This window comes from Hypanus sabinus, chromosome 10, assembly GCF_030144855.1.
Source record: "Hypanus sabinus isolate sHypSab1 chromosome 10, sHypSab1.hap1, whole genome shotgun sequence".
NCBI lineage: Eukaryota > Metazoa > Chordata > Chondrichthyes > Myliobatiformes > Dasyatidae > Hypanus > Hypanus sabinus.
Window position 1 is genome coordinate 149,478,520 of NC_082715.1, and position 135,005 is coordinate 149,613,524.

Sequence of the window (135,005 nt, forward strand, 5' to 3'; positions counted from 1 at the left end):
TCCCTCAGCTAAGGATTCATTTAGATAAACCTCTCTGCACCCTCTCCCAAGGTGCAATGCCTAGAACTGGATACCATCATCAAATTCTGACAGAACCAATGATCTTAAAATGTTCATCCCGACTTCCTCACTCATGTATTCTATGTTGCCATTTTTAAAAGCCATGTTCTCAACCTGTCCTACCGGCTTCATTAAACTATGATGATACAACCCCCAGAGCTGTTTTTGTAGATTATATGCCTCTCTTCACTCTCCTATTGAAAAGCAGCATATTTCAGAGCATTAACTGTCATCAGCCATTCCTCCACTTGTTCCATCTCTCTGCAAAGATTTGAACTACTCCTCAGCATACTGCACTCTAAAGTTTTGTGTTTTTTTAGAACTCCACATCATTAATAAAACATTGACACCGTGGAACTCCACTGTACATTTCCCTGCAGTCTGAAGAACAACCTCTCACTGATGCTAGTTCCTGTTACTTAAAGTTTTCTGATCATGCTGCTCCTGCCCTTGTTATTCTGGATCCTTCCGTCTTGATGACAAGCCCATTGTGTGGTACCTCAACAGCCTTTTGAAAGTCTGGATATAATCACATCTGCTGCATTTCCCTCATCAAACTTTTGTCATTTCATCCAAGAAGCTATCAAGTTAGTTGAACATTATTTGTCTTTAACAAACTGGTCCTTGTGTCCAAGTGACTACTAGTTTTTGCTTGATGCTTCCAGAACTTTCCCTACCATTGAGATTAAGATTCAAAATTGTTTAATGTCATTTCCTGTACACAAGTGTAAAGGAGTATAAAATAATTGTTACTTTGGATCTGATGCAGTACAAAAAAAAACACAAAAGAAAGAACACAATAATAAAACACAACAAATATAAGATAGCTTATATACACTGACTGATTGTATGTCCATTACGTGATGCTAGGCACAGGAGTGTCCATACATAAGTTGACTAACAGAAAATGATAATGTAGTGGTGGTTGGGGGTGTGGTGGGGTGAGTTAGTGGGTGGAGGTGTTGATCAGCCTCACTGCTTGGGGAAAGTAACTGTTTTTGAGACTGACCCTTACATGTATACTGTACTACATAGGCTCCTCCCTAATGAGAGTGAGACAAACAGTCCATGAGCAGGGTGGATGGGATAATTCATGTTGTTATCGGCCCTTTGCTGGCACCTTTCTGTACATACATTCTTGATGACAGGTATGCTGGCACCAGAGGTGCTCTGGGCAGTTTTGACTACCCATTGTACCCACCGCAGTAGTTTCCATACCATGTTGTGATGCAACTTGTTAGGATGCTCTCTACTGTGTATCTGTAGAATTAAGTGAGCCTTCCTTATTGTGTTCTGGGACCACAAGAGGTTGTGCGAGATATGCACAACCTGATCAGTGTCCAGTTATTGTTTTATTACCCCACATGCATTTTTTTCCTCCCAGCAATGGCATAATACCCACAAATTTCTAGTCTTCAAGCATCACTGGCTCTATACTAAAATCTAACCAAACCCTTTGAGTAGATCCCCCAACCCAAGACTCTCTTCCTGGGTACCCATTATTCTTTATTAAAACAACCACAATTCAAGGCTTTAAGATCACTTTGGTGTTACATTTTTTTTTATAACCCCTGCAGATCATCAGCATATATTCCATTTATCAAACCTGCATATTCAATATCACTCTTACTTGCAGGTTTATCTTCATAAAACTCCCTGGAGACCCTCTATTTAACATCTCCAGTGCACCTGCCTTTGCCTGGTGCCCTGCACACAATTGTTAATGAAACACAGCTCTACTTGCTGAAGTTCCTGCTTGGAACTTGCTGAAAGATTTCTCTGATTCTGTTAATTGGCTTTCTCCCCTATGCGACTCAGCAATCTGCTAACCTACACAATGCCCCACCTGGTACTGCAGACTGCATCCTACAGTTTACACTTGGTTCTTTATTATTCTACATAAGTTCAGAAATCTTGGACTGGATTCTAATCTGTAACGTATTCATATATTTTTTCATATAAAATCTACATAAAAGATTAAGTGAGGTTCCAGCCTTTAATTCAGCCCTGAGTACATACATGCAAGTATATAAACCCCTAAATTTCTCATTGAAAAAAATGAAATTTAATTCCCATTTATTATCTAATTTACATACACACACTAACCCAAACTCAACTTTTATATAAAACCAGTTCAAACCCAATGGGCTGAATGGCCTCATTTGTTGTAATTATCCTGAGAAATAACACTGAATGTCTACATTAAATTAGCACCTCTGACTGAATGCAATAAGGGCAATTCCGGAATCATCCCAGCCAATAACTTATACCAGAATTCCTTGTATATATACACCCACTCACTCTCTATTCATCTATAATTTACCTTGGATTTTTGTTATTTTACATACAAAATATCCTCAATCCTCAAACAAGGCCAGTACCAGAGGGCATGGATCGAGAATTCCAGTACCAGAGGGCATGGATTGAGAATAAGAGGTCAGTTATTTAAAACAGAGTTGAGGAAAAACTTCTTCTCCCAGAGAGTTGTGGAGGTGTGGAATGCACTGCCTCGGAAGACGGTGGAGGCCAATTGTCTGGATGCTTTCAAGAAGGAGCTAGATAGATATCTGATGGATAGGGGAATCAAGGGATATGGGGACAAGGCAGGGACTGGGTATTGGTAGTGAATGATCAGCCATGATCTCAGAATGGCGGTGCAGACTCGAGGGGCCGAATGGTCTACTTCTGCACCTATTGTCTATTGTCTATACGGCCCCTCAATTAAATTACACTCCCATGTATGTAGTGTTGTTACTCTCAGATAAAACTATCCCATCAGGTTACGTTCTAGTTAATATAAGCAGCCCATGGATCCATTATTGCCTAAGTAACCCATGCGTAGGCATTGATATGACAGCAGTCTGTAGAGCCATCAGCTGGGCTCAGTCCAGCGAGATTCCAGCAGCTGTCTTACTGAGTAAGTGATGTGTATTGATGGGAAGAGACAGCAAAATATTATAACAGAATGTTATCTCCACTTCAGAATTTATTTGGCATTTCATTTTGTTAACAGAAGTACAAGACATTGAATCAGTCCCTACATGATGCAGTAAAAGAACAAGTGAAAAATGGAAACTCCGGAACAATCACATGACCTAATAATGGTATCAAATTTAATCTCTACTTGTATTCACTGAGTATCAAAATCTTTCCACTGCCACAGAAAGTTCAAATCACAAACTACAAATGTCTGTTAACTGCGGTGTTTAGGTTATGAGCGCGTGTGCACACTTTTGTGCTTATTTGAGACAATTGAGGAATGAGGGGAGAGACTGTGAGCAATCAATACAGAGACAGTGTAGAATTCCCAAAAATCCCTATCTGAATAGACAATTTCCTGCAACCAAATGCCTACTACAACCGGGTCAACAGAAGCCCAGTGGTTACATCAACCAACATCAAACCCATTGGTAAGTATCATCAGGTCACATCAACATGATTATCACCCACCACTTTAATAGAGAGCACTAACAGCACTGATTGATTTCAATCACATCAGTGTTGGCAATCATTAGACCACACCCACATTGTTCACCATTTCATTATTGACTGCATCTATAACAATGATTAATATCATCAGTCAAGATCTCCAGGACAGGGAGCCAAGAAAGAACTAAGGGATGTAACAGCATGTAATACATAGGACTAGCTCCTGCATGAGCCCTCCTCCACCCTCAGCTCCAGACCATTAGTACTGATACAGTACTGGACAACTGAGCCAAGACCTCCCACTGTGGTACACTACATCTGACTCAGACACTTAACCCCATCCTTCTGTATGGGAACCTGCAATGAGAGATGGGCTTGTACATTGTGCCTACTGTGAAAGCCAATGATGGTGGAAACCTCTCCCCACCCTCCTGCTGCAGAAGAACCCCTGACAAAGACCATAAACCCGCCTGTGGTGAAACAATGTGTAAACCAACAGCTCCCAGCATGAGAGCTTGCAGACCCTGCACCCCCTCCCCAAATATACCACTATCACCCCCAACTCCTGAATAAACCATCCCCCACTAAAGTGCCCGGGGCAAAGCTTTACACTCCATCCAAGGCCTCTACCTTGCCCCCAGGACCTCCCCACCTCCCTGGGCCTCCACTCCACTCCCAATGATGAATACATTCACCTACCTCTCACTCTGCTGTTGCACAGTCTGCTCCTAGTGACAGCACCGACTGGCTTCAGTTACACTGCTGTTTGCCTGGAGGTATCACTTGGCACTCTCCAAAGATTGGGCCTGGTTCACTCCCAGTCCAAGAGCCCCGGCTGAACCAGAGGTTGGTGGTGCACAAAGAACCACCTATTCCCTCAAATCTCTTCCAGCTTCGATTCTAAGCCCTGTATTTGTATGCAAAATCTATTTTAAGAAAAACAAAAAAAAACAGCTGCCATTTAGGGTTCTAAAGTCCTACGATACCCATGAACTGGGAAACGTGCTGCATTCCATCATCAATATATACACAAATGATCAACTCATTCATCAACACAGGGAAATCTGCTGGATACCAGAACCAAAGTCTATTTAAGTCATCTGACTGGTATTGTCGATATAGCATTGTGCAAACGTTTGCCCAAATTTCATAAAACAATGATTAATGCCCCTCCCCTCCTACTTATACAACGGTGTTTACTGAAGATTGACCATTGCGACCCAGTGCCGTGCTCTCTGGATGGACAGGCTGTGGTACCAGCAGGTTACCGCTACCAGCTGACACCTCCAGTTCCTCAGTGACTGCACCCAGAGCAAAGCTGCCCGTATCTGTCGGCTCTCCAATGACACCCTCGGCCATGTGAAGCTGGCCGGTCTGCTCCACCACCTGGCCATGACCACCATCTGAAAACAAAAGACATTTATAAAGAACATAGAACATTTCGTGCTGACCTTGTAACCTACTCTAAGATCAATTTAATCCTCCCCCCCCTACATAGCCCTCCAGTTTTCTATCAGCCATGTGCTTTAGAATTTCTTCAATGCTCCTAATCTATCTTCCTCTACCACCACCCCTGGCAGGGTGTGTAAAAAATCTTACCCCGACATACTTTCCTCCAATCAACTTAAAATTATGCCCCTCATTTCCATCACGGGAAAAAGTCTCTGGCTGTCCACTCAAAATCTATAACTCTTATCATCTTGTCACCCTCATCCTCCTTTACTTCAGAGAGAGAGAAGCCCTAGTTCACACTACTTATTCTCATATGACATGTCCAGGCAACATTCTGGTAAATCTCCTCTGCACCTTCGCTAAAGCTTTCACATCCATCCTATAAGTTCACTTGCAATATCACAACAAATTTCCGTGGGGCTATGACCAGCCTGTCATAGTGTCTGTCACACGAGACAGACAAAGCTCCCAGAGAAGGGTCAGTGACAGAGGGAAGCTCTGGCAGTCCTCAACATTGTCTCTGAACCTCACCAAGTATCAGGTCAAATACAGGTATTAAATCCTCATAACTATTACCACTGAGCTGGCCTGTCTGCTAATGAAACCACTGCCCAATGGTGAACTTCACTTGAAAGCAGCAGAGGATACAGCAAGGGAATCTCTGCTGGCATCACGACTGATTAACTGGCCAAGTCCTACACAGGCTGTCAGACTAGATCTGCAGAAAGTGACAACTGAGCTCCAGTTTACTTGACTTTATCACCAATAATTTCTCTGTTCTAGATGTATCTGTTCATGATAGTGTGGTAGGGGTGGCTATCATGAAGACCCTAGTGAAGCTGACCCTGGCTCACCTCTGACTCCTGGTCAGATCAGCTGTTGATCCCCTGCAGTTTACCTACCAGGAGCATATTGGAGTTGACGTTGCTGTCATCTACCTGCTTACTCCTATTTGGATTAGCAGGGCAGCACTGTGAGGATCATGTTTTTGATTTCTCAAGTGCCTTCAATACCATACAGCCCTCAGTGCTGGGGGAAAAGCTCTGTTCAATGCAGGTTAGCACTTCCATTGTATGCTGGACAATGGGTTCCTGACTGGCAGACCACAGGGGACTGGTTCAAGACCTGTATACTTCGGACTTCAGATACAACACAGAGTCATGTTATCTGCAGAAATTCTCTGATGTCTCAGCAATAGTTGGGTGTATAAAGGACGGGAGGATGAATACAGGGTCCTAGTGGAGGACTTTTGTCAAGTGGTGCAAGCTGAATCATCTGCAGCTAAACATTAGTAAGACAAAGGAGACTTTAGGAAGACTAAGCCTGCACTGTTCCCTGTTACTATTAATGGCGAGTATGTGGTATCTGAATGACAGACTTGAGTGGAGCACCAACACAGAGGCTGTGTAGAAGAAGGGCCAGAGTCGCCTCTATTACCTGAGGAGACTGTCCTTTGGAGTTCTACCAGTCTCCTATAGATGCTGCCTCTGTCACCAGTAAAATCTTCTATTCAGTGTGTTACATACCCCGTGGGTATCTTGTGACAGTCTTGATGGTGCAGTGATGTAATTTTCCCACCAGTGTGAGGTCACATGATGTAATTTCCCCACCGATGTGAGGTACCATGATGGCATGTTCCAACAGGTATATGAGAAGAAACCCCTATTGTCACATGGGTAGATCATTAGGTAGTTTGTTAGTTCTCATGACGCAGTTTCGCCAATCGCTGCCAGTTTTTGTTTGTACACCTTTATTTTACCTCTACAGTCTAGCAATGGAGAGTGAAGACCTTACCAAAGTATGGGAACCCGAAGGATTGAGTAAAGCTGGCGTCGCTCGGCTGTTTTGTAAAGGATTGACCTTATTGAATCTTCGTTCAAGAATAGTGGCTTGCATCTGAGATAACCCCTGCAAGATCAGTAAGGTTTGTGCAGTGTTCACCCTCCAGCAAAAAAGGTCAGTTCCTTTAAGCAGTTTTATTTCCTTCGTCGTGAATCCTTTGGACAAGGCGTCTTTCAGCTGGGATCAGCAGTAATGTCACATCTTCGAAGAAATCAGTTTTCAGGGAAGTCTCTCCTTACTGACTATAAATCACTTGGTCTTTTGAATTTGCCACTTTAAGATTGTGTCAAATTTACCACTTTAAGAACTATTCCAGAGTTTGGCTGTTTGGTAAATTGCCATATAGCAGTTAACTTCCAGTTAAGTTAGTCATTTATTTACTTTTCACTTTTGTTTGCAGTTTAATAAATGTTAATGTTTGTTTATAAAACCTGACTCAATTCTATATTCATTGTTGCCCACCACGTAACAAGTGGTGTGCTGGAACAATGACATTCACATGAGTGATGCCAACAGGCTCAATAAACTGATGAGAAAGGCTAGCTGTTATAGGAGTCAAACTGGACACACTGGAGGCTGTAGTAGAACAAAGGGCCCTCCAGAAAATCCTGGCAATTCTGGAAAATGTTTCTCAACCTCTGTATGCCATCTTGGCTGAACAGAGGCACACTTTTAGTAATAGACTAAGACTGCTCCAAAGAACACTATATGAGGTCATTCATGAGGAAATCTGCAGATGCTGGAAATTCAAACAATACATACAAAATGCTGGTGGAACACGGCAGGCCAGGCAGCATCTATAGGAGAAGCACTGTTGATATTTCAGGCCGAGACCCTTCATTGAGTCCTGACGAAAGGTTTCGGCCGGAAATGTCAACAGTGCTTCTCCTAATTACCTTCGGCCATTAGACTCTATAATGAGTCAACCTATAGCCGGGGAAGTGATGACCTCCTCCTGTCAGACTGTTTGAGGTAACTTATTTTTTTAATCCTTCTACTTCTCTTCTAATATTTATATCTGTGCACTTGCAATGCTATGGTGACACTGTAATTTCTTTTGGGGTCAATAAAATATCTATCACACCATCCACGTGGAGAGGAATTTCCATCTCAATACCTTCCACCATATTGTGTGACAAACCAACATACTGAATGGGGCTGATTCAGCAGTCGTCCAACAGTTCAAGACCATTCTTTCTTGAGTGCTGTGGATCACGACAAGCTGCAGAAATGTACTTGAACACAATTGGTAACCTCAGGACAGAAGAAATCTTACTCTACTATTATTCGATCTGAAGTTCTGATTGAAGATCAAAGGTTGATCGGAAGTCCAGAAATCGGGGCCCAATGGCCGGAACCCCAAGTCTGAATACTCAAGTCTGCTAATGGCTGGAAGCCGAAGAAGGCCTCTCTTGGAGTTCAAAGAATGTGTATGTGCATGGGTGGGTAGGTTTTAATTACAGGAAAATACAGGCATGGATAGAGAAATGGCTAACAGGTGGGAGGCAGCAAGTGAGAATAGAGGGGGCCTTTTCTGATCAGCTGTCAGGGACTAGTGGTGTTCCTCAGGGGTCAGTAATGGGACCACTGCTTTTCATATTGCTTTGTCAATGATTTAGATAGTGGAATTGTTGGCTTTGTGGCAAAGTTTGCAGATGATACGAAGATTGGTGGAGGGGTAGGTAATGCCAAGGAAGCAATGCGATTGCAGCAGGACTTAAAGACAAATTGGAAGAACAGATAAAAAAGTGGCAGATGGAATACAGTGTTGGGAAATGTATAATAATGCATTTTGGTAAAAGGAACACTAGTGCAGATTATTATCTAAATGGGGAGAAACTTCAAACATCAGAGGTGCAAAGGGACTGAGGAGTCCTCGTGCTAAACTCCCATAAGGTTAATTTCCCGGCTAAGTCTGTGGTAAAGTAGGCAAATGCAATGTTGGCATTTATTTCAAGGGGAATAGAATATCAAAGCAAGGATATAAGGCTTTGTAAGACACTGGTCAAGCTGCACTTGGAATAGTGTCAACAGTTTTGGGCCCCATATCTCAGAAAGGATGTGCTGTCAGTGGAGAGAGTCCAGAGGAGGTTCACGAGGATTATTCCAGGAATGAAGGAGTTAACATAGGAGGTGTTTGGCAGCTTTGGGCCTGTACTCACTGGAATTGAGAAGAATGCGGGGAGGGGTTCTCATTGAAACTTACAAACTGTTTAAACACTAGATAAGGTGGATGTGGAGAGGATGTTTCCTTTGGTGGGGGTGTAAAGAACTAGAGGGCACAGCCTCAAAATTGCGAGGTGAACCTTAGACAGAGGTAAGGAGGAATTTTTTTTTTATAGCCAGAGAGTAGTAAATCTGTGCAAGGCTCTACCAGACAGTTGTGGAGGCCAAGACCATAGGATATTTAAAGTGAAAATTGATAGTTTCCTGATTGGTCAGGGCATCAAAGGTGATGGCGAGAAGGCAGGTGTATGGGGTTGAGTGGGATCCAGGATGAGCCATGATGGTATGGTGGAGCAGATTCGATGGGTTGAATGGCCTAATTCTGCTCCCGTCTTATGGTAGGAGGGAGGAGTGGGATTTGTTTAGTTGTTATTGCTTTGCCACTTGGCATGCTTTGTTTGGCTGTATTCAGTGTTGTTCTCCAAGCGTGGAGCGCATGGCATGTTGGCGCAAGAACATGTGGCAACACTTATGAGCTGTACCCAGCACACCATTGTGCCTGAAATACAGACACATTTCACTGCATGTTTGATGTACATGTGATAAATTATTGTATTATCTGAATTATTGTAATACCAGTGCATTGATGTGTGCAATACAGCATGCCGAGAGAAACATTAGAGGTACCCAAGAAATGCCGTGTCAATTTGGAGAAGCTAAGCACATGATTAATGTATGCAAAATGGTGAATAGCAGCACGCTGCTTCGAGCATGAAGAAAAAGAGCAGGACAAGTTGGCTCCCATATTGACCCTAGCATTCAGGAGAAGGTCCAAGTGGCAATGTTGCTGTTAATGGCACCATCTTCAAATCACAACTCCTCAGTAAACAAAGCACCCCACATTGACATGCAGCCAGACCAGATACATGGCAATTCATTTTTCAGCCACAAAAGAGCCAGGCACTGACTACTCCAGCTAGTGGGAATTGAACACCTGTGCTACAGTTCAGCCATCCTGTTGTTGCCAAGTTTCACATCATTAACATCCTGAAGAGCACCACTGAGCAGAAACTCAATGTGCCAGAGACACAAATATGGAGCAGGGGATCGAGTGGTGAGTGACTCACCTCCCAAATCCCCACAGTCTTTCACCAAGTGCAAGGCACATCATGACTGCAATTGGATGAGTGCAGCTCCAACAACCCTGAAACATCTCAAGATTCAATATTTAAGTACATTTATCACGTACATCAAAACATACAATGAAATTCATTGTACATGTTACAACCAACACACCCAAAGTTGGCTGCCCACATTTTCCCCTTAAACATCCACACCTTCTGCAGGCATGCGTTCTACAAAACATACTGTGCTAATTTGTCAGGCACTGTGTAACACAACCTCCCAGACATGACCTTGACTACCCAGTAAAATAAGGGGATGGGAACACCACCACTTACAGGTCCCCTTCTTGGTTCTGGATTAACTTGGAACTTGCCACTAACAATACTGTGAAATACTGCAGCTGTTCAAAGCAATGGCTTATAACAACCTCCCCAAGGGCAACTAGGATAAGCTGTGCCAACAACACCCACATTCTGTTAATATATTAAAAATCTAGTATTAAAGAAATGCAACGCAGCTTTCTAGCACACCATACTCCTAAGAGAATGGGGAAAAAAACCTTCAAAATCATCCATCCCTGCAGAAATTCCCAGTCTAATCCCACTCTGCCTTTTACCTTGAAAGCTGTTATGACTAATCTCTCTGCATATCGATAGATTGGGGGCTGTAACATCCATAGACCATCCTCTTCAGAATTATCATAGGAACATGCACAGAGATTAAGTAGGTTGGACCTACCTGGACTGACACAAAGCATGCTGTTAGGATTGATAGATGCCTCATACGGTGGCGGGGGGTCATCAGGATGCTGAATGTCTGGATATTTATAAGCTGTATAGGGAGGTGGGGGATCGTGGAAGTGGAATGCTCCACCCTCACCATCATCAGACAGATGTAGTGGAGTTAGGCCTGATCCAAGGCTATCTGGACCGTAATCAAAGCCTGGCATTCTGCTTCGGGCGAGATTAAAATGATGCACTGAGAAAGGAAAACCAGAAGAATCAGCTGCAAACTTGAGCTGGGTTCAAGGTCAGCCAATGTCCACAGATCAAATCAGAAACCAACACTGACAGCTGAGCAAACCCAAACCTTTCCCTTCCACTCTGCTCATTGCTGTTACAAGAAAAATCTGTTCCTCTCTCCCCTCCTTCCTGCCCTGAGTTCTCTCCACTCCACCCACGCCCACCCACAATGCCCACTCCTCACCACCCCGTTTCCATCTCACCTTCCATCCACCAACCTCCCCTTTCTCCACATCTCCCCCACATCCCCACTTCACCCCCTTCGCCTCTCCTGGTCAAGTTACACTCAGCACAGAACTTAAAACATAAGCTTCACTCAAGCAAGCTGAAATAGAAGAGGAAATTGATTCAAAAATAAGTAGTATCAATATTGTAACTTTAACACAACAATCTATCCCAAATCTAACAGGAAATTCAGCAAAATAAACCTGCCAATAGGTTGGTCACAAGGTACGTTCCTGAAAGACAACACAAGGACCAGAAACTGCAGGCCAACTTTGTGCATTGAGACGAGCTGAGAAAAACTGGTGTGTCTAAATCAGGAGGCAAAGTGGCTCAGCAAGTATGAGTCTTCTTTTTTTAACCAACCCCAGTGAAACCACGGCAAGGAACCCGATGGGAGTGTTGGCAGAACTTGGGTATTTTTTTAAAACAAGAAATACTTTTGGGAGAGCATCAGAGCGAACACCAGTAGTGAACTAGTTGCCCCCACGAGTCTGCTCTGCCATCTGGTAGAATCACCGGTGATCACTTACCTCGTCACCACTTTCCTGTAGCAACCCCAGATCTCTCAATTCCCTTAACACACAAAAATCCATCATGATACACCCAAAAACTGAGACTCCTTTGCTCTTGGGGATAAAATTCCAAAGATCCCATACTCTGTGTGAAGAAATGTCTCCAGATTTCTGTTCAAAATGATTGACCCCTTACTTAACACTGTGAACCTAGGTTGTGCCACTCCAGCAAGGATGTCATCCTGACTGCATTTAACCTGATAAGCTTAATTAAAAATATATTTGAGATCACCTCTCATTCTTCTGGACTCCAGGGAACTACAGGCCCAGATTATTCAATCTCTCCTCATAAGACAACCATACCATCCAGGGAATCAATATGATTAACCTTTACTAACTTCTATATCTTTTCTTAGTTAATGAGATCAGACTGACACATGTGCTCTAATAGGACACAGGAGCAGAATTAGGCCGTTTGGCCAATCGAGTCTGCTCCACCAATCTCGGCTGATTTATCTTCCCCCTCACCCCATTCTCCTACCTTCTCCCTGTAACCTTTGACAGCCACACTAATCAAGAACCTATCAACCTTCACTTAAAATATACCCAATAATTTGGCCTCTACAGCCTTCTGGAGCAATGAATTCGATTCACTACCCTCTAAAGAAACTCCTCCACATCTTTGTCCTAAAGGGGCTTCCAGTCACTGAAGGAAGACTTCCATTCTTGTATTTAAAGCCGATGTTTTTTTTTGGAGTTGGTGAGAGTGCTTCAGAGATGGTGATGGGGTGAAAGAGCTGGATATTATCAAAACTATCTGAAGAGCTTTCTTGGCTCTAATGGTGTTTATACAGTTACATGGTGAATGAAACTCACAGTTGCCTCCAATAAGAGATTCAATACGCTCTCTCCGTCGTTGCCGTAATCGGTGGACCATGAAGAGGAGCAGTGACAGGATGAGGAAAGAGGAGATACAGCTTACGATCAGACGCATTCCACTTGCCATGGAGTCAAAAATACCACTGCCATCTGTGGGCACAGGAATACAACAGGACGGTTACACTGAGTATGCCATCTGCTTCAGATTTTTCATGAGAAGCTACTGACACACCACTGACTTGTTCCCTGAAATTAGATGGTTACTGGAATTCGTCTCCTTGTTCCTAGTTCAAAATAGGGACACTTGTATTGGTTAACGCTCAATGAAAGAACAGATAGAAAAACAGGGCACAAGTTCCAATAACGTTCCAACACCCATTCAATTCGTTAGCCACCATTTCACACTTCCATGGTCACAATGGTTAAATGAAATTCTAGACAGCTCAGGCTGTTTGTTACATCGTGTCTGTGGGGCCGGGGCCGTGGTGTTGTCACGTTATGTCTATGGGTGTTGTGTCACGTTGTGTCTGTGGGGCCGGGGCCGTGTGTGTTGTGTCCATGGGACCGGGGCTGTGGGTGTTGTGTCGTGTCCGTGGGTGTTGTGTCCTTGGAACCGGGGCCATGGGTGTTGTGTCGTGTCCGTGGGTGTTGTGTCCATGGGACCGAGGCTGTGGGTGTTGTGGCACGTCGTGTCTGTGGGTGTTGTGTCCATGGGACCGGGGCCGTGGGTGTTGTGTCAATGGGACCGGGGCCGTGGGTGTTGTGTCTTGTCTGTGGGTGCTGTGTCGCGTTGTGTCCGTGTGTGTTGTGTCATGTTGTGTCCATGGGACCGGGGCCGTGGGTGTTGTGTCACGTTGTGTCCATGGGACCGGGGCTGTGGGTGTTGTGTCATGTTGTGTCCATGGGACCGGGGCCGTGGGTGTTGTGTCATGTTGTGTCCATGGGACCGGGGCTGTGGGTGTTGTGTCATGTTGTGTCCATGGGACCGGGGCCGTGGGTGTTGTGTCATGTTGTGTCCATGGGACCGGGGCTGTGGGTGTTGTGTCGCGTCGAGTCTGTGGGTGTTGTTTCTATGGGACCGGGGCCGTGGGTGTTGTGTCGTGTTGTGTCTTGTCTGTGGGTGCTGTGTCGCGTCGTGTCCGTGGGTGTTGTGTCATGTTGTGTCCATGGGACCGGGGCCGTGGGTGTTGTGTCATGTTGTGTCCATGGGACCGGGGCTGTGGGTGTTGTGTCGCGTCGAGTCTGTGGGTGTTGTTTCTATGGGACCGGGGCCGTGGGTGTTGTGTCGTGTTGTGTCTTGTCTGTGGGTGCTGTGTCGCGTCGTGTCCGTGGGTGTTGTGTCATGTTGTGTCCATGGGACCAGGGCCGTGGGTGTTCTGTCATGTTGTGTCCATGGGACTGGGGCTGTGGGTGTTGTGTCGCGTCGAGTCTGTGTGTGTTGTGTTGTGTTGTGTCATGCCGTGTCTGTGGGACCGGGGCCGTGGGTATTGCGTTGTGTCTGTGGGGCTGGTGCTGTGGATTGAGGAGGTTGTGTCACGTGCAAGCACAGGATGGGAGCAACCCAAAGAGAGGAGCGGGGAAATGGAGAGCCTGGATTTACATCAAAACACAGGGATGGTGAGCAGAAGCAAGCAAGAGATGCAGAGTCTGCTGGAGGAACTTGGCAGCCAGGCAGCATCAGCAGAGGAAAGGAATTGTTGAAATGTTAGGTCAAAACTCAGTAACATATGCGAAAGTGGAGAGGAGTGGTGGCCAATTTCAAGAAGACAAAGGGAAATGTGATTGGTGGACTGTAAAGCAGAGAATCTTGGTTACATTTCTTAGCACCGAGTTGGTGGGAGACACCAGATTATAGGGGTGGATTAATGGAAAAATAGTTTGAGCCTGGCAGGATGAGAACTGCCGGGGCACAGGTTTGGAACAGTGGCGATGGAGCGGGAGTAATTTGCCTGAGCATTGGATGGGATACAGGAAACTGTGAGCACTGAATGTGGGAGTTGAGAACTGCCATTTCAGTTAATTTATTTTGGGGATGTGGATGCCACTGACAAAGCCATTCTCCAATTCCACTTCAGTGGGTTGTAGCAAGACACTCCCAACAATCAGTGAATCACCCCCCTTGGAAGTTTTCATGTTTTATTGTTTCACAACATTGAACCAGTGGATTTAATGTGTCTTTTTTTGACAGAAAGACTCTCATGTCAAAGTGAAAACATCTCTCTACAAAGTGATCTAAATTAATTAAAAATATAAAACTAAATAATTGCTGTTGGAAGGAGTTTTATTTTGGTTTTTAGTACTGGAAATGTTTACATTCGGACACGTCTATAGTCGCACTGTTTATTCCAGGGACCAGCAGATCACACTTAACCGGACTGGTTTAGCGAACAGAGAGGCGGATACCCCTGCTGTATTCTGGAGGAAAACACACAGAGGATTCAGAGGGGGATCAAAAAGGCGAGGGAGGAGGACCGGGTCGAGACAAGAGACTGATAGAGAAGACGAATTATAAGCCATGTCTCCCCTCTCTCATTATGGGCAATGTGAGATTGCTGGGTAATAAAATGGACGAGTTGACAGCGCTAGTCAGGAGTCAGAGGACTTTTCAGGAGAGCAGTGTTATGTGTTTTACTGAAACGTGGCTGCACGAGGACATACCCAACCAAAACGTTTCCATAGAGGGCTTCCAGATCGTTCGGGCCGATTGGAATTGCACTGACAGCGGTAAGCGTAAAGGAGGGGAACTTGCTGTTCTGGTTAACAATAGATGGTGCAATCCTGGTCATATTACGATCAAGGGACGTGTTTGTCACCCAGATATTGAACTTCTTGCTGTTGGATTCCGGCCATATTATTTGCCAAGGGAAATCTCACATGCAATTGTGGTTGTTGTGTACATCCCTCCCTCTGCCAACCCGACGTCGGCATGTAACATCATTCACATAGTCATAGCCAGACTACAAACCCAGCACCCGAGTGCCCTCATTACCATCTCGGGTGACTTCAACCATGTTACCATGGTTAGAACACTGCCCAACTTCACCCAGTATGTGAGCTGTACAACCAGAGGGAGAGGACCCTGGACTTGATGTACGCTAACGTTAAGGATGCATACAGCTCCTCTCCCCTCCCCCCACTGGGAAGGTCAGATCACAACCTGGTGCATCTCAGACCCTGCTATGTGCCTTTGGTAAAGAGTAAACCTGCAGCCTCGAGGACAGTGAGGAAATGGTCGGGGGAGGCTTATGCAACACTCCAGGGTTGTTTTGAGGAGACAGACTGGCAGGCCCTCTGTGAGCCACATGGAGAGGACATTGATGGGCTCACACAGTGCATCACTGGTTACATCAACTTCTGTGTGGACTGCAAGGTTCCGGCAAGAACTGTCCTTTGTTATTCAAATAACAAGCCACAGGTAACAAAGGACATTAAGGACATCCTGAATGCTAAAAAGAGGGAGTTTAGAGATGGAAATAGGGAGGAGCTGAGGACAATACAGAGGGACCAGAAAGCCAAGATCAGGGAGGCTAAAAACAGGTATTGGAGGAAACTTGAGTGGATCCTCCAGCAGAACAACATGAGAGGTCTGGAGTGGGATGAGGACCATCACTGTGCAAACTAGCAACAGAGGAGCTGAAGGCAGTGTGGACAGGTTCAACAAACCTAAACCTAACCTGTTCTTCAACAGATTTGACACTGTGGCCCATGCCCATCCCCCACATGATTCATCTGTTGTCGGCCCCTAACCAACATATACTCCACTCTCCCTTCCTACCCCTCCTCACAGCCCCCTCCCACCCTGCTCTCATGACTACACCCCTCCCCCTCTTGAAACCACCACAGTGGGCTTCACAGCTGAGCAGGTGAGAAGACAGCTGAAATGTCTCCACCCAAGCAAGGCTGCAGGCCTGGATGGTGTCAACCCCAGGGTGCTCAAAGCCTGTGCCCCCCAGCTATGTGGAGTACTTCACCATGTCTTCAACCTGAACCCTGAGAACAGGGTTCCTGTGCTGTTGAAGATGTCCTGCCTTGTCCCTATACCGAAGTGGCTCCAATGACTACAGACCAGTGGCATTGACCTCCCACATCATGAAGACCCTGGACAGACTTGTTCTAGAGCAGCTCCGGCCTATGGTTAGGCCACACTTATACCCCCTCCAGTTCGCCTACCAGCCTTGACTAGGAGTTGAGGATGTCATAGTCTACCTGCGGAACCGTTTCTACACCCACCTGGACAAGCCGGCGAGCACTGAGAGGGTCATGTTTTTTGACTTCTCCAGTGTGTTCAACACCATCCGCCCTGCTCTGCTAGGTGAGAAGCTGACAGTGATGCAGGTGGATGCTTCCCCGGAGTCATGGATCATTGATTATTGATTGCGCTTGCAACACTGTGTGTCAGATGGTGTGGACTGTGTGTCAGAAAGCAGCACTGGGGCTCCACAGGGGACTGTCCTGTCTCCCTTTCTCTTCACCATCTACACCTCGGACTTCAACTATTGCACAGTCTTGCCATCTTCAGAAGTTTTCTGATGACTCTGCCATAGTCAGATGCATCAGCAAGGGAGATGAGGCTGAGTATGAGCATCATAGGAAGTCATTCCTGCCTGTGGCCATCAAACTTTACAACTCCTCCCTCGGAGTGTCAGACACCCCGAGCGAATAGGCTGGTCCTGGACTTATTTCCATTTGGCATAGTTTACTTATTATTATTTAATTATTTATGGTTTTATATTGCTATACTTCTATACTATTCTTGGTTGGTGTGACTGTAATGAAACCCAATTTCCCTCAGGATCAATAAATTATGTCTGTCTGCTTAAGTACTCAGCCCCTTCAAGTCAGTATTTAGTAGATGCAGCTTTGGCAGCAATTACAGCCTTGAATCTGTGTGGACGGGTCTCTATCAGCTTTGCACATCTGTACGCTGCAATTTCTCCCCATTCTTCTTTACAAAACTGCTCAAGCTCTGTCAGATTGCATTGGGACCGTAAATGAACAGCTTTTTTTCAAGTCCAGCCATAAATTCTCAAATGGGTTGAGGTCTGGACTCTGACTTGGCCACTCCAGGACAGTAAATTTGTTTTTCTTAAGCTATTCCTGTATAGTTTTGGCTTTATGCTTGGGATCATCATCTTGCTGGAAAATCTTCCAAGTCACAGTTCTTTTGCAGACCGCGTCAGATTTTCCTCCAAGATTTCCCTGTATTTTGCTGCATTCATTTTACCCTCAGTGAAGCATCCCCACGGCATGATGCAGCCACCACCATGCTTCACAGTAGGGATGGTGTGTGTCTGATAACCTACGGTGTTTGGCTTACACCAGTGTTTCGTCTGATGGCCAAAATGCTCAATTTTAGTTTCATCAAACCATAGAACATACTAGATGACTTCAGAGTCTCCCACATAGCTTCTGACAAACTCTAGCTGAGATTTCATGTGAGTTTTTTTTCTCCTAACAGTGGCTTTCTCTTTGCCCATCTCCCATAAAGCTGTGACTGGTGAAGCACCCGGGCAACAGTTGTATGCACAATCTCTCCCATCTCAGCCACTGAATCTTGTAACCCCTCCAGAGTTGTCATAGGTCTCTTGGTGGCCTCCCTCACTGTATCCCTCTTGCACAGTCATTCTGTTTTTGAGGATGGCCAGGTTTACAGCTGTGCCATATTCTTTCCATTTCTTGATAATTGATTTAACTGTACTCCAAAGGATTATCAGTGACTTGGGAAATTTTCTTTTACCCATCTCCTGACTTTTGCTTTTCAATAACCTTTTCGCAGAGTTGCTTGGAATGTTCTTTTGTCTTCATGGTGTCGTTTTTGCCAGGATACTGACGCACCAGCAGATGGACCTTCCAGATACAGGTGTATCTTTACTACAATCGATTGAAACACCACACTGCACACGGTGATGTCCATTTAACTAATAATGTGACTTGTAAAACCAATTGGCTGCACCAGTGATGATTCAGTGTGTCATATTAGAGGGAGTGAATACTTATGCAATCAATTATTTTGTGTTTTATTTTTGTAGATCACTTTGTAGAGATTTGTTTTCATTTTCATACAAAAGGGTCTTTTTATGTTGATAAATGTAAAAAAAAACAAATTAAATCCACTGTGATTCATTGTAAAACAATAAAACATGAAAACTTTTGGGGGGAGGGAATACTTTTTTTTATAGGCACTGTTTATCATGAAGTTTGTTTTTTTGTGGCAACAGTATAGTTCAATACATAAAATATACTATAAGTTACAAAAAGAAATATGTAATTAAATTAAATAAATAGCACAAAAACAGAACAAATATAGTGAGATAGTGTATGGATGTTCAGCAATCTGATGGCAGGAAGAAAGAAGCTGGTCCTAAAACATTGAATACGTGTCCTGAGGGTATTAATGAGAAGTGGGTATGTCCTCCTGGTGGTAGGGGTCCTTAATAATGGATTCTACCTTTATGAGGTGTCATCTTTTGAGGATGTTCTCGATGATGCAGAGGCTAATGCTTACAGCATTGGTGGCTGACTTTACAACTTTCTGTAGCTATCTTATCAGCTATTCAGTACAATCCATTCAGTAAAGACAATTCCACGACTGTTGGATAAGAAGCTCAAGGATCCAGGGCCAGCACCTGCAAAGGAACATACTTTCAAGGCAGAATGGTTTGCAGCTTTGAAGGTAGGCTACAAGAGTCACATTGCCTTCTACCATCGTCCTCCTTAGTGGTCGACATAGAGGAGGTATTGTTAGAATAAATTAGGTGCGCACAGGAATGCATTTGGCTGACAGTACACACCACAACCGGTGTGGCTGTGGGAGAAGGAGAAGGAACAAAGGTTTAGGGTTGTAGATGATATTTGAGTTGTTTGAACTGTACCAAATGAAACAAATAGGGAATGTTCCAGTAGATGCCCGACATGAGCCTTGTTGAGGGTGAAGCCACCCCCAGGATAGCAATGGTTAGAGACCAAATGATGATGAAACTTAAGACAGGTTAAACTTGGGTACATTTCCAGTTGCCCCCTTACAGGAAGGATGTGGAGAGTGCACAAGAGGTTTACCAAGATGCTGCTTGGATTAGAGGGTGTGAAATATAAGGAATGGTTGGACAAACTTGGGTTTTTAAAATTAGGAAAAGAATAGATAGGGTAGATTGTCATAACTTTTACCCTGTGGTAGATATGTCAAACACCCAAAGGACATTATTTTAAGATTGGGAGGGAGGCAGGGAGTACTTAAAGGTGATGTGAAGAACATTTTTTTTAAATGCAGAGAGTAGTAGGTGCCTGGAATGGGTTACTGGGGTGGGTTACTGGGGGAAAGACAACTTGGTAGAGTTTTAAAGGCTTTTAGATAGACTCACGAATGTGAAGAGAATGGATGATACACAGGAGGATGATGTTTAATATTTACAAAATCAACACATAATCATAGAACAAATGGCATATCCATTGGTGTCCTGTTCTAATATTCCATGTACCATTCAATGCCCATCGGTGTCCTGTTCTAATATTCCATGTACCATTAAATGACCAGTGGTGTCCTGTTCTAATATTCCATGTACCATTCAATGTCCATTGGTGTCCTGTTCTAATATTTCATGTACCATTCAATGTCTATTGGTGTCCTGTTCTAATATTCCATGTACCATTCAATGTCTATTGGTGTCCTGTTCTAATATTCCATGTACCATTCAATGTCCATTGGTGTCCTGTTCTAATATTTCATGTACCATTCAATGTCCATTGGTGTCCTGTTCTAATATTTCATGTACCATTCAATGTCCATTGGTGTCTTGTTCTGATATTCCATGTATAATACCATTAAGTGACCGGGGTGAATGATTTATTCTCCTTTGTTTGGTCACACCTAGACCCTGGAGTGATTCAAATCCAACTTGCCACCGATCAGCCTGTGCTTAATGTTGACAGGGGCTACTTCACCTGTTGGGAAATTGTGAATGAAAACTGAACCAGCCTCTGTTGGTCTAATGAATATGGATCTTCACTGAAGCAGTTAAGGGTGATGAGAGGAGGACTGAGCCGAGAGGTTCTTGTTTTGGTGTCCTTGAGCTGGTGTAAATTGACCTCTTGACAGACATAAGCATCTTCCTTTGAAGATACAGGATTCCAACCACTGGAGAAGATGGAGACATGAAACATTGACTGTCCTCTTGCCTGCATACATGCTGCGTGATCAACTGAGTTCCTTCAGTACATTGTGTTGCACAACTATTGAAATGTCAAAAACACAGCAGTGTATCTCTGTATAAGCTCCCAGAAACAGCAATGTGCTAATAATCAGACAATCTGCTTATGCAATGCTTGAGGAAGAAATCTGCAGCCAGCCCCTTATTCTCTTAAGATCTGGCCAAGATGCAGACAAGGCATTGACTAACGACATCCACATGGTGGCACCTTTGACAATACAAAGCAAGGAAGTAATGGACAAAACATTTACACTCAAACCTGAATCCACGTCCTGCACCGTGAGGATTGCAAGTTTAAAAGCATTAAGGAAGAAAAGAAATGCTCCCCCCACTAGTACTACCGTTTCAATATCCCATAAAACAAAACAATCTACAATGAACCAGACACTGTGCCTGAATTTCCCTCTTCAGATACAATAAACTCAAGGCTGGCTTCTCAAGGACCTGCTATCTCCAATTTACAAACAGGTTCTGGTTCTGGTTCATAGCCTCCACACTTTTAGTGATCCACCCTAGTGCAGGTTTCCTCCAATGACCTTCAGACTTCGAAAATCAAGCATGTGATCTGTGTTACACCCAGATTCACTCACCAACTGCATCGAGATATAGTGGTTGCTTTACCTGGGTCAAGGCAGGTGAATTTACAGCACTCCTTTGGGTCCTTTTCATAGTGCTGACAGCCCTGTGGCCGCTCACACAGAGCAGCAACGCACATCTCAGGTTCGCCATTGTGACAGGTACAGCTCAAACATGGATCATTACCCTTTGGAGTGAAGTTCTTGCCCTCATCTACCACGTTATCTTTGATATCAACACAGGTTTGACCTGGAACATAAGCACATGTTTAGACAAGGTTTACAGTTCAATACGTATCCATACACCTACCCACCCCCCCATCCCCCATCCCAACTGCAAGGCTGAAAATTACAAGGACTGAACAAAAACTTAGAGCAAGGGTCCTAAGACCCAATTCAGATGTTGGCTCAAAGTTTAATCAAGTCAACTCAAACCGCTGCTAATGCTCCTGACAGCTAGTTAAGAGTCGATAATGAACATGTTCACAATCTGATGGAAAAAGGCTTCAGGAACAAGGTCAGACCCCTTCAGGCAGAGATTAAAATCATGCTAAATGACAAATTACAAATTTACTTCCTGCTTCAGTAAAGCAGCCAACTTAATCAAAGGCCCCCATCTTGCTCCCAAGACATATCCTCTACTCCCCATCTCCACAAGAAAGAGGTACAAAAGCATGTACTACCAGGCTGATGAACAGATTCAATCCTGCTGTTAAAGTAACTATGGAACAATAAAAAGGACACTTGATCTCACAATCTACAGTACCTCGTTATGGCCTTGCTCCTTACTGTCTGCTTGCACTGCACGTTCTCTGTAAACATATCACTTTATAGGTATTGGTTTATTGTACAAAGGTACAATGAAGAGCTTGTCTTGCATGTTGTTCATTTTGATCAAACCATTTCACAGTACACTGAAGTAGAACAAGGTAAAACAACAGCAATGCAGAATAAAATGAAGGGCTACAGAGAGCAGTGCAGGTAAACAATGAGCAAGATCATCATTCTACTGTGCTATCTCAATGCACAAACGTGATGAAATGTTCAATATGGATGATGTGCAAGACAGAAGTTTTTCCCACTGTATCTAGGTGTATTTGACAATAATAAACCAATTTACCAGAATGATTAGTGGGATGAGTTGAATGTTCTCTGGAGAAATCTGATGATACAATCATATTAATAGTCATTCCAATGTACACTCAATGACCACTTTACAAGGCATGCTTTTACATCTGCTTGTTAATGCAAATCAGCCAATCGGGGGCAGCAACTCATTGCACAAAAGCACGCAAACATGGTCAAGAGGTTCAGTTGTCGTTCAAACTAAACATCTGAATGGGGAAGAAATGTGATCTAAGTGACTTTGACTGTGGAATGTTTGTTGGTGCCAGACGAGGTGGTTTGAGTATCTCAGAGTCTTCTGATCTTCTGGGGTTTTTATGCACGTCTCTAAGAGTTTACAGAAAACTGAGTGAAAAACAAAAAGCATCCACTTTCTCATTAACAAGGTATTTTCTGTGGGTCAAAATGCCTTGTTCATGAGAAAGGCTTACAGAAAGGCAACGGTAACTCGAATAACCACATGTTACAACAGTGATGTGCAGAAGAGCATCAAACACACACTCAATGGTCTTCCCCAACCAGAAGCCCTGAGTGAACTGCAATTTCCTGAGGGCCAGATTAGTGGTTTTCAGATCTGGTGACCAAATAAAAACAAGTTACGACCTAGGAAAGCCAGATCACATGCAAAGTGGCAATTCCAGGCCAAACTTGAATCACTGAAGGATGCACAACAGCTGTGGCAGGGCTTGAATGCTGTCATTAACTACAAAGTGAAATCAAGTGGCATAGGTGACAAGAAGGCTTCGCTCCCAGATGACACACTGCCCTTACACTTCCTCCATCACTACCATTCAGGGCCCCAGACAGTCCTTCCAGGTGAGGCGACACTTCTCCTGTGAGTCGGCTGGTGTGGTATACTGTGTCTGGTGCTCCCATTGTGGCCTTTTATATGTTGGTGAGACCCGACGCAGACTGGGAGACCATTTCGCGGAACACCTATGCTCAGTCTGCCAGAAAAAGCAGGATCTCCCAGTGGCTACACATTTTAAATCCACGTCCCATTCCCATTCTGATATGTCTATCCATGGCCTCCTCTGTTGTCAAAATGAATCCAAACTCAGGTTGGATGAACAACACCTTATATACCGTCTGGCTAGCCTCCAACCTGATGGCATGAACATTGACTTCTCTAACTTCCGTTAATGCCCCTCCTCCCGTTCTTACCCCATCCCTGACATATTTAGTTGTTTGCCTGTTCTCTATCTCCCTCTGGTGCTCTCCCCACCCCCCTTCTTTCTCCTCCCGTCCCATAATCCTTTCCCTTCTCCAGTGCTGTATCACTTTCGCCAATCACCTTTCCAGCTCTTAGCTTCATCCCACCCCCTCCGGTCTCCTGCTATCATTTTGCATTTCCCCCACCCCCCACTACTTTCAAATCTCTTACTATCTTTCCTTTCGGTCAGTCCTGACGAAGGGTCTCAGCCCAAAACGTCGACAGCACTTCTCCCTATAGATGCTGCCTAGCCTGCTGTGTTCTATCAGCATTTTGTGTGTGTTGTTGACACAATGTCTTTCGTGTTCGCTTTGACTATCAAAACATGGAGGCACCTTTATGAATTAACACAGCCACAAGTGACCCTGTGATTATAGTCTTTGAGGCTGACATGACTGTGGTCCATAGCGCCACGATTACAGCTTGGGGTGTCAGGGTTCATAGTTCTATTTTAGCATCATCTGTAAACAAGTTTGTATGTTCATTTGTGTGCATGTGGGTTTCATCCGGGTGCTCTGGTTCCCCCCCCCCCCCCAGTCCAAAGATGTACCTGGAGTAGATCAATTGGAGATTAGCCCATGATTAGGTTTGGATTAAATCAGTGGGTTGCTGGATGGCATGGCTTGAAGGGCTGGAAGGCCCTGCCTGTGCTGTATCTCTAAAACTAAAATGAAAAGTGACTAGAAAGGTCAATAGCAGATACCATTTCTTTGGTTCTTCACTCAACTTTCAAACATCAGGACAGTGAAGATGCACACATTAAGATGCTGTTAATTGACTTCTGCTTGGCATTCAATACTATCGACCCCTCGAAGCTAATCATAAGCTTCAAGACCTGGACCTTGAAACCTCTGTGCAACTGGATCTTCGATGTCCTCACATGAAGACCCCAGTCAGTTCAGAGAGGCAACAATGTCTCCTCCACAATCACCATCAGCACAGGTGCATCACAAGGTTGTGTGCTTAGCTCCTGCTCTACTCACTTACGTCTTTGAGGCCAAGTACCACTCCAATACCCTATTTAAATTTGCTGATGACACAGTCGTTGGCTGAATCAAAGGTGGTGACAAATCAGCATATAGGAGGGAGATTGAAAATCTGACTGAGTAGTGTCAGAACAACAACCTCTCTTAATATCAAGAACTGATCATTGACTACAGAAGGTGGAAACCAGAGGCCCATGAGCCATTCCTCATTCAGGGATCAGAGGTGGAGAAGATCAGCAACTTTAAATTCCTCGGTGTTATCCTCAGAGGATCTGTTCTGGGTCTAGCAGGCAATGTTTCATTATAAAGAAAGCATGGCAGCACCTCCACTTTCTTTGAGCAGTGCCCAATTAGATTAAAAATGACTGGTGGGTAAATGGAATAGTTGGGAAGTGTTTGGATTTGTTATGACTATGACCAATTTCAGTGAAAGAGGGCCTTAATAACACTTGTTAACTGATGTAAGTCAGGGAAATGAGCATAAAATTATTGACTAGCTAGCAAGATCCGGTTGACTTCAGAGGTAGCTAACACAGTACTGGTGATCTTTGGTGTCAAGGCCAACACTGGGAACTGACTGCATGAAGACTAGTCTTACACATCCTTTTTCACACAAATCTGATATTAACAATCACACAACACAAACAAACTGATCACGATCTGTAACTGAGTCAGGCCAAAAATACTGCTGAGGGCCTTGCTGCAGTCAACAGTATCAACACGTACTTCTGTCAAGATGGCTCCGAATATCCCACTGGCATATATCGTATCCACTCTGATTATGAATCCATTTAGTATTCATATATGGGATATGGGCATTGTTGACAAGGACTGTATTTATTTCTCATTCCTAACCACCCTCACAAATGCTGGTCAGCTGCCTCATAGGCCAGAGTACTCTGTTTGGTGAATGTATTCTCAGTGTCAGTAAGGAAGGAGCTGCATAATTTTCACCCATTAATAAGGGAATGGCAACGTAAATTAGAATTGATGTGGGATTTGTGGGTGGTGATTTTCCCCACTACATACTCTGCTTCTTGATTGTAGTCACAGTAGGTCTGGGAAGCATTGGTGAAAAATTCCCTGGAAGTTGTGGCAGTGTATTTTACACAAGTTACATATTATGGGTAAGGTGTGCCACTAGTAAAGAGTGACAACATCTCAAGTTTCTGGAAAGGTGTAATAATAAGTGTTGCAGTGGTGGGAGATTTTAATTTCTGAAATATCGATCAGCATGTCCCTGGAGCGAAGGGTTCAGATGGGGTAGAGTTTGTTAAGTGTGTTCAAGAAAGTTTCTTGACACAATATGTAGATAAGCCTACAAGAGGAGAGGCTGTACTTAGAAACATAGAAAACCTACACCACAAAACAGGTCCTTCGGCCCACAAAGCCATGCCAATTATTGTCCTTAACTTAGAACTACCTAGGGCTTACCCATAGCCCTCTATTGTTCTAAGCTCCATGTATCCATCCTGGAGTCTCTTAAAGGACCCTATCGTTTCCACTTCTACCACCGCCGCCAGCAGCCTACTCCACGCACTCACCACTCTCTGCATAAAAAATTTACCCGACACCTCCTCTGTACCTGCTTCCAAGCACCTTAAAACTATGCCCTCTTGTGTTACCCATTTCAGCCCTGGGAAAAAGCCTCTGGTTATCCACACGATCAATGCATCTCATTATCTTGTACACCTCTATCAGGACACCTCTCATCCTCCATCGCTCCAAGGAGAAAAGGCAGAGTTCACTCAACCTATTCTCATAAGGCATTCTCCCTAATCCAGGCAACATACTTGTAAATCTCCTCTGCACCCTTTCTATGGTTTCCACATCCTTCCTGTAGTGAGGCAAGCAGAACTGAGCACAGTACTCCAAGTGGGGTCTGACCAGGGTCCTACATAGCTGCAACATTACCTCTTGGTTCTTAAACTCATCACAATTGGTGAAGGCCAATGCACATCCTCTTTCTTAATATCTACATGCTAAAGCTTTTCAGTCCATTGTAAGTCATCTCAACAATCGCCAAGATCCTTTTCTGTAGTGAATACTGAAGCAAAGTACTCATTAAGTACCTCTGCTATCTCCTCCAGTTCCACACACACTTGACTGGTCCTATTCTCTCACATCTTATCCTCTTACTCTTCACATACTTGTATAAAATGTCTTGGAGTTTTCCTTAATCCTGTCTGCCAAGCCTTCCCATGGCCTCTTCTGGCTCTCCTAATTTCTTTCTTAAGCTCCTTCCTACTAGCCTCTAGATCTCTATCATTAACGAGATTTTTGAACCTTTTGTAAGCTCTTCTTTTCTTCTTGACTAGATTTACAAAAGCCTTTGTACACCACAATTCCCATACCCTACCATCCTTTCCCTGTCTCATTGGAATGTATCTACGCAGAAGCCCATGCAAATATCCTCTGAACATTTGCCACATTTCTTTCGTACATTTCCATGAGAACAGGAGATGACTTTCTAGGTGCTGAATATCCAGCTTCTGATATGCACAGATGGCTAAAGTATTAAGTGGTTGGTGCATTTGTCTCTGTTGAAAGTTGAGCTGCAAAATGTTTATCAGAATTGGTTGGAGGGTGGGTGCTTTTAAATATCTAGTTAGGGAAGTGTTTTGCCATCGTCATTAGCTCATTACTGGCTTGCATTAATGTTATTTTCCACCTTTGCACCCAAGTCAAAAGTTTGCTCAAACTTTGTTGCTCTTTGGGACAAACTGCCAGGACATGAGGATTTGTAAATGGATCTGTATATCTCTGTTAACATCTCCATTTCTGACCATACTTCAGTTCACTAAGGGAGCTAAATTCCTCTTTTCAAATGGTAATGTTCTAGAATTTCACCATGTCCCTCACTGAATTCTCCAATTATACTCTTTTTTTTTCCCTACAAACATTAAGACCTCTGTTATGTTCTCTGCTTCCATGCACGGATTTCCTCTGATTTCAAATGGACCCCATTCTCTCCCTGGTTACCCTCATCTCCAAATACATTTACAAAATGCTTTAGGATTTCCTGCAATCTTAGCCCCCAGTGATATTTTATGTTCCCCTTAGCCTAATTAATTTTTTTAGTACACTTTAATGTCTCTACGCCTGCCAAGTCTCCTGTGTTCTCATTCCTCTTTACTGCCATGTGCTTTCCTTATTTTTCCCTTTATCCAACCCTCAAAACACATGATTTCCAGATTTCCTCATTCTTCTCCTTTATGAGAACTCTTTAACACTGAACAGTTGTTGAAGGCAAAAGTACTTAGTCTCACTACACTTTGTTGAGTCCGGACGAAGGGTCTCGGCCCAAAACGTCGACAGTGCTTCTTCATATAGATGCTACCTGGCCTGCTGTGTTCCACCAGCATTTTCTGTGTGTTGCTTGAATTTCCAGCATCTGCAGATTTCCTCGTGTTTAGTCTCACTACACTTCCTCCAGTTTGGACCCATGGCCTGGAGTTGCGTCCATCTGAACTAAACTTAGCATTAATATAGTTGAGGTGTTTTAAAACTCTCTTGTATATCAGCAAATAGGGATCTGCATGGTGCTCCTCAGTTTTTAGACTTCGTAGTGAATGACTGATGCAGTTTGAAAACAGAAGGGGCTTCAAATTTTGGAATGTGGAACAAAAAATAACTTCTGGAGGAACTCAATAGGTCAGGCAGATTGTGGCGCTGCATCAAGGTAAGGAATATTGGAGCTTGCACCACGGGAGTTAGAAACAATCATAGGATAGACAAAAATAAACAAAGACAAGACTGGAGGTGAAGACACAAAGAAAAATTGACACCGTAGTACAGTTGAACTTTGTCAGTCACAAGAGGGGCAGAAGCACCTGCAGGCTGATTAATCACCCTCTTAGTTACAAGGAAACACATAGCAGCTGAGGCCTCGTCTACTCCAGGGCCATCCAGTTCATTAAATCCTGAAGTCTGGGAATTTGAATTCAAAACTGTCAGCCTATCCACATTCGTTTAAAGCTTGTGTCAGAGGAAAACAACAGTGCAAAATCGTTGCAGCAGAGCTCTACAGCTCAGAATCTAATTTGGAAATTCCAACTTCAAAGAAAAGGCAAATATAAACATTTTTTGTTTTAAAAGTTAATAATGAAGAGCAAGCATATCCAATGGATATTGAAATAAAAATGGAAGATTCAAGTTAGCACATTTGAGTCAAAGACCTGCCATCTTAAGAGTTTTGAATCTTCAGTTTCAATTTGGTAGTTTAGTAGAGCTAATAGATAAACCAAGAAGCCTTAAGCAGTGAAAGAAAGGATGGGAGGATGGTGAAGCAGAGGTAAAGTGATCAAGGAAAAAACTGAGTGCAGAGTTCAGCCCAGAAACTACCCTGGATTGGAATGGAATGCCTTGACACTTCTGACTGCCTGTGTCACAAGCCTCAACAGCTTTTTGTCTACAGAATAGAACGTTGCCTTTACATAATCACTAGCTTTCACATGCACCGGCAACTTAAATTAACAAGATTAGTTTGAAGAATACAGATACGAGTTTCATAGATCAATGCATTATGCAATCAAATTAAACTGCATCACATCGGGTGAAAAGGGGTAGAATTAATAACCTCATTGAGAGAAGTCCTTTGGGGAAAAGCAATCATACTATTAAAGCTTTGCATTCAGTGAGAAATTATGAAAGGAGGCTTCAAATATCGTCTTCCTTCTTCATTGCCAAAGAAAACAAAAAATGTACCAAATCTAGTGAATTAATTAACAGAGGAATTTGAATGAATATTAAAGGGAAAGCATTCGAGACATTGAACACCAATAAGTACCCAGCACCTGATGGCTGAGGTGGCAGTAAGTTGTAGGCATCCTAGGTTGGCATCAGAAGCATGACAACAGTTGCAGGCTGCCTAGCATAATCGATAATTTGATTTGACACAAATGATGCATTTCACTGTATGTAAATGAGGCAAATACAACTAATCTTAATCTTATTTTACTTTACCAAGTACATCCAGTATTTCCTGCTGTATTTCAGATATTCCGCATCCATTGACTGACCTCGTACATGGATATTACACTATCTGGATAGAACCCCAGCCACCCCCAGTGAAGTCATGAGGCAAGGCCTTGAAATGCCACTCTTTAGCAGGAGACTAAACCAGAGAACCTAAGTAATTGTGAATAGATGAAGTAATTCCCCTTCAGCATCCCTCTACTTGCAAGCCAAAGATCTACATTATCCCCAAACCACCTTTGAGAAAATGAGCCATAAGAACCTGGCCTAACATTCCTTCTGTCCTGAGCTGCAACTGAAATTGGGCAGATCGAACTCGCATCAAGTTGAGCTTCATCGTTTGGTGCCCCTTCCCGTGGTAACTGAAATGTAACACTGGCAGCTTGGTGGGCTGGCAGATTCCAAGATGCAGGGTCAGACAACACTCACTTCTTTTGCAGAGGAAGGCCGACTTCTCATTGCAGTTCTCTGCATACCAGCTATGTAATCCATGGTGCCGCAAGCTGGGGAAGTGGGAACATTGCAGTTGAGCACACAGCACATTCTCCTGCTCAGAGATGGTCATTCCAAACGTTGGCACCTGTTCTGGGGGAAGGAACACCTCTGTGGAACCTGAAGGAAAATGAAACCATCTTTACAAAGAGGCAAGGGAGCAGGGACCAAAGGGCCATGAGAGCAAAGATGGAAAGGCTTAATTGATTGGAACGTCGTGCAAAATGGCAGTCAGGAGATGCGAAGGAGGTGGGAGCCTGGTGTCAAGAAGTCATAGATGGGAAAGAGTGGTAGGAGGAACATGAGGAAGCAATGATTGTATATGCTGAGGTATCTCAGTGGCAGAGACATAGGGTGGTCTGGAGGGCAACAGGTTGATTAGGTGGGAAGAGGAAAGTGCTGTGTATTTTGAGGCTTGTGCAATTCTGAGGAAAAGGTGATAGGGATTAGGAGGAGTTTAAGATTGTAGTAGCTTTACAACCTAGAACACCACTTTGCTCACTGAATGTATGTCAACCCCTTCTCCACCCTTTCCTTCGCACTTTGCAATCATTTTGCACATTTTACATTTTAGAACTGTGCGACAGAGCCTCCATTGTGCCTTCTCTCTTTCTTTTTATGTAATTCAAGATGAATGTCTCCCATGTGTTCTTTTGTAGATCTATAATTTAATTCCTGCTTTCCACCATCATCACACAACCAAGCTTCTGTACTTTTTGTTAATCACCAGATTTATATGCAACAAATGCCATTTGTGCAAAGGTTCCCTAATTTTTATTCTGAAAGGCTGGACTCTAATTTAGTGACTTTGTGCCATTGCCAAAACAACAACATTTCTACCCTGTTTCCCTTAATATCATAGAAAAAAAACTCTTGTCTAGTCTATCCCACCAAACAGGCATTCCACTATTAAGCTCCCGCTTCTCCCCACATGGAGCAGCCTTCCAAATTCATATTTACTTTCCTGGAACTCTTTGGTTGAATCCTAAGTACAGAACAGCAACTAGTGATATGCTACATGAATGTAACAAAGGTAATGTAATCTTCCCTGGCCTGAATACAAATTGTGTTACAGGTGACTGACTGCAATGGTGGCTTGCTCAGTGCACGTTTCCAGGAATAAAAGCACAAATGAAATCACCACTGAAGGAGATAACTACAGCAGAAAGGGTGCAGAGAGATTTACAAGGATGTTGTCTGGATTGGGGAACATGCCTTATGGAAATAGGTTGAGTGAACTCAGCCTTTTCTCCTTGGAGCGACAGAGGATGAGAGGTGACCTGATAGAGATGTATAAGATGATGAGAGGCATTGATCATGTGGATAGTCAGAGGTTTTTTTCCTCAGGGCTGAAATGGCTAGCATGACAGGGCATAGTTTTAAGGTGCCTGGAAGTAGGTAGAGAGGAGATGTCAGGCTTAAGTTTTGTTTTTAAAACACAGAGTGGTGAGTACGTGGAATGGGCTGCCGGCGATGGTGGTGGAGGTGGATACGACAAGGTCTTTTAAGAGCTCCTGGATAGGTACATGGAGCTTAGGAAAATAGAGGGCTAGTCAAGTCACTTTTATTGTCATTTCGACCATAACTGCTGGTACAGTACATAGTAAAAATGAGACAATGTTTTTCAGGTCCATGGTGTTACATGACAGTACAAAAACTAGACTGAACTACATTAAAAAAAAACATAGAGAAAGCTACACTAGACTACAGACCTACACGGGACTGCATAAAGTGCACAAAAACAGTGCAGGCATTACAATAAATAATAAACAGGACAATAGGGCAAGGAGTCAGTCCAGGTTTCGGGTATTGAGGAGTCTGATAGCTTGGGAGAAGAAACTGTTACATAGTCTGGTCATGAGAGCCTGAAAGCTTCGGAGCCTTTTCCCAGACAGCAGGAGGGAGAAGAGAAGAGAAGGCTATGGGTAACCTTAGGTAATTTCTAAGTACATACATGTTCGGCACAGCATTATGGGCTGAAGGGCCTGTATTGTGCTTTAGGTTTTCTATGTTTCTGTTTCTAAAACCTGATAACTGCAAAGGGTTCATGAACTTTTTATTACAACTGTATAGTGATCTTATTGCCACAAGGCTCAGTGTGGACTGAACTGCAGGAGAATATACAGAGGCTGCTTGAGGTCTGGGGTGAATATTGCAGCCATTCACTGTTGGGTCACAGGTTTAGGGTTGCATCCTGGCCGGTACCAAGAGAGCAATACTGAACTTATTACCATGGAGATCTGTTTAGGCTGGGTAGAGTAGTGAAGCCAAACAAAGAGAGGGGGAAGCAGTAGCTTGCATCACAACCAACAACAGGAGGTAATGAGAGACAAACTGTCCACACAGGGAGAAGGTACCACATGTCATCAGCAATGGTCTCCAGGACAACTGTGCTAGATCAAGTCAACTCCATCCAGGGTGGCTGTAAGTAGTGCAACATTGTCCTTCAAAGACTGCATGTCATTGAGCTTAGTCAAACTGTAGTTGCTATGGACAGTTATATATAAAACTGTACAAAAGCCGAACTGCCATTGCTTAGCTACTCTCACCATCACCTCTGGCATCCCCTCTACGTGCTGCTCTTCAAAATATCTGAAAACCAGTTGCCCACTTTCCTGTTGTCAAGAACACTGTGCTCCACCTTGACTTTATCGTCTCTTTCTGAATTGTCTGATTGTGTCCAAAGTACAGGCTTGGATGAGTAGTTTTACTCCAAATAAATAATAGCAAGATAGAAGCCAGTGCCTTCCATGCCAATGTCAAACAAATTTCTAATGATCTGATCCTTCTTCCGAACCCCTTGCCTTGTTCCACCTTGGTGTTATACAGGAGTGATTATCAGGGTCCTACTGGGCCCTATTGTACCTACATGACAATTCCATCCTTGTCACTTCTTCCTCCTAACATTTATCTGAACAAATTCTTAAACATTTCAAGGGGCAAATTTTTGTTTGAAATGTACCCATGAAGTTCTTTGGGATATTCCTCCTTGTTACATATACTGCACAAATACATGTTCAGAAGAGCAAGAGGTTGTCAATGAGTTAGGAGGCTGTGTACTGAGCCACCATTAGCGGTACTTACATCAATTTCTCTTTCAGCATACTTACTGCTCTTATACGCCACTTCCCACTGCCCCTCTAGTGAGGTGTGGCTTCGGTTTGTTATCGTGTACTGATAGCCAACCCAGAACCTGTAAACAATTAATCAGATGGATAATAAACTTGCAATTTTCAATGATGAAACTGTTCACTGCAATAACAAACCTTGATACCAGAAAGCAAGTTCACACCAGCTCTTCTCTGCCCCACTGCACAATGCTCCAGTCTAGCCCAAGCTCCCATTTTCCTGACACAAGTCTTCCCTATTCCCTCATCCACTCTCAGACAGACAGACATACTTTATTGATCCCGAGGGAAATTGGGTTTCGTTACAGCCGCACCAACCAAGAATAGTGAAGAAATATAGCAATATAAAAAACTGTAAATAATTAAATAAGTTAATCATGTCAAGTGGAAATAAGTCCAGGACCAGCCTACTGGCTCAGGATGTCTGATACTCCAAGGGAGGAGTTGTAAAAGTTTGATGGCCACAGGTAGGAATGACTTCCTACAACACTCAGAGTTACATCTCGGTTGGATGAGTCTTTGGCTGAATGTACTCCTGTGCCTAACCAGTACATTATGGAGTGGATGGGTGTCACTGTGCAAGATGGCTTGCAACTTGGACAGCATCCTCTTTTCAGACACCACCGTCAGAGAGTCCAGTTCTCCACGCAAGTACTGTCCTGGCCAACTTATCCTTTGGCACTCTGTCTCCTGGTTTGTTTTATAACTAGCCACATTCCTTCATTCCTTAATCTTCACCTCTTTTGTTGTGCCAATTTCTCTTTTGTCCCACCTAATTCTCCTCTTTGACTCCATTTGCACATGCTTACTTCAAATCTTCTCATCTCCTCCCTCTTCCAGCATCCTACCCCGCCCCATCCGTAGACTCACCTCCGCTGGTCCTTGCGACTTAAGGGCCGTTCCTCTAGGTCCCATTCTTCAGCTAGTATAAACCGCAGCTCTTGATCAGTAGTGAATGTGGCTAATGATCCATTCACTCGTTGACATGTCTGGACAGCATCCCAATAATCCTCGCTGTTCGAATACACTCGGTAACAGCTTGCTGTGCCCTCATAATGATGCCAGCCTGTTGGACACTTACCTGTTGACAAGACCAAATTGATAGCATGAATTCTGTATTGTAATGAAACGCCCGCAACAGAATTTAAGGAGTACATCATATCTACGCCCACAGCATCATATCATTTCACCAGGGAGAACCAATCTGAACAAAAAGCTATTAGTGATGGGATTGTTAAAAGACTCACTTAGGGAAGTCAATCACCTTTCTCAGTCCAGAAGGATCCACGCCAACAGAATGGTTGGCACTCTGACTGGCTTAGTATGCCAATCACTTCAACAGCAGTCAATGACAGCATCAGCCACTTCCTGAGAAATGAATGAGAGAAGTCTCTCTACTCCTCACTGGTTCTTCAGAAGAGAGTCCTGTGAATCACATGGCACTTTCCTCATACCTCTGCGATTTGTTTCTCATTTATGTATTTAACCAACAGCTAATGAAGCATACTCACATACATGTGTGTTCTCTACTGCCACTCAGCTCAAATTTATGCCTTGGGATAATAAAAAGTGCTGGTTAATCCTATCATGATATAAAACACCACACAACCTTCCCTACATTAGGTAATGCGGATACACTACTGCACACACCAACAAGACTGGTCTGCTGTAACATCAACATCTACAAAAACACTTAGTGAAATCTGAGCATGTACACAGATATGCCACTAACAACAAACAGATGGTGGAAATACATCTGTTACTTTTGCTCAAACAGCTCCCTCAGCTCCAGTAGGGAGCTGTATCCGCTTCAAGAACAGTACCAAAGTCAACTCCTTCCATAACCAAGTTCAATGTCTTCCATGAAATATGCCAAGGAATTTGCACTTTCATTATGGACAGCCCAGTAAGAGGTAGCATCTTCAGCAATTCTACCAGAACTACTGATATTATTAGCAGAAAGGAGACCCCAGGAGAAACCTTCAGATCTTTTCAAACTGTAGTACACTAGGACATAACAACAAAGAATCCCTCAGAAAATTTTGCCCCTTAATACACACCTTTGTTCCATAAGATTGTCCCTACATCAACAGGCAAAAATTCTGTAGAGCATGTTCAAAAAAAAGTTTACAACTTACGGGTGAACTGGAAAGGCTGGGCCACATTGATAGGATAAAAGCGGGTGTCCTCGGCAGTTCTCCCACGCACCTGTTTCAGGTCAGTGGTTTCCTTTACGTGGTGTGTTCGGTGATCAGCAATTACTCCTATAAAGTAGACCGTAAGTGAAATTGTGTCAAGCTATTCTGTCTGCAGCTGCACAACCAAATACTTCATGTATGGAACAAATGTAATATAGTAAAATGCACCATACAACTTCATTTAAAAAATCCAGTTTCAAACAGGTGAGGTCAAAAGATAGATTTTAATCTATGAGTAAAGCCAAGCAGCCAATGGGTAGTATAGTAGCATCCACACCAGACATAAAAGTGAGTGGTCCCAGGTTCGAATGTGGCCGGCTGCTTGCATGTTTTCCACCTGTACTGGGTTAAGCATTGAGCTGGCAACTTGGCCTTGTAAAAAACAGACAAATGCTAAAGAAACAGCAAGGTTGCCACCCGATGTGCCACAAGGAACAACAAAGCCAGATAGAGAGATTAGGGATTTAAGAGGAGAATTCCAAGACACAGGACAGGGGATTAAGATACTGAAGGCACACTGAAAAGTATAATAAAAAAAAAGGAAATGTGCAAGAGGCTAGAAATGCAGGAGAGCAGATATCCAGTTTACAATGGCACTGCTGAAGGTGAGTGGCAGCTTACTGGTAGTTCAAAAGGCAAGAAATTCAACTAAAAACACCACTAATAACACCTCTTCTGAAGTAAACTGTGGTAAACTATCATCGCAAACAATGAAGAAGCGAGCGGAGACGAAGCTGATTTGGGGGATGAGTCATGCTGGTGTTTGAGACAGAGTCACAGACAGAGATGGTGTTACTGTCAGAGCTGGATTGATTGATTTGGTGAGGAGTTTTAATGCCTATCCACCCAAACCAGGTGCAAGTTTGGATCACTCTAAGCGTTGAGCTGATTTTGAGAGGTCGAGAATGGCTTTGGGATGGGCAGTGAGATCTAGGCCCAGGGCATATCACTGCACTGGAGCCTGGGTAATGCAAGACCTATTCCAGTGTTTGGACAATGTAAACACTGGCCCAGATAGACTGGGAAGACAGTGTGTCAGGACCAGAGGTGAGGGTTGGGCAGATTTTGCTTGGTCTTCAGTGATGTTCACTCCTCTCTCTGCCTGCCGTGCTTCGTGGCAATTTATCTCACTGATATAGTGAAATGAGACAGAGGCTTTGGGCCTACTCTGGATGCTCCTGAAATTCAGATCTATGGCCTGAATTTGGTTTGCATTGCCGTTGCTTGCTTCTGTCGTTTGCATGATTTCTGTTTTTCTCTCTTTCTCTTGCTTTGTGGCTGCCTGTAGGCAGACAAATCTCATGGTTGTATAATTTTTATATACTTTGATAATAAACATACTTTAAATCAAGAACTTTCCAGGCTTGGAGAAGGTAATAATCACAGGAAGGGGCAAGGTCATTGAGGGATTAGAAAATAATAAAAGTTTACAGGCCACAATTACTCCCATTTACCCATCAAAATAGTTAGAATCAGAGAACCACTTCCTTCTTAAATGAAAGCCACACAATTTTCCTCCAGCATTCTGACTTAGGAAGAGCTGCTTTGATGCCTCTCATTTCCTCAAACTGTTGGGTTTGCCACAGGAGCCCATATAGTTCTCTGTGGGATACTCAGAACATTCTGGGTTTCAGCTTTATTCTCTCTGGTACAAAGATCCTCCTGCCGCCAGCCTTTTAGTTTCTCTATCAAATTGTATTTCATCAGTCAACTAAAAGTTTACCCAACAAAGGATAATCATCTTTTCGGCTCTCTCCAATAAATTCAACAACTCTGTCAACTTAGATACACATTTTAAGATGGTGCTGGTGACCTCAGCGACTTCTGTTTGTTGGCTAACGAAACAAAGATAGCAACTAAATACTTCGTTAACCACACTTTTTCTGGCAAACAATTATCGCAAGTAATACAGTAGTCTACAACTTCCCTTTGGGCTTGGATGCAATTCAATGTGGCATTCCTGAGGCAGGTTGAGGCAGTCAGCTGCATGGAAAAGTGTGAAAGGTTAATCAAAGCCATCGGCTCCAGGCCCTAGAGCATGTCAATACTATCAGACACAATGTTCAGAGGGAGATTTATCCAAGCGGCAGAACCTGTTGTTCAGATGGAGATATAAGCACTGGGCAAGATTGAAAAGGTCAGGGTGTAGCACCCTGAGGCGAGGTGCGAGCCAGTTGCAATCACTGCAAGACTACAAGACTGTGCTGAACTACAGAACTATATGACTCTCTTTCATATTTCAGTTCAGAAACACTATTTGCTTGCAGTTACTGTTTGCATGAAGAATGGCAACCTGCATTGGTAGCTTATAACCATATATACTGCACTTCAGACCCATTTTAAATTGCCTTACAGTTTATCTCAAACTTTACCTCACCTCTATCGAATCCTAGTCATCCTGTTATCTTTACTGTACATCCTACTACCCTTCACTGTGATGTTATTCTTTGTCATTCTGGTGTCCATCACACTGTTAAATTTTTTGCCCCTGGGTTCACCCGGAGCTAGCACAAGAACACAGGTCACAATTCTATTGAGACGAAACCCAGCCATCAACTAGAAATTTCTCCTATTCTTGCCTACTCTGCCTTATTCAACTGTTTCTATACTCTGCATCTTAGAGCTCTAGAATCAACCAGAGAATCATTACTGCAGGAGCAACCTTCCCATTTTAGTGGTCAGCAATTGCACTATGATTACAAATGATCCCACTTTCTTTCAAGTCTATTCTATTTAGTCAAGGGACTAAATTGCTGTCCAGGCCACCATCTATTTCTCACCTAGAGGTAGTCAAGTGAGTCTCTTTGCTAATGGCAGTAAAGATAATATGTGAGGAAGTTGCACAATTTAAACCCAGCAACAATAAACAAGCACCAACACATTTCCAAAGCAAGATGTATGTGAGTTGGAGGGGCAACGGAAATGGCTGCTATCCCATCTGCTAGCTGTCCTTGTCCTTCAAGGTGTGATTAGAAACTGCTGCTGCTGTTGTTTGCAGTAGGCCATGCAGAGGGTGCAAATGTTTATGATAGAGGATGTGCTGTTACACTACCAAGGAGCTTTGACTCCTACTGCAAGCTAGTACACCTCACTTCTAACTTGTGCATTGCAGACTGCGGAAAACCAGAAGTCAGGAGGCAATCACTCACTGCAAAAGACCCGGGATCAGTACACGATTGCAACTAATATATTTTTCAAACTATGACCCTACTTATTTCTGGTCAAATGTATTCTACTCCTCAGGAAGTTGTGGTGAAGGATTTAATTGTGACAATGCCACTGGACTTCAAAAGAATACAGTAAAGCTCTTAGAGATGGTACTTGTTATGACTCAGCTGTGCTGACTGTTGTCAAATAATTCCTTGGTGGATCAGACTGTCACCCACACTTCACTTCTGGAATAGTGCATTTTTTGTACATGGACAGACAAACCCGTAATGATATCTGGAATGAATGTTATTTGGAGGAACACCACCTTATATTCTGTCTGGGTAGCCTCCAACCTGATGGCATGAACATTGATTTCTTTAACTTCCGTTAATGCCCCTCCTCCCCTTCTTACCCTATCCCTATTTATTTATTTTTATTATATATTTTTTCCCCCTCTCTTTCCCTCTCACATTAACTCCTTGCCTGTTCTCCATCTTCCTCTGGTGCTCCCCTACCCCTTTCCTTCATCCAAGGCCTTCTGTCCTATAATATTCCCCTTCTCTAGCCTTGTATCCCTTTTGCCAATCAACTTCCCAGCTCTTAGCTTCATCACTCCCCCTCCTGTCTTCTCCTATCATTTTGGGTCTCCCCCTCTCAAATCTCTTACTATCTCTTTTTTCCATTATTCCTGACCCGAAATGTTGACTGTGCTTTTTCCTATAGATGCTGCCTGGCCACCAGCATTTTGTGTGTGTTGCTTGGATTTCCAGCATCTGCAGATTTCCTTGTGATTTCGTTATTTGTCATTTATCAGCCAAGTTTGAACATTTTAGAGATCTTGATGTATGCAAGCAAAACCTGCTTGATTTTCTGAGGAACAGCGAATAAAACTGAATATTTTACATTAGTAGCAAACATTTCAAATTCTGATGAACAGTGATCATTGAAGCAGTAGCTGGTTAGACTAGAGACACGGCATGGAGGAATGCACACTGTGACATCTGAATCTGCGTTTATTAGTTGCACACAAAACTCCAGAGTTCACCCAAACCTACTGATTTCTAAATTTGTGAGAATTTCCTTATGATGATGTTTGGAAACAATTCATCCTTAGAGCAGTCATTCTGAAGTTGTGCTCTTTTGTTCATGCTTGCCCAAACCTGTATCAAATGCTGCAGTAGAGTGGCCCGGGCAAAACTAAGAGCATTGATGCATGAAACACTGCCTTACAGGATATGCTTCTGAAAGTCGAAAGGAAGAATACCAGGGACATTCTTGGTATGGCAAGGTGAGTGATTTACCTCCCAACACCACAAAAGTCTACCTACAATCCACAAGGTACAAGTCAGAAGCAACTGCCACTTCAGATTCAGATTTATTTATCACATGTATATTAAAACATGTAATGAAGTGTCTTGATTTAACCTAGGGATGTGCTGAGGACAGCCCACAAGATGCATTACACCTTTCGACGCCATCATTGTCCCCGTGCTGAAGAAGTCTTCAGTGTCTTGCCTCAACGACCATCATCATGTCGTGTTTCAAGAGGCTCGTCATGAGGCACATCAAAACCCTGCTACGCCCCCTCCCTGCAGTTCGCGTATCATCCCAACCGCTGAACACACCCTCCACCTGGCTCTAACCTACCTGGACAAAAAAGACGCGTACGTTCGAATGCTGTTCATAGACTTCAGTTCAGCATTCAACACAATCATTCCTCAGCACCTGATTGGAAAGCTGAGCCTGCTGGGCCTGAACACCTCCCTCTGCAACTGGATCCTAGACTTCCTGACTGGGCGACCTCAGTCAGTCTGGATCAGGAGCAGCATCTCCAAAATCATCACACTGAGCACGGGGGCCCCCCAGGGCTGCGTGCTCAGTCCACTGCTGTTCACTCTGCTGACCCACGACTGTGCTGCAACACACAGCTCGTACCACATCATCAAGTTCGCTGATGACACGACCGTGGTGGGTCTCATCTGAAAGAACAATGAGTCAGCATACAGAGAGGAGGTGCAGCGGCTAATGAACTGGTGCAGGGTCAACAACCTGTCTCTGAATGTAAACAAAAGAGATGGTTGTTGACTTAAGGAGAGCACGGAATGACCACTCTCCGCTGAACATTGACAGCTCCTCCATTGAGATCATTAAGGCACCAAATTTCTTGGTGTTCACCTGGTGGAGGATCTGACCTGGTCCCTCAACACCAGCTCCATAGCCAAGAAAGCCCAGCAGCATCTCTACTTTCTGCAAAGGCTAAGAAAAGTCCATCTCCCACCCTTCATCCTCACCACATTCTACAGAGGATGTGTCGAGAGCATCCTGAGCAGCTACGTCACTGCCTGGTTAGGGAATTGCGCCGTCTCGGATCGCAAGACTCTGCAACAGATAGTGAGGTCAGCTGAGAAGATCATTGGGGTCTCTCTTCCCGCCATTACAGACATTTACACCACAGGCTGCAACTGCAAAGCTAACAGCATTGTGAAGGACACCACACACCCTTCTTCTCCCTCCTGCCATCTGGCAAAAGGTACCGAAGCATTCAGGCTCTCACGATCAGACTGTGCAACAGTTTCTTCCCCCAATCCATCAGACTCCTCAATACCCAGAGTCTAGACTGACATCTAGATCATTTATTATTAAATTGAAATTTGTCCTCAATTGTGCCTATTGTCTTATTTATTAATTATTAATGAATTAATTATTGTACTGCCCTACACTGTTTTGTGCACTTTATGTAGGTCTGTAGTCTACTGTAGTTTTTGTGTTGTTTTTACGTAGCCTAGTGTGGCCTTGAGTTGTTTCATGTAGCACCAGGGTCCTGGAGGAACGTTGTTTTGTTTTTACTATGTACTATACCAGCAGTTTATGGTCGAAATGACAATAAAAAGCAACTTGACTTGATAACAAACCCACAATGCTCAGCCAAACAAGAGAATACAATAACAAAAAACAAGCAACAAATCAACAAGAGCAAAACAAGACACTTTCCTGCCACCCACATATGGATAGTCCTCTAACTCCAGGACAAGCCTCCGATCTCCTGCCATTGGGCTTTAAATTCAGAACTTCCAATTGACCTTTAGGTTCCAATCTTTGGTACTGACCTCTAGACTGGCCCCTGTGCTTCCTGCTCACATGAACCCATCCAATCTCAGGCCCACCAGTGGGGAGAGCCCAACATCCACAACATTTTTCATCACCCATCCATATCACTGGCCTTCAAGTGTGGAGCAGAGGTCTTGACCATATGTCCTTCATCATCTATTTACGTTGCTAGCCTTCGAATGTGTGACCTTACCTGCAGTAACTCTCAGGAAGTCTGACACCACTTGGTATAAAGCAATCTGATTCCTGGCAATCCTGCCACCAACCTAGAAATTAATTTCTCACTCCCGTCACACCGCAGTTCTAAACTATGCCTTCGACAAAATTGCTTGCCTCGGCTGCTCCAGAAACATCTTATAAACCTATGACCTCCATCACAAAAAATGACATGAACAAACATAGTTATTGAATTGGGTAGGGAGAATATTTTTCAACTTGAGAGTAACCAGTAAACAATGGCTTTCAGAGATCTGTCTGTCTCCTTGTTGGTATGCGATAAGCTCAATGTTGTCATTCACTAAGTGATGTGGAGTACAAGTCTTACAACATTTGTTCAGTGCTTTCATGGGATCATACTTGAAGCACAGTATATTGAAATACTGTGCAGTTTTTAATCTCCTCTCAGAAAACCATGCGAATTTAGCAGATGATCACAGCTCTGCAGTCAGCAAAATGTCAGCCAGTTTGGACTTAGTGTTAGGATATACATTTTTTTTACTGGAACTAAATAAAAAACAAATTAAGCAAACTTTGTCAGGGCCTGCAACCTATGAACAAATTTCAGTAGATTCTGCACATTTTCCCTGTGGGATTTCTCCCACATCCCAAAGATATGCTGGTTAAATGACTGTTGCCAATTTCTCAGGTAGCAAAAGATAGAGACAGGAACCTGAAGACCCACAATCAATGTTTTAAGAAAAATTTCTTCTCCTCCACCAGGTTTCTGAATGGTTCAGAAACCCATGACATTCATTATTCATCTTTCACACTGTATTTATTTTGTAATTTATTGTAATTTTTTATGCCTTACAGTGTACTGCTGCTGTAAAACAATACATTTCATGATGTCACCGATAATAAACCTAATTCTTAGGAGGAATTTCACCATGAATGGTAAGGTCCTGGGGAGTGTTGTAGAACAGAGGCACCAAGGAATACAACTTTTGTTGAAAATGCCATCACAGAAAAACAGGGTAGTGAAGGCAGCTTTTGGCATCTAATCAGAGCATTGAGTAGAGGAGTTAGAAAGTGTACTTCAGTTGTACAAATGAGTCCACATCTAGGGCACTGTATACAGTTTCAGTTACCCTGTTATAGGAAAGACATATTAAACTGGAAGGAGTGCAAAGAAAATTTATGAGAATGCTGCCAGGAGTTGAGGGCCTGAGCTTTAGGGAGAAGTAGGATAAGCTAGCACTTTATTCCATGAAACACAGGAGTCAGAGTTTGCCTTATAGGAGTGTATAAAATCACAAGGGGCAGATAGGATGAAGCCACACAAACCTTTCCTAAGAGAAGGGGAATCAAAAAACAGGGAACACAGGTGAGAAGGGGAAGATTTAAAAGGGACTTGAGGGCAAGTTCTCACTGCAGAGGATGATGCATATGTGGAACAAACTGCCAGATGACAGTTTGAATGACGCAAGTACAATAACAACATTTAAAAGAGATTTAGACAAGTACAGTAATTGGATAAAGAGATTTAGAGGGATATGGGGCAAATGTAAGCAAATGGGATTAGTTTAGATGGGCATTTTGGTTGACATGGACAAACTGGGCCAAAGGGCCTGCTTCTATCCCACATTACTCTACAAATTTTAATGGCAAGACAATTACACCTCATTACTTGAAATCAATAATGTACTGGAATTAAACACCCTTTTTCAATAACTTGCACAAGATAATAATCTTTAATATCAAGCTTGAGCTGTCTTTTAAGTAGAAAAGAATTCAATGCACAGTAGTGATTTACCTCCCTACACTACCGCACCACTGCATTTTCCCCTCAGCGTGTGTTTACACTGGGACTGGTTATAGTTTGGTAATCTACCAAATGCTGCCATTCTTAGTCGGGGATTCTGCAACCATGAAAGATGGTCCTTCCTTCCTTGGTAGAGCTGAAACACATTGACTGGAAAAAGCAGTTTTGAGTGCAATTAAATTAAAAATAAATTTCTTTTCTGATCCAGTCTGATAATGAACAACTGAAATTTTCCATAATCATTTTGTTTAAATACAGTTGGCCCTTCTTATCCACAAATTCCGCATGCGCAAATTCAACCAACCACAAATCATGAAAACCCAGAAGTGCTCTTCCAGCACTTGTTGTTTGAGCACGTACAGACTTTTTTTTCTTGTCATTATTCCCTAAACAATGCAGTATAACAACTATTTTACATAGCATTTACATTGTATTAGGTACTATAAGTAATCTAGAGATGATTTAAAGTATACGGGAGGATGTGCGTGGGTTATCGTGGATCAGGATCGAAAAAAATTGGAAGTTCTCTTACTAAGTAAGTCGGAACAGGTACATCCGGTATTACTTAGCGTCAGTTAGTCAAACTTTTGTCTTCGTATATAGCATTTATTTTACCTTTCTATGCATAAAAAAAATTAAGAATATATGTTTCAGTGCCGGGCTCGGGAACAGAAGTTCCTGAGTTTGATCCAGTGACAGATTGCTCCTAAGTGCGCTCTCCACTGTGCCGGGTTGATGTGGAGAATCAAAAACCCAAAACCCAATAATTAAACCACTGTGTTTCTTAGTAATGATTGTAGCTTTCATCGGGGCACAGCTTTTCTCACTTTATCCTTTAAAATTGTTCTGATCGTTAACTGACGTAGCCTAACACTTTTCCAATGACTGATGGCATTTCACCTCTTTCCGTTCGTTTTATTATTTCCACTTTATTTTCAATCGTGATTGTGATTATTTTCGTGAACAGTAACTCTGGATTCAGATCGCTGCTGCCAGGTCCTAATGTCCACTGCATTGAGACAGGTTAAATAAGATTTGGGGTTCCACTGGGTCCTAAGGTCCACTGCATTGATACAGGTTGAATAAGGGACTTGAGCATCCGCGAATTTTGGTATCCATGAGGGGTCCTAGAACTAATCCCTCGCGGATGAGGAGGGCCAACTGTACAAATTATTTCTTTCTCTATAAATTCCTTGCCTCTTACTTTCATTATGTAATTCACTGCCATGAACTTTACTGCTTTCTCAATATGTAGAGCTTATTTTCCTGTTGAGTTCTTAGCCTCTGCTGCCACAACAGCGGGCCAGAACTTGATAGAAAACATCAGTTTTGTACCACTCCATGAAATAAATCAAATCATCTGGGGCTCCCCCTGCCATCATCCCAAATACAACCAATCCACCAACAGAACAGAAAGTTGCTGCAAATCTTCAGCAATTAAGTTAGCAAACCCTCCCTCTATACTTGAATCAGGTTTGGACTGGTGCAGGAACAGCCATTCCAAGCATGTTTGAATAATGGCAGCGCTTTCAGATTGAGAAGTTTCTAATCCTGTTTAGGGAGGTGTACGAGGGAGAAGAGTATAGATATTTAAGTCAAAGCTCTAATAACGACCAAAGAAATAGAGTGAAATGGACACAAGAACTGGAAAATGGTTGCAAGAGGAGCAGTGGGTAGACCAAGGACCAAGGAATGTCACTTGTGGGCGCAGATGTGGCTGAAGTACTGAATTAGTGTTCATTTATTTATTTGGAGATACGTACAGTAACAGGCCTTCTGGTCCAACAAACATGCCGCATCCAATTACACCCGTGACCAATTAACCTACTGACCCTTACATCTTTAGAATGAGTGAAGAAACTAGAGCATCTGGAGAAAACAGTTAAGGGGAGAACAAACTCCTTATAGACAAGAGTGGAAGTGAACCCGGGTTGCTGGTGCTGTAATAGTATTACACTAACCTTTGATGTCAGTTTTCTCAAGGGAAGTGGTGCTACAAGAGACAGTTGCAATTTAAAAAAAAATCAAAATGCTTATAAAACTCAGCAGACAAACAGCACTTCTGCAAATAGCAAATATTGCAGGTTCAGGACCATCAGACCAGAGAGAAAAAATTATGTTTGTGCATATAGCACAGGAGATGGAGGAGGGTGCTGACTTACTAATACAGTTAAATTAAGATTAAGCTTTTTTGCCACATACTAGAGTGGCAGAGTGAGCTAGTGTTATTGCCGAGAGATGTCAAGAGCATAATGCAGTTGAGAGTTTGGATGAGCTAGATATTGACAGAGGTGGAATAGCTGTGATTAAAGCAGATTGATTATTTAGTACGAGTGGGATAATTTACAAGAAGAATGGACAGAAAATGCAGAGGTCATAGCCACAATCTTACAAATATCTGTAGATTTGGGTCTGGGACCCAAGAAATGGAGAACTGCAAATGTTCGAAGAGATTAAACCCAGGACTATCAGAACAGTTTAGCTTTAGTAATGGGAAGTTTTAGAAACAACAAATTAGTGAACAGAACCAGCAGTCACTTGGACAAGTATAGATTGATTACAGACAGGTACATGAATTTGTAAAGGCAAATTAAATCTAATTCACTTTTTGATCAAATAACAGAGAGGGCTGAGGAAAATGCTGGCTGTGGTTCATACAGACATTTCTTATGATGCTGGACAACGGCTTGCCATGACGACTGATGACCATGGTCAAAACTTCAATAAGTAATACAAGCTTTAATCATGAAAGGTTGCTTTTAAGACTCGAGGGACATGCACAGCAGAGTTCCTCAGGGATGAGGACAAGAATCACCATATTTACTATACATTTGGACTTAGGGATGTAGGGCATATTTCCATGTGCAAATGGTTACAGAACCCAAAGGTAAAAGTGATCTGTGACAAACTTCAAGGAGATACAGACTGACTGGTGAAAGTGAGTGGATATGGGATAAATGGAAGGTAATGCTAAGAAATGTGATGAAAAGTTACATATTCTAGTGAGTGTGGTGGGGCATGTTGAAGAAATTAATAATTCTTTCTGGCTATCAGCAACCCATTGAAGAGTCAGCAAATGCCACTGCGGAGACTTTTTGCACAGCTGAAGACAGTGCATCCATCAAAAGCAGCAAATCAAGTGTCCAGAGATTAAAAGTTCTTGGCTTATTTCAACATATCCTCCATCAGTACTTTTTCCATCATCAAATCCACCAAAATCTAAGAATTCTATTATTCCAGGGACATGTTTTATTTCAACGTTAACTTGCCGCACTGCTCTCGGGCAGCACAGAATATAGAACAATACAACACAATACAGTACAGGCACTTCAGCCCACTATGTGCTGACCCTTTAACCTACTTCAAGATCAGTCCAACCTTTCCCTCCCTCATAACCCTCCCTTTATATTTCATTCACTTGCCTAATAGTTTCTTAAATGCCTCTAACGTATCTGCCTCTACCACCACCATGCAACTATTACTCTGTAAAAAAAACCTACCTCTGACATTCACCCTATACTTTCCTCCAAACTTTCTTAAAATGATGCCCCCTTATATCAGCCATTTCTGCCTCTGAGAAAAAGTCTCTGGCCTTCCACTCTGTCCTCTCATCAGCTTACTTATGTCTATCAAGTCACCTCTGGAGAAAAGAGAAAAGCCTTAGCTCACTCAACCTCTCATTAGACATGCTCTCTAATTCAGGCAGCATCCTAGTATATCTCCTCTGGACACACTCTAAAGCTACCACATCCTTCCTATAATGAGTCCACCAGAACTGAAAACAATATTCTAAGTGTGGTCTATCCAGAGTTTTATACCATATGCACTATACGTTTCTCAACCACCCTATCAACTTGTGCTACAACTTTGAGGGATTTATGAATATGGACCCCAAGATCCCCCTTTTCCTCCACACTGCTAAGAATCCTGCCATTAACCCCAAATTCTGCCTTCAAATTCAAATTCCAAAGGAATCACTTCACACTTTTCAGGGTTGAACTCCATCTGCCACTTTTAGTATAGCTCTACATCCTAAAAATGTGCCACTGTAACCTAAGAAAACCCTCTACATTATCCACACCACCACCAACATTCATGTCATCAACAAACTTACTAAGTCACCCTCCCATTTTCTCATCCGTCATTTACAAGTCAAAAGGAGAAAGGGTCCCTGAACAGATCCACTGGTCATCGACCTCCAAGCAGTATACACTCCATCTACCATCATCTTTTGTCTTTTGTGAGCAAAACAATTCCAATTTCATGCAGCCATGTTTTCCTGGATCCTGCACCCCTCGACTTTCTGAAAGAGCCTACCATAGGGGAACCTTGTCAAATGCCTTACTAAAATCCACATACATCACATCCACTGATCTGCCTTTATAAATTTGTTTTGTCACTTCTTCAGAATTCAGTCAGGCTCATGAGGCAAGACCTGCTCCTCATAATACCATGCTGACTATCCCTCAAAGTATGCTTCTCCAAATGATCCTAAATCCTGTCTCTAAGAATCCTCTCTGTTTGCCCACCAATGATGTAATACTCACTGGTCTATAATTCCCAGGATTATCCCTATTACCTTTCTAGAACAAAGGAATAATGATTTGCTACCCTGGTACTACTCCTGTGGAGAATGAAGATGCAAAAATCACCACCAAGGGCACAGCAATCTCTTACCTAGTATCCCATAGTAACCAGGGATATCTCACAATATGCCCCTCAATATCTCTGTTGCTAATGGGGGTCTATAGGATATATAACCATATATCAATTACAGCAAGGAAACAGGCCATCTCGGCCCTTTTAGTCCATGCCGAACGCTTACTTTCACCTAGTCCCACCGACCTGCCATAATAAACTCCCAGTAGAGTCAGTAGAGTGTTTGCTCCCTTCTGTTTCTGAGTTCCAACTACACTGACTCAATATTCAATCCCTCCATGTTGTCCTCCCTTTCTGCAGCTGTGATAATATCCCTGATCAGCAATCCCACTCCCCCACCTATTTTCCCTTCTATGTCCCTTCTGAAACATCTAAATCTTGGAACATCCAACAGCCATTCCTGCCCTTGTGAAACTCAAGTCTCAAGTGGCCATGATACAGTAGTTCCATACTCATCCATATACTCAAAGTTCATCACCCTTGTTCCTGATACAGTACTTGTATTAAAATAGACACACATCCCACTGACTGCAATTATGCCTATACTTCCTTACAGTCTCTCTACAGGGTTCACCTACCTTTACAATAACTGCCCCATCCTCTGACTAATCACTCTGGCTCCCATCCCACTTCCAAACTAGTCTAAACTAGTCCCCAATAACTCCAGCAAAACAGCCTGCAAGGATATTGGTCCCCACCACCCTCTCCCCCCCCCCCCCAACTGAGTTCAGGTGTAACACGCCCCTTTTATACAGGTCATACCTTCCCCAGAAGAGATCCCAAATGACCCATAAACCTGAAATCCTGTCCCATGCATCAATTCCTCAGCCACACATTCATCTGCCAAATCATCCTATTCGTACCCTCACTGTTGTGTGGCGTAAGGGCAATCCAGAGATCCTTGAGTTGAGGTCCTGCTTTTCAGCTTACTGCCTAGCTGGGAATATTTTATCTTCAGGACCAGATTCCTTTTCCTACCCATGCTGTTGGTGCCAATTATGTACCATGACTCTGGCTGCTCATCAGCCCCTTTTAGAATATTGTCGACCTGATCCGAGATGTCCCTGATCCTGCACCTAGGAGGCAACATACCATCCAGGAATCTCTTTCATGTCCACAAAACTCTCATCTGCTCCATACCATAAAATCCCCTACAAATACTGTTCACTTCTCTCCCCTTCCCTTATTAGTCACAGATCCAGACTTATTGCCAGAGACTTGGTCACGTTGGCCTTCAGCTGGTAGGCCACCCTGCCCCAACCCACAGCAGTACTGAAAGTAGTATACAGTCGTCCCTCAGCATCCACAGGGGATTGGTTCCAGGAACCCCCACTCTGTGGATGCTCAAGTCCCTTATATAAAATGGTGTAGTATTTGCATATAACCTACGCACATCCTCCCGTATACTTTAAATCATCTCTAGATTACTTATAATACCTAACACAATGTAAATGCTATGTTGTTATACTGTATTGTTCAGGGAATAATGTCAAGAAAAAAGTCTGTACATGCTCAGTAGCTCTTCTGGGAATGTTGATGCCGCCTTGGCATCAGCCGATGCCGAGTCTCAGGTAGTCTTTAAGTTCTTGAGGCTGTAGCGCTTTACATAGCTAGCCAGCCATCCCTTACTAGCCTTAAACTCCTTCCTCTCACTTACAACACAAGCAGCAAACGAGATGCTTAATTGAATGCTAAATTATAAATTTGAACAATGCTCAAACAACGAGTGCTGGAGAGAGACTGAGGATCTGTGAAATGGCAGGGGGCTACAGCAGACTACCGTCACTTCATTCGCATGGATTCAGCGTAGTGCTCAGCACATGGCAAATTCAAGTTTTGCTTTTTGGAACTTTCTGGAATATTTTTGATCCATGGTTGGTTGAATCTGCAGATGCGGAGGGCCGACTGTACGTGCTATGAAGGGGAAAGACCACATGGTACTCTGCACTACCTGCCTATTCCCTTTCCCGGCAGTCACCCAGCTCCTGCAACATTGGTATGACAATGCCCCTGTAGCTCCTATCACCTCCTCATTTTCCTGAATGAGCCAAAGGTCATCCAGCTCCAGTTCCCATTTCCTAACATGGTTCATAACAAGATGAATTTCTCACAGATGTAGTGATCAGGGACACTGGAGGTCCTGAGATGTCCCGCTTCTTGCGAGAGGAGCATACCACTGACCTACTGACATATCACTACTCTAGCTAGGTGCAAATAGATAAAAGGAAAAAGAAACCTCAGCCTAGCCTCCACCCCTCCTCACCACAGCTTGTTTCCCACTCCAACAATGTTTATTCTGCTTATACCTCACTTCTTTTTATTGACCCTAGAGTCTAATAACCCAAACAATCTCAACTACAACAGGAAGTCCTGATAGAAACCACTTGCTTTTTAAATCTGTGCTTAAACTCAAACAACTGTTGCCACAAGTTCCTTGTCTGCATCAGCAAGCATCACTTCAACAACTGTAGATAATTCCAGTTCTAAGTTCTGCTTTCATGCCAAGAACAGTTCTCTAGTATCTGCTTACCTTGATCAGGAATTTACAGTTCAGAAATTATACTGTCTGCTAATATTGCGCAAGTTCTCCATTTCAGTATTAACTTGTCCTGACACAAACAAGAGAAAATCTGCAGATGCTGGAAATCTACGCAACACACACAAAGTGCTGGAGGAATTCAGCAGGCCAGGTAGCATCTGTGGAAAAGAGTACATTCGACATTTCAGGCCGAGAACCTTCATCGGGACTGGAAGAAAAAAAGATGAGGAGTCAGTGTAAGGTGTTGCTGGAGGGGAGGAAGAAACACAAGGTATGAAATGAAACCGGGAGGAGGAGGGGAAGGAATGAGGTAAAGAGCTGGGAAACTGACTGATGAAAGAGATACAGGGCTAGAGAAAGGGGAATATGATAGGAGAGGACAGAAGGCCATGGAAGAAAGAAAAGGATAGGTTGAAGTGTGTCTATTTTAATGCAACAAATATCAAGAACAAGGGTGATGAACTTAACAGTGTGTGTCAGTCATGAAACTACCATATCGTGGCCATTAGACACTTGGCTTTCACAAGGGTAGATTGGGAGATCGAGAGTTCAACTTCAGTTTGAGAGATCTGTTCAAATGTCTGAAACCTGGTGGTATGTGCTTTCAGGTTTTTATATCTTCTGCCCAACGGGACAGGGGAGAAGATTGACTTTCGTCAGTTAGTCCTGACGAAGGGTCTCAGCCCAAAACGTCGACAGTGCTTCTCCCTATAGATGCTGCCTGGCCTGCTGTGTTTCACCAGCATTTTGTGTGTGTTGCTTAAATTTCCAGCATCAGCAGATTTCCTCGTGTTTGAAAAGAAGGAATGCCCAGAGTGGATCGGGACATTCACTGCCTTAGGAAATGGAACTGACAAGTCATCAGCTGTGACTGTACAGAGTGGCTAGCAGGCTTGATGGACTGAATAGCCTTTCCCACTACATGCTGCAGGGTTCCCATATGTCACAAACACGAAGGTTCATCTGTTAAGAAATGCAGACCCTGGGGATAGTAGTTACTATGTTAAGTAAAAGTTCCATACCCGGGGATGAAGGAGAGGCAGCTGCCGCCCCCTATAGCAGGTCAGGAGCTTCAGGAGGGCTGACAGAGTCGATCCAGAGGTAATGACTCCCCGGCTGAGCAATTAGCCAGCAGCTGACTGGTAACAAACAAGATGCTGCTGAATCATTCACACTCTGCCTGTCTCTTCTGTCATTCACAACCTGATCAGGGATAGGGTTCCTCTTGTCCACAATTACAACCCCACCATCCTCACATAATTCTCCATAACTTCTGCTATCTCCAAAATGATCCCACAACCAAGCAAGGATCACTCCCTATGCAATTCCCTTGTCCATTGGTCCCTCCTCACTGATCTCCCTCCTACAGTTATCCTTGCAAGCGGAACAAGTGCTACACCTGTCCCAACACCTCCTCTCTCACTACCACTCAGGGCCCCAAACAGTCCTTCCACATTAGTCTGTTGGGGTCCTCTACCATATCTGGTGCTCTCGGTGTGGCCTCCTGTATATCAGTAAAAATGGACGTAGATAGGAGGACCGTTTCACTCCATCCGTCAGAGAAAGTGGAATCTCCTAGTGGCCACCTAGTTTAATTTTACTTCCCATCTCCATTCTGACATGTCAGTTCAGGGTCTCCTCTACTGTCGTGATTAAGGCCACACTCAGATTGGAGGAGTAACATTTTGTCTGCTTGGGTAGCCTCCAACCCGATGGCATAAACATCGATTTCTCAAACCCCGTACTGATGTCCCTCTTCTCCTTCCCTCTCTCACCTTATCTTCTTACCTGTCCATTACCTCCCTCTGGTGCTGCTCCCACTCTTCTTTCTTCCATGGCCTTCTATCCTCTCATATCAGATTCCCCCTTCTTTAGCCCTGTACCTCTTTCACAAATCAACTTCCCAGCTCTTTACTTCACCACTCCTCCCTCCCAGTTTCACCTGTCACCTTTTGTTTCTTCCTCCCTTCCCCCTACCTTCTTACTCTGACTCATCTTTTTTTCCCCTCCAGTCCTGAAGAAAGGTCTTGGCCTGAAACGTCGAGTGTACTCTTTTCCATAAATACTGCCTGGCATACTGAGTTCTTCCAGCATTTTGTGTGTGCGAACTTGTTCTGAAGCAGACTGAAGCCCTGTACAGTTGCAAGCATCATTTCCTGTTCTGAGCTAAGATCTTCCAGATTACATATACATTCTATTCACCTTCTCTCACTGCAAGCATCACACAAATATGACCAAAAGTTTGAGAAATTTTTAGACAACTGCAAGGTTCATACACTTCCTAAAAGGATTAAAATGTGATCTAGAATTCAGAATTTCTCCAGCTGGCTATTTCCACTGTTTGCATTGACCAGAAAAAGAATCAATTCTGGTGTAAAGGAACTAGAACTTGCATTTCATCGCAAGCAGAACCAGGGAATAAATTAACTCTTCTCTGCCAATGAAGGTGACAGTTCCAGCAAGCACAGGTGTGGCTGGAACACAAACTTTCACATCACAAAATATTCCAAAACTCCAACAATCAGGAAAATGAGAACAGGAGGAGATGCAGACCCTCAACATGATACTATAATTCTGGCATTATGAGCATTTTACCCCAACTTTTTTGGCCTGTCTGGGCTCTTAAAACTATTAAACAGACAATCATACATACAAAATTTTTGACCAAGCTAGCAACTATGGCAAAATAGTTGTCTTCAAGCAGTTCTAACATTAATTTTAGTATAAATAAATGAGTTATGCCCAAAATACATCACGTTCTTCCCCTTCACCTATGTCCCTTAATATAATTTTTCAAAGGTACCTCAATCTCAGATTCAGAATCAAGAACTAGATTCTGCAGTAGTGTTCTGGGCAGCTGCACTATTTGACTCCATCCTTGGGTGCTGTCTGTTGACTGCATGGGTTTCCACTGGGTGCTCTAGTTTCCCCTCAAAGTTAAGGTTAACCAGGTACTGCAAATGAATCTTTATGTAAATAGGGATCCTGGGAGAATAAGGGGAGTGTTAAAGAGTATGCAGGTTCAGATATATTTATCATATGTACATCAAAACAAATAGTGAAATGTGTGGTTTGCAAGCCCTTTCCTCTACCCCAAACAACTCCAGTACAGGCCTCTACTCCAGGATTCGAGGTCTAGACCTTCAACCTCTGGGATCCTATCTTCAGCACTGACCTCTAGACAAGGCACTGTCAGAACAGTGAACTCCGGGCTCACTTACTGACCAGCCCTCATGCCTCCTGCTCACATAGGCATCCAACTTATAGGGACACAGACTGGGAGAGCCCGACATCCACAGATGACCTTTGTCAGTTCTCCACATTGTTGGCCTTCAATCTAAAGTGCAGATGCCTTTTGTCACCTATCCATATTTGGAGTATTGTGTACAGTTCTGGTCATCGAATTATAGGCAAGATGTCAACAAAATAGAGAGCATACAGAGGAGATTTACTAGAATGTTACCTGGATTTCAGAACCCAAGTTACAGAGAAAGGTTGAACAAGTTAGGTCTTTATTCTTTGGAGTGTAGAAGATTGAGGGGGGACTTGATAGAGTTATTTAAAATTATGAGGGGGATCGATAGAGTTGACATGGATAGGCTTTTTCCATTGAGAGCAGGGGTGATTCAGACAAGAGGACGAGTTGAGAGTTAAGGGGCAAAAGTTTAGGGGTAACATGGGGGGGGGGAACTTCTTTACTCAGAGAGTGGTAGCTGTGTAGAATTAGTTTCCAGTAGAAGTGGTGGAGGCAGCTTCGAAATTGTCATTAAAAAAAATTGGATAGGAATATGGACAGCAAAAGAATGCAGGGTTATGGGCTGAGTGCAGAGTTTAGGTGAGAGTTAGCATTCGGCACGGACTAGAAGGGCCGAGATGGCCAGATTCCGTGCTGTAATTGTTATATGGTTATATAACACTTCGAAGGTGGATCATGGATCTGGCCTTTAATTCCTCCACATTCCTGTCCCAAAAACAGAATCTAACCTCCAACTTCCTCATGTCACTATCCTTAAGCCCTAACCTGACCTTTAATTCCCCTCTGTCCCCAAACCCAACCCTACAAACTTAAAAAGCAACTAAGCAATTTCCATGAAAAGTACAACTGGGCACCATTTCGGAGAAACAAAAGGGTATTATTAAAAATACATTTTAAGGAAATAGACAGTGAAATTGCGAATAATCTGGAACTCACAATAAACTCAGTCAACTGGATCAGTTAGGATCAAACAGAGCACATAAGAATTGTAAAGAAGCCAAAAAAGAACTAAAAAAGGCAATTAGAAAAGCCAGGAGAAGCCATGAGAAGTCCTTGGTAAGTAGGATTAAAAAGAATCTCAAGGTATTTTATAACATACATGAAGAGCAATACGATAACTAGGGAGAGGATAGGATCACTCAAAGACAAAGAGGGAAACATTTACTTCGATGCAAAGAACGTGAGTGAGGTACTCAAGTACTTTGCTTCAGTATTTACCAAGGAAAAGGACACGGAGGACCAGGAGATCAGTGCCAAGTGCATAAATATGTTGGGGTATTCAGAGATAAGGAGGAAGAAATGTTGGGTTCCTAATGAGTACTAAGATGATAATAAGATAATAAGTCCCCAGAATCTGATGGCATTTGCCCCAGGTTATTGAAGGAGTTAAGAGATGAGATTGCTGGGGCCTTGACCAATGTCTTTGCATCTTTTCGAGCCACAGGTGAGGTCCCAGAGGACTGAAAAGGGATGAAACTTGTACCTCTATTTAAGAAGAAAGTAAGGGAAAATCATGGAAACTATAGACTGGTGAGTCTCATGTCAGTTGTAGGGAAATTGAAGGAAAAAATTGTTAAGGATAGGATATGAGCATTTGGAAACCCATGGCCTAATTAGGAAGAGTATGTTTGGCTAATCCAGAAGAGTAGTATGCATGGAGTCTATGGCGTTTTGGTTGTTTGGATTCAGAACTGGCTTGTGCATGGAAGACAGGGGCAGTGGTTGAAAGGACTTATTTGAGCTGCAGGGATCTGTGCAACGACCGCTGCTATTTGTGATGTATATAAATGACCTGGATGAAAATGTAGATGGTGAGTTACTAAATTTGCAGATGATACCAAGATTGGTGGAGTTGTGGATAGTGCAGCAGACTGGCAAAGAATACAGCACAATGTAGATCAGTTGTTGATACGGGCAGATAAATGGCAGATGGAGTTACACCCAGATAAATGTGAGGTGTTGCACCTCAGTAGGGCAAATGCAAGGAGACAGTAAACTATTAGTGGCAAGACTCTTAACAGCATTTCTGAGCAGAGAGATCTTGGGATCTCAGTTCACAGCTCCATGAAAGTGGCTACACAGGTCGAAAGGATGGTTAAAAGGGTTATGGCATGCTTGCTTTTAATTAGTTGAGGCAATGAGCTAAAAAAAATCAAGAGGTTTTGTTGCAACTTTATTGAAACTCTGGTTAGGCCACATCTGGAGTACTGCATATAGTTCTGGTCACTACACTATAGGAAGGACCATATAACAATTACAGCACGGAAACAGGCCACCTCGGCCCTTGTAGTCCATGTCGAACGCTTACTGTCACGTAGTTCCATTGGCCCCCACTCAGCTCATAACCCTCCATTCCTTTCCTGTCCATATACCTATCCAATTTTACTTTCAATGACAATATCGAACCTGCCTCTACCATTTCTATTGGAAGCTCGTTCCACACAGCTACCACTCTGAGTAAAGAAATTCCCCCTCGTGATACCCTTAAACTTTTGCCCCCTAACTCTCAACTCATGTCCTCTTGTTTGAATCGCTCTTACTCTCAATGGAAAAAGCCTATCCACGTCAACTCTATCTATCCCCTTCATAATTTTAATTACCTCTATCAAGTCCCCCCTCAACCTTCTACGGTCCAAAGAATAAAGACCTAACTTGTTCAACCTTTCCCTGTAACTTCGGTGCTGAAACCCAGGTAAAATTCTAGTAAATCTTCTCTGTACTCTCTCTATTTTGCTGACATCTTTCCTATAATTCGGTGACCAGATCTGTACACAATACTCCAAATTTGGCCTTACCAATGCCTTGTACAATTTTAACATTACATCCCAACTCCTATACTCAATGCTCTGATTTATAAAGGCCAGCATACCAAAAGCTTTCTTCACCACCCTATCCACATGAGATTTCACCTTCAGGGAGCTATGCACCATTATTCCTAGATCACTCTGTTCTACTGCATTCTTCAATGCCCTACCATTTAACATGTATGTCCTATTTTGATTATTCCTACCAAAATGTAGCACCTCACACTTATCAGCATTAAACTCCAGCTGCCATCATTCAGCCCATTCTTCTAACTGGCCTAAATCTCTCTGCAAACTTTGAAAACCTACTTCATTATCCACAACACCACTTATCTTAGTATCATCTGCATACTTACTAATCCAATTTACCACCCCATCATCCAGATCATTAATGTAAATGACAAACAACACTGGACCCAGTAAAGATCCCTGAGGCACACCACTAGTCACCGGCCTCCAACCTGACAAACAGTTATCCATCACTAATCTCTGGCATCTCCCATCCAGCCTCTTCAATATTTCAATATTAATACCCAACGATTGAACCTTCCTAACTAACCTTCCATGAGGAACCTTGACAAAGGCCTTACTGGTCCACATAGACAACATCCACTGCTTTACCCTCATCAACTTTCCTCATAACCTCTTCAAACAATCCAGTAAGATTTGTCAAACACGACCTTCCACGCACAAATCCATGCTGACTGTTCCTAGTCAGACCCTGATAATTATATATACCATCTCTAAGAATACTTTCCATTAATTTACCCATCACTGACGTCAAACTGACAGGCCTATAATTGCTACGTTTACTCTTAGAACCCTTTTTAAACAATGGAACCACATGAGCAATATGCCAATCCTCCAGCACCATCCCCATTTCTAATGACATTTGAAATATTTCTGTCAGAGCCCCTGCTATTTATACACTAACTTCCCTCAAGGTCCTATGGAATATCCTGTCAGGATCTGGAGATTTATCCACTTTTATATTCCTTAAAAGCACCAGTACTTCCCCCTCTTTAATTGTCATAGTTTCCATAACTTCCCTACTTGTTTCCCTTACCGTACACAATTCAATATCCTTCTCCTTAGTGAATACTGAAGAAAAGAAATTGTTCAAAATCTCCCCCATCTCTTTCGGCTCCACACATAGCTGTCCACTCTGATTCCCTAAGGGACCAATTTTATCCCTCACTATCCTTTTGCTATTAATATAACTGCAGAAAACCTTCGGATTTATTTTCACCTTACTTGCCAAAGCAACCTCTTATCTTCTTTTAGCTTTTCTAATTTCTTTCTTAAGATTCTTCTTACATTCTTTATATTCCTCGAGCACCTCATCTACTCCATGTTGCCTATATTTATCGTAGATCTCTCTCTTTTTCCTAAACAAGTTTCCAAAATCCCTTGAAAACCATGGCTCTCTCAAACTTTTAACCTTTCCTTTCAATCTAACAGGAACATATAGATTCTGTATCCTCAAAATTTCACCTTTAAATGACCTCCATTTCTAGATTACACCCTTCCCATAAAACAAATTGTCCCAATCCACTCCTTCTAAATCCTTTCACATCTCCTCAAAATTAGCCTTTCTCCAATCAAAAATCTCACCCTGGGTCCAGTCCTAGCTTTCTCCATAATTATATTGAAAGTAATGGTATCGTGATCACTGGACCCGAAGTGCTCCCCAACACATACCTCTGTCACCTGACCCATTTCATTCCCTAACAAGATCCAACACTGCCCCTTCTCCAGTCGGTACCTCTATGTATTACTGCAAAAATCTATCCTACACACATTTTACAAACTCCAAACCATCCATCCCTTTTACAGTATAGGATGCTGAGGCTTTTACCAGGATGCAGCCTGGTTTAGAGGCCATGTACTATTATGAGAGGCTGGGTTGATGTCTTTGGGGTGGTGGAAACTGAGGGGCGATCTGACAGAAGTTTATAAGATTATGAGAGACATAGATAGAGTGGACAGAGTACATCTGTTTCTGGGTTGAAATGTCTAATACCAGAGGGCATACATTGAAGGTGAGAGGGGGTAGTTTCTCAGAGGATATGAGTCAAGTTTTTTTTAAACTCGAGTGGTGGATGCCTAGAACGTGCTGCTTGACATGGTGGTAGAGGTAAATATATTAGAGGCTTTCAAAATATGTGAATATGAGGAAGGAGGGATATGGACATTGTGTAGGTGGGAAGAATTAGTTTTTGGGGGTTGTTTTTTATTTAATTTTTTAGCTGGTTCGACGCAACATTGTGGGATGAAGAGCCCATTTCTGAACTGTTCTATTTCCTCTTTTGCATGGAAATATGGCATAAAGCTGAAAAACCAGGTATGACTAGTTATTTGTTAGAAGGAATTGCAGGGTTGCAACAGCTTAAGAACTGGTTTCTAATCATCTTCCTGAAAGGCACAGCTCTATTTATTTAAATCATGTTTGCTGCTGCAGATCTAATTGAACCGAGTGATAACCAAAACATAGTTGAGGAATTCAACAAGTGTGAGCAAAGGTATGGGTGGAGTCAGATTGCTCTGGAGGTTAAAAATAGACTTCTTATTGACAGAAAGGGCATAAGATTCAAAACTCAGTTTATAACTTTCTTTCAGCTTCAGATGGCTGAAAGGAAGGAGAAGGGGTTTAGATTTGCGGGTTGGGATAGAGAGCTTGTGACTGTAGTGAGCTGACCGTGCCTCTGCTTGAGACTGTGTTAATCCTATGAAATTACCTGCTCTTTATATATTGCTGCCTCTAGTAAAATAGTTACTACACAAGTTAAATCTGCCTGTGGTTGGCAAACAGTGCCCAAGCAGTGGAAAGTAAGGCCACAAAGGCCTTCTCTCTCAACCAAAAAATAAATATTAGTAATGAATAAAAGTTAACAGACAAAACAAATTCACTTTAAATATAACTGGCATACATTAATATTTATTTTAAATTTTTAAAGCTTACAGGTTAGACACCCCATTGAAAAGAAACAGGCCACACTAAGATATACCAGCTGATGGAACTCCCACTGAGCTTGATAGCGAGTCCAGGATCAAGTGAGAGGTCACATGTACCTGCCAACATGCAGGCTGTAAATCTGGAACACAGACTACACACAATGTAACTAATTCATGGTTCTCCATTGGGCCACCAACTGTCAGCCCAATCTGGCCCGATGGCTCTGGTCTTCCCAATGTTTAACTGAAGGAAATTTCCATTTATACAGTTGTTGGATGCTGGATAAGCCATTGAATCAGAATCAGGTTTAATATCAATGGCATATGTCGTGAAATCTTTCATTTTGCAGCAGTAGTACATTGCTATACCTAATACAAAACTAGAAATTAAAATAGAGAAAATCTGCAGATGCTGGAAATCTGAGCAACACACAAAATGCTGGAGGAACTCAGTAGGCCAGGCCTACTATGGAAAAAAGTACAGTCGATGTTTCAGGCCGAAACCCTTCACAAATAGGAAATAAATATATACAGTGCCTTAAAAAGTATTCATTCCCCTGTGAAGTTTCCATGTTTTATTGTTTTAGAATATGAATCACAGTGGATTTAATTTGGCTTTTTTGACACTGATCAACAAAAAACATTCTCCCGCATCAAAGTGAAGACAAATTTCTACAAATTGGTCGAAAGTTATTAAACACAAAATAATTGATTGCATAATTATGCACCCCTTCCAGTCAGTATTTAGTAGATGCACCGTTGGCAGCAATTAAAAGCCTTGAAACTGTGTGGATAGGTCTCTATCACCTCTGCACATCTGGACACTGCAATTTTTCCCCAATTCTTTACAAAACTGCTCAATCTCTGTCATATCGCATGGAGGTCATGAGTGAACAGTCCTTTTCAAGTCCAGCCACAAATTCTCAATTGGATTGCAGTCTGGTCTCTGACTTGGTTACTCCAGGACATTAACATTGTTCTTTTTAAGCCATTCCTGTGTAGTTTTGGCTTTATGCTTGGAGTCCTTGTCTTGCTGGAAAACAAATCTTCTCGAAAGTCGCAGTTCTCTTGCAGACTGCTCCAGGATTTTCCTGCATTTGCTGCATTCATTTTACCCTCTACCTTCACAAGACTTCCAGAGCCTGCTGCAGTGAAGCATCCTCACCACGTGTCATGGTAGGGATGGTGTGTTTTTGATTATGTGCGGTGCTTGGTTTATGCCAAACATGGTGTTTAGTCTGATTGCCAAAATGTTCGATTTTGGTTTCATCAGACCACAGAACCTTCTTCTGGCTGACTTCAGAGTCTCCCATATGCCTTCTGGCAAACTCTAGCAGAGATTTTATGTCAGTTTTTTCAACAGTGACTTTCTTTTTGCCACTCTCTCATAAAGCTGCAACTGGCAATTTGGCTTTTTTGATACTGATCAAGAGTTTTTGACCCTTTCCTGTCAAAGCCAAATTAAATCCACTGAAATTCAATGTTGTGAAACAATAAAACTTGAAAACTTCCGGGGGAGGGAGGAGTTGGAGTACTTTTTATGGAAACTAATTTTTTACATTCTATATAAATATAAATATATGTGTGTGTGTGTGTGTATATAGAGTAAAAACAGCAAAAAAAGAAAAAATAGTGTAGTTCATTGTCCTACACTTCAGAAATCTGATGGCAGAGAGGAAGAAGTAGTTCCTAAAATGTTGAGCATGTATCTTCAGGCTCCTATACCACCTTGATGGTAGCAATGTGAAGACAGCCTGTTCTGGGTGATGAGGATCCTTAATGATCGATGCCACTTTTTACGGCATCATCTTTTGAGGATTTCTTCAATGCTGGGGAGGCTCGTGCCTATGATTGAACAGAATGTGTTTGCAACTTTCTGCAGCTTTTTCTGATTCTATGCAGTAGTCACTCCACATGAGACAACAATGCAACCAGTTGGAATGCTCTCCATGTTATATCTGCAGAAATTTGAGAGAGCCTTTGGTGACCTATCAAGTCTTCTCAAACGCCTAAGGAAATATAGCAGATGTCTTATGTTGGGCCTCATATATATTCATACCTTGGAATTTAAAATTGCCCACCCTTTCCACTGATGATCCCTCAATGAGAACTGGTGTGTTTTCCCTTGAATTCCCCTTCCTGAAGTACACAATCAATTCCTTGGTCTCACTGACATTGAGTGCAAGGTTGTTGTGACACCACTCAACTATCTGATCATCTCACTCCTGAGAAGAGCAATCATGTCAACTGGTGGTACAGTGATGGTAGGGGTAATCAGTTCAAATGTAGAAACTGCTGACATTTTTTCAGATTATGGTCAGAAAGAGCAACATGTGAGAAATAGAAAAGGACAAATGAGAGAAGCTGGTTCACTGGAGACAGTGCAGAAATAGACTCCTGCAGGATAGTAAACACAAAGTAAACTGCAGATGCTGTGGTCAAATCAAGACGTACAAAAAAGCTGGATGAACTCAGCAGGTCGGGCAGCATCCGTTGAAAGAAGCAGTCAACGTTTTGGGTCGAGACCCTTTGTCAGGGCTAAAGGAGAAGTGGGCAGGGGCCCTATAAAGAAGGTGGGGGGAGGGTGGAAAACCAATCAGAGGAAAGATCAAGGGGTGGGGAGGGGATAGGCAGGAAAGGTGAAGAAGGAGTCTAAGGGGAAAGCACAATGGGTAGTAGAAGAAGGCAGAGTCATGAGAGGTGATAGGCAGCTAGAAGAGGAGACAGAGTGCAGGTAGGATGGGGGAAGGGAGAGGGAGGGAATTACTGGAAGTTGGAGAATTCGATGTTCATACCAAGGGGCTAGAGACTACCCAGACAGTATATGAGATGTTGTTCCTCCAACTGAAGTTTGGCCTCATCATGGCAGTAGAGGAGTCCACGTATGGACATATCCGATTGGGAATGTGAAGGAGAGTTGAAGTGAGTGGCCACCAGGAGATCCTGTCTGTTGTGGCGGACAGACACTTATGCTTGCAGGGTAAGTGCCAGGTGGGAGATCTGTGGGGAGGGGTGTGTGGACCAGGCAGTCATGGAGGATATGATCCCTGCGAAAAGCAGAGAGGGGTAGAGAGGGAAAGATGTCCTTAGTGGTGGAGTCCTGTTGAAGGTGGCGGAAGTTGCGGAGACTTCCCTCCTCTTTCTCGATCTCTCGGTCTCCATCTCCATCTCCATCAGATAGACTGTCCACTGACATCTTCTATAAACCCACTGACTCCCATAAATACTTCTTCCCATCCTGCCAAATGCAAAAATTCTATTCCCTATTCCCAGTTCCTCTGTCTCCGCCGCATCTGCTCCAAGGATGAGGCTTTCCATTCCAGGACATCCCAAATGTCCTCTTTCTTTAAGAATCGTGGTATCCCTTCTGCCGTCATCAATGATGCCCTCACCCGCATCTCCTCCATTACTCGCACTTCGGCCCTCACCCCATCCATGCGTCACCACAACAGGGACCGTGTCCCCCTTGTCCTCACCTATCACCCCACCAGCCTCCGGATCCACCATATCACCCTCTGCAACTTCCACCACCTTCAACAGGACCCCACCATTAAGGACATCTTTTCCTCCTACCTGGCACTTATCCCTGCAAGCATAAGTGCTACACCTGTCCCTACACCTTCTCTCTTACCACCATTCAGGACCCCAAACAGTCCTTCCAGGTGAGGCAACACTTCACTTATGAGTCTGTTGGGGTAGTCTATTACATCCAATGTGGCCTCCTCTACATCAGTGAGTCCTAACGCAGATCAGGGGACCGCTTCGTCGAGCACCTTCGTCCGCCACAACAGACAGGATCTCCTGGTAGCCACTCACTTCAACTCTCCTTCACATTCCCATTCGGATATGTCTATACATGGCCTCCTCTAATGCCATGATGAGGCCAAACTTCGATCGGAGGAACAACATCTCATATACTGTCTGGGTAGTCTCTAGCCCCTTGGTATGAACATCGAATTCTCCAACTTCCAGTAATTCCCTCCCTCTCCCTTCCCCCATCCTACCTTCACTGTCTCCTCTTCTAGCTGCCTATCACCTCTCATGACTCTGCCTTCTTCTACTACCCATAGTGCTTTCCCCTTAGACTCCTTCTTCACCGTTCCTGCCTATCCCCTCCATGCTTCCTCTCCCCCACCCCTTGATCTTTCCTCTGATGGGTTTTCCACCCTCTCCCCATCTTCTTTATAGGGCCCCTGCCCACTCCTTCTTCAGTCCTGACGAAGGGTCTTGATCTGAAACGTTGACCGCTTCTTCTGCCTGACCTGCTGAGTTCATCCAGCTTTTTTGTATGTCTTGAATCCTGCAGGATAGATTTTATAAGAATGCAATTCCATCAAGTCAAGCATCAGTAAGGGCCTACTGGTCAAATACATTAATGTCTAGAATAAGAAGGGGTAGATTACCCTAGTGATAATCAGATAATTCTATATGTATCCTTGACCAGAGCAGTTTTGGTAGTACAGCAGGGGTAAAGCTGACTGGAGAAATTTAAATTAACAGAGATGGAGGAAAGATAGGTATGATATGCAAATTTACAAAGAATCCAAAAAAGCTGACTGGAGAAATTTAAATTAACAGAGATGGAGGAAAGATAGGTATGATATGCAAATTTACAAAGAATCCAAAGACAAAGACAAATGGGAGATTGAATATGGGGTAACACATAACATGCTAGAAGAACTTGGCTTGTTATGGTGATTTTTATGGAGTAAACATTATGGGTTGAGACCCTTCATCTGTACTGAAAGAGGGGAGATAGGCAGTATTAAAAGGTGGTGGGAAAGGATGGAGCAATAGCTAATAGGTGATAGTTGGATACAGGTGAGGGGGTGGGACATTAGATAGCAAAAATGAGACAGTTGGGGTACCCACTGATCTATGTGCTTCATATGCATGTGCCCAAAAATGCCCTGATAGAGGCAAAGGTCAATCTTCAGAGACTAAACCATCATTCCATGCACCTTGGCCACCAAGGGAAAATTCAAAACAGAGTATCCATGAAGAATTCCACTATCAGATTTGTATTTCACCACAATCAGTAGGCTGACGCCCAGCAATTCCTTGCTACGTTTTTACTATCAACACTGCAAATCAATCCTGGTTCTCTTGCTGCAGGGAGGCCACCAGGAGCAGTACCTAAAAATGAGCCAAATTGAAACAATTCAGATGCGCATGTACTGTAATGAAATACTAGAAAGAATAAGTAGTAAGTACAAATGCGAATAAATAACATAAAGGAGAGGATGAGCAAAGGTAATACAAAATATTACAAAAGTCAAACTAATTAGGCCAATATAATCGTCAACAAAATTGTAAGAATCCTGTATTCTGCAGCCCCATGACTAACTAAAATAAAAAAATGGACAGGGTGGACACAGCTGCTAGGCTGAGTGGTTTTCCTTGCCAATCTGCCATAAATATCCAGTACTGAGAGGGTAATCACTGCATTTTCCTCAGGGACACAGTCTTGCCTTCACAGCACGCCATAATCTGACTGCTACTATGCTTTCTGAACATATATAATTCCACACCTTGAATCTAAATGGCGTTTTCTACATGTTGAAACAAGAGACTACAGGTGCTGGAATCTGGAGCAACAATCTGCTCAAGGTACCCGGCAGATCAAGGAGTGGGAGAAAATGAATTTTGACATTTCAGGTCAAAACTGTGGATCAAGATGGCCAGCATAAAGAGAAAGGGGTGGCAAGACAGGAATCTGAGGTGACTGGTGGATTGAGGGAACGTATAACATTACATGTCGAGGAGGGGAGTGGCAGATAAATGATAGAAAGAGACAGCAAAGGGAGAAGAAACAGAGGCAGATGGAGCAAGGTGGGTGTGTGTGTGGGGGGAGGGGGAATGAAGGTCAGATACTGCTGCTGGAGGGAAATAAGTAGGAACACAAATGGCTTCTGAAGCTGGTGATAATGGTTCCATTCAGGGAAAGGTGAATGGCAAAAGAAACAAGATGCATAAACACAAGAGATTTGAGCAGATGCTCTAAATCCAGAGTAATATGCACACACAAAACACTGGAGCAAATCAGCCAGCAGGAATAGACAGTCAATATTTCTGTTCAAAGTAAATTTCATTATCAAATTACATACATTTCACCATATACAACCCTGAGATTCATTTTCTTAAGGTACTTCCTCATACTCAATAAATCTATAGAATAGTAACAGGATCAGTGAAAGATCAACCAGATTGCAGAAAAAAACAAACTGTGCAAATGCGAGAACATGAGATAATGAGAGAGTCCTTAAAAAATGAGATCACTGGTTATAGGAACATTTCAATGATGGGGTGAGTGTAGTTGTCTCTTTTATTCAAGAGCCTGATAGTTGTTGGGTAGTAACTGTTCTTGCAAGGGTCTATGCATGAAGCTGTGGCTGTTTATTTTCCACTACAGATGTTGCTCCCTTGTCCATTCGTCCCCCCCCATCCCTTCCCACTGATCTTCCTCCTGGCACTTATCCTTGTAAGCGGAACAAGTGCTACCCTACCCTTACACTTCCTCCCTCACCACCATTCAGGGCCCTAGACCGTTCTTCCAGGTGAGGCAACAGTTCACCAGTGAGTTGGCTGGTGTGGTATACTGCATCCAGTGCTCCCAGTGCGGCCTTCTATATATTGGTGACACCCGATGAATACTGGGAGTCCGTTTCACTGAACACCTACTGTGAGAGAAAGTAGGATCCCCCAGTGGCCACACATTTTAATTCCACATCTCATTCCCATTCCGATATGTCAATCCATGGCCTCCTCTACTGTTAAGATGAAGCCACACTCAGGTTGGTGGAACACCACCTTATATTCCATCTGGGTAGCCTCCAACCTGATGGCATGAACATTGATTTCTCTAATTTCCGTTAATGCCCCTCCTCCCCTTCTTACCCTATCCCTTATTTATTTCTTTATTATTTTTTCCCTTTTTTCTCTCTCTGTCCCTCTCACAATCACTCCTTGCCTGCTCTCCATCTTCCTCTGGTGCTCCCCTCCCCCCTTCTTTCTCCCTAGGCTTCCCGTCCCATGATCCTCTCCCTTCTTTAGTCTTGTATCCCTTTTGCCAAACAATTTTCCATCCCTCCCCTCCCCCTTCTCTTACTATCCCTTCTTTCAGTTAGTCCTGACGAAGGGTCTCAGCCTGAAATGTCAGGACTGTACTTCTTCCTATAGATGCTGCCTGGCCTGCTGCACTCCACCAGCACTTTGTGTGTGTTGATAATGTTGCCTGACCAGTTCCTCCAGCATTTTGGGTGTGTTACTTTGTATCAAAGGGAGGGAGAGGGAGAGAGGGCTCAGTCTGTGTAGTAGGTGGATCGAACCCCAAGCATGAAGGTGGCTCATAAGTGACTGGGCAGTGGTTTGAGGGGGAAGGGAGCAAAAACAGGATGACCAAAGGGAAAGAAAATCAGAAGGAAGAGCGAGAAAATGGGAAACAAACCATCTGAGAAGGTGGTTACCCAAAAGTGGGAAACTCAATGTTCTACTGGGTTGTAAACAACCGAGGCAGAATTTTTCACTGGACCTCTTCTTGGCAATGCAAAAGGCAGAGGGCTGATAGGACAGTATGGGAATGGGAAGGTTAATTGAGATGGTGGACAACTGGGAACTCAGGCAACATCCACACTAGACTGGATAATTTTGAAAACGCCAGTTTTGCACAAAAACGATAGGTGTCCACACTATGCGTTTTTGAAAATATCTCTATCCACACCAAAATGGAGATTTCGGTGAATCTCCTCCTGCGCATGCGCAGGACACATCTACCGAAAACAAGCCACATGTTTGGTGTCGAATCTCGCTGTAAGAGTGCACGTTTGTGTGGTTACAGACTAGAAAAGCTTAAAACGATGGACAGCTGGTGGCTCTTGCGCAGGAGACCTTTAAAACTAAAAAAGACAAATACTGGAGTGTACGGCGGCAACCGACAGGGAGTTCACTGACAGATTGACCTGGCTGACGACGAACATTGAAAAACTGACTAACTCTGTTGCATCAATAAAGCACCTTGTTAAATGTATAAAACATGTCTGCATCAGTGTTATCTTGTATTTCCATACAATGTTACATTAGGTTGTTACACATCTGTTGTCAGAGAAGTACTTGCATAAATAGGTAAACCACCTTCATACGAGCAAGGACAGAAAACAGGGCAAAGTGAGTACAGTATACTTATTTATTCAGTAAGTTATGGGTCAAAGTATTTGGTGAGTTCATTTCTAACTCTTCTGGCTTCAGTCTCATTGCCGTCTGTTCTGAAATTGTTAGGTTGCGTTCAAGAAAACAATGAAATAGCATGCTGCCATCTGACAGCGTTTTCAAAAGTCTCCGGTTACCCTGTCCACACTGATCTGCCTGAGTGGTGTTTTCAAAAATACCCACCCTGGACAGCGTTTCTGAAAAGCTCCGATTTTGGGGGACGAAAACGCCATTTTAGTGTGGACGGAGGATAAAAACGAAGAGAAAAGGCTTCAGTTACAGATTTATCCAGCGTAGTGTGGATGTAGCCTCATGATGACCATTATGGATTGAGCATAAATGATGTGTAAATAGGTCACCTAATCTGTACTTGGTCTTGCTGGCATAGAGATCACCACATCAAGAGCATAGAAGGTAGTGAATGAAATTGAAGGAGGAGCACATAAATCTTTGCCCCCCCCCCCCAATTATGTCAATGGCGTTCTTACAAGAGACAAAATGGGAAAAGGTGTAGTTTACATGGATGCAGGAGTTGGTGAGTTTAAAGTTTGCCTCCTTGGATGGAGACAAGATGTCGAAAAGGGAGAGAGGTGTCAAAATGGTCTGTGTGAATTTGAGAACAATGCACAGAGGTTAGTGGCAAAGGTGATAAAATTCATGAGATCCACATAAGAATAGGAAATAGCATCAATACAGTCATCAATGTAACAGAGAAAGTGTTTGAAAGAGGTGCTGGAGAAAGTTTGGAACAGACATAGGTGGGGGCCATACAGGTACTCATAGTTAAAACCTGGCACTGTGAGAAGTGAGAAGAGTCAGGCAAGAAGTTGTTCTTACCCTGAACAAGTTTAACTGGGCAAGTGAGTTTTGGCAAAATGGTTGGATCTATGATGCAGAAAGCAGAGGGCTTTAAGACTTCCCTGATGGGGGATGGAGGTGCATAAAGACTAGACATCAATAATGAAGATGAGGTGGTGGGACACAAGGGGAGATAGGATAAAATAAAAGTATGAATAGACAAATATAGTGGGACATAATGGCCAACGCAGACAGTCCTATTTGTGACCTTGTCTACATGTCCTACATTTCCAAAATGTTTCATTCGTCATTAACAGAATCAGCAGAACCCCTGTCTCATGGTTAAAAGAAGCTGTGGCCCAAAAAAATCTATACAAAGTATAATAAACAAATGGAATGAACTACAGTAGCAAAAAAAACAGAAACTATAGTTGACAGGTACTCAAACTGGCAGTTCGTGATTAAAGGCGCTACAAAAGAAACAGTGGGGAGCACAGCATTTTATCATTTTTAAGTTTTGGATAATGGGACAGAAAAGCATGCACTTTGCTTTGGCGTGTTTTACTTTTGTATCACTACATATAGGAGTATTAATTTACAAAGATGTATTGGGGGATTATGTGAATGGGATTTCAATGTAGGCGAGTGTGATCTTTTCACTATGGAAGCAAGAAGCGTTTAGTAAAAGACAGGAAAATTCATGGGAGGTTCACATGGTCAAAAGAAGTCTTTGTATGGCCCGTTAGATGTCTTTAATGTGCAGAAAATAGTCAAAAGAGTAATGAATCCATGCCTTGATATCCTGGACTATAACGCAAAGTTCTTCTGTCATGCCAGAGCTGCACAAAGTTGACCATACATGGAATAATGCGAGTTGTTGCAACATCAACACCATTGAAAGGCTACAATAGGTTGTGTCTGTTCGTTTGAAATAATATCTGGATCCCAAGGATCAAATGATATTTGTGCAGTACTTTTCATGGGCTCCAGTGGCCCCAGAAAACTTTTATAATTTTTTTTCACACTAATGTACCATGTAGAAAACAGCAATTTTTGCATTCAGCCAATTACTATAAACATCAACTGAATAAAGCCATAGGATAATTAGGCAGAGTTTAAGGAGGGCAGGGGCATGCGAGAGAAGACAGGGCAAGATAAAGCAGCTATCACAAACAACTGCAGGCAAAATTCTTAAGTACCACTCCAGCAGTCAAACTACGTTATCTTCAACTGAACAATGAGCAATCTAGGGAGTCCTCAATGACCACAAATATAACTGGAGCAGCCATACAAATACTATGGCGACAAGAGCTGCTCAGAAACTGGGTATTCTCCAGAGAAAATTACTTACTTCCTGACTCCATTCACAGGTCACAAGTCAGAAATGTAAAGGAAAACTTACTACGTGTGTCAATGTGGGACTCAATAATTACTAGACAGGCAGTTGCATACTATTGTGAAAAAAATAATCTGCTTTATTTGCACACCCCTGGTGCACCTTGGCAAATTGCCAAGGCTTTAATACCATCTGCAAACCTAAACACTTAGAATGACAAGGATAACAGACACATGGGCACCTCCCCACCTGTTCTCCTCCAAGTCACACACCATTCTGACTGACCACATCAACATCTTTGCAGGGGCAAATACAATTCCCAAAGTACCTTCACCTGGATACTTTGCAATTAGATTAAAACACTTGAAGAAACATTTTTTCCATCACCACAAAGGAAAATTATGTCTGAGCAATAAATATCAGCATATCCCATGGGTAATCCCATTACTGTACTAACAGCCACTGATGCTACCAGGCACTACTACCACAATATACAGCACTCCCATTAGTACTGATGCTACACTAGTTACACTGCTTCCAAAATCCAGCCTTGAACTGCATGAGAAAAGCAAGCTAAGTCACTCCTAAACTGTTCCAGAATGGCTGATACATCCTAATTCTACATAATCGCTTTTTGTACAAAATACCTAAGAAATCACTAAGCTATGAAACTTGAATTTCAATTCAACAACTGAACCAAAATCAATGCATGAATGGTAAAGTGATCCATATCCTGACTAAACTGTGTTTGACAGTTTTGTATTAAGTCAATCCCACCACAGTACGTAGAGAATTTAAAGGTTCGTTGTATTATTAAAGTATATAACTCTGAAATTCAATTCCCTGGGTAGCCATGAAACCAAGAACAGAAAAACAGCATGGTCATTAACCCCCAAATCCTACCTCCCCCTAAAAAAATACGAACAAAAATGAAATAGGCTTATCAACCCCCAAATTCCCCTCCCTGCACAAATAAATCAAGAAGATTGGATGGAAAAATACAGATTATAAAACTATAAGGCTGAAAAAAGATTTTATAGTCCAAGTCCACATCCAAAACACAGCAAAAAAACTTGGGGCAACACTCTTGGCAGTGGCAAGCTCTCCCCTCTCTAGTAGTGTAGTAGAGCTGAGGCTCACCCTCCGCACTCACTTTGATGCTTCAATTGCTCTCATTGCTTTAATCGGCAAACAACTGAAGCTTTAATTGGTGAAATGGAGGCAAACATCGGTTTGCACCCCATCCTGCAGCCTGCCTGTTATGAGATTTGCTCATGCTGCCTCCCAGAATCCTCTCTGAGACTGCAGAGCACTGGATCTCCACGCTCACCTTGATGTTTCAATCATCTTTGTTCCTTTAATCAGCAAACAATGGAAGCTATAATTGGCAAAATGGATACAAACATTGGCATGTGTACTATTCTGCAGCATTCCCACCACGAGTCTCGCTCACGCTGCCCCTATGTCCCGGAATCTCAGAGACTACAGAACAGTGAAGCACTCAAATGATCTCCAGACAGCAAAACACAGGCTCCAACAGCTCCAAAATTACATTCAAGATGAGAAACATAGATAAAAGAAAGTGAAGAAGATGGTTCAGTGATCTATCCATAAGATGTTGACTAAAGGAGCGCTATATGCAAGCACCATCTTGACTGGAACTATACTTTCCCTATGACCACGAGTTACCTCTGGGTGCTCCGATTTCTTCCCACGTTCCAAAGATATACAGGTTAGTAATTTGTAGGCATATGTTGGCATTAGAAGCAGAGCGATGCTTGCAGGCTGCTTTCAGCACATGCTGACTGCATTAGTCATTTACGCTAATGATACATTTCACTGTACAAGTTAATTTTTTGATGTACTTGACAAATACAGTTAATCTTTAATTTGACTTATGAAGGATATTGGTCTTAATTGTAAACCGTCCACATATCATAGAAATTATTTACCAAATTGAGAAATCATAAATTGAATTATTCTTAAGCTACCTGACCATATGATTTTTAGCACACCTTTACATTGTTTATTTTGGAATTGGGTTTTTTTTAAACAGTCAAGCTTTTGCAAGATTTTTGTATTCACTGCAGAGTCTCAAGTGCACCTTCCTCAGCAGATGGAATCCTTCTGATAAAGACCAACAATGTAGTCAGGTGGAGTATTTCCAGAACATTGACACAGAAAAGCAGGATAGCCATAAATTTCTGCTACAGGTTGAGTGGCTCGGAGGAGAAAACACAGGTGGTGGAGACTCCATACGCTTGTTTAAGCAACAAGCTTATGTGAGTATTGCCGTGAATATTGTAGAACAGTGTGCTAAGGTTTCAGGGAATTAATCTTTGGGAAGTGGATAGGGTGCAAATCAAACAGGGTGCTTTATCCTGGATGGGCTCGATTGAATATTGTTGGAGTTGCACTGATCCATTGAGCTCCTGACTTGCATATGCTGCAAAGGCTTTGGAGTGTCAGGAGGAGAGCGACTCACACCAGGATCGCCAGCACGACCTGCTCCTGAAACCTGCTCCAGTTGAGCCAGTCCAGTTCAGTTTCCAGACAAGAACATCCCCTAGGATACTGATGGTAGGGGAAATCAATGATGATAATGCTGTTACTATCAGTGCATGGCATTTTTGTAGCATCAGTGTTACTTAACACCCGTCAGCTCATGGCCATAGGTTTTGAAGGTCATGCTATTGCATGACCTTATTAGTAGGCATGGGTTATTTGATTTGCCAAGGGGTTGCAAGCGTTATTGAACATTGTACTACTGTTAGCAATCAACCCCGTTTCTCATTTTATGATGAATTGTAGCAATGACGAAACAGCTGAATATGATTAGGCCCAGAGTATTGAATTCTGCAGTGACATCAATGTAGTTCACCTTCAACAGTGATAACCATCTTCCTTTTATCAATCCAATCACTGAATATCAAGGATAGGTAGATTAGTCTCTGGGATGGCCACAGCCTGGCATACACAGTTCTTTTACTGGACAACCAAATGCAAGGAATGTTGTACCAAAGTATTGGTACTGAATGAAGGCATCAAAGGAATGGTTGCTAAACTTGCTGACAACATAGGTAGGCAAGAAAGTATATTGGAAAAAGTACAGTAGAAGGCTATAAAGGGATAGATATGTTAGTGAGTGAGGGAAAATTTGGCAAATGGATAATTTGGGAAAATGCAAAACTGTCCAACTAGGCAGGATGAAAAATTATCTAAATGATGAAAGATTGAGAAGTTCTGAGATATATAGGTATCTTGGTATCCAAGTGCAGTATTTGCAAAAGCTTACATACAAGTGCATTATGTAATAATCTAACATACGTTATCATTTATTGCTAGGGAACTTGAATAAAAAAGTAGAACATTAGTAGAACCATGTCTTTAGAACTGTGTGTAGCACAGATCAGCGATAACATGTTGAAACCAAATTAATAGTTCACTTAGCTTAAAGGTTTACTCTACCATTACCTAGGATACATGGCATCTCATGAGGAAGCATGAGGATTGAAATTGCTAGTGTCACGTATCCAGGGTTGGGTTAAAGAACCAACAGAAATAGAAAACACCGTGGAGTCTGGTATTACTATGAAGTAATGCTATTTATTAGTGACTACGCAATACAGTAATATAAATGCAGATATATCAAACAGGTTAGCAATGATTATACGTAAGTGTGGAAATAGGAAAACCAAGCTTCTTCAAGCCTAGGGGTAAATGGATACAGTTTTACGATGATGAATGAAGTTCAGTTCAATTCATGGTATTGTATCGAGTAGTGATGGAGCGAGAGAGCGAGAGCGAGATTTGTAATCCAAAGGCATATGTTGTGAGAAGGCAATTATGTCGATATTCCAAAATAACAATAACAGTAGGTTTTATCTCCGAAGTTGTTCTACTCCACACACGAAGTATCACCAACAGTGATCTTCAACGAATAACCTTTCAACACAAGTGGTACCGCACCCAAATTCAGCTACAGGACATCCCAAAATGGTGGCCACAGGATACTCAAACAGAATCCACGTATGGATTATCACCAACAGTAGCTTATCACTGAGGTACCATCTTCAAGTGGTAAAACTACCAACCCAGGCCAGGATTATCACACACAGGTAGATTCCACAACGTTACCTCAAACACACAACTGTGATAGCTGTTATCCAGTTCCACGATATACGAAATAACTCCTACAGTGATTTGCCACAGAGGTGCTTCTCTTCAGTGAACTACCACACCCAAACAAGGGTAACACACAAGTGGTAACCACAAAAGCATCCCCCTCACCAAAGAACCCACTCCTGTGGATTATCTACATGACAGTCACACTTTTGTATTCAAATGGAACTCAAACTCACCCTTACGGGCTACAGAGGAGAGAGTCCAAACAGTGACCTCTTTGTCACTAGGTTTCTTCTGCTTCAAACCTTCCTCTCCCCTCTTCTCTAACTTTAAAGTCACCGAATGTGACCACAAAAAGGAGACTGTTTTCTGTGGTATAGTTATCAACCCAGGCAAGGGTTGGACCCACGAATAACTCCCCACTGGTCACACCCTTTTCACACTAACAGAGCCACTGATCGATTCTCCTGATCGATCCTCCAAAAACCCACCCTTCTGTGGGCACAACAAAGCTCATCCAGTGTCCAAAACCATGTGTCTGTAGGTCTATCAGCGGACCTTCTATTTATCTCACCGTGCTGAACACCAGCTGTCCATCAAACAGCTCCTCCGTTCTCTCTCTGTAAGAATACAGAAGCTGACAGTATCCTTGTAAAAGACAATAGACAATAGGTGCAGAAGTAGACCATTCGGCCCCTCGAGTCTGCACCGCCATTCTGAGATCATGGCTGATCATTCACTATCAATACCCAGTCCCTGCCTTGTCCCCATATCCCTTGATTCCCCTATCCATCAGATATCTATCCAGCTCCTTCTTGAAAGCATCCAGAGAATTGGCCTCCACCGTCTTCCGAGGCAGTGCATTCCACACCTCCACAACTCTCTGGGAGAAGAAGCTCTTCCTCAACTCTGTTTTAAATAACTGACCTCTTATTCTCAATCCATGCCCTCTGGTACTGGACTCTCCCAACATCTGGAACATATTTCCTGCCTCAATCCTATCAAATCCTTTAATTATCTTAAACTTTTCAATCAGATCCCCTCTCAATCTCCTCAATTCCAGCGTGTACAAGCCCAATCTCTCCAATCTCTCTGCGTAAGACAGCCCTGCCATCCCAGGAATCAACCTAGTGAATCTATGCTGCACTTCCTCAATTGCCAGAATGTCCTTCCTTAAACCTGGAGACCAAAACTGTACACAATATTCCAGGTGTGGTCTCACCAGGGCCCTGTACAAATGCAAAAGAACATCCTTGCTCTTGTATTCAATTCCCCTTGTAACAAAGGCCAACATTCCATTTGCCCTCTTCACTGCCTGTTGCGCTTGCTCATTCACCTTCATTGACTGGTGAACTAGGACTCCTCGGTCTCTTTGCATTCCTCCCTTACCTAACTCGACACCGTTCAGACAATACTCTGCCCTCTTGTTCCAGCTTCCAAAGTGGATAACTTCACATTTATTCACATTGAATGACATCTGCCAAGTATCTGCCCACTCACTCAGCCTATCCAAGTCTCCCTGTATTCTCCTAACGTCCTCTTCGCATGTCACACTGCCACCCAGTTTAGTATCTTCAGCAAACTTGCTGATATAGTTTTCAATGCTCTCATCTAAATCATTGACATAAATCGTAAAGAGCTGTGGTCCCAATACAGAGCCCTGTGGTACCCCACTAGTCACCTCCAGCCAGTCCGAGAAACACCCATTCACTGCTACCCTTTGCTTTCTATCTGCAAAAGTGTAAACATGCTTGCAGAGAAACCATAACACCATCTCCCAGCAGTCTTTGCCTCTCTTTTTCTTGATAACAAGGTGTCCTGTGTTGAACAACAACTCCCTCTCTCTTTTCAAAAACAGTTCACAGGGGTAATTCAGGACCCTGTCACACTAGAATTTAGAAAGTTGAAAGAATTTGATTGAAATGTATTAAAGCCTGAGGGGTCCTGACAGGGTGGATGTGGAGAGGAAGTTTCCTGTTCTAGAATCTAGTAGGCGTTTTAAATAGAAGTGTTCACTTTTCAGAGATGAGCTGAATTGTTTCTCCCAGCAGGTTAAAAATCTTTGAAATTCTCTTCCTCAAAAAGGTGGTGGAAGCATTGGATAATAAGGCAGAAGATGGAAGATTCTTGATAAGCAAAGGAGTAAAAGATTATCAAATAGAGAAAAGAATGTGAGGTTGAAGTTACAATTTGAACAGCCATGATCTTACTGGACTTGAAGAGCAGAAAATTCTACCTCTGCTCCTGAGTTATGTATTTGTATGGTCTCCTTTTCATCCACCAGTTTCACCAGGGATCTTTGATGCACACCTGGTCAAGTATTGCCCTGACAAAGGCTATCAACTCTGATATTGCCTATGAGAATTAAATCTTCAACCCACTTTTTTTTCTTAAAAGAAGGCTATGATTATATCCAGAGGACATGAGTCATAACCAAAATCAAACTCATGTCATTGAGTGGGATAGGAAAAAATAGCACCCTCCATCACTTTGCTAATTTTTGAGGATAAACTGATTGGATGGTTACCAGCTAGACTTGGACCCAATATACCTGGGCAATTTTTTACAATATTAGAATGACACCAATGCTGTTTCTGAACTGGAACAGTTTGTCTAGAAGAGCAGCTGGTTTTGAAATGCATCATGTCAGAATGACAGCAAGGTTGGTGTTTCATGCCAAACGTTTGCCGTACCCACTGGTCCAAACCACTTCTACATATTGCATGCAGTGCACTGAACCGGCTTAGGTTTGGTTTCTGTGACGATATTGACCTTGGCGGAGAAAATCCTATGAATCTCAATATTTCCAATTGAACGTGTCTACAAATGGCTGGACACTGCAGTCCACAACAAAAAGGTATAGAACATAGAATATTACAGTACAGCACAGGCTCTTCAGTCACAAGGTTGTGCCAACCTTTTAACCTATCCTAAAACTGTACCCACCCTACCTTGATTGTACTTTTAGATGACATGCCAAATCTATGCAAACTTTATGTAAGCAGAGATGCCACTATGCCTTCTTTGTGATGGCCTTACATGCTGATCCCAGGACAGATCCTCTGGTACAATAGCACTAAGGAACTCCATCTTCGACCCCCTACTGAGGCCTGGCTCATGGACCTTCAGCTTCTTCCTCCTGCAATCAACTCTTTGATTTTGCTAATGCTGAGTGAGAGATTGTTATTGTGGCATCATTCAACCAAATTTTCAGTCTCCCTCTTATATCCTGATTTGTTACCCCCTTTGCACATGTAGATTGGCAAAGGAAAAGCCAAACACGTTAATCCCTTCTGTTAGACCTCCACAGGCTGTCTGGTAGCTCCAGCTTTCAGCAGCTGGACAGCGCAGTCACAATTGGTGCAACAAAGCTTTTTTCAGTGACAGACATTAAGGTCATCCAGCCAGAGCACATTTTGCATCCGTGCCATTCTCTTCTATTCAGAGCTGTCTAACCTGCAGCAACATTCATTAAGAATTGGCAGCAATTTAGAAGGAGATACAGTTGCAAGAAAAAGTTTGAGAACCCTTTGTAATGACTGAGTTTTCTGCATTATTACTCATTATTCATCTAAGTCACAATAATACACAAACACAATCTGCCTAAACTAATAACACAGACAATTGTACTTTTCATATCTTTATTGATCACGTTGTTTAATCATTCACAGTCCAGGCTGGAAAAAATAAGTGAACCCTTGTATTTAATAACTGGTAGAACCTCCTTTAGTAGCAAACATCTCCACCAAACATTTCTTGTAGCTGTGAACAGACATGCACAATGGTGAGGAGGGATTTTAGGCCATTCTCCATACTAAACTGTTGCAGTTCATCAATAATTCTGTGATACCTTGCATGAACAGCCCTCTTCAGGTCATGCCACAGCATCTCAATTGGGGTTAAGGTCTGGATTCTGACTTGGCAATTCTAAAACATGAATTTTCTTCTTTATAACCCATTCTGTGTTAATTTACTCTTGACTTTTACATCATTGTCTTGTTGCATCATCCAACGTCTATTAAGCTTCAGGAGACGGACTGCTACCCTGACATTCTCATGTAAAACGTCTTGATACAATTTTGAAATCATTGTTCTCTCAATGACTGCAAGCTGTCCAGGTCCTGAGGCAGCAAAGCAGCCTCAAACCATAATGCACTTTCCACTATACTTCACAGTTGGGATGAGCTTTTGCTATTAGTGTGTATTTCTGCCAAGAAGTTCACCTTTTATCTCGCCTGTCCACAGAACATTGTTCCAGAAGCTTTGTGGATCACCAGATGGTCTTTTGCAAACTTGAGACATTCAACAATGTTTCTTTTTGGAGAGCTGTGGTTTCCTCCATGCTGTCCTTCCATGAACTAAAGTGAAGAGGCAGAGGATGGGGTGGTTGGCGCACAAGTAGTGACAGCTTGTAGGGAGATTATGAAGAAAGATAAGCAGATGATAGAGCAAAGAAGCACTCAACCAGATGGCTTGAGATGTGTCTATTTTAATGCAAGGAGTATCATGAGCAAGGTGATGAACTTAAGAGCATGGATCAATATGTGGAACTATGATATTGTGGCCATTACAAAGCCTTAGATGACTCTGGCAGGAATGGCTGCTGAGTGTGCTGGGCTTTATATATTTCTAAAAGGAAAGGGGAGGCTAACGAGTTGGGGGAGTGGCACTGCTAATAAAGGATAGTACCATACTGCAGAAAAGGAGGAAGTCATGGAGGAATAGTCTACTGAGTCATTGTGGGTGGAAGAGAGAAACAGGAAGGTGGCAATAAATCTACTGGGTGTTTTTTTTTTTTTACATAGACACCCCCCCCACCCCCCACCAATAGTAACAAAGACATTGAGGAGCAGCTAGGGAGGCAGATTCTGGAATGGTGCAATAATAATAGGGTTGATGTGGTGGGTGATTTTAAACTTTCCTAATATTGACTGGCATCTCCTTAGAGCAAGGGGTTCAGATGGGGTGGATTTTGTTAGGTGTGTTATAAGGTTTACTGACACAATATGTAGATAAGCCAACCAGAAGCTGTACTTGATCTAGTATTGGGAAATGAATCTGGTCAGCTGACAGATCTCTCGGTGGGAGAGCATTTTGGAGGTAGTGGTCACAACTCTACCTCCTTCACCATAGTGCTGGTGAGGGATAGGAACAAAGAATTTGGGACAACGTTTGATTGGGGTAGGGGGAAATATGATACTTTTAGGCAGGAACTTGGGAACATAAATTGGGAGCAGATGTTCTCAGGGAAATGCACATCGGAAATGTGGCAAATGTTCAGGGAACATTTGCATGGTGTTCTGCATAGGTATGTTCTATTGAGGCAGGGAAAGGATGGTAGGATAAAAGAACCATGGTCTACAAAGGATTTAAAAAATCTAGTTAAGAAGAAAACTTTATGAAAGGCTCAAGAAACTAGGTACTGTTGGAGCTCTAGAAAATTACAAGGGTGCCAGGAAACAGCTCAAGAATGAAATTAGGAGAGCTAGAAGGAGCCATAAAAAGGCCTTGGTGAGCAGGATTAAGGAAATCCCCAAGGCATTCTACAAGTATGTGAAGAGCAAGAGGATGAGCCATGTGAGAATAGGACCAATCACAAGTAAGAGTGGAAATATGTGCGTGGAGTCAGAGGAGATAGTGGGGATACTTAATGAATGCTTTGCTTCAGTATGCACCAGTGAAAAGGACCTTGGCAATTGTGGGGATGACTTACAGTGGACTGAAATGCTTGAGTGTATAGACATTAAGAAAGGATGTGCTGGAGCTTTTGAAAGGTATCAAGTTAAACAAGTCACTGGGACCAGATGAGATATACCCCAGGCTACTGTGGGAAGTGAGGGAGGAGATTGCTGAGCCTCTGGTGATGACCTTTGCATCATCAATGGGGACAGGATAAGTACCAGAGGATTGGAAGGTTGTTCCTTCATTCAAGAAAGGGAGAAGAGATAACCCAGGGTGGGCAAATTGTTGGAGAGTATCCTGAGAGGCAGAATTTATAAGCATTTGGAGGGACATAATCTGATTAGGGATAGTCAGCATGGCTTTATCAAGGATAAGTCATGCCTTATAAACCTGACTGAATTCAATGAACATGCAACAAAACACATTGATGAAGATACAGCAGTGGATGTAGTGTATATGGATTTCAGTAAGGCATTTGATAAGGTTCCCCGTGCAAGGTTCATCCAGAAAGTAATGAGGCATGGGATCCAGGAGACCTTGCTTTGTGGATCCAGAAATGGCTTGACCATATAAGGTTTGTGGATGCTTCTTATTCTGCATGAAGGTCTGCAGGGATCCGTTCTGGGACTCTCTTCTTTGTGATTTTTATAAATGACCTGGATGAGGAAGTAGAAGGGTTGGTTAGAAAGTCTCTGATGATGCAAAAGTTAGAGGTGCTGTGGATAGTCTGGAGGGTTGTCAGAGGTTACAGCAGGACATCAATAGGATGTAGAACTGGGCTGAGAAGTGGCAGATGGAGTTGAACCCAGATTGTGTGAAGTGGTCCAGTTCTGGTCACCTCATTACAGGAAGGATGTGGATGGTACAGAGAGAATGCAGAGGAGATTTACAAGGATGTTGCCTGGATTGGGGAGCGTGCCTTATGAGAATAGGTTGAGTGAACTTGGCCTTTTCTCCTTGGAGTGACGGATGATGAGAGGTGACCTGATAGAGGCGTATAAGATTATGAGAGGAAATGATTGTGTGAATAGCCAGAAGCTTTTTCCCCCCAGGGCTGAAACGGCTAAAACTAGGGGCATAGTTTTAAGATACTTGGAAGTAGGTACAAGAGGGATGTCAGAGGTAAGTTTTTCACACAGACTGGTGGGTGCGTGGAATGCACTGCCAGCTAAGGTGGCAGAGGTGGATACAACAGGGTCTTTTAAGAGACTCTCAGATAGGAATATAAAGCTTAGAAAAATAGAGGGCTTATGCAGTAGAGAAATTCTAGGCAACTTCTAGAGTAAGTTACATGGTCAGCACAACATTGTGGGCAGAAGGCCCTGTAACGAGCTGTAGATTTTCTAAGTTCTTTGAACCATTCTCGTTCAGTATTTTTCTTATAGCGGACACATGAACAGAGACTTTAGCAAGTTCTAGAGATTTCTGCAAGTCTTTTGCTGTTACCTTTGGGTTCTTTTTCACCTCCTTCAGCATTGCACATTGTGCTCTTGGTGTGATCTTTGCAGGATGCTCACTCCTAGGGAAAGTAGCACCAGTACCAAATTTCCTCCATTTGTAGACAATTTCTCTTACTGTGGACTGATGAACACTTGGGTCTTTAAAAATGTTTTTGTAGCCTTTTCCAGCTTCGTTCATCTCTATGATTCTTCTAAGATCCTCTGAAAGTTGTTTTGATTGAGACATGGTGCACATAAACAGATCTTTCCTGAGAAGAGCAGGCTCTGCCAATAACCTGACTTTGTGGGTCTTTTTTTTATATATACGGCAGGGCACCTCTACAACCCACACCTCCAATCTCATCTCATTGATTAGAATACGAGACTCCAAATAGCTTTGTAGAAGGCATTACTTCAGAGGTTCACATACTTATTTGAACAGACTGTGATTGTTTAAATGGTGTGCTCAGTATTGAAGAGAAGTACAATTGTTTGTGCGTTATTAGTTTAGGCAGATTGTGCTTGTCTAGTATTGTGTCTGAGATGAAGATCAGACCATGATTTGAGTAATTAATGCAGAAAACCAGGTAACTGCAAAGAGTTCACAAACCTTTTCTTGCAACTGTAGGTGCAAGTATTAATGGCAGGAAGTAAGAGATGTTGCCTTTAGAAATCTGCACTGAAGCCACAATATTCAGCTTATTTAAAGATATCCTACATAACAGAATAGAATACTGGTTTTTCTGGTCACGTTTGACCTCATGGTAAAAAACTTCACATTGGAGGTTAATACTACTTCCTCCTGCTTATGCTGCAATGGTCCTCTGGTGGTCTGACCTGCTGGAGGCATGGAGCATTGCAAGGATTGTGATGGATGAAACTTACACATTGTCCGCTGGTATGACTGTGTCAGGCTGTTGTCTGACTTCATTGTCTGACTGGCAGCATGACCAATTTAGTCTTTGGGTGCTTGAGAATGAATATGCATGGTCAATTGGGCTGGGATGAACTCTGCCATGGTTGATACAAGGTACTCCATCCATTTTTTCTTATTAAACGCAGCATTTCTGTAACAACAACTTGCTATTTGACAAGGCAACTGCCAGTCAGTCAATCACATTTCTGAAGATCTGCAGTCACTTTTAGGCCGAATCAAGTGAGAAGTGCAGGTTCCTTCTCCAAGGACCAGACTAAATAGGGTTTTAAAATATAATCATCTATTTTGTGGCTATTGCTATTAATTACTTTAAATCTGAATTTTCCTCTTCTCGTTAATACTGTAAAGAGGGTTTCTTCTTTTTGTTAACTAGCAGGAATGCTAATTTACTGATAACGAGAATGGTATTCCTTTGTAAACCAAATGGGGATTAATGTTCTTTCTTCTGAGTCTGTAAGCTTTTGTTGACGGGCTTTTGGGCAGATCGGCGCGAGGGGGTCGAGAGAGAGGACGCAATGCTCTAAGCTGGGCGAGGATCGGACCCCAAAGGGGGGTCCGAGGCTGGGAGATTCTCCGAGGGGGGGGGGGGGAATGAAGCTAGATGTGCTTGGTTGACCACTCGGAGGGTCCTGAGCTGTTTGGAGAGTCGAGGAGTTCGGAGGGGATCGAATGGTGGCCAGAAGACTTCAGAAATTGAGCTTCAACGGCTGTGCACGAAGTGGTTTGGACTTTGATAAGTTTGGCGCCTTTTCTTTAATTTTCTCTTCATATATACTGTATCGTTATTAATCACTTAGTTATAGTAACCTTTATAAATTGTACTCATTTAATCGCATATGGTGTACTGTCTGTTTTTGGGCGAGGCGGGGACATCACACAGCATCCACACCAGCTGATTACCCAGTTTGGCGGGGCCGAAGGCTGCTCCCCCTAGACGAGAACGAGCTGAGCGAGCCTGAGGCGACCCAGGGGGTTACAATACCATCAGGAAGGTGGCACAGGAGTCTGAAAGCTCACTCCATGATTCAGAAACAAGCTTCAGATTTCTGAAGGGTCCATGAACACTACCTTGTTATTCATCTTTTGTTTTGCACTGTTTATTTATTTTCATTATTTTACGTTTTTGCACTATCCTATTGCCAGTAAACAAACTTCATGGCATAGATACGTGATAATATATCTGATTTTTATTATAGAATCCAGGCCTCTGAATTAGTGGTCTGGTAACTTAACTTTTGCCCTACCACTGAGCCCATGTATGCGATTGGATTTTGTTACCCATTGTTCTTCAGTTCTCAGTACAGCAGTCACCAACTTGAAGTTTTCTGATTATTCTCTGGGCCTACCCATGACACTCAGTAAAGTGTGGGACCTGCCATCTGTCTGATCCTGCTTTTTAACTGTTCAGAAAGAACTTTTCTCTGCTATATTGACTCATCTAATCTGGATATCCTTAGACTTGCTTATATTAATTTCCACTTGCTAGCTCTAATTTTCAAAATTCAAAAGTTCAAAGTAAATTTTATTATCAGAGTACGTACGTGCACCATATACATTTTCTTGTGGGCATACTCAACAAATCTATAGAATAGTAACTATAACTGAATCAATGAAAGACCAACCAACTATGGTGTTCAACCAAAGTATAGAAGACAACAAACTATGCAAAAGTAAATAAATATTAGTAAAAGAGAACATGAGGTGAAGAGTACTTGAAAATGAGTCCATTGGTTGTGGGAATATTTCAGTGATGGGGCAAGTGAAGTTGAGTGAAGTTACCTCCCTTTGTTCAAGAGCCTGATGATGAAGGGATTGTAACTATTCCTGAGACTGGTGATGACTCTTGTACAGGCAAAATGATGCATGTGATCATCAGTGATGCTCAGAGGGCTGCAGAAATTTGCTCCAAAAATTCTTTTAGATTTTCCTTTTTATTTAAATTGATGTTCTACTTTCACTGCCTACAATGTCATCCATTATCAGCAAACTAGGACACTACTCTCTTCCATTATGTAGGAAATTTATAAATAGGTCAAATATTTGTGGCTGCACTGCAGAATCCCGAAGGCAACACTTCCTGCCATTAACCCTCACACCTATCTCCTTCTTAATTTCTGCTAATTCTCTACCAAATCAATAATTTTCTTTCAATTACACAAGCTTCAACAGTATATTAGCAAGTGTTTTCCAAAAGCTATATAAATAGCAGGGCCAGTTGTCAAACCAGTTAAAAATAGAACAAGGAATTCTGAGCTTTATAAATAGAGGCACGGAGTATATCATCAACAAAAATCACTAAGAACCTTAACAAAACACTGGTTTTGTTCAGAGCAACATGCTGTGCCTTGTTCTGCTGATTAAGCAACAATGCAAAGGCTTGAAGGGATTTGAGAAAGATTGGGCTGGAAAATTTGGGGCTGTCCTCCTTGAGGTGGTTGCACGGGAACTGGATAGTTGTTTATAACCATGAAACGGTGAAAAATTTATAAACAGAATAGATTGAGGGAAATTGTTTTCAATGGCAGAGGGGGTCACAGAACAAAGACGATCACAAGCTAAAGGTCAAAGAATAAACAATAAAGAAAAGGAACAAGAGATATTTTTAAAATCTCCACAACCAGAACATTATGTTTCCTCTCCGTCTACTGAGCAGCCTCTAGCTCCAAAGTGGCATAGCAACGTTTCTCCAAAACTTTTATTGAAGGGCACGTGCACTAGATGTCAGGAGCAATTCTTCTGCATCAGAGTCTACTAATCAGTCACACCAACTCTGATTTGATGTTGCTCCACTCCGAGGAGTGGCCTCGTCTGGAGGAAACAATCATGAGACTCCTCCCATTCCCCTTATCAGGAGAGGCTACAGTTCAGATTCCAGTTCAATGACTTACAGATGAAGAGACTAAAGACACAGATGTTAACTGCTGACAGGATCACCCAGGACAGATTAGCTTTCACATTCCAGAGTACAAATACAGAAATCTGCTCTATGATTTAATTTATTTATAGCTTTCTAGTCTGTTAAATTCAAAACACAACAATGTGTATGAACTAAATCATTGTACAAAATCCAAAAACAGCTTTTAGTTTACAGGAACTTCATCAAGGACTCAAGACAAAAGGCAGCCCTTCTATCCACTCTTTATCAAACCTACTCAATTCAAGAAGCACCTCATTTAAGTTCTTTGATCTTAGCCACCAAAGTAGAATGAAAATCAGGCTTATTAACACTGACGTGTCGTGATATTTGTTGTGTGAAACTGGTTTTCAGTGCAAGATGTGAACACTGAGATAAGTTACAAATAAACAGTGCAAATGAGGAATAATGAGGTATTATTCATGGACCATTCAGGAATCTGATGGTGAAGTTGTCCTTAAAATGCTGAATGTGGGCCTTCAGGCTCCTGTACCCCATCGTCAATGGCGGTAATGAAAAGAGGCTATGTCTCTGGATGGATGAGACACCACCACTTGAAATTGCCCTCAGTGGAGGGAGAATTGTCCATGTGATGGAACAGTCCGAGTCTACAACCCTCTGCAGCTTCCTTTGATCTTGTGCATTGGAGCCTTCAAACCAGACAGTGATGCAAACAGTCAGATTACTCTCCACAGTACGTTGGAGAAGTTTAAGAATCTTTGGTGAGATACTAAATTTCCTTAAACTCCTAATGGAGTATAGCCTTTTCCAGTGATGCCTACACTGAAGAAATTTAAATCTTCTCTTCGATGGGAGTTTAGTGAAACCCTCTCTCACTGCTCCGCATCTGTAATTTCTTCGGCCCTTCAACTTTTTGACCACACTTTGACCCAGACCCATTACTACAGCCATATATCTTTCCTTGGAACGTGTCTTTGCTGCTAACTTACTCCCGTTGGCTTCAGGATTCGTTTTCGAGCCTCTGAATTTGGATTTTCTGAGGATCCCAGGTACTCACATTTAATTGGCTCTGCCTCCCGTTGTTTCTCCGGTCAAGCTCCGAGGGTGACACACTCCACCATGAGGAGGTACCTGGCGTCCCTATCCCAGTCCCTTCCACATCTCCGGGTCACTTTCTTCGGCGTTTGTAATGGACCTGCCCGTTATTTCATCCTTCCTTCAGATCCATGCGTGCAATCGCCGTTTCTTTGACTTTGTCAAGCTAGGCAAGGATCGCAAGATCCTCCATCTGCAGACTCTAGAGCCTGCCGACTCAGACGCTAGCAGGGATGAACTTTGGATCGTGTCCCCCGCAGTCGATCTTGGCGGCCCTACCAACCCAGGGCATATACAAAACCCGGACTCCAGCACCATCAATGCAGATTCCAATGACCATGGACACCTTCAAAGCGATTGCGCAGCCTCCAACTGCGACTCCAGGCCGGGTCTTCATGTCCTGCTATTGACCCCACTAAGGAGCACCAGGCCACTGTCTCCCACACCATCACCAATCTTATCAGCTCTGGGGATCTCCCATCCACTGCCACCAATCTCACAGTTCCCACACCCCGCACTTCCTGTTTTTACTTCCTTCCCAAGATCCACAAACCTGCCTGTCCAGGTAGACCCATTGTCTCAGCTTACTGCTGTCCCACCAAACTCATTTCTGCATATCTTGACACTGTTTTATCCCATGTTCAATCCCTTCCCACCTATGTTCGTGACACTTCTCATGCTTTGAACTTTTTCAATGATTTTAAGTTTCCTGGCCCCCACCGCTTTATTTTCACCATTGATGTCCAGTCCCTATATACCTCTATCCTCCACCAGGAATGTCTCAAAGCTTTCTGCTTCTTTTTGAATTTCAGACCTAACCAGTTCCCCTCTACCACCACTCTCCTCTACCTAGCAGAATTCCTCCCACTTCTTCCAAATTAAAGGTGTAGCCATGGGCATCCATATGGGTTGCACCTATGCCTGCCTTTTTGTTGGCTTTGTGGAACACTCCACGTTCCAAGCCTATATAGAACATGGAACAGTACAGCACAGTACAGGCCCTTTGGCCCACAATATTGTGCTGACCCTCAAACCCTGCCTCCCATATAACCCCCCACCTTAAATTCCTCCATATACCTGTCTCTTAAACTTCACTAGTTTATCTGCCTCCACCACTGACTCAGACAGTGCATTCCACGGACCAACCACTCTGAGTGAAAAACCTTCCTCTAATATCCCCCCTTGAACTTGCCTCCCCTTACCTTAAAGCTATGTCCTCTTGTACTGAACAGTGGTGCCCTGGGGAAGAGGCACTGGCTGTCCACTCTGTCTATTACTCTTAATATATTGTACACCTCTATCATGTCTCCTCTCATCCTCCTTCTCTCCAAAGAGTAAAGCCCTAACTCCCTTAATCTCTGATCATAATGCATACTCTCTAAACCAGGCAGCATCCTGGTAAATCTCCTCTGTACCCTTTCCAATGCTTCCACATTCTTCCTATACTGAGGCGACCAGAACTGGACACAGTACTCCAAGTGTGGCCTAACTAGAGTTTTATAGAGCTACATGATTACACTGCGTCTCTTAAACTCTATCCCTTGACTTATGAAAGCTAACACCCCCCAAGCTTTCTTAACTACCCTATCTACCTGTGAGGCAACTTTCAGGGATCTGTGGACACGTACCCCCAGATCCCTCTGCACCTCCACACTACTAAGTATCCTGCTATTTACTTTGTACTCTGCCTTGGAGTTTGTCCTTCCAAAGTGTACCACTCACACTTCTCTGGGTTGAACTCCATCTGCCACTTCTCAGCCCACTTCTGTTTCCTATCAATGTCTCTCTGCAATCTTTGATAATCCTCTACATCATCTACAATACCACCAACCTTTGTGTCATCTGCAAACTTGACAACCCACCCTTCTAACTCCACATCCAGGTCGTTAATAAAAATCACAGAAAGTAGAGGTCCCAGAACAGATCCTTCTGGGACACCACTAGTCACAACCATCCAATCTAAATGTACTCCCTCCACCACGACCCTCTGCCTTCTGCAGGCAAGCCAATTCTGAATCCACCTGGCCAAACTTCCCTGGATCCCATGCCTTCTGACTTTCTGAATAAGCCTACCGTGTCGAACCTTGTCAAATGCCTCACTAAAATCCATGTAGATCACATCCATTGCACTACCCTCATCTATATGCCTGGTGACCTCCTCAAAGAACTCTATCAGGCTTGTTAGGCACGATCTGCCCTTCACAAAACCATGCTGACTGTTCCTGATCAAAACCATGATTCTCTAAATGCCCATAGATCCTATCTCTAAGAATCTTTTCCAACAGCTTTCCCACCACAGATGTAAGGCTCACTGGTCTATAATTACCTAGACTATCCCCACTACCTTTTTTGAACAAGGGGACAACATTCGCCTCCCTCCAATCCTCCGCTACCATTCCTGTGGACAACGAGGACATAAAGATCCTAGCCAGAGATTCATCAATCTCTTCCCTTGCCTCGTGGAGCAGCCTGGGGAATATTCCATCAGGCCCCGGGGACTTATCCATCCTAATGTATTTTAACAACTCCAACACTTCCTCTCCCTTAATATCAACATGCTCCAGAACATCAACCTCACTCATATTGTACTCACCGTCATCAAGTTCTCTCTCAGTGGTGAATACCGAAGAGAAGTATTCATTGAGGACCTCGTTCACTTCCACAGCCTCCAGGCACATCTTCCCACTTTTATCTCTAATTGGTCCTACCTTCACTCCTGTCATCCTTTTGTTCTTCACCTAATTGAAGAATGCTTGGGGTTTTCCTTTACCCTACTCGCCAAGGCCTTCTCATGCCCCCTTCTTGGTCTCCTCAGCCCCTTCTTAAGCTCCTTTCTTACTACCCTATATTTCTCAATAGACCCATCTGATCCTTGCTTCCTAAACCTCATGTATGCTGTCTTCTTCCACCTGACTAGATTTTCCACTTTACTGTCACCCATGGTTCCTTCACCCTACCATTCTTTATCTTTCTCACAGGGACAAATTTATCCCTAACAACCTGCAAGAGATCCTTAAACATCGACCACATGTCCATAGTACATTTCCCTGCAAAAACATCATCCCAATTCACACCCGCAAGTTCTAGCCTTATAGCCTCATAATTTGCCCTTCCCCAATTAAAAATTTTCCTGTCCTCTCTGATTCTATCCCTTTCCACGATAATGCTAAAGGTCAGGGAGCGGTGATCACTGTCCCCCAGATGCTCACCCACTGACAGATCTGTGACCTGACCCAGTTTGTTACCAAATACTAGATCTAGTATGGCATTCCCCCTAATCGGTCTGTCAACATACTGTAACAGGAATCCATCCTGGACACACTTAACAGACTCTGCCCCATCTAAACACTTGGAACTAATCAAGTGCCAATCAATATTAGGGAAGTTAAAGTCATCCATGATAACAACCCTGTTATTTTTGCACCTATATGGGTATATGCACCTATATTGGTATCCGTCCCCCACTTTTCCTTCACTACATCGACGACTGCATTGGCGCTGCTTCCTGTATGTATGATGAGCTTGTTGTCTTCATTAACTTTGCCCCCAACTTTCACCCTGCCCTCAAATTTACCTGGTCTATTTCCGACACTTCCCTCCCCTTTCTTGATCTTTCTGTCTCTATCTCTGGAGACAGCTTATCCAAGCCTATGGACTCTCACAGCTACCTGGACTATTCTTCCCACCCTGTCTCTTGCAAAAATGCCATCACCTTCTCGCAATTCCTCTGTCTCCACCACATCTGCTCTCAGGATGAGGCTTTTCATTACAGTATGAAAGAGATGTTTTCCTTTTTTAAAGAAAGGGGCTTCCCTTCCTCTACCATCAATTCTGCTCTCAAATGCATCTCTCCCACTTCACACACATCTGCTCTCACCCCATCCTCCCGCCACCCCACTAGGGATAGGGTTCCCCTTGTCCTCACCTACCACCCCACCAGCTTCCGTGTCTAACATATAATTCTCCGTAACTTCCACCACCTCCAACGGGATCCCACCATCAAGCACACTCTCTCCCCCGCTTTCTGCTTTCCACAGGGATCGCTCCCTACGTGACTCCCTTGTCCATTTCCTTATTTATTTATTATTTTTTCACCTCCTTTTTTCCTCTCTCTGTCCCTCTCACAATCGCTCCTTGTCTGCTCTCCATCTCCCTCTGGTGCTCCCCCCCCTTTCTTACTCATCCTTGAGGTACGGCTGTTTTGACTGTCAGATGAGATGTTGTTACTGATCTGCATTAACTGTAATTTCCCCATAACCAAGTTGAGGATCCAGTTCCAGAGGGAGGTACAGAGGCTCAGTTTGAGAAACTTGCTTAGTACTGAGTGAACAGCTGAGATGAGTGCCAAGCTGTAATAGATAACAGCATCCTGATCAACGCACTGCCATTGTCCACGTGCCCTTGACCAATCAAAGCCAAGTGAAGACCCAGTAAGTTTGCACCCACTGTAGACTTGTTGCATTCAGGCAGTAATTAATTTTAATCATGACTAACCTTCGATAGCACTTCATCACATCACAGAACAATGCCTGTACCACAATACTCACCATTTTATAAACACTAATCTGTGTGTTTCTATATACTCTGACACAAAATCTTTATTTTAGGTTATACCGGAGAAGGAAATGAAGTGAGACACCTTGCTTAAGAGTCTTGGGTTTTACATTTACTTCCATGTGCATTGATGTCACAAATATAACTAAACCAAAAATAACATATTTGAGATCACACCACAGACCGAATCCTAGTTTAATCCTTTACCTGGACAGTCAAGTTCATCACTGCCATCTTCACAGGTCTGCCAGCCATCACAGTACCAGCTCTGAGGAATACACTGAATAGTTCCAGTCTTACAAGCAAATTCTCCAGTGGTACAGCGCAGCTCTGCGAAAAGAAATGAGCAATGTTACCACATCAGCAGCTCGTCCAAATGCTGTTTCTACAATACTTCCTATTTTAAAACAGCATGCTGTCAGAGCTTTCCCTCCTCAACTGGTGTTGAAATAGGAAGAACTACAGGGAGAATCCCAACATCTCTCTGTAGACCAGTCAGAAACAGAACTGAAATGTAATTGTGACGATGAAACAGTGGATCTGCCAATAGTTGAGGGAAAAGACTCATTCGTGCATTCAAATCCCTAATGAGTGGCCGAATGGTCTACTTCTGCACCTATTGTCTATTGAGTGTATTCTTAGGACACTCCAGTTCACCATTTTCCACTTAACTTCATTAAAGCCCAACCCCTTCACAGAAGTCAGCATGGTCCACCGGCAGCAAATCTGCATCACTGGTGTTCAAGGCCACGGATATACCATAGGTGTATGGAGAGCTTACAAAGAACACAAAAACCTTTCCAAATACAAACCCATCAATTGCCATCAGACACAGAAAGTTAACTACAATCTGACAACTTGAGTCATAAAAGTGTTGCTGGTGCTGAAGGAATTATATCTTTAAAGACTTTTATCCTGACTCCTGATACATGCTGATAGGTCCATTTGTTTTATTTTGTATTCAATGATAAATACAGTCATTACATAATGACACACATTAACAAATGTGCTATACAGTTGGCCCTCCTTATCCACGAGGGATTGGTTCAGTGACCCCCCCCCCCCCCCCGTGGATACCAAAAAACTTGGATGCTCAAGTCCCTTATTTAACCTGTCTCAATGCAGGTGGACTTTAGGACCCAGGGGAGCTTGTGTTTCTGTTCCGTTGACGGAAAACAAACACGACTGAAATGAAAGCGGAAATAATAATCCGATCCGAAAGAGGTGAAACGCCATCGGTCATTGGAAAAGCATTAGGCTACAGTTGGTTTACGATCTGAACAATTTTAAAGGATAAACCAAGAATAACAGAGCATGTGAAAGGCCCTGTCCTGATGAAAGCTACAATTATTACTAAGCAACCCAGTGCTTTAATTATTGAAATACATACGTTTCTTAAGTGTTTTATATGCATGGAGAGGTAAAATATATACTATATTCTAATGCTGCGATTGTGACTCCCATCTCCCCTTCCCCCACCACCACTCTGCAATCCCTTCTCCCTCAGATCCCATCGTCAGCTCCTGGGCCCTCCGAGGCTCCATTTTCCTCTCACCCCAACCCTCCCCTCTCCACCGACACCACCAGCCTCCCCCAACCCCCCCCCCCCCCCGATCCCATCTCTCATCCGTGCCGGGTCTTTACCATTCCGTCCGACCTTCAACTCTCTGAGGCAGAGCATTCTGTCCTCAGTAAGGGCCTCACCTTTGTCCCCCTTCACCCACACAAGTTCCGCGTATGCCATGATGCCGAAATCTTCTTCCACCAGCTCTGTCTCCGAGCTTACTTCTTTGGCAAGGACTCTCCTACCCCCACCGATGACCCCTTCTCCCGTCTTCAACCCTCCTCCTCTTCATGGACACCCCGTTCTGGTCTTCTGCCTGCTCTGGATCTCTTTGTTGCTAATTGCCAACAGGATATCAACCGTCTCGACTTCACCACACCGTGTTCCGATTCCAACCTCACTCCTCCCAAACGCTCTGCTCTCTGCTCCCTCCGCACCAATCCCAACCTTACTATAAAACCCGCAGATAAGTGAGGAGCTGTTGTAGTCTGGTGTACTGACCTCTACCTGGCTGAGGCACAGTGACAACTCTCTGATACTTCCTCTTATTTACCCCTTGATCATGACCCCACTAAGGAGCACCAGGCCACTATCTCTTATACCATCACCAACCTTATCAGCTCTGGGGATCTCCCATCCACTGCCACCAACCTCATAGTTCCCACACCCCGCACTTCCCGTTTCTACCTCCTACCCAAGATCCACAAACTTGCCTGTCCAGGTAGACCCATTGTCTCAGCTTGCTCCTGCCCCACCAAACTCATTTCTGCAGATCTCGACACTGTTTTATCCCATGTTCAATCCCTTCCCACCTATGCTCATGACACTTCTCATGCTTTGAAATTTTTCAATGATTTTCCCTGGCCCCCACCGCCTTATTTTCACCATGGACGTCCAGTCCCTATATACCTCAATCTCAAAGCTTCTTTTTGGATTCCAGACCTAACCAATTCCCCTCTACCACCACTCTCTTCCGTCTAGCTGAATTAGTTCTTACTCTCAATAATTTCCCCTTTGGCTCCTCCCACTTCCTCCAAACCAAAGGTGTAGCCATGGGCATCCGCATGGGTCCCAGTTATGCATGCCTTTTTGTTGGCTTTGTGGAGGAGTCCATGTTCCAAGCCTATGCGGGTATCCGTCCCCCTCTTTTCCTTCGCTACATCGACAACTGCATTGGCGCTGCCTCCTACACAAATGCTGAGCTCACTGACTTCATTAACTTTAACTCCAACTTTCACCCTGCCCTCAAATTTACCTGGTCTATTTCTGACACCTCCCACCCCTTTCTTGATCTTTCTGTCTCCATCTCTGGAGACAGCCTATCTACTGATATCTACTATAAGCCTACAGACCCTCACAGCTACCTGGACTATTCCTTTTCCCACCCTGTCTCTTGCAGACTATTCCTCTTCCCACCCTGTCTCTTGCAGACTATTCCTCTTCCCACAATTCCTCTGTCTCATCTGCTCTCAGGATGAGGCTTTTCATTCCAGGACGAAGGAGATGTCTTCCTTTTTTAAACAAAGGGGCTTCCCTTCGTCCACCATCAACTCTGCTCTCAAACACATCTCTCCCATTTCCCATACATTTGCCCTCACCCCATCTGCCCACCACCCCACTCAGGATAGGGTTCCCCTTGTCCTCACCTACCACCCCACCAGCCTCCGGATCCAACGTATAATTCTCCATAATTTCCGCCACCTCCAACGGGATCCCACTACCAAGCACATCTTTCCCTCCCCCCCCCCCCTTTCTGCTTTCCGCAGGGATCCCTTGTCCATTCATCCCCCCCATCCCTTCCCACCGATCTCCCTCCTGGCACTTACCCTTGCAAGCGGAACAAGTGCTACACCTGCCCTTACAGTTCCTCCCTCACCACCATTCAGGGCCCCAGACAGTCCCTCCAGGTGAGGCAACACTTCACCTGTGAGTCAGCTGGTGTGGTATACTGTGTCCGGTGCTCCCGGTGTGGCCTTTTGGTGAGACCCGACGCAGACTGGGAGACCATTTCACTGAACACCTACGCTCTGTCTGCCAGACAAAGCAGGATCTCCCAGTGGCCACACATTTTAATTCCACATCCCATTCCCATTCTGATATGTCTATCCATGGCCTCCTCTACTGTCAAGATGAAGCCACACTCAGGTTGGAGGAACAACACCTTATATACCAGCTAGATAGCCTCCAACCTGATGTCATGAACATTGACTTCTCTAACTTCTGTTAATGCCCCTCCCCTTCTTAACCCATCCCTGATATTTTCTTTTCCTCTCTCTGCCTGTTCTCCACCTCCCTCTGGTGCTCCCTTCCCCCTTTCTTTCTCCCTAGCCCTCCCGTCCCATGATCCTTTCCCTTCTCTAGCTCTGTATCCCTTTTGCCAATCACTTGTCTGGCTCTCAGCTTCAGCCCACCCCCTCCAGTCTTCTCCTATCATTTTGCATTTCCCCCTCCCCCTCCTACTTTCAAATCTCTTACTATCTTTCCTTTCAGTTAGTCCTGACGAAGGGTCTCGGCCTGAAACGTCAACAGCATTTCTTCCTATACATGCTGCCTGGCCTGCTGTGTTCCACCAGCATTTTGTGTGTGTTGCTTGAATTTCCAGTATCTGCAGATTTCCTCGTGTTTACTATATACTAAGACAAATGTTTGACTAACTGACGCTAAATAATACCTATTCCGACTTACGTACAAATCCGACTTAAAGACTGTCAGTACTTTAAATCATCTCTAGATTACTTATAGTACCTAAAACAATGTAAATAATATGTAAATAGTTGTTATACTGTTTTGTTTAGGGAATAATGACAAGAAAAAAAAGTCTGTACATGCTCAAACAACAAGTGCTGGAGAGAGGACTTCCGGGTTTTCCTGATCCACAGTTGGTTGAATCCACGCATGTGGAACCTACGGATATGGAGGGCCAACTGTACTTCATATTTTCATAAAACTCTTACCTGACAGAAGTCTTGCCAGAGCAAGGCGTGGACCTGTAAAAACAGAATGAACAGCTTAGGAATAGTTTACCACAGCCATAGATAATCCTATACATTAGGACACAGAGTTTAATGTTGGACTCTATCCCTAAAACAATGCCAGATTTTTTCTACATTGAATGCTTCTTTACCAACAGCCTAAATATTCTAGGCTCAGTTGAGAAAGATCTCACATTGGGACTCAAGATTAGAAGAGTCCCTTAAATGAAGACAGGGCACAAAGGAAACACCATCATGAGGGAGAAAAGATCAATCTACATAGATTGCTCCAAGATGCAGAGAACCGTGTCATCACCATGGGAACACAGAAACAAGCCATGTATAGTTTTGGCCCCAACAGGATCAATATGTTGTATGTTAACTCATGAATTAATTGTCAGGAGTATAGCTAGAAGATTAAGTTGTTTATTACTTGAAATTATCCATATATTAATGGTTAAGGTATTGTAGGGTTTGGGAAGATGATAAAAGAATAACAGAAGGATGTTGAGACAGTATTCTTCAATATACAAGCTTCAGCAGTTAGGTCTGAGGAGAGCTTTAAAAGTAGGCACGTACCACTAATAATCTCAGGAGGAAAAATAAATATGACATTAACTAGGATGCTTTATGGCAAGTGAGTTTGTGTAGAACAGTTTGCATCATTTTGGTCAGTACTAAAATATTATTTTATTTGGAGATATGGCACCTTTCCAGCCCACAAGCCTGTACCACCCAATTACAGCCAAGTGATCAATGTCTTTGAAATGAGGTTGGAAACCCATGCAAAGAACATGCAAACTCCTTACAGACAGCAGCAGGAAATAAACCTGGGTCAATGGCACAGTATCAGTCTGATGCTAATTGCTATGCTGCCATACACCCCTTACCTGAACATCCTGACCTCCAAACATCACCCAACTAAAGCTAGAGATTGACAAGGATCGCATTCATAGGAAGAGAAACTGGTTGGTGTAACTGATTGAAGCAAGGTAATTAGGAAAATTCTGGATAAGGAATATTGGCCAAACCACTAGCATCTGCCCAAAGGATAAAAAGCAATCAACTGAGAAGAGAGATAAATCTTTTATGCGTCTTCTCTTAGAACTGCGATCAGTAGAGATGGAGAAGACAAGAAGAGAAAACAACCATAGAGACAATTACTGAGAGACCTCACTGTTCAGTCAATCCTGAAGCACTTGACAGATCTGTTAGGTAACCATATAACCATATAACAATTACAGCACAGAAACAGGCCATCTCAGTTCTTCTAGTCCATGCCGATGCTTTCACTCACCTAGTCCCAATGGCCCGCACTCAGTCCATAACCCTCCATTCCTTTCCTGTCCATATACCTATCCAATTTTGCTTTAAATGACAATACCAAACCTGCCTCTACCACTTCTACTGGAAGCTCATTCCACACAGCTACCACTCTCTGATTAAGGAAATTCCCCCTCGTGTTACCCCTAAAGTTTTGCCTCTTAACACCCAACTCATGTCCTCTTATTTGAATCTCCCCTACTCTCAATGGAAAAAGCCTATCCACGTCAACTCGATCTATCTCCCTCATTATTTTAAATACCTCTTATCAAGTCCCCCCTCAACCTTCTATGCTCCAAAGAATAAAGACCTAACTTATTCTGCCTTTCCCTGTAACTTAGGTGCTGAAACCCAGGTAACCAGACATCTTTTTCATATGTTGTAGTACAGTAATTAAAGAGCTTTCTTCAAATGGAAACCAATAAAACAGCACTATACCTCGATTCTATGAGTAACCTGCGATCTTAGAGAAGTTAAAATCTTACAGCCAGCAGTCAGTCAAGTTTCGACTTGCTGATATCCAGATTATTTTGGATTATACAAAAACGCTAGTTACCATGTCAAGCAGGGTTCCTAACCAGCTGGCTGAGACTCACTCCCACACCTTGCCACACACTAGAGGTCATTACTACTTTAAAATGATAATTAGTTTGACTAGTGAATACACAGTATCACTGTAAAGGAGCAGAGCTAGCAATCCTAACTTTTGACATTTGCAGAGCCACCTAGATTCAATAAAACATTAACTGGTCTGGGAATTGGCCTCAAATCCATGAACTCAGGTAGTCCAAAGGGCTGTCTCAGCTTTGAAATACTGCATGGGCTGCAACATGCTCTCCCTTTGATCACAGCTTACTAGAAAACCAGTAACAAGGTACTCGTTGCAGGTCACTGAATTATTGACTTTGGGATGGGACAAGAGCGAGCAAGTCTGAACAGGATGCAGCCCAATAACTCAACAGCATCCCCAGCTCCAAGGTACAGAATTCCATCAGTTTACAGACCTCAAGGGAATTTTCCTCACATCTCAAGCATGCATCTCCTCTGAAGAATGACCCCCATTCAAGATTCTACCATAGGAAATATCAAGCTACTAAGAATTACATGCTTTGATAAGACCATTCTCATTCTTCTACACCTGGGACAGTAGACATAATTTACTCAGTCAATACTTGCATTACTGAATGAACCTAGTAAAGATTTTTTCACTTTTATACTTAGCCTTTTTGTAATGGAGCCAATATATACTTGTCATCTTATAAACTTGTTGAAACTGCATACCAATGGTTTCTTATGCAAGAACACCCAGATTTCCTGAATACCAACACTCTAGTCTTGTACTGTTGAATTAATAGACAACAAAATATCATTTTTCTCTTTTATTTCAGATCTCTATCCAAACAGATTTTACTTCCATGTTTTGAGCCAAGATAATTTCTCACACTGTCTTAAGGTTACTATCTGAGCAATCTCACCAGTTGTTTTCAATTATGATTATCCTTCAAATAGACCTCTGAAATACAGTTCCCAGCCTTGGCTAGTTTGCAATCATATCTGCCTAATGGTTAATAAAACATTTCCATTTTTCTCTGTGAATGAATTGGTATGAATGTTTTGTGCACTTAGATCAATAGCCTTTAATTATCACATCAACTTTCCTTTTGGAATCTTTGACATAATAAAATTGCAGTGGCAGATAAATCATAGAATTATACCACACAGAAACTGCCCCTTTGAGCAGACTAGTCCATGTCAATCAAGTTGCCAGTTGAGCTAGTTACATTTGCCTACATTTGGCCCATAGCCCTTTAAACCTTTCCTTTCCACTAACCTATGCAATCTCTTCTAAACTCCCTCTAACACTTCCTCTGGCAGATTGTTCCATATATCAATTACATTGTGTGAAACATTTGCCCCTCAGGTCCCCTTTAAACTTTTCCCATCCTATCTTAAACCTCTTCTCCTACCCTGTGGGTAAAAATCACGACTGTATCTTATCCATGGCTCTTGATTTTATAAACCTTTAATGTCACCGCTTGGGCAAGAAGGGATACAGGGAGATGACAGGAGATTGGGGCTGAGGGGAAAATTGGATCAGCCATGACAAAATGGGGGAGCAGATTCAATTGTCCAAATGGCCTAATTCTGCTCCTATATCTTGTATTATACCCCTCTGCTCCAAGGAAAACAGCCTTTGCCTATCTGGTCTCTCTTTATAATGCGTACCTTCCAGCCCTAGGATCATCCTTGTGAAATGGTTTCCATATACTCTTGAGCATAATCACATCCTTTAGTATGGACCAGTATTCTAGGTGCAGTCTCACCAATGTCCTATACAACAGTAACATGACTTCCCAACTCTGATACTCAATGCCTCATCTAAGGAAGACAAGTATGCCATATGTCTTCTTCATCACATACGTACTTGTACCTCGAAGTCTCTATTTTACAAGATATTTTTAACAAAATATACTTTATTCAAAAATAAAATTATATACAATAAACCACTCAATGACTCTCAATCCTTTATAACCGTTTCCATTACAGTCTTTACATTTTCACACTTTTCGCCACCCACGTGGCACTCTGTTACTTCATATTTACATACACTTGCTCAGGGGTATACACCTCACACCCCTACCCCTCAACTCCCATGGGAGAACGACCCTAGACTGTGGTCCTTCCCCACCAGGCCCTTGCAGTGGCTGCACCAAGTTTGAGTGTGTTCCTCAGCACGTACTCTGTTTTACAAAATGCTCCAGAGCTCTGTCATTTATTGTGCAAAACTTCCCAAAATGTTTCATTTCACATCTGCCAATCCTTGGCCTGTCTTCTCATCTAAGTTCTGTTGCAACTTTTGACAACCTTCTTCATTGTCCTACCACACCACCAATTTTGAAGTCAACCACAAACATACTAATCATGTTATTTGTCATATCCATGTTAATGATTTGGATGAGAACCAAACCTGCAATCTCACCCAAATCATTATGCATGACAAAAAGGTACCCAGCTGTGTCACATCAGTGGTCACTGGCCTCCAATCTAAAAATCACTTTCACTATCATGCTCCCTCATCCTGCACACCACGTCATCTCAGTTTCCAGACCAACCTACTTGTGGGACCTGGTCAAAGGCCTTGCTAAAGCCTCATAGTGTCTGCTGCTCTGCCTGTCAATTCTCATGGGTACCCCTTTGGGAAAAAAATGCAATAAAATTCATGACACATGATTTTCCATTGGTACCAATCAGTCCTTGCCTTTCCAAATGCAGATAGATCTTGTCTCTCAGAACCCTCTCCAGGAATCATGTCGCAGTACTTTGGTCCTAGCAGAATTCAAATGAAACTTATCCCAATGGAACAGCTCCCTCTTTCCCCAGTACTGGTGGTACTGATCCAGTTTCTTGCACCAACCTTTGAGCCATTTAACTCTATTGTCATTATGAAAATAGCACAAAATATAACCAACTCTCCTTGTTAGTTCAGACTATCTCTTTCAGTTGAATCACTGTTTTACTCAACTGACAGCTGAGTTTCAGAAAGTGACTAGAAAGGACAGAATTTGCTTCAGGAGCACTTAACAGTTGCATTCTAAGTTTAGAATGCTTTCACAGAAAAAAAAGATTTTCCTCTAACGAAGAAAAAGTCAAAGATCTCAACAATGGACAAGGAAGACTTGAGACATTAAGATCACAACTTGTTCAGAGCAGAGTAAACTACATTATCAGATTGTTAGATGACAGAATTAATAATGGACAAAATACACAAGTGAAAAACACTTTTTTTCTAGACAGAATAGTTTTAACCTGGAAGATTCTTCTTGTAGTGCTTGTGGAACATCAATCAGGCAATTCAAGAAGGAATTAGATAAACATAAAGGAAAATAATTTGCAGGGCAGAGTAATGGGATTGTTTTCTTTAACTAAAAGAAGCAAAATGAACATGGGCTACTCTCAGCATTGTAACAACGTTATGATCAGGTCATAAAACAGAAATGCAGAGGTTAGAGCAGATTTTTATCAAATATAACTTGGAGACAAATTTAAATGATTTCAGTGTTCCACAAATTGCCACTTCAGCTTGAGATAAATGCTTCCTATAACCCTTTGAAATTCGTTTCTTTGAACTAACAACCCCAAATCTCCCTGCAGCTGTACAATTCCCGGTTGTTTACTAAAGATTTCAGCTCTTGAATCTAAAGTGATGAGTAACAGCACACTGTTCATTAAACATCTGCCATACCACTCAAATTGCCTGCATTCTTTATAACTTTTTGATTCTCCTTCCCTTCTTTATTCATTATCATCTGTAAACCTGAATACGCAACTCTATTTTCCTTCATTCAAATCACATAGGGGAGGTACCCAGATTCCAATCATACACCATTTGTCAAGTCCTGACAATCAGGAAACATTCCATTTATCCATTTGCTGCCACCTAGTTAATGTCACCCATACATTTGTGTTTTTGCTGATGATTGTTGTATCGACAGGGATTTATTTGAGGGTGGGGCGAGAGGAATATGACTTATTTATCTGGAAACGTGTGTGGATCCAAGCGGCAAGCTCATTTTCTGAGGTCAGTGTTGTTAAGCTAATGAGGTGAGAGAGAGAACAGCCCTTAGTGATATGCAACACCACATCTACCCCTATCTGAAGAGCATAACGGCAAGAGCTGGTAGTTTACCGTTCTCTGATCGGTTCCCAAGGTTTGCTGGACTGGACGGAGTGTCTATAACTCAGTATTATTCCACCAGAGCTGCCGTGGTGAAATAATCCGTCTCCCCTGCAGGCGCCCAACGTAACCAACACTTCCACAGGCTGGGAACGGCCTTCCTGCCCGGGAATAAATCCTCAGCGCTCTCCATAAGGTAGGAGGCCAAGCCTGGCCTTGCCCCCCCACGCCCCCGTTACCTGGCCGCTCTGGCTTCGCCACCACCGCGATCAGCAACAACAGCAGAGCGATGCTGGGTTTGGGCCACATTTATCCGCCAGGCATCCTCCAGCCGGCTGCAGCAGCTCCCGCCCCGCCGCACGCACCAGCTCGCAGCCTCAGGCTCTAGGAAACACATAAGATGGCGACTGCAGCGCGCCGAGCATTCCGGGAGCGAGCGAGCGAGCGAGCGAGCGAAGCAGCTGGACGGAGGGGGGCGGGATCTGGCCACGTGGGTGGGGCCCTGATCCCCCGAGGGGGTGTGGTCCGTACCAGAAGTAGGCTGGATTAAGTGGCGTGACTCTCAGATCTGGAACTGGTTGAACAGCGGCTTTGGGAGAGATTATCTACCTTGTGTGTTACATATCCCTGTCTTAGACATAGACAGGATTCGCTCCCGAGGCAACTCCCTCGTCCATGTCCCTCCCCATTGATCTCCATTCCGACACTTATCCTTGCAAGCGGAACGTGCCACACCTGCCCCTACACCTCCTGCCTCACTAACGTACAGGACCCCGAACAGCCCTTCCAGGTGAGCTGATACTTCACCTGCGAGTCTGTTAGAATCATCTGCTGTATCCGGTGTGGCCTCCTGTATATGGGTGAGACCCGACGTAGATTGGGAGCAAGATGCTGGAGGAACTCAGCAGGTCTTGCAGCATCAATGGAAAAGAGTAAACAGTCGACGTTTTGGGCCGAGACCCTTCATCAGGACTGGAAAAAAGATGAGAGTTAGAGCAAGAAGGTGGGAGCCTTACTTTTTCAGTTAGTATTTTTACTAACAAGTAAGATGGACAAAGCTGGTAACACAGGCATGTACTGTCCATTCCCGGCTCTGAATGTCCAGCCTGGAGTTACAAGTCCATTAGACTGGTGAGAAATGATGGACAGAGGTTTATTGCTACATTAACTTTGGCGTTGATTTGAGATATTTTCACCCAGACACTTGTAGTGAGTTGGGATGGACAACTCACCCAGTTGTAGTGGTGGGATGGACTGACTCAAAGGCTTCAGTGAGGTCAACAAAAGGTCACATCTGGGCATCTGTGCAGCTCTCCTGAAGTGACGGCAGAGTGAAGTTCACCCCTCCCATGCTTCTTCATGGTCAGAATCCATGCAACCATCAGTGTTCGGCCATAAGGAGGAGGTGGCTGAGGAGGACTTTTCCTGACAGTACCTCTGTAGTCAGATTTGTCTGCTTCCTTGAGGGTCACAGCTCCACCTATTCCGAGGTGCTGGCTTGCCCTGTTCTTCCCGTTACATTTTGAATTTGTGATTTAAGCTCCTCACTACCTAACCCCCAACTCACAACTCTGTATCATTGATTTGGAATACTATTCCAATATTTAATGACATTTTAGCACCTTAATAATGTTAAATTCAGTACCCTTAATAAACAAAATGGCTGCACAGGCTGTGGCAAATCTGCATCCAGAAACACCCTCCTCTCTACTCTGACATCACAGGATTTGGGACATCTGTATTGAGAAACCAGAAACACCCTCCCCTCTACACGGATATCACAGGATTAGGCAAATCTGTATAGAGAAAGCAGAAACACCCTCCTCTCTACTCCGACATCACAGGATGTGGCAAATCAGTATTGAGAAACACTCTCCCTACTCAGGTAGGATTTGCCAACTCCAGGCACAAGCCTCTTACCACAATATTCTGTTCACAACTCCATCATTCCCAGTATTGCTTAGGTACACAACTCATGACAGTGTAGCTCTCAGCATTTTCACGAACTCCAGACCCTACTCCTGCCCATAACTTAGAGGATCGCAGGAACTGGAAAGTGTGGGGTATGCCAGGATTGGGAACCCTTTTTATAGGACCCCCGCTTCTCCTTCAGCTAGCTGTCTCTTAACCCTCTCCCAGCAGCATTACGCCTGGTAACATTGACAACCTGTCCCCAACTACAACACGAAGCACTCCTTTCTTAGTCTGGTGGTTGAGTTTAAAGCCGTGGGGTATTATTGCAGCTCGATGTTTAGGCCACAATTGGAAATTGTGTTCAGTTCTAGTTGTCTCATTAATCAAGTTTAATATCACCAGCATATGGTGTGAAATTTGTTAACATTACTGCAGCAGTACAGTGAAATACATGATAAATACAGAGAGGAAAAACACTGAGTTACATTAAATATACGTCTATTAAAATAAGTAGTGCAAAAAACAGAAATAAAAAAGTAGGTAGTGTTCATGAGTTCAATAACCATTTTGAAATTGGACAGCAGAGGGGAAGAAGCTGTTCCTGAGTCAATGAATGTGGGCCTTCAGGCTTCTGTGCTCCTTCCCAACAGTAACAGTGTGAAGAGGGTATGTCCTGGGTGGTGGGGATCCTTAATGATGGATGCCACCTTCCTAAAGCATCGCTCCTTGAAGATGTCTTGGATACTCCGGAGGCTCATACCCATGATGGAGCTGACTAGTTTTACAAGTTTCTGCAACTTATTTCAATCTTGTGTAGTAGCCCCACCCCCATACAAAACAGTGATGCAGCCAGTCAGGATGCTCTCTACGGTACATTTGTAGAGTTTTCGAGTGTCTTAGTTGACAAGCCACATTTCCTCAAATACCTAATGAAATATAGATGCTGTCTTGCCCAGTGCATCTGAGGATATAAACATTGAGAACATTTGCAGCAGCAGTTGCATAAAAAAGGCCTGGAAGACCATTGGGGACACCAGACACCCCAACCATAAACTGTTTCAGCTGCTTCAGTCTGGCAAGCAGTACCACAGCATTAAAGCCAAGACCAACAGGCTATGGGACAGCTTCTTACTACAAGCCACTAGATTTATAAATTCACATGTCTGTATATTACAACGGAGTCATAACGCAAAGTTTTTTTAAAGTGAGTGTGGGATGGATGTAAGATTTATAGAAATTATAAATTTATAGCTCCATTGATATGTTGGGACCAGGTTAGATCCTCAGAGATACTGATACCCAGGAACGTGAAATTGCTCACTCTCTCCACTTCTGATCCCTCAATGAGGATTGGGGTTGTGTTCCCTTGTCTTACCCTTCCTGAAGTCCACTGTCTTTGATCTTGCTGACATTGAATGCAAGGTTGTTGCTGTGACACCACTCGTCTAACTGGTATTTGTTACTCCCGTATGCCCTTTCATCACCTAAAATTCTGCCAACAATGGTTGTATCATGAGCAATTTATAGATGCTGTTTGAGCTATGAATGTAGGAGGGATGTGGAAGCCAAAGAGAGGGAGCAGTGGAGATTTAGCAGGATGCTGCCTGGACTGGAAAACATGTCTTATGAGGAAAGGTTGAGTGAGCTCGGGCTTTTCTCTTTGGAGTGGAGGAGGTCGGGAGGTGATTTGATGGAGGTGTATAAGATGATAACAGGGATAGATAGAGCAGACAAACAGCGACTTTTTCCCAGGGTGGTAACGGCTAATCCAAGAGGACATGCTTATAAGATAATTGGAGGAAAGTGGAGGGAGATGTCAGTTGGTTTTGTAAGTGCATGGAACTACAGAAGTGGTGGTAGAGGCAGATACATTAAGGACATTAAGTGACTCTTAAGTGAGCACATGGAGGACTATGTGGGGTGGAACAGTTAAACTTGGAGGGGGTTAACACTGCAGCATTTCATGAGCTGAAGGGCCTCTACTGTGCTGTGCTGTGTTCTATGTTAGCCCTCTACCCCTATTCAGCCCAAAGAACTGATAACTCCTTGCACCCAGCACCTTTTCTCTCAGCAGACTAATGCTCTTTCACCAGGCAACCAATTGCATCCACTCCACTGTGCCTTGCTGAGAAAGGAGGAGAGTTGGGCATGGGGCTAGCAACCCCATCCCATTAAAAACCCAGTGCTACAGAGCCAACAGACATTCCAAAGACTGCATCCCTGGGAGGGGAAGGAACTTCACCTGGAAGACATATGAAGTCATGTGGTGAAAGCGGATGCCAAAGGGCCAAGTGACCTTCCATTGGCTCAGGATGGAGGACTCTGGTGAGCTGCTATTGATGGCCTATGCCCCAATAGGGATGATGGCCTTAAGAAGAAGAATTGCATCAACATCAGCTGTACCCACATTTTAGTCATTAAACATCCAGTACATTATTCTACTTGTCATCTTATTCGTTAATTTCTCTAGACATCCTGGATTTCACATTCCCTAATAGTCACAATTTATGGTGCATTCCATATTTTTGAGTGATCTGTTCTTAAATTTCTCCCACATTTCTTGATTTGCTGCATTTTGAGTTATATACCATTTTATCCTTTTATAAACATACTGGATTTGTTCAGTACACTGACTTTCATTCATCCTACATTTCTGTAATTTGCTGATTTTAATTACATATTTCTCTGGTTTTCCTCTTTAATTACATCTTTTTTACCTTTTGGTGTTTGGTATATTTCAAATTTCCTTTCTGGTCCTTTATTTTACAGGAATCACATATTTTTCCAAGTGGGTGCTTGTTACTAAATATGCTTCCACCCATCAATCTGCTTTTATCTACACTCAGTGCCTACTTTATCAGGAACACTGTAACCCTGCTTATTTACTAAGACCATAAGAATTAGGCCATTTGGCCCATCGAGTCTGCTCCTACATTTCATCATGGCTGATCCAATTTTCCTCTCAGCCTTTTCCCTGTATCCCTTTATTCTCTGAGCAATCATGAAACTATCAAAATCTGCCTTAAATATATATAAAGAATTGCCCTTCACAATTACCTGTTGCAGCAAATTCCATAAATTCACAATTCTCTGGCTAAAGAAGTGCTTCCTCATCTCCATTCTAAAAGGACTCCCCTCTATTCTGAGGCTGTGTCCTCTGGTCTTAGACTCTCCCACCAAAGGAAACTTCCTCACCGCATCCACTCTATCAAGGCCTTTCACCATTCACTAGGTTTCAATGTGGTCACCCCCTCATTCTTCTGAATTCCAGTGAATACAGTCCTACAGCCATCAAATGCTCTTCATATGACAAGCATTCAAACCTGGAATCATTTTCCTGAGCTCTTGAACCCACTCCGGTTTTAGCACATCCTTTCTAAGATAAGAGACCCAAATCTGTTTGCAATACTCCAAGTGAAGCCTCACAAGTGCTTTGTTAAGTCTCAACATTATATAAAGTCTCATTCTTGCTTTTGCATTCTAGTCCTCTTGAAATGAATGCTAAGATCACATTTGCCTTTCTCACCACAGACTCAACCTGCAAAATAATCTTTAGGGAATTCTGCACAAAGTCCCCCAAGTCCCTTTGCATCTCAGATTTTTGTATTTTCTCTCCATTTAGAAAGTCAACCCTTTCATTTCTTCTACTAAAGTGCATGATCATACATTTCATGGCACTGTATTCCATCTGCCACTTTTTTGCCCATTTTTCTAATCTAAATCCTTCTGTAGCCTCTCTGTTTCCTCAAAACTACCTGCCCCTATTGTCATATCATCTGCAAATTTTGCGATAAAGCCAGCAATTCCATCATCCAAATCATTGACATAACATAAAACGCAATAAGAATCGTCTCAACACAGACCCCTCTGGAATACCACTAGTTACGAGCAGCCAGCCAGAAAAGGCTCCCTTTATTCCCACTCCTTGCCTGCTGCCAATTAGCTATTGCTTTATCCATGCTAGAATCTTCCCTGTAATGCCATGGGCTTGTAGCTTGTTAAACAGCCTCATTTATGGCTCCTTGTCAAAGGCCTTCTGAAAATCTAAGGACACATCATCAACTGATTCTCCTTTGTCTATCCTGCTTGTTATTACTTCAATAAATTCCAACTGATTTGTGAGGCGATATTTTCCCTAGAGGAAACCATGCTGACTACGGCCTATTTTATCATGTGCCTCCAAGTTCACTGTGATGTCATTCTTAATAATCGACTCGAACATCCACTGAGGTCACACTAACTGGCCTATAGATTCCTTTCTTCTGCCCCTCTCTCTTCTTCAAGAGTGGTGCGAAATTTGCAATATTCCACTTTTCCGGAGCCATTCCAGAATTTATTGATTCATAAAAAATCATTATGAATGCCCCCACAATCTCTTCAGCCACCTCTTTCAGAACCCTGGGGTGTACACCATCTGGTCCAGGTGACTTATTTACCTTCAGACCTTTCAGTTTCCCAAAAACCTTCTCCCTAGCAATTGTAATTTCACACACTTCATGACCCCGACACTTGGAACTTCCACCATACTGCTAGTATCTTCCACAGTGGAGACCAATGCAAAATACTTATTAAATTTGTTTGCCATTTGTTGTCCCCCATTACTACCTCGCTGCCATCATTTTCCAGCAGTCTAATATCCATTCTCTCCTCTGTTTTGTACTTCATGTATTTGAAGACACTTTTGGTATTCTCTTTAATATTATTGGCTACTTTCATATTCCATCTTTACCTTAATGACTTTTTAGTTGCCTTCAGTTGATATTTAAGAACTTCAGAATCCTCTAACTTCCCACTGATTTTTGCTCTATTATATGCCCTTAGCTTTTCTGTTGGTTTTGACTTCCATTGATAACCATGTTTGTGTCATCTTGCCTTTAGAATACTTCTTCCTCTTGGGATGTATATATCCTGTGCCTTCTAAATTGCTTCCAGAAATTCCAGCCATTGCTGTTCTGCCGTCATCCCTGCCAGTGTTCTTTTCCAATCAATTCTGGCCAACTCCTCTCTCATGCCTCGGTAATTCCCTTTACTCCACTGTAATACTGATACATCTGACTTTAGCTTCTCCTTCTCAAATTTCAGGTTGGAATCAATCATATTATGACAACTTGCCCCTAAGGCTCCTTTTCAACTCTAATCAATTCTGGTTCATTGCCCAACACCAAATTGCAAGAGCAGCTGATTTTCTAGTGGCCTCAACCACGAGTTGCACTAAAAAACCATTTTGAGGCATTCTAGAAATTTCCCCTCCTGGAATCCAGCACCAACCTGATTTTCCCAATATACCTGCATATGGAAGTCCCCCATGTCTATTGTAACATTGCCCATTTGGCATACATTTTCTATCTCCCATTGTAACCTGTAGACCACATCCTTACTACTGTTTGGGGGTCTGTATACAACGCACATCAGGGTCTTTTTACCCTTGCAGTTCCTTAGCTCTATCCACGATGATTCAACAGCTTATGACCCTATGTCACCTCTTTCAAATGATTTGATTTCATTTTTTACCAACAGAGCTACGCTGCCCCCTCTGTCTTCCTGCCTGCCCTTTTGAAACAATGAGTAACCTTGAACGTTAAGATCCCACCTATAATCTGCTTTCAGCCATGATTTAGTGATGCCTACAACATCATACTTGCCAATCTATATCTCTGCAATGCTTATCAACCTTATTCTGTATACTGCGTGCATTCAAATATAACCTTCAGTCCTGTATTCACCCTTTTCGATTTTGTCCACTTTTTACATTGCAATTCATCCCATTGACTGCAATAGACAATAGGTGCAGGAGTAGGCCATTCGGCCCTTTGAGCCATTCAATATGAATGTGACTGATCATCCACAATCAGTACCCTGTTCCTGCCTTCTCCCCATATCCCTTGACTCCACTATCTTTAAGAGCTCTATCTAACAATCTTGTCCTATCATCAGCCTCTCCTTGCTGGGAGTCTCAGTACATACTGCCTCTGTTTGTAAACCAACTACTTCATCCTCAGCACCATCACTCCAGTTCCCATCCCCCACCAAATTATTTTAAACTGACCCAAACAATTCTAGCCAACCTGCCCACAAGGATATTGAAGCCCATTGGGTAACTTGCCTGCTAAATCATCCTATTCTTACCCTCACTGGCACGTGGCACTGGCAGCAATCCAGAGATTACTATCCAGGAGGTCCTGTTTTTCAGTTTTCTCTCTAGCTTCCTAAAAGATCTCTTCAGGTCCTCCTCACCTTGTCTACCTATGCCATTGGTGCCAATACTTACCAAGACTTCTGGTTGATCACCCTCACCCTTGAGAATGCCATGGACCTGATCTGAGACATCCCTGATCCTAACATCAGAAAAGCCACATACCTTCTGGGTGTCTCAATCATGCCCACAGAACCTCATCTCTGTTCCTCTGACTAAGGAATCTCCTGTCAACACTACCTCTTCACCTCTGCTCTTCTGAGCCACAGACTCAATGCCAGAGACTGGGTCACTATGTCTCCCCCTAGTAGGTCGTCCTCCTCAATACTATCTAAATTTGTATACTTATTATTGAGGGGAATGGCCACTGGTGTACTCTGCACTGGCTGTGTATTTCCCCTCCTTCTCCTGACAGTCACCCAATTACCTGTCTCTTGCAACCTCGGGGTGACTACCACACCTGTAGCTCTTGTCTAACACATCCTCATTCTCTCGTATGAGTCAAAGGTCATTGAGCTGCAGCTCCAGTTCGTTAATACATTCTCTCTGGAGCTGTGGCTTGGTGCATCTGGTACAGATGTGCTTAGACCTACCACATCCCACACAGAGTATAAAACACTGCCCCTGGAGCCATTCTCACTAAACTACTATGCCCTAACAGATGAGAAATGAACAAATAAGAACAGAGAGTGAGAAAGTAACATATAAGCTGATTTACCTCACCCAAGCCTGATGAGCCAAAACCAGTATCTAATAGCCAATCATGTGGCAACAACTCAATGCATAAGAGGATGTAGACATGGTCAAGAGGTTCAGTTGTTGTTCAGACCAAACAGAATGGGAAGAAATGTGATCTTAGTGACTTTGACCATGGAATGTTTGTTGGTGCCAGACGAGGTAGTTTGAATATCTCAGAGACTTCTAATCTCCTGGGATTTTCCCGCACAGCAGTTTCTTGGGTTTATAGAGGCAGGTGGTAGGGGCAGGTTTGATTTTGTCATTTAAAAAAAATTGGATAGGTATATGGACAGGAAAGGAATGGACGGTTATGGGCTGAGTGCAGGTAGGTGGGACTAGGTGAGAGTAAGTGTTTGGCATGGACTAGAAGGGCTGAGATGGCCTGTTTCCATGCTGTAATTGTTATATAGTTATAGAGAATGTTGCAAACAAAATGAAAACTTCAAGTGAGCGGCTGTTCAGTGGGTAAAAGCATCTTGTTACTGGGAGATCAGAGGAGAATAGCCAAATTGGTTCAAACTGATGGGAGGGTGACAATAACTCAAAAACCATGCCTTCCAACTGAGGTGTGTAGAAGAACATCTCTGAAAACACAACACATTAAACAGGAGGCACCCAGTAAAATGGCCAGAGTGTATTGTTGGATCCCACTGCTTAATTTTGTCATTTTCTTTGAAGTTTAACGATTAATTATCTGCTTGTATTTTAAGTATTTTGAGAATAGGTTGAGTGAACTTGGCCTTTTCCCCTTGGAGCGACAGAGGATGAGAGGTGACCTGATAGAGGTGTATAAGATGATGAGAGGCATTGATCATGTGGATAATCAGAGGCTTTTTCCCAGGGCTGAAATGGTTGCCACAAGAGGCTGAAGGTGCTGGGGAGTAGGTACAGAGGAGATGTCAGGGGTAAGTTTTTTACTCAGAGAGTGGTGACTGCGTGGAATGGGCTGCCAGCAACGGTGGTGGAGGTGGATACGATAGGATCTTTTAACAGGCTTTTGGATGGGTACATGGGGCTTAGAAAAATAGAGGGCTCTGGGTAAGCTTAGTAATTTCTAAGGAAGGGACATGTTGGGCACAGCCCTTTGTGGGCCGAAGGGCCTGTATTGTGCTGTAGGTTTTCTGTGTTTCTATGTTACCCTTATATAGATAACGATTTTATATGCCTTTATTGGCTATACAAAGGATAGTTCTGGAAGCTTTGGGGTTGTATTTTCTCATTGGCTAACCTTTTTACTACAGCATTGAATAAGTATTTTCTGTTTTCAATGGAATTTTTCTTATCCTTTGATAAAATGGGTTGATAAATCTTTTCTCTAGTTTCTCTTCAAGTTTGTTTCAACTCCCCTTTGTTCTATCAATAAAACGATTCTGAAGCAACAAGTTTTATGCCTTGTTCCTGACTTCTAAAAGAACCTCGTGTTTAAACATCGAAATCCATCAGCTGGCGTAGTCGGTGGAGATACTCCGAAGACAACGCTGCAACAAAAAGAGTAAAAAAATTCCCGTTGTCTTGGGGGGTGGGGGGCGGAGGTGGAAAGTTCTGGCTTCGAACATTGGATGAAAATCAGAATTGAGGATTGCTGCATTGCCATTTAGAAGAGAAGCAGCTGTGGCAATATTGGTTGCAATCTATTTAGTCCTAACCTATTTGGTTACGATCCATTTTGGTACTTGGTGAAAGTAGTGGTTCTACAATCTATTTGGTCGCGATCCATTTGATTACCGCATCAACCTATGCGGTCGCAAACTATTTGGTTGCCGGAGCAACCTACTTGCTATTTGGTTACAATCTATTAACATTTTGAGATCTTAATCAAAGTGATAAAAGTATGTAAGAATTAAGGTCGAATTGAAACAATAGCTAAGATCTATCTCTATTCGATAAAATCAATGAAAAAGTCAGGACGAAAAATAACAAAAATAAAATACTAAGTTTATGAAGAATGAATGCATGAATATCGATGTTACTGATTTACAGATAATAGTGCTTGATTAGTTTGATCAAAATGTGGGAGCGATTGAAGTTAAAGGGACGAGTAAAGTCTTCTACTAAACCAAAGAAATGCAAAACTTGCGATATACTAGTACGTCACGATAGACAGTAAAAAATAGGGTGTAGGACTTTACATTGGCCAAACGAACAGGAGAACACTGCACTGTACAAAATTCCAAGCTATCTAAATAAATTAGAAAAGTCGCCACTTCACAACAGCGATTTCAAGGGGGCGGTTCTGCTAGTGACACTTCGAGTGACGTAACTGTTGGGCTCCGCCCCAACACTACTTCTGAACAACACACACAAAATGCTGGTGGAACACAGCAGGCCAGGCAGCATTTTGTGTGTGTTGTTTGAATTTCCAGCATCTGCAGATTTCCTCGTGTTTGACCTACTTCTGAAGCTCCACCCGTTGATTTACAGTTCATATCGAACAGCCTCCCTGTATAGCGCCACCATCTGAACTCCTAGGAATTACAAAAGGTCCATGACAGACTCTACTGCGGCCCCGAGCGACTTAGTGAGAATGACAGTGTTGGAACAATAACATAAGAATACAAGAAGTAGGAGCAGGAGTAGGGCATCTGGCCCGTCGAGCCTGCTCCAGCATTCAATAGCTGATCTGGCCATGGTCTCAGCTCCACCCACCTGCCTTTTCCCCATAGCCCTTGATTTCCCTACTATGCAAAAATCTGTCCAACCTTGACTTAACTATATTTACTGAGGTAGCCTCCACTGCTTCATTGGGCAGAGAATTCCACAGATTCTCCACTCTCTGGGAAAAGCAGTTCCTCCTCATCTCCATCCTAAATCTACTCCGCTGAATCTTAAGGCTATGATCCCTAGTTCTGGTCTCACCTATTAATGGAAACAACATTCCTGTCTCTATCTTATCTATGCCTTTCATGATGTTATATGCTTCTGTAAGATCTCCTCTCATTCTTCTGAATTCCAGTGAGTACAGTCCCAGGCGACTTAGTCTCTTCTCATCATCTCACCCCCTCATCTCTGGAATCAACCTGGTGAACCTCCTCTTCTCTGCCTGCAAAGTCAGTATATCCTTCCTCAGTATATCCTATCTTATGGGTCTTTTATGTGGCACCTTATCGGACATCATCTGGAAATCCAAGTAAATAAGATTAATAGCTAGTTTGAAGTAACTTTATTATCAAAGTACACACACGTCACCACATACAACTCTCAGATTTGTTGATTTGTTTTCTTGCAGGCATATTCAATAAATCCAATAACTGTAATAGAATTAATGGAAGACCAAACCCAACAGAGTGGACAACCAGTGTGCAAAAGACAACAAACTCTGCAAATACAAAATAATTAATAATAATAAATTAGCAACAAATATTAAGAACATGAGATGAAGAGTCCTTGAAAGTGAGTCCAAAGGTTGTGGGAACAGTTCAATGAAGGGGCAAGAGAAGTTATCCCCCCTGGTTCAAGAGTCCAATGGGGTAATTACTGTTCCTGAACCTGCTGGCCTGAGTCCTGAGGCTCCTGTACCTTCTTCCTGAAGGCAGTAGTGAGAAGAGAGTATGATCTGGGTGGTGGAGGTCTCAGATGATGGATGCTGCTTTCCTGCAGCAACACTCCATGCAGATGTGCAGTGGTGGAGAGGGAGTTACCCGTAATAGAATGGACTGCATATTGTTGGTTATTACTCTGTCAAAAGTCTGATACTGTACACTAATGGATCTCATTGACCAGGAGAGAAACTTGAATGGCCATAGGGCAGTTGTTTTCAAAACTGAAATGATGGCATCAGGAAATGTGGCTCCTGGTGTCTTTGCACAAAAGGCAGAATTAAAGGTTCTGATTGAAGCTTGTAAATTGGCAGAAGGAAGATCAGCTAATATCTACACTGATTCTTAATACACTTTTGAAACATGGAGCAACGTTCATGGCTTTGGAAACTATGGAGACAAAGAGGATCTCTTACGGCTCTAGGAACCCAATGAACAATGGTCGATTAGTACACGAACTGAAGTATGGGTGTTGTACAACTGTGGACAGAAGTTGCTGTACAAAAGCCACTCCAAAATGACTACAATGGAAAGCCGTGGAAGTGCATTTGTGGATGAAATTGTAAAGAAGGCAACATGCCGAGGAGTAAAAGCAGACCCAAGAACATATACAGTAAACTCACCAATTAGAATTATGGAAACAACGTTGAACTCTGTATTACATATGAACATTCAAGATATTCGAGAGATGCAAGCTCCATGCTTGAATCAGGAAAAATGGTCCTGGAGTGCAGAATGATGGAAGGTATGGCAATAGTCATAGACTGGTAGCCCCCAACTACACTGCTTCCTTATCTAGCACAGCAAATACAGTCTCCAGGACACATTGAAGTGCAAAAGATGATCAACAGATTCTCCCAATGGCGATTGAATCTCAAGTTCAGGGCACAAGCCTGACAAATGTTTGCAAGATACAAATCCTGAAGCTGAAGGAAAGCTATCACAATTAAGTGCTCCGGCCTCACTTGGTCCATTTTTACACTTACAAGTAGATGACATTTCTTCACCAAGTATCAAGGATACTCAGATGTACTGGTAATAGTGGGGAAGTTTTCAAGTAGGGTGGATAGGTGGAAGCTATTTCAGCAGGGAAAACCACTGACATGCATGCACCCACTCATTCCCAGATGGGGATTGCCATGTCACATTGACTCTGACCAGGGAACACATTTCACTGGGAGTGTTTGTCAGTTATTATGTCGACTGATGAACATTGAATGGTCCACAACAACCAGAATCATCAGTCAAATGAACGAATGGAATCATAAAACATTGACTAAGTATCATAAGGAAGGTATACCCTGGCTTACAGCTTTTTCTACGATCTTGTGTAGACTAACAACAGCCCCAAACAAAAAAATCAAACTAAGTCCATTTGAGGGGTAACAGGACATTCTGTGTTATTGCCGGGAGCCCTCAATCTTAGAGAGGCTGATATAACATTAGTTACGTTACCCAAGCTGTACAGTCTGATTTGCTGCTTGGGAAGACCCAAAGAAAGGAAGACACACCTGATTTCTGGTGAGTGGGTCCTGATAAAGAAACTGCGTAAGGAACTACTGGGAGTTGGATGGAAAGATCTTAGCAAGTGTAAATTACCAATTTGGCAGTGAAAGTAGAAGGTAAAAGCAAGTGGTTACATGCCAGGTGCTGAAAGTGAGGTGAAGTGGTATCCGACAAGACAATAAGTGCTGTGGTTAATGTACAGTAACTTCTTACTCACAGTGACTGTACTGAGGGGCTACAGTGAGCAAATCACTGACCAGCCAGTAAACTTCCAGCAAGTCCATAAATGCCAGCCACGATGAAGTTTATTCTTATCTCATTTGTTATTATATTTTTCTCTATTCATTACACTCTATTACATTGTTCCAAATAGGGTCATGATTCTGCAATTTATACTGACAATCAGAAAAGTATTACGGAGTTTGGAATCTAATCTTTCCTTGCTTTAAAATTCGCTTTACTGGAGAGTATTCATTACGTTTCTGCAGGACCGCCAGTGGGTAATCTTAATTGAAATATATTAATTTCCTGTCCAAAGACACCCTCTTCTTTTCCCAGGCCCTTTGTAGAATCTCTGCCTTGGTATTGTACCGAAGGAATCTAATTACTATTGAGCATGGCTTATATTCTCTGTCTCTTGTAGGCCACGGGGCGAGCGCATGATGCGCCCTCTCAATTTCAAGCTCCATAGTCGAAGAAATCACTAGCGTGTCCTGCAGCAACTCTCGTACAAACTCCATTATAGACAAACCCTTTTGGCTGATAACAACCTATAAAGTTATATAAATACTATTGATAACTAATGGGTGAAATGGACTTAAAATATGGAAAACTATTATAAAAGAATATAAACTATTATAGAAGTATTATAAAAGAATATAAGAGGGAAAATATAAAAGAGGGAGATTAGTAATTCTTAAATGGTGCGCATATGACTCAATTTTACGCTGAATAAACTGGATGCTAGGTTTAAGGACTGGACAGCTAAAGGAATAACAGTTCTATGCAATATAATGAAAGAAAGAACACTGTTAAGTTTTGAAATGCTTAAAGAGAAACACCTATTAGAAAAACAGGATTTTTATCGGTATTTACAGATGCGACAATATGTTAATAAACACTTAAAAATGTAACCAAGGCAAATACATGCTTGATAGAGCTATTTAGAAAAACATATAATTCAGATAACGGTAGTAGAATCATTTCAAGCATGTATAAGGGTCTGTCAAATCTTAAAACACATTTGACTTCATACATTAAAACCAAAAGGGAGAAGAAAGGAGGGATAATTATATCTGAGGAAGAATGGACAATAATATGGAGGTATCAGTGGAAGTGTACCAGCTCACAGAAATGGAGTTCAGATGGAAAAACTTGATAAGATATTTTATTACACCCTCTTAGACATCCCATTATGATAGTAACCTCCCTGTGGAAAGTGGCCAGTGAGAGAGTGGGCCAGTGAAGGAGTGGAGATTTGAGGCTTTGAATCGAGAGATTCTGGCAGTTTTGGCAGTTGGACTGTGCAATCAAGTCAATCAAGATTTGAATAGCTCAGACTCAGCAGAAAGCAGCTGATTGGGCAATCGAGGTCAGGTGACCAAGCAGTTTGAAAAGCTCAAACAAATAAATAGAGGGTTACCTCAAGTGGAATGGCCTGTGGAAAACGGCCAGTGAGTGAGTGGGCCAAGGAAGGAGTGGAGATTTGAGGCTTTGACTTGAGAGGCTTCGACGAGAAGAGGCTGAGGACGAGCTTCACTCCAAGTGAGGTAAGGCCGGGTAAGTTCCTTTCAAAGGAGAAAGTTTCAAAAGTTGAGGCAAGTATTGAGTAGGTCATGGCAGTGGTTTGTTCATCCTGCAGCATGTGGGAAATCAGGGATACTTCCAGTGTCCCTGATGACTATGTGTGCAGGAAGTGTGTCCAGCTGCAGCTTCTGGCAGACCGCATTGAGCGTCTGGAGCTGCGATTGGATTCATACAGGAGCATCCGCGATGCTGAGAAAATCGTGAATAGCACGTTCAGTGAGTTGGCCACACCGCAGGTAAAGGCTACACAGGCAGAAAGGGAAGGGGTGGCCACTAGACAGCGTAGCAGTAGGCAGGTAGTTCAGGAGTCCCCTGAGGTCATCTCCCTCCTAAACAGATATACTGTTTTGGATACTGTTGGGGAGATGTCTCATCAGGGAAAGGCAGCAGCAGCCGACTTCATTGCACCATGGGTGGCTCTGTGGCACAGGAGGGAAGGAAAAGGAGTGGGAGAGCTATAGTGATAGGAGATTCGATTGTAAGGGGAATAGATAGGCATTTCTGCGGCCGCAAATGAGACTCCAGGATGGTATGTTGTCTCCCTGGTGCAAGGGTCAAGGATGTCTCTGAGCGGCTGCAGGACATTCTGGAATAGGAGGGTGAATAGACAGTGGTCGTGGTGCACATAGGTACCAATGATATAGGTAAAAAATGGGATGAGGTCCTACAAGGTGAATTTAGAGAGTTAGGAGATAAACTAAAAAGTAGGATCACAAAGGTAATAATCTCTGGATTACTACCAGTGCCATGTGCTAGTCAGAGTAGAAATAGGGGGATATTTCAGATGAATACGTGGCTTGAAAAATGGTGCAAGGGGGAGGGATGCAAATTTCTGGGGCATTGGAACCAGTTCTGGGGGAGGTGGGACCGGTATAAACAGGACAATCTGCACCTGTGCTGGACTGGAACCAATGTCCTAGGGGGAGCATTTGCTACTGCTGTTCAGGAGGATTTAAGCTAATGTGGCAGGGGGATGGGAACAAGTGCAGAGAGACAGAGGGGTGTAAAATGAGGGTAGAAGCAAAAAGTAGTAAGGTGAAAAGTAAACCTGGCAGGCAGGCAAATCCAGGGCAAAAAGCAAAAAGAGCCACTTTTCAACATAATTGTATAAGGGCTAAGAGTGTTGTAAAAAAAAGCCTGAAGGCTTCGTGTGTCAATGCAAGGAGCATTCGTAACAAGGTGGATGAATTGAATGTGCAGATAGTTATTAATGAATATCATATAGTTGAGATCACAGAGACATGGCTCCAGGGTGGCTAATGTAACTCCACTTTTTAAAAAAGGAGGGAGAGAGAAACCAGGGAATTATAGACCAGTTAACCTAACATCGGTGGTGGGGAAAATGCTAGAGTCAATTATCAAAGATATGATAACTGCACATTTGGAAAGCAGGGAAATCATTGGACAAAGTCAGCATGGATTTGTGAAAGGAAAATCAAGTCTGACGAATCTTATAGAATTTTTTGAGGATGTAACTAGTAGAGTGGATAGGGGAGAACTAGTGGATGTGGTATATTTGGATTTTCAAAAGGCTTTCGACAAGGTCCCACACGGGAGATTAGTGTGCAAACTTAAAGCACACGCCATTGGGGGTATGGTATTGATGTGGATAGAGGATTGGTTGGCAGACAGGAAGCAAAGAGTGGGAATAAACTGGACCTTTTCAGAATGGCAGGCAATGACTGGCGGGGTACCGCAAGGCTCAGTGCTGGGACCCCAGTTGTTTACAATATATATTAATGATTTAGACAAGGGAATTAAATGCAGCATCTCCAAGATTGTGGATGACACAAAGCTGGGTGTCTGTGTTAGCTGTGAGGATGCTAAGAGGATGCAGGGTGACTTGGATAGGTTAGGCGAGTGGACAAATTCATGGCAGATGCAATTTAATGTGGATAAATGTGAGGTTATCCACTTTGGTGGAAGAACAGACTATTATCTGAATGGTGGCTGATTAGGAAAAGGGGAGGTGCAATGAGACCTGGGTGTCATTGTACACCAGTCATTGAAAGTGGGCATGCAGGTACAGCAAGCGGTGAAAAAGGCAAATGGTATGTTGACATTCATAGCAAAAGGATTTGAGTACAGGAGCAGGGAGGTTCTACTGCAGTTGTACAAGGCCTTGGTGAGACTGCACCTAGAATATTGTGTGCAGTTTTGGACCTCTAATCTGAGGAAAGACATGCTTTACAGAGTACAGAGAAGGTTCACCAGATTGATTCCTGGGATGGCAGGACTTTCATATGAAGAAAGACTGGATCGACTAGGCTTATACTCACTAGAAATTAGAAGATTGAGGGGGGATCTTATTGAAACGTATAAAATTCTAAAGGGATTGGACAGGCTAGATGCAGGAAGATTGTTTCTGATGTTGGGGAAGTCCAGAACAGGGGGTCACAGTTTAAGGATAAAGGACCGAGATGAGGAAAAACTTCTTCACACGGTGTGGTGAATCTGTGGAATTCTCTGCCACAGGAAACAGTTGAGGCCAGTTCATTGGCTATATTTAAGAGGAAGTTAGATATGGCCCTTGTGGCTGAAGGGATCGGGGGTATGGAGAAAAAGCAGGTACAGTTGGATGATCAGCCATGATCATACTGAATGGGGGTGCAGGCTTGAAGGGCCAAATGGCCTACTCCTGCACCTATTTTCTGTTTCTATGTTTTCTATGTTTGCTGGAGAAATTGTGGAAACCATTACCATATTTTCTGGGAATGCCCCGTTATCAAAGACTGTTGGGAGTGGGATACACAATGCCCTACATCTTTATATGTGAAATACCCTTAGAAAGTAAGACCATATATTTTGGGTATATACCTCAAGAATGGTTGAAAAGAGATAAACATTTACTGAATATACTGCTGGTAGCTGGTAAAAAGACTCTTACTAGGAAATGGTTATCACAGGAGAGCCCAACTTTAAATGCATGGATAGAAATTACAATGGACATTTACAAAATGGAGAAGATAACAGCATCTGTTAATCATAAGTTGGAACAATTTGATTCATACTGGGGAAAATGGTTTAACTACATAACACCTCATAGACCTGATTTTATCCTCAGAAATCAATGAATATGTTGTAAAACAAAAAAGATCACCCCCTACTTGTAGATAGTTTTGCTTGTTCTTTCTTTCCTCTCTTTTCTATGTGTATACCTCAGATAAATATTATGTGGAGATTTGTAGCATATATGATTATACATTATAATGTATTATACATTTATATATGTACAATGTCTGAAATACATCTTATGGAAATGTTTGTTTGATGATGAACCAATAAAAAATAAATAACAAAAGAAGTATTACAATTCAACAAAACTGCTAAATATTTAACCTTTAAAAACCTTGCAGACAATTTCATGACATCAGTACATCTAGGTAGTACAAGGGAAACACAATAGAGAATGCAAAATACATTACAGAATTACAGACTAATAAGGCACAAAGGCAATACTGAGGTAGATGGTGAGGTCAAGAGTCCATTTAATCATACAAAAATATCCATTAAATAGTTTTATAATAATGGGAAAGAAGCTTTCTTGAGTCTGGTGGTATGTGCTTTCAGACTTTTGTATTATCTGCCTCATGCTAAGGGTGGGGGGGGGGGGGGGAAATGAGAGGATGCCCAGGATGGGTGGGATCTACAAAAAAATAGTGAAGGTCACAAGGACCTGCTGAATTTCCATAGCCTCCTGACGAAACAGAGGTGCTGGTGAACTTTCTTTAAATCTAGGAATTTGAAGCTGTCAACCCTTTCAACCTCAGCACCATTGATGCAGGCAGGAGCATGTGCATCATCCTACTTTCTGAAGTCAATTACCAGCATTTTTTTATTTTGCTGACATTTTGAAAAGGTTGTTGTCATGATATCATGTCAATCTCCTTCCTGCACTCAGATTCATAATTTGAGGTACAGCCCACTATAGTTGTATCATGTGCAAACTTGTAGATGGAGTTAGTGCACAATCTGGCTTTGCAGTCGTGAGCCTATAGCGAATAGGGTAGCAGGCTGAGGGTGCAGCTTTGTGGGTCACCAGTGTTGAGAATAATCGGGGTGGTGGTATTGCTGCCTATCCTCACTGATTACAGTCTGTTGGTCAGGAAGTCAAGGATCCAGTTGCAAAGGTCTAAGAGTTTGGAGCTGAGTTTTACATGGAATTATGGTGTTGAAGTGGAGATGTAGTCAATAAATAATAGTCTAATGTCCTTGTTATCTAGATGCTCCAGAGGTAAGTGTAGGACCAGATAGCTGGTGTCCACTGTGCCCTGGTTCTGCTGTAGGGAGATTACAGTGGGTGAGGTAATTATCTGGAAGGCTGGAGTCGATGCGTGCCACGATCAGCCTCTCAAAGTACTTCATGGTGGTGAATGTCAGAGCCATCTGATATAGGATGCTAGTGATCTTCTTATTGCAGATTGAAATAGGGAGAGTTTAAAAACGTCTGCAAATACCCCTGCCAGTTGATCTGCATAGGATCTAAGGAAACAGCCTACATTCACATCCAGGTAGTTGAACCCAACTCAAGGCTGGTCCCTTGATGTGTATGATATACGTAAGTTTGTGGTACACCACCGGTCACAGACATCTGTTCATGAAAGCAGCTCTCCACCATCACCCTCTCTCTCATATTACCAATCCAGATTTGGGGACTTGCCTTATTTAGCCACAATCTGACGGCAATGTTGAAATTTAACCCTTCTCTCATTTACCTGGTTTGTTGCAGTGTGTGGTGTTTTTCCAATTTACTTCCAAGTCCAGACTATTTTATCCTGTTTGATGCCAAACTGGAGTACTCCAGTCTGTGGTATCTACCCAGTATAGCCTTGGCTTGTTCACTGTGTTTTCCTCATCTAAAAATCAATTTGTGCCATGAACATTTTTAAGCTACTTTGTGTTGAATAACCAGTGACTACATTGGTTAAAAACTCTTTTTCAGGATAAAGTATTGCTTTGATCAACTCTTTCCAGGTCTGGCATGAAGCTATTTAATGTATTTAGCCCAGAATGTTACACTAAATATCATGAACAAGGAAGTTCATTCTCAATGTAGGATATCCTTTCATTAATCACCACTTGTGGTAGGAGATAGGAGATACCTACCTCAGCAACAGAACAATATAATCAACATATTTCTTTATAATATAATTATAATAATTAACAATATAATTAATGTATTGTTTTAGTTTTTTTCACTGTCTCTATAATTTATGTTTTGTATATTGTCTGAATCTGTCTGTGATGCTACTGCACGTGTGTTTTTCATTGTACAGTACCTCACTGTACTTGTGCACGTGACGATAAACTTGACTTGAATATAAAACACTATAGCACAGTACAGACCATTAAGTCCACAATGCTGTGCTGACATTTTAATCTACTCTACAATCAATTTAAAGCTTCCCTCCCACATAGTCCTCCATTTTTCTTTCATGTATATCAGAAGTCTCTTAAAATGTCCCTAATGTATCTGCCTCTACCACAGAGATTCCCACCCTGGGGTCCACAGACCCCTTGCTTAATGGTATTCATCTATGACATAAAAAAGGTTGGGGACCACTGCTAATGAAATGTCTTTTTGCTTTCAGATGGAAGTCATGGGCAGGTGGTGGAGCAGAGCAGGTTGCAAGTTACCTTATTCCCCTCCACAGATGCTGCCTGACTTGTTGAGTTCCTCAAGCACTGTGTGTGTGTTGCTCTGGACTTCCAGCATCTACACACTGTCTTGTGTTTATGATTTGCATCAGTTAATAAAACTTTATCTTTATTCTCTCTACTTACTGTACCATTTAAATGGCTGTGGTGTGTTCTTTGTGCTGAGGTTGGAAAACTGTTGACCCAGAGTCACCAGGCGAACTACATCTGCATCTGGCTGCAGCTCCTTAAAGACCATGTTAGGGATCTGGAGCAGCAACTGGATGACTTGAGGGGGACCAATATTCTCACGGGCAGGTTTGTTAGAACCACTGGGGAGGGTTTAAACTAATTTGGTGGGGGTGGGGTGTGGAATCCAGAGAGAAGGGTCTCAGGATAGGATGGATAGTAAAAAAGTAAAGATAGCGTGCAGTCAGACTGTCAGGAAGGACAGGCAGGTAATGGGACTTAGTTGTAGCCAACAGGCTGAGTATCAAAACATTAGGGATGCAAAATCAGAAAGGACAGCAAATACAGTACTCAAGCTGTTGGATCTAAATGTGCGCAGTATAAGAAATAAGGTGGATGATCTTGTTGCACTATTACAGATTGCCAGGTAGGATGTCGTGGCCATCAGTGAATCATGGCTGAAGGGTGGTTGTAGTTGGGAGCTGAATGTCCAAGATTACACATTGTATCAGAGGGATAGGAAGGTAGGCAGAGGGGGTGGTGTGTCTCTACTGGTAATGGCATCAAATCAGTAGAAAGTTGTGACATAGGATTGGAAGACATTGAATCCTTCTGGAAAATACAGGGGTAAAAGGATGTTGATGGCAGTTGTATAGAGGTCTCCCTCAGTGGCTGGGTGGTGGACTACCATTTACAACAGGAAATAGAAAAGGCGAGATAAAGGGCCAATGTTATGGAAGTCATGGCAGATATTAACATGCAGGTCAATTGGGAAAATCAGGTTGGTAATGGATCTCACCAGTGTGTTTGTTCAATGCCTAAGAGGTGGCTTTTTAGAGCATTTTGTCGTTGAGCCTACTAGGGATCAGCTATACTGGACTGGGTGTTATGTAATGAATCAGAGACGATTAGGGAGCTTAAGGTAAAAGAACCCTTAGGAGCCAATGATCACAATATGATTGAGATCAACCTGAAATTTGATATGGAGAAAGTAAAGCCTGATGTAGCAGTATTTCAGTGGAGTAAGGGAAATTACAGTGGTATGAGAGAGGAGTTGGCCAAAGTAAATTGGAAGGAGCTGATGGCAGGGATGTCAGCAGAGTAGCAATGGTGTGGTTTTTGGGAAAAATGAGGAAGGTGCAGGACATATGTATTCCAAAAATGGAGAACACTCAAATGGTAAAATAGTACAACCATGGCTGACAAGGGAAGACAAAGCTATTGTAAAAGCAGAAGGGTATACAACAAAGCAAAAATTAGTGAGAAGATAGAGGATTGGGAATCTTTTAAAAACCTATAGAGAGAAACAAAAAGTATTAGAAGGAAAAAGATGACCTATGAAAGCAAGGTAGCAATTAATATCAAAGTGGATAGTAAAAGCTTTTTCCAGTAGGTTAAAAATAAAAGAGAAATGAGAGTGGATATAGGACTGCTAGAAAATGAGGCAGGAGAAATAATAATGGGGGACAAGGAGATGGCAGATGAACTAAATGAGTATTTTGCACCAGTCTTCAATGTGGAAGACACTAGCAGTGTGTCAGAAGTTGAAGGGTGTGAGGGAAGAGAAGTGGGTGCAGTTACTATTACAAGAAAGAAGGTGCTCAAAAAGCTAAAAGTACATAAGTCACCAATACCAGATGAACTGCACCTAGGGTTCTGAAAGAGATAGCAGTAGAGATTGTGGAGGCATACCTTTGTATTATCAAAAACATTGTTACAATATAATTGGTCTTTCACCTACGTCATTACCATGGAATGTAAGATGCTGAGACCTTAGCACTGATCACTGTGGAACCCAACCTGCCAACTTGATGACTAGTCCTTTACCTGGACTCTATTTTCTGTTTGTTAACTACCTTTGTAGTTATGTGAATATATTACCCCCAGATTCAGGAGGTAATCAAAGCAAGATTATACACTGAGATAAGACCGATCCACAGGGCAGATTTTTGTTGATAACTGGTTCACTTTTTAATTGAAAAGTGGTTCTAGTTAATATTTATGCTCCAAACTTTGACTGCCCTGAATTTTTTAAATGTTTATTTACTTCCCTTCTTAATCTAGATGAATATATGTTGATAATGGGTGGAGATTTTAATTGTTGTTTGAATCCTTTGATGGATAGATCTAAACCTATCCGAACTCTTCCGAATAGATCAGCCTTACTTATTAATTCTTTTATGGTTGATTCGGGAATTACAGAAATATGGCGGTTTTTGAACCCTAAAGATAAAGAATTTTCATTTTTTTCACATGTATATCATAGTTATTCTAGAATTGATTATTTCCTTATTGATCATCGGTTATTAACGGATGTTATTGATTGTAAATATGATTCTATTACTATTTCGGATCATGCACCTTTGAAGTTATCTATTAAGATTTCGGACTTTTCCAATAATGTTAGATCTTGGAGACTTAACGCTACTCTGCTTCAAGACCCAGAATTTGTCACCTACATAAAACAGCAAATTGACTTGTTTTTCTCAACAAACTATACTGAAGAAATTGACAGAGGAATACTTTGGGACTCTTTCAAGGCTTTTATCTGTGGACAAATTATCTCGTATTCCGCTGGTAAAAGGAAACAAAGATATTTAGATATTGCTTTATTAGTGGATAAAATTAAAGAAATTGATAAGATTTATTCCATGACTCCTACCATAGAACTTTATAAGAAGAGAGTTGAGCTTCAAATGGAACATAGCTTATTATTATCTTCTTCAATTGAAAATCAATTAATTAGGACCAGGGCTCAATTCTATATTCACAGTGATCAAACTGGTAAACTCTTAGCTAATCAATTAAAAGCTTTTTCGACTAAGCGACAAATTATTAAAATTTGTAAAAAAGACGGTAATTTAACTACTGATCATAAAGAAATCAATAACACTTTTCAAGATTTTTATAAATCTTTATATCAATCAGAATTTGATGGTGACCTGTCCATGATGGATAATTTTTTTAACAATTTGAGTATTCCTAAACTGATAGATGAAGATCGTAGCTTGTTTGATGCTCCTATCTCTATGGCCGAAATAGGTGAGGCTATCTCATCAATGATTTCGGGGAAAGCTCCTGGCCCTGATGGTTATATTGTAGAATTTTTCAAAACTTTTTCTTCTTTGCTTTCCCCTTGGTTATGTGAAATCTTTAATGATGCGTTTGCTAAGAAGAGATTACCTCAATCTTTTTATGAAGCTACTATCTCTCTAATTCTTAAAAAAGATAAAGATCCTACTTTATGTACATCTTATCGCCCTATATCATTATTAAATGTAGATTCTAAGATTCTTACAAAAATTTTAGCCATTAGATTAGAAAAGGTACTATCACAGATTATTTCAGAAGATCAAACTGGTTTCATTAAGAATCGGTATTCTTTTTTTAATGTTAGAAAATTGATTATTATAATTTATACTTCATCACCCACAGTCCCAGAATGTGTTATCTCATTAGATGCTGAAAAAGCCTTTGATAGAGTTGAATGGACATACTTTTTTAATGCATTGAGAAATTTTAATTTTAGTCCTAATTTTATATCATGGATTAAATTAATATATTATAAACCTGTTGCTTCTGTTCTTACAAATAATTATAGATCTTCTTTTTTTCAATTATCTCGTGGTACGAGACAAGGTTGTCCTTTAAGTCCTTTATTATTTAATATTGCATTAGAATCTTTAGCCATTGCTATTCGTGAATCTCCTAATATTTTTGGTATTACCCGTAATGAGAAGTTATACAAATTATCACTTTATGCTGATGACTTGCTGTTATATATTTCTGATCCTGATAGGTCTATTCCCGCTATTTTATCCTTCTTGGCTCAATTTGGTAGTTTTTCTGGTTATAAATTAAACTTAGATAAGAGCGAATTATTCCCCTTAAACGCGCAAACTTTATTGAATGACAGGATTCCATTTAAAGTTGTTACTGATAATTTTACCTATTTAGGTATAAAAATTACCAAGAAATATAAAGATTTATTTAGATTGAATTTTTCACCTATGCTTCATCAAATTCAACACCTTACTACAAGATGGTCTCCCTTATTCCTATCATTAGTTGGTCGGATTAATGCTATTAAAATGATGATTTTACCGAAATTTTTATATTTATTTCAAGCCTTACCAATTTTTATTCCTAAATCTTTTTTTGACAACATTGACTCCAAAATTTCCTCATTTGTGTGGCAAAATAAAAACCCCAGGTTAAGTAAAAGGCAATTACAAAAATCTAAAAAAGATGGTGGTTTAGCTTTACCTAACTTTAGATTTTACTATTGGGCGAATAATATTCGTAACCTAACGTATTGGAAATTAGATTTGGACTCATCATTGTGTCCACAGTGGGTAAATTTGGAATGCAATGAGGTAAAGGGATATTCTCTATTCTCTGTTCTTGGTTCTTTTCTTCCTGCTGATTTAGTTAAATTCAATAAACAGATATCTAATCCTGTTATCAAACATACATTACGAATTTGGTTTCAATTTCGTAAATTTTTTACTCTGAAAAACTTTGTTCTTGATAGCCCTATATTATTTAATTTTTTTTTCAAACCTTCCTTGACAGATCAAGCTTTTAGCATATGGAAAAGGAAAGGTATAAAATGTTTTCGTGATCTTTTTTTTGAAAGTACTTTGATGTCTTTTGACCAACTTTCCAATAAATTTAAATTACCTAAATCTAATTTTTTCAGATATTTACAAATCAGAAATTTTTTACATAAAGTTTTACCAACTTTTCCCAATTCAACTTCAATGGATTTCTCAGATTTGATTTTTACCTTAAATCCTTGTCAGAAGGGATCAGTAGCTTTTATTTATAATATGATTATGAAGATACAACCAGAGATATCTGATAGAATTAAACAACAATGGGAAAAAGAACTTAGATACAATATATCAACAGATAAATGGGAAAAAATTTTACAAATGGTTAATTCTTCTTCTATATGTGCTAAACATGCTTTAATACAATTTAAAATTGTACATAGAGCTTATATATCTAAAGATAAACTTGCTCGATTTTATTCTCATATTAACCCTCAATGTGACAGATGTCATTCAGAAGTGGCTTCATTGACCCACATGTTTTGGTCATGTCCTACTTTACATAACTATTGGAAGGACATATTTGTTACCATTTCCTCAATTTGGAACATCGATTTACAACCTCATTTTATTACTGCAATTTTTGGTATACCAAATGAGGATGGTAATCAGTTTTCTCCTTCAATCAGACGAATGATTGCTTTTGTAACATTAATGGCCAGAAGGTCTATATTACAAAATTGGAAAGAAGTAAATCCTCCTATCACGTCTCAATGGCTTTTTCAAACTATTTCTTATCTGAGTTTGGAAAAAATTAGAAGCACTATTTTTGACTCATCAATTAAATTTGAAGAAACTTGGGGACCGTTCATTCGACATTTTCATATGAATTAATTTGGCCTTTTCCAGACCTTCTCTCTGCTTATTCTTGTTCAGGTATGGAGTTCCGGAGTTCTTTGACACTATCATATACTTACAAACTGTTATTATTGCCCATGTTAGTTTAGTTTAGTGTTTTTTTTCCATATATATTCTCTTTTATATATTTTTAAATTTTTTTTCTTTTTCTTTTGACGATTATTTTTTGTTTTTTTTTCATATATAATTATATAGACTTGATTGATTAATGTACTTTTTTTTGTTGATGTTCAATAGGATATTATTATCTTATTATTAATGTAATTTCAAGTCTATTGTATTCATAACCTATTCATTATTATGTTATGTTTTTTTTAATATTTATATGAAACTGAATAAAAAGATTGAAAAAAAGAGAAAGAGATAAGACCATAGGAGCAGAATTAGGCCATCTGGCTCATCGAGTCTGCTCTGGTATTCAATCATGGCTGATCCTTCTTTTTCTTCTCTCCAACCCCAGTCCCCATAACTTTTGATGCCATGTCCTCAGTGTTAAGGATGAAGTTATGGAGTACTTGGTGACACAGGACAAGATAGGACAAAGTGTAGTTGAGAAAGTAATTGAGAAGAGGGGTAGGTTGTGTTAAGGAAACAGGTAGGTTGCAAATGGACTTAGACACATTAGAATGGGCAAGAAAGTAGCAGAAGAAATACAATGTTGGAAAATGCATGGTCAAGCACTTTAGTAGAAGAAATAAGTGTGCAGTCTATTTTCTAAATGGGGAGAAAATACAAAAATCTGAGATGCAAAGGGACTTGGGAGTTCTCGTGCAGAACACCCTAAATGTTAATGACGTGGATAGGCTTTTTCCATTGAGAGTAGGGGAGATTCAATCAAGAGGACATGAATTGAGTGTTAAGGGGCAAAAGGTTAGGGGTTTCAGAGGGGGCATTTCTTTACTCAGAGAATGGTAGCTGTGTGGAACGAGCCTCCAGTAGAAGTGGTAGAGGCAGGTTCGATTTTGTCATTTAAAAAAATTGGATAGGTATATGGACAGGAAAGGAATGGAGGGTATGGGCTGAGTGCAGGTAGGTGGGACTAGGTGAGAGTAAGCGTTCGGCACGTACTAGAAGGGCTGAGATGGCCTGTTTCTGTGCTGTAATTGTTATATGGTTATATATGGTTTACTTGCAGGTAGAGTCAGTGATGAGGAAGGCAAATGCAATGTTAGCATTCATTTCAAGAGCTCTAGAATATAAGAGCAGGGATATGATGCTGAGGTTTTGTAAGGTACTGGTGAGGTCTCATCTTGAGTACTGTGAGAAATTTTGGACTCTTTATCTAAGAAAAGATGTGCTGGCATTGGAGAGGGGTCAGAGGAGGTTCACAAGGATGATTCCGGGAATGAAAGGTTTGTCATATGAGGAACGTTAATGTTTGATGGCTCACTGGAATAGAAGTATGGGGGGAATCTCATTGAAACCTTTTGAATGTTGAAAGGCCTGGACAGAGCAGATGTGGAAAAGATGCTTCCCATGGTGTAAGTGTCTAGGACAAGAGGGCACAGCCTCAGGATAGAGGGGTGTCCATTTAAAACAGAGATGTGGAAAAATTTCTTCAGCCAGAAGGTGGGGAATTTGTGGAATTTGTTATGACAGGCAGCTGTGGAAGCTGGGTCATTAGTTGTATTGAAGGCGGAGACTGATAGGTTCTTGATTGGCCACGGCTTCAAAGGTTACAGGGAGAAGGCTGGGGACTTGGGCTGAGGAGGGGAAAAAAGATCAACCATGATTGAATGGCAGAATAGACTCAATAGGCCAATGGCTTAATTCTGCTCCAATGAAGTTAGATAAACAGATTGATTACTCTGGAGCACTGGAGGCTAAAGGGACATCTGTTAGAAGGTTATGAGTGGCATAGATAGAATAGAAAGCTGTATAAACACAAGAGATTCTGTAGAAACTGGAAATGCAGATCAACACACATAAAATACTGAAGAAACTTAATAAGTCTGGCAACATCGATGGAAGGACTAAGGAGTTGATGTTTTTGGGTCAAGACCCTTCAACAGTACTGGAAAGGAAGGGAGAGGAAGCCAGAATACGAAGGTGGAGGGAAGGGAAGGATTACAAAATGAAAGTTTGATAGGTGGAGCCAGGTATCTTTTTTCCAGGGTCAAAATATATAATAATAGATGGCATGCATTCATGATGAGAGAGGGTAACTGCAGAGCGAGTTTTTTTTTACAGAGCGGTGGGTGTCTGTAATGTGCTGTCGGGTGGTGGTGGAGGCAGATACATTAGAGGCTCTTAGTTAGGCATATAGTTGCAGAGAATGCATAGTGAAGGCCAAACTTTTTTATGCTACGTTCCCCTATGGTTAACCGAGGGGTCCGTCGACTCCAGGTTGGGAACCCCTGGCGTAGGCAGAAGGGATTAGCTTGCCTAGGCATTTAATTACTAGTTTAAATGATTTGGCACAACACTGATGGCTCCTGTGCTGGACTGTTCTAATAGAAACAGAACATTGTATAAATGGAGAAACTGGAGAACAGTACAGTGCAGAAGGATTAGGTTGTCTGATTATTTGACACACAGTAAGATGCTATCCAACTACACCATGAAAGACAAATGGACTGTTGCCATTTATTTGGGAATCAGAGGTTTGTTGACAAGGTTACCACTTGTTGCCAATCATTAAATACATTCTTCAGCTGCATTCTTAAACAGTTTATCATGAAGGTGCTCCTACACTGCAGACTTGAAGGGGAATCTGCAGCAATTCTCAGCAAACATCAAGGCTCACAACACAGGAGGGCCACTGGTAGAGCTGCTGTCTCAGCACCAGAGAGCCATGTTCAACCCTGACCTCTGGTGCTGTCCATGTGCACATACTTTTTGTCACCAGGTGGGTTTCCTGCACTTGCTTCAGTTTCGACTCACATCCCAGGATCATATAAAAGGATTGTCTGGATGAATTTGGTGGCTGAAGGGCCAATTTTCAATCTGTACTTCTCTATGATTATTGGAAGAACAATAATTGGTGAAGCCACTGGAGCACTTCCCCCTTGACATTAGTATTTTAGTTTATCCATGCTATAGTTGGTCAAAAGCTGCCTTCCATTTCATTGTCTGTTCTGGAAACTTAGCATGTCCCCTGCAGTTATGTCTAAATGACTGTTGCGTTGGGGGAGAACAGGGGAGTGTGGGTTATCCGAAATTGGGAAACTCATTGGAATATAAGATGATGACATTCCAATTTGCATCTGGCCTCTCCAAAGCAGGGGAGATGCTGAGGACAGACAAGTCCATATCAGACTGGGAAGAAGAGTGGAATTGGCATGCTACAGCAAGCTCAAGATGATGCGGCGGACAGAGTGCAGGTAATCCACACAAGAGTTGCCAAAACTACACGTGGTTTCACCAGTGTAGAGGAGGTTTCATAGTGAGCATAGAATGCAGTCAACCAGATTGGAAGAGGTGCAGATGAACCTCTGCCTCGCCTGGATGGGCTGTTTAAGTCCCTTGGATGGTGGTGAGGGAGGATGCTAAGGAGCAGGTGTTACACCTCCTATGGCTGCAGGGGAAAGTAACAGTAAATCCCAGGCTGTTGTGTGGTGACGTAGTTTGATAATAAATTTACTTTGAACTTTGAAGGTTCAGGGAATGTGCTGGGCAGGGGTTGGGGAGATGAGTGGTCCAGTCAGGAAGGGAGTGATTTCTGCAGGAAGCAAAAAATTGGGGGAGTGAGCTGGGGAGGAGGGGGTAAAGGTGACCTATAATTGAATGATGTAGGAGAAACACAAGGGGATGGTAAGTTGGATGTGAAGGGTGGTGAGATGAAAGGTGAGGACCAACGGAACTCTTTTACTGTTCCGTTTGGTGTTTGGGGAGGGTGAGAAGACACTTGCAGCAAATTGAGGCAATGCATGTCAGGACTTCATCAACTATAGCAGAGGGGAAGTCACATTTCTGGAATTTGGAAGCCCTAGTATAGAAGGTGAATTTGGTGCCTTCAGCAGCGGAAAGGTGAGCAGATCCTGTTCCTGGCTGTCAACATCTCTGTAGACCTATCCTGGGCCCAACAGATTGTTGCAATTACAAAGAAGGCACAACAGTGGCTATATTTCAACAGGAGTTTGAGGAGATTTGCAAAGTCACCAAAGCCTTGAGAAGTTTTCTACATACTTACTGTGGAGAGCACTCTGCATGGTTGCATCACCATCTGGTATGGAGACGCCAATGCACAGGATTGGAAAAAGCTGCAGCCAGTTTCATCTTGGGCACTGGCCTCCAACGCATTGAAGAAATCTTCAAAAGGCGATGCCTTAAATAGGCAGCATCTATCATTAAGGACCTCCACCACCCAGGACAATCCTGTTTCTCATTGCTATCATGGGAGAGGAGGTACAGGAGCCTGAAGACACACACTCAATGTTTTAGGAACAGCTTCCTCTCTCCACCCTTCACCATCAGATTTCTGAAGGGTTCATGAACTCATGAACACTTCCTATTTTGCTCTTTTTGCACTAGTTTATTTTGTGCACATTTCATAATTTTATACATACAACTTAATAATTTTGTATATACTGCTGCAAAACAACAAATTTCACATTTTTTTGTGATAATAAACCTGATTCAGCTCAACTCTGACTCCTTCTACATTGGTGAAACAAAGCGTAGACTGGGAAACCTTTTATCAGTCACATCTTCCACTCTCTACTGCCCTTGCCCTTATGGCTTTCTACAGGGACAGCTTTCTTTGTGATTTCCTAGTTTACTCATTTCTCACTTTCCACCACTCTCCTTCCCCTGGCATGAAGACAGGCGGTGGGTGGATCATGTTGGTGCTGGCTGAAGTGCCAAAATATGATGCCCTGGATGTGGTGTTCTATGAGGGGAAAGGTGAGGACTAGGTGACGATCTATCTCTTTAACTTCTGGGAAGAGGAGGGGGGAAGGTGAGAGCAGACATACAGAAAAAAGAACACGTACGTGGCAACAGGTTCCTGTATCATAACTTAAACATACTGGGATGTAATTTGCAAAGTTGCACTGATAACTTCAGAATTTCTGTTAAACTGTGAAAAAAATCTTTCAATTATCAGAAAACTAACAATAAGTATCTGTCTGACAAAATGTCAGACAAGTTCTGTCATTCATACAAGGAGCTATTAATTAGGATAAACCTCTTCTCCTAAAAATGAGAGGTGACCTCACTGAACCACACAAAATACTTAGAAAGCTTGTCAGGATGTATGCAGGGAGGATCCTTCTGGCTATAGAGTTTATAACTCAGGAGGGTCTCAAAATAAGGAATAGACCATTTAGAAATGAAGTGGGTAACTTCTTTATGCAGTGGATCGTTGGAATTCTTTGCCCAAGAGGTCTGTTGAGAGTCATTCATAAATGCTTTCAAAACAGTTCTAGTGATACAGGTTGATCCCAATTGCAGGTGTTGAGTTTGATTGTTCTCCCTGGATTTCTTTCCTGCATCCCGAAGGCATATGAGTTGGTTAACTGGCTATTTTAACTATTGCTCAGTGTAGCTAAGTGGCAAAAACTATCATAGGGGAATTGGTCGGTATGGGACTAGTGAGAGATCCGTTGGGAGCTGGCACCTCAAATGTTTTTTTTGTCATAATTAGTGTATTCATATACATTTTAAAAAAATAAATCAGTGAATTCCACGAATAGTGCACAGAAGTGGAACTGAGGCAGGTCATTGAAAATTGGAGCACCCTCAAAGGGCTAAATTCATCAATTTCTCTCTAGTTCACCAAGTTCAACTGTAGATAGTACGACAAAGTTAGGTCACACACTTTCTTAAGAATAAAGGTCTTACTCATGGAAAGATCATGTTCTCAATCCATAGTGGTTCTTAATGACAGAAGTTTCAGCAATTGTTCTTGTGAGTTTTTATTGCTTCACAATCTACAGGAGGCGCTGCCTCAAGAAGGCAGCGTCTATCATAAAGGATCCCCTCCATCCCGTTCATACTCTCTTCTTGCAGCTACCATTAAGCAAGAGGTAAAAAAGTCTTCAAGTTCCACGTCACTGTTCAGGGACAACTACTGCCATCAGGTTCTTGGATCCATACAATCCCAACCCTACCTAGCAATAGAACACCATGGACCATCTCTATGATGGATTGACTGCGTTTTGTTTTTGAACAACACACACAAAATGCTGTAGGAATTCAGCGGGTCGGGCAGCATCTATAGAAGAAAATGAGTAGTCGACGTTTCGGGCTCTTTATTTGACCTGCAGAGTCCTTCCAGCATTTTGTGTGTTCTCATCCAGATTTTCAGCCTCTGCAGTCTTTTGTGTCGTTATTTTCACACAGCTTTTTTTCCTCTCCATCGACTTGTGTAATTAACGAATAATTTATATCGTGTGTCATCTCTACTGGCTGCTGAAAGCCAGTTTTT

General features: G+C 42.5%; 1 protein-coding gene across 2 annotated transcripts; it reads right to left on the reverse strand.

Moving 5' to 3' along the window:
* Positions 1-3,028: 3,028 nt before the first annotated feature.
* dgcr2 (DiGeorge syndrome critical region gene 2) lies at positions 3,029-102,075 on the reverse strand. Of its 2 annotated transcripts, XM_059983234.1 has the most exons (11): positions 101,882-102,074; positions 95,627-95,659; positions 91,316-91,438; positions 35,551-35,676; positions 34,283-34,493; positions 33,395-33,477; positions 30,222-30,404; positions 21,538-21,741; positions 12,710-12,862; positions 10,813-11,052; positions 3,029-4,892 (listed from the first exon to the last, which is right to left on the reverse strand). In XM_059983234.1, the coding sequence occupies exons 1-11, from the start codon at positions 101,949-101,951 to the stop codon at positions 4,672-4,674; spliced, it is 1,647 nt and encodes a 548-aa protein (XP_059839217.1). In that variant the 5' UTR covers positions 101,952-102,074; the 3' UTR covers positions 3,029-4,671. The 2 variants fall into 2 exon arrangements, with proteins under 2 accessions (XP_059839217.1, XP_059839218.1); XM_059983235.1 differs by lacking the exon at positions 10,813-11,052 and having other exon boundaries at positions 101,882-102,075.
* Between the last annotated feature and the right edge of the window lie 32,930 nt (positions 102,076-135,005).

Bases quoted from the DNA above. Each gene is read 5' to 3' on its own strand.
- dgcr2 (XM_059983234.1), bottom strand. From the start codon at position 101,951: ATGTGGCCCAAACCCAGCATCGCTCTGCTGTTGTTGCTGATCGCGGTG. The intron at 91,439-95,626 runs GTAAGAGTTTTA...TTCTTTTCGCAG, and splicing joins TCTGGCAAGACTTCTGTCAG to AGCTGCGCTGTACCACTGGA. The intron at 30,405-33,394 runs GTAAGTATGCTG...ATTTTCCTTCAG, and splicing joins GGAAGTGGCGTATAAGAGCA to GTTCCACAGAGGTGTTCCTT.